The sequence below is a fragment of the Pteronotus mesoamericanus genome, unplaced genomic scaffold, assembly GCF_021234165.1.
Source record: "Pteronotus mesoamericanus isolate MK-2021 breed Mesoamerican mustached bat unplaced genomic scaffold, CSHL_Meso_final contig_657, whole genome shotgun sequence".
Taxonomy (NCBI): Eukaryota; Metazoa; Chordata; class Mammalia; order Chiroptera; family Mormoopidae; genus Pteronotus; species Pteronotus mesoamericanus.
In genome coordinates this window covers 14,061,384-14,182,662 of record NW_026555229.1, presented here as the reverse complement: position 1 = coordinate 14,182,662, position 121,279 = coordinate 14,061,384, and the positions used below count along the sequence as shown (strand labels likewise).

The 121,279-nt window shown below is 45.9% G+C and overlaps 2 protein-coding genes across 2 annotated transcripts; one reads left to right on the top strand and one right to left on the bottom strand.

The window, feature by feature from the left end:
- Positions 1 to 3,946: 3,946 nt before the first annotated feature.
- Positions 3,947 to 68,601, top strand: NRAP (nebulin related anchoring protein). Its single transcript, XM_054581548.1, has 42 exons — positions 3,947 to 4,240; positions 4,554 to 4,648; positions 5,055 to 5,142; positions 9,116 to 9,220; positions 11,801 to 11,905; positions 12,988 to 13,092; positions 13,763 to 13,867; positions 14,673 to 14,780; positions 15,065 to 15,169; positions 17,852 to 17,956; positions 18,889 to 19,005; positions 21,245 to 21,349; positions 22,826 to 22,933; positions 23,931 to 24,035; positions 27,399 to 27,497; positions 28,733 to 28,837; positions 29,965 to 30,072; positions 30,314 to 30,415; positions 32,096 to 32,293; positions 32,841 to 32,945; positions 35,297 to 35,395; positions 36,557 to 36,661; positions 37,768 to 37,875; positions 38,867 to 39,178; positions 40,346 to 40,450; positions 43,167 to 43,265; positions 44,806 to 44,910; positions 45,620 to 45,727; positions 46,260 to 46,373; positions 48,029 to 48,226; positions 49,614 to 49,718; positions 51,012 to 51,110; positions 53,029 to 53,133; positions 53,476 to 53,583; positions 54,461 to 54,772; positions 59,541 to 59,645; positions 60,450 to 60,548; positions 61,802 to 61,906; positions 65,253 to 65,360; positions 66,528 to 66,839; positions 67,644 to 67,775; positions 68,353 to 68,601. The coding sequence occupies exons 1-42, from the start codon at positions 4,169 to 4,171 to the stop codon at positions 68,455 to 68,457; spliced, it is 5,193 nt and encodes a 1,730-aa protein (XP_054437523.1). The 5' UTR covers positions 3,947 to 4,168; the 3' UTR covers positions 68,458 to 68,601.
- Positions 68,602 to 69,040: 439 nt separating this feature from the next.
- Positions 69,041 to 102,787, bottom strand: HABP2 (hyaluronan binding protein 2). Its single transcript, XM_054581225.1, has 13 exons — positions 102,599 to 102,787; positions 91,718 to 91,754; positions 82,609 to 82,719; positions 80,825 to 80,932; positions 79,230 to 79,346; positions 78,399 to 78,518; positions 77,756 to 77,927; positions 76,496 to 76,593; positions 75,175 to 75,412; positions 73,919 to 74,061; positions 73,073 to 73,207; positions 71,559 to 71,704; positions 69,041 to 69,205 (listed from the first exon to the last, which is right to left on the bottom strand). Exons 1-13 carry the CDS (start codon positions 102,665 to 102,667, stop codon positions 69,041 to 69,043), a joined length of 1,659 nt encoding a protein of 552 aa, XP_054437200.1. The 5' UTR covers positions 102,668 to 102,787.
- Between the last annotated feature and the right edge of the window lie 18,492 nt (positions 102,788 to 121,279).

Below are 121,279 nucleotides of genomic sequence, written 5' to 3'. Positions count from 1 at the left end.
AGCAGTGAATTAACTCAGTCATACTGAGATATACATATTTGAGAAGATATTAGTTGTATTCATACCAGAGATATTTGCTCGTAAAGAACTATCAACACCTTGAGTGAAAGAAGTGAAACTTAACGGTGTGACATCAGGCAAGAACCTCACCTTGTCTTACTGTTTGCTCGCTTTCCTCTGGGCCTGAGACTTCAATATTGTCTCTAAACCCTCACCAGGTAAGGATACCTCCTTGGTTTAAGAAAGACTGGCCCCAGGCAAGTGTAAAGGAATGATTATAATTGATTAAGTTATGTGAATCTCTTGAATTCCAGTAGGCAGTCACACTATTCCCAATATGGCTGCCCTATAGGCTATTTTTATCCACCCAATTCTTGCTTGGAACCTAACGTGCAATGGGATGACTTAGCAGGTGGGGCCTTTGGGAGGTGCCTATATTGTGAGTGTGGGCTCCTGGCTCTTTCCACCTTGTGAGGACGCAGAGAGAAGGTGCCCTCCTTCACCGGAACTTGGCGGTGCTGAAACCCTGCACCTGGACGTCAGGCCTCCAGGCCTGTGAGAATCTGTTGTTTATAAGCTACCCAGTCTGTGGTATTTAGTTACAGCGCCCAAACAGACCAGGACAGGCTGTAGGACTCTTTTAACACCCATGTTGCTGAAATGTTGGGGGTAAACTAAGGTAAATTGCTTTGTAAAGAATTTAATTATGAATCCTTTGAGAAATGAAGAGTCCTAAGAGTAAAGCAAATAAGTTGCTCTCTAACTTATGTATAACTTATACACTTAACACTTTGCAGATTGTTCCTGAAATAGGGTAAAACAGTGCTAGATGTGGAAGGGGCCTCAGCAGATAACCTCTCTGCTCTTTTGAGAGAGAATATCTGAGGCTCAGAGAAGTCGCCCCCATCACAAGCTTGCTGGTGGCAGAGCCAGCCTCATGTTGTCTGGAAAAATAGTTTTCCATGCACAAGGCTTTATCATGAACTATACCATGCAAGTGTGTTGAACACTTTCATTTACTGCTGATTCAGATAGAAAGATGGTTTGAAGGAGAACTTTCTCTTTTTAGTTCTTTACCATGGGCCGGTGTGGGGAACCACAAAGGTGTCATTGTAAGGCTGGATTATCAACAAATAAAATGTAGTATTAACAGATACAATTATGTGTATATGGAAGGGAGGACATAATTTTGAACTTTTTCCTGTCTAATAATTATACTGACACTTAGGGTCGGAATGATATTCTCTTCTGTGTTTTGTGTGTCCCTCCAGCCTTTGCCCATGTTGATCTTTCATGCTCCTTTCCATACACACATGATTAGAGTTTGAGTCTTCCTCCTCTTCCCTCACACCCAGAGAAAAAACCCAGATTCACTATTCAGGTGGTTGCCCACGGGCTGGCCTCATGGGTGCCCCTGGGCAGGTTGCTCTGGACCTTGCCTCCAGCCTCAGCAGCGGCAACTGCCTCTGCGTGGGCTCTGGCCATGTCCATGTGGGCACAACCAGCAGTGCCTTTGGCCTTCCGCTGCCCTTGCTTTTTCCCTGTTGCTCTTGAGGCACGAGATTCTTTGACTCCGTGAACACATATACAGATGGCATGGATGTGTAGGGGAGAGAACACCCCAGTAGGTCAAAACTTTCACCAGTGAGAGAGAGAGAGGCTAGCAGATAAATCCTTCCTTCCTCTAGCAGATGTTCCTGAGTCATAGTTGTTCAGATGGCCTCTTGGAAGATGGAGATCAAGCGACCCAAAGCACTTCATATCAGGTGGCGGCTACCTTGAGAACGAACTCTCCTATTGGCTCTCTCCCCTCCATTTCCTGCCACTTGCTCCTGTTCCCTGAGGTGTGCATTTCTGAACAAAGTCCTTGCACATGGGCCTTTGCCTCGGGTTCTGTTTCTGGGGAACCCAGGCTAAGACAGATGATGTCTGAACCAATCCTGACAGCCAGAGGAGCTCCTTGGCTAAGGCTTCCATGGCCTGATGTCATCACTGTGACGGGGGGAGGAACTTGTTCAGATGTGAGAGGGACGGGTGGACACGGGGGAGACCATGTCTCTCAAGCAGGTGAGGGCTGTGTGTACCTTACCCCAGCAATGAATATTCGCTTTAGTTCTTTAAACTGTCCCATTTGCAGCTCACTGGGGTTGCTTCTCCTTGTAAAGACTGACATCTAATAGGTGCCTTTTAAAAACGTAAGTGATGGCATAAGTCAAATGCAACATCTTTCATTTTGGCAGTTCTTGTTTTCACAAGACTGACCGAGGACGTGTAGCAACTATGGGTGCTATCAGCCACAGCCTCAGGCAGAGAAGAAGTAGCATTTTCTTTCAGAGAACTTTGATGGCGGTTCCTCATTCCCCACCCGCCCTCCCCGGATTGGGAAAGAATTCTTTCTCAGTGAGTATTGGGGCTTCCAACCCCTCTTCCCAGGTAAGGCTTGAGAAATTCAGCGCAGAGTAGAACATTCGGGGAGATTTCAGGTCTTCCATTCTTTGTCTTTGCTGTTCTCTTCACCCAGGCTGCCGTGTATGTATTACGATTCAGCGTAGGAGTTGTCCTCAGCATGGAGTCCCTAATGAGAGTCCCCTTCCCTCCAGGTGCTGAGATAGAGTGCCAAGCCCCAGTATCTATGATGGGGAGCATCAGGCTGCACCTTCTCCTTAGTGCATGTGAGTGCTGCGCCTCTTCACTTGCTTTGCAGCCTCCTCCTCCCCGCCCCGCCTCGCCCCCGCCCCCCCTCCCAATGCAAAAAAACGCTACTGACTTCTCTCCTCCTGGAGAGCCCCCAACATCATAGTCTTCTCAGAGCATTTAGGCCGAAGGTCACTCACTAATTGGTAGACTGCCAACCAAATAACTGCCCCGGGCCCTGTTTTATTGTTTTGCTCCCTGTGTTTTACAAAACAGGGAGTTTCATGGATAAATGCAGATATCTGGCTTCTCTAGAAAAATCAGAATATTGACAGTGCTGGATGCTCACGCCAAATTGGCTGGGGGGTGTTTCCCCTGATTTGGGGAGGTTCCTACCATAATCTATGACTTCACTTCTGGCCCCTGTAGGCATTTTGGTGAGAATATTATATTTATTTCATTAATTCCAAGAATACTTATTGAGTACCTTTTCCACATCAGTCCTGGGGATAAGCACTGACAACAGGGACCGAGGATCCTGTTTTGGCGGAAGGAGATAGATAATTTTAGAAAGTAGAGGCACACTGTTGAAGACGTCAGCTGGTGGTAACTGCCATGAAGAACGTAAAACAGGGTTATAGCAGGTTATGAAGCGAGGAGTAAGAACAGGTGAGACACTATCTTTTGTAAACTGTTTCTAGAAGGTACATTTTAAGGTAACGTTTAGGTAGACACTAAAGGCAGTGAAGGGCTTCTCTAAGCCAGAAAGAGGAGGTTAGTCTTCAAGGTGCCCCGCTTCAGGCCTGGGAGGTGAGGAAATAAGCAGACCTATTTCGGAACACTAACATACAGGGGCCAAAGCCCCCAGGGTTCTCAAATTTGTTCTTATTTTTGCCTTCTAGCAGATGCAAAAGAGAAATTAATGTCTTAATCAGTTTTCAGTTGTCAATATTTTTAATACATAAAGTTAACACTCAAGTATGGTATTTTACTGTTCCCATGGAGTGAATCAGTCCTGTTTTATTTCCCATATTTCTGGGAGCTGGCCTTTCTGCTTTAGTCATCTAGCTCACAGAGCAAGCCTTTCTAATTTGATCGCCGGAGGAGGGTGTGCTGTTTTCTTCGGGGTTCTTTTCTGGGGTTATGATCACAGCTAGTATGAAACTACTCTATGCTGCCTGATCACACACCAGGATCTGGTCATCCACATAAACATGATGCTATTGTGAGTTCACTTTTCTATTTAGAGAAGCATGTCAAGCTAGAAATACCTCCACCTCATTTCCCAGACGCATGCGTGTGGAGCGAGTCGCCAAAATAGCCCCTTGAGTAAGTGGCAGCTTTAAAAACCATCCAGCTGCCGACTTCAAACTAGAAGGTCAGCAAAGGAAAGTGGAAGTTGGATTCTGGACGACCAGGTGCCCCCAGAATTTAATAGTGGTTGGGATTTTGGAGACTTGCAAAACTAGACTGGGGCTCCTCCTTGGATTCCTTGCCCGTTGCCTCTCTGTGTCTTCTCCCCTCAGAAGTCAGGATGAACGTGCAGGCCTGCTCTAGGTGTGGGTATGGAGTGTATCCTGCTGAGAAGATCAGCTGTCTGGATCAGGTCAGTAGACGTTTCTTGGCCTTTGGGAATAATAACAAATGTGGAAAATTTATCTTCTCACACATAGACACATGGGTTATTTTGAACCACCAACAAAAGATGTATTTCTCACTTTTTTTCAGTTCTACCCATTTCTAGATTTGTCTTCTCTATCGTCTCAAAAAAAAAAAAAAGTGACTCATTTTTTTAACATATGGTAGCTGCGTGTTTTTAAAGCATCATTTTATGCCTAAAGCTAATTTTTCACCCTGAGATATATACGAAACCAGGTTCTGAAAAAAAAATTGGTGAATCTTTTCTATATGATTTCTAGATATGGCATAAAGCGTGTTTTCACTGTGAAGTGTGCAAGATGATGCTGTCGGTTAATAACTTCGTGAGTCACCAGAAAAAGCCGTACTGCCATGCGTGAGTATTGGCGGGCCCTCCTCACCGCCGCTTGGGCTTTCTTTGCCAAGTCAAATCTATGCACAATAACCCCATGTCAAATTTTTGAGTATTGCGCAGAGCAGTATAATTGCCATGGGTATATGCATGTAGAGAGTTAACATTTTTTATTTTAAATAATCTCAGAATCCTTTTCTATTTGTTCAAAATGTTTTTAAGTGATCATTTCCAGTTAAGTTTGGTCTTTAAGTTATATCTATTGAGTTTATTTTATTTGTTTTTTTTTTAAAGACTTATTGTCTGGAAAATCATTAACTTATTTTTTAAGTTTTATATTTATTGATTTAAAAAACTACTGTACCTTTAAGTCATTTCATTGTCTTGGATAAAGCACATTTCTAATTTTGGTTTACACTATTTTTTGTAGCCATAACCCCAAGAACAACACCTTCACGAGTGTCTATCAGACTCCGTTAAATCTAAATGCGAGAAAGTCTCTGGGAGACGTCCATGAGGTAAGCTACTTGATTTTAAATTTCAAGATAGCCTTTAAAGAAAGTGTCTTAGTTCAGGCACCGATTAAGTTTTTAAGTGTGTGTCTGTATGTGAACCTGCTCATTTTCTCCACATGTGCACACGCAAAGTGCATTTAAGTCATAAATATTGCTATTGGTCCTACCACAGTGTTGGGGCCAACACCAGGATGGATCTAGCTTGACTACCTGAGGTCCTTGTATCCAGAGTAATCGCTCTGGGTCTGCCAGCTCTGGACACACAGATGACAGTTTATACAACAGGCCCTGTATACACTAGGCACCTAATACAGAAAACAAAGTTTATATAGTAAGAAAATATTACAAGAGCCTTTCCTTTCTTTCTCGTGTAATTATTTTGGTATAGGCAAATTAAAAATCTCTATTTTGACACTTCTAAACCTCTCCAAATTCAGTAGTGCTTAAGATTATTTGCGGTAGGGTAGAACATATTTTGATTTGGAACGGACATTTGGAGAGATAAGGAGGCCACATTGATAAACCAGCCTCTTGAAAAACCAGCGGTGGAGTTTTGTCCTATAACACCTATTGATTGAATGCTGCATTTATTAAAATGATGAATCATTTAACTTCTCTCCCCTGTGCCCCACGAGAAGTTCTGTGGGATGGAGCCAGTGGCTTTCTAAAATTAGAAGATTACACTCGGGGTGGAAGGCTCTCTAGCAATCTGCCTTCCCAATGTTACTCATTCCATGCTGACTCTCCTGAGTGCGCAGGCCATACTCCTCCTCAGGCAAATGTGTGTCCGATCAAGCTTATCAAGCTTCACCTTACTGTGTGGCTCTCAACGGGTACCGTCAAGACGGCCTTTTTTGCGATGTACTTTGCACTGATTGTGGCTCATTATTATTTAACAAGTTTATACAACAGTTACTGCACATTTTTTGCTTAATTTGTTTAATGCACATCGTAGTCCAGTGAAGTAAATGCTATTATTATTCCATTCTACGGATGAGGAAACGGAGGCTCAAACTGTTGCTGATATATCATTGATTTCTAAGGATTCACCAGCCTTAAAAATTCACAAGCAGTCTTAGATTACTGACAAGGCTAATCTTTTTAGGATTTTGTTCTCATCTCTTGATGCCTAATACTGAGTTTAGCTCATGCTTAAACCGGGTGCCAAACACTGTGCTAGACTCTTTATCTACGCTGTCTCATTTATTCTTCACAAGAAACCTCTGTGATGGTATTGTATTAGAGTTGGGGGGGGCTGAGGCTCAGAGGGGTTAAGTAACTTGCCCAGCTTTACCCTGCTGGTCAAGTGGATGCAAATCCAGACGTGTCTGACCCAAGAGCCCATGTCCTAACCTTCTCCATTGGTCTATTTTCATATACCTAGAGGATGGCAGACTCTCTAGAAGGAGAAGCACTTGTTTATGTTTACAAACATCCAGATGTTTCTGTAGTTGTATAGCCAGAGCTTGACAGGTGAAACACAGGAGATGTGCTTATACCTCAGACTGCTATTTGCATGTATTACACTCTCTACAAAAAGGTCTATAATATCTGTATTACCCCACCCTGCTCTCAGCCTCGGCCTGTATGTCCCTACCTTACAATCAACCACGCCACAGGTCACACAGTAGCACCTTTCTTTGAGGCGATAGTGGACTCCCTTTTTTTAAAATTGTGTATGACAGGCCCAGCCTGGAGTGCAATTGTCACTGGTTCTGTTTCCAGCCAGTGACACAGGCAGTGATGTGGGCTTCCCAGGAGACATGTGTGTGTGTGTGTGTTTATTTGCATCCATGCGAAGATGCGTCTGTGTGCATAGATATGTGTGTGTGCACATGCAGAGTGTACGTAGGTGTGGATATATGTGCACATGGGTATGCACGGTCGGTGTGCACTTGCACGCCGGCTGTGTGGGTGACTGCTGGGATCCCTTTCTCCTCCTTTTCCACAGAGGAAAAATTCAAATGGACAACTACGTCCTCCCTCGGCCCCAGACCTCACAACCACCCTAGGGACAGCGATAGATTACTTTCTTACTGCCTTACCTCTCTGAGAGACTTTGCCAATTGAGTAAAATTCAAACTCATTGTGCAAGTGCAAAATTTGAAAAAAAGGAAAGAAAAGGGTGCTTCAGTGATGGTGACAAAGGAGAAAGCCAGGGTAAAGGTTTTGAGCTGGCTCAAAGCAGATTGACATTTTTCTATTTTTTTAATGTCGTCCTTTTAAAAAAATAAATAAATATTTACTTAGACAAAATGTCCTGTTTGGTAGATGTGAATGACATTTTTAGAAGAATAAAACATCTAGGTTTTTCTACCCAGAGAATGAACGTTAGCCCTAAGGCTTCCTTACCCCAGTGGTAACATTTAAGGCCTTTTCCACATCCTTCCTACTTCCTCAGAATAGTTATGAACTTCATGTTGGATTTGTGCTGTGCAGGGGGACCACAGATGTGGTGTCCTCTCTAGTTTGGTCTTGTGGTTCTGATGCCTTAAGTCAATGGCACTCAAGGAGGGCAATTTTACTTTCCAGGGGACATTTAATGATGTCTTCTTTGATTGTCACAACTAGGACAGGGGTGGGAGGTACAATACTATTGGCACCTGGTGGCCAGAGATGCTAAATATTCTGCATGCACCAGAGAGTGCCCCCACAACAGAGAATTACCTGGCTGGCATCTGCTATGTGATGTTTGTGCCATCTTTTCAAAATCCAAGGGAAAAGACGCGTAAAGCTCTTTCAATTTATATATTTAAAAATATACCTATTGGAGCTGCATTATCAAATTTAGAAAGTCAATGACAGAAGGTGTCTTGATAAGGAACTAGAATTCCTGGGTTCCAAAGCCAGCTCTGAGGACTCACTGAAAAATTTTAGTCAGTTTACTTCTTTTTCCTGAACTTTTTTCTTACCTATAAAATTAATGATTTAAACTTCAGCTTGTTAAAAATTGCAGGTTTTGGGGCCCCATTTTAGACCTCATAAATTATGATATCTGGATTTAGACCTAAGACCTCTCAATTTTTTTTTTATGGTTAGTCCTTTTTATGTTCTCTTTAAGAAGTCTTTACCTATCCTAGGGTCATGAAGAGGCTGTTGAGATATCACTTCTCCCCAAATTGATCCACACATTCAGTGAAATCCCAGTAATAATCCTAGGGTTTTTCAAAGAAAATGACTAATTTTAAAATTGATAGGAACATACAAAAATTCCAGAATGGCCAAGAAATCATGAAGAACAAAATTGAAGGATGTGGATTACCAGATTTCAAGACTTACTATTAAAGTCGTGGTGATCAACTCAGTGTAATATTGGCATAAAAATAGATAAATAGACCTGTGGAATATAGTATAAGGTCTGCCGATAGAGCTGCTCCTATGTGGTCACTTGAATTATGGCAAAGTCACCGCTGCAATTCAGTGTAGCAAGAACGATGTTTAAATCAATGGTGCAGAAGAGATTGGATATTTGCATGGAAAAAAAAGGGAACCTGATACCTACACATTCACATCTATACACAAAGATTAACCGAAGGTGTATCATGGATCAAATGTTAAAGGTAAATTATAAAACATAAGAGAGCATCTACTTGAATTTGGGGAGCCAGCCTTTTAACAAGCTCCCTGGGTGATTGGTGCACACACTAAAGTTAAGAATCACTCCTCTAATGTCTGGTGGTTTTTGAGGTTAACTTAAGCTAAATTCTTGATGCTGTGTGGTGAACTCATGGAGATTTTAAGTCTTTTGAACCACATTGCTGAATAGAGCTTTGCATACAGCAGGTGCCCCATACGTGCTGCCCATCTGGCAGAACCGCGGAAACCATAGGGAGACTGAGAGCACGGCGTGTGTTGTAGTGCAGTTAAAATGCTTTGCAGCTGAGACTTAGGAAAACCCTCCTGATTTAGTTATAGATTATTTATTTTCTGTCTCTTTTCTGATGGAAACATAACTGACAACATCTTCATGGTGCAGATTGATGAGCGAGATGATGGCGGACGGTTTAAATCAGTTTTTCAGTGGAACATGGAACCCAAGGAGGGGGCGACAGCACCTACTGGGCAGCCGTTGGTGAGTGAGGTGAGTTACGAATGGGTTCGGAAACAGAGAAAAGAGTCACGCCCTATGCCAATGAAATGTGTTCTCGTTATTACTCCTAGACAAAATCAGTTAGGCTTTCTTTTATCCAGTTGGTCATTCCAACTATTTGCAGAAAACCTTTGTCAATGCATTCTAGTTTTGCCTTAACCATATCTGCCCTAGTCCAAGCTCACTGGCTTCTCCCTTCCAGCCACCGTTTCTGTCCCTGGGGACAGACACCCAGCCTGGAAACCAAGACTGCCTTTTCTTCTTTTCACACCTTACTCAGTTCAGTCCTCTCCCTTTCATTTCCCTGTCTCAGCTCTGAGTCACATCCTCTCCTGCCTGGACCTTTGAGAGCCTCCTGGGGTGGCCTTCCTTCCCTCTCCTGGGTTTGCCTCTCACCAGCTCATCATGTGACGTTGGTCACACACAGCTTCTTGGTTGTCCCTGGCTTATTCTTCTCACCACCTGAGAGTTTATGCTCACTCTCTATTAATAACATCACCATTTCAAACTTCCTTAGCTACTTAGTTTTAATGATATGTGTAATACTTGCATTTTTATTGTTGTAGAAAAAAAATCCAAATACTACAAAGCCAAGCCCTGGTCCACCATCTCCAATCCCAGTTTTCTCTGTAGAGGTATTCATTGTCGTCAGTCTGCTGGGGGTCCTGCCACGCTATTTATTTACAAATCAGTATCCATCTATCTTTATATTTTAGCACTTTGGCATGCCTACTGACACTTATTGAGGGACCTTTAATGAATTATTTAAACATTCTTTTCTTCGGTTTTCTCACCTGTAAAGAGAACCTCAAATCGTTCTTGATTCACAAAACTATCGTGAAGATTAAAAAATATATATAAATGTAGAGACCTTATAACATTTGTAGGCACAAAGAATGTTAGTTCTTTTATTGAAAAGTATAGATGTATATTTCTATTGAAATGTATGGCTTTGGTTTTTATGAAATAATATGCATTGTTTTGCAACTTATGTTTTTCACTCAACAAATATCTTGAAGCTATGTCTAGGCCAGCGTCCTTTGAAGCTGTTATGGATGGGGTATCAGTGGTGTAGCCATTAGGGATGAATGTATCACGCTCTCCTATTGATGGAGAGAGATATTGCCAATTTTTTTTCTGTTATGAAGTCACCATGAACACCCACTTGCGTGACCTCTTTTGGACACAAATGAGTGTTTCTCTAGAATAGTGAAAAATGAAGTTGATAGGTCGAAGGGTGCATGTCTTTTTAATTTTAATGTCCTTGTCAAATTGCTCTTTAAAATTACTGTATATGTTATACTCCACCAGCAGAGTATGAGAAGACCTGTTTCCCCCACTCTCACCAACACGTGGTATTACCTGATAAAAGTTTTGACGATCCATATCTTGTTTTTTTAATTTAAACTTCCCTGATCGCCAGTGTGGTTGGCATATTGTCACATATGGGTTATCTGCCTTTCCAGGTCTTCCAAAGCTGCCTCTACCCAGCCTGTCCAACAAGTCCCACCTCCGGCCCGTGTGGCTCCCCTCTCTTCTCTATTCCAATCAAACCCGCCTGCTCTTGGTCTTTCACATGAAGCCCATCACTGCCTTTGTGCTTTTATTCAGAGTGGTCTCCACTCCTGGAATTTATTCAACAAATACGTATTGAGTCTGTTACATGTCAGGCATTGTGCCAGGCTGTTGGAAAATATTAATAAACAGAACAGATGAAAGCCCTGCCTTCATGACTCTGAGCTTCTAGAGTATATGCCTTTCTCTCCCCTTATGCATCTGCTGGTTGACCTCAACCCTGGAGGTCCAGCTCAGGCTCCATCGTCCTCGCCAAATCAGCGCCCATGGCATATGCATTGCTTTTTCAAAACTCTCATTGTATTTATCTTCAATGCAGTGTGTTTAAGCCTACAAACATTTTCTAATCAGTCATTATTTCATGGTTGGTTTTATTTCTCTAGGTAGGTTATAAGTCTCTTAAAAAAGGGGACTTTCCCTTCCTTTCTTTCTTTCTTTCTTTCTTTCTTTCTTTCTTTCTTTCTTTCTTTCTTTCTTTCTTTCTTTCTTTCTTTCTTTCTTTCCTTCCTTCCTTCCTTCCTTCCTTCCTTCCTTCCTTCCTTCCTTCCTTCCTTCCTTCCTTCCTTCTTTCACTTTTCCAATGTTAACTGCTTAGCACCATGCTAACTAAGTACATAACAGGAAATAGGTTTTTGAGACTTGGCAGAATAATGCTGATTAATCTCAGATTCCTGGTCCACACTAATTCCCTGCCACCCAATCTTGGTGCAACGATGAGCAAAGTGCTGTTCAGCCACCTTTAGTACTCTTCAGTGATATAAATGAATCTCAGAAAGTTCAATTGCTTAGGGTATTAGGTTATTTTGTAGTTTGAAAAAGAAGACCACTTTGCTTAGCCAAGACCTGCCATATACCAATAAGAGGTTATAGTTTTTTTAGAGAACTTCCCTCTGATATTGACAATATGTGTGAACATTGCTGGGGGGTTGGGGGGGGTTGGTAGGGAGATTTTACTTACCAAATGGGTTTGTATGCATTTGTGTGTTTCCTTTATAGAGAGGCTATTGGACTGGATATGGGGAAGGGAATGGTTGGTGCCCAGGAGCTCTGCCAGACCCTGAAATCGTAAGGATGGTTGAAGCTCGAAAGTCTCTCGGTGAGGTAAGGACCCTAAAAGTCACTTTAGTCATTAGTTTGAATGTTCCTTTATGTTAAGGTAGGCTGTGGTAGAGAGGGTTCTGGCCGCTCCCCCAAAGATCCTTATTCCTGGAACCTGCGCATATGTTCCCTCCATGCCCCAAGGGACTTTGCAGGTGTGAGTAAATTAAGGATTCTGGGATAGGAAGATTATCCTGGAGTATTCGGGTGGCTGCAGTGTAATCACTTGGGTCTTTATAAAGAGGGAGGCTGGAGGGTCAGAGTCAGAAGCAGAAGTCAAAGCCGTTTGGAGCCAGAAGCCAAGGAATGCTGGCAGCTTCTGGAAGCTGGAAGAGGCAAAGAAACAGATTCTCTCCCAGGGCCTCCAGAAGGACCCAGCCCTGATGGCCCATTTTAGATTTCTGACCTCTAAAGGTGTAAGAGGGACCTTAATTTAGTAGGTTTTCATATAAAAATAAGGCATTGTAGCCCAGATGGTGGAATTCCTTAGCAATTTGCAAAGAATACCTTCTTGTCCTCTGTACACACTCAGAGCACTTGCCCTTTGAAGAAATCACTTCAGAAAATATTGTTAGTCCTCAGTGACTTTTCCTTTAGCAAATGGAAAGAAAACAATAGAAATACAAATGTTAAGTTTCTATATCTCGCAAAGAAAACTAATCAGTAGAGGTACTCAAAAAGTAAGAGGCAAAGTAACAGACATTTCACTCCGAATGCTGTAAAATTATCTCTAGTGGACAAATTACAGACAAATCTCCTGAATATTAATTGCTACATTATCATACATGCCTTTGAGTCAAAGGAACAGCCCGTGGGGTGTGCCAGGTTCCACATAATTTGATGTAAACATTAAAGGGGAAAGTTTTTGACCTGGGGAATATTGTTTGAAGGTGTGATTCATTTGTGAAGAATAGTTTCACGAAATGTGAATAACATTTTCAGATTCATCCCACGTGACTGAATTATTTCCCAGGTATCTCATAAATTCAGTTGCACTGGCTCTGATGATGCTTGCTATAATAGTTTTATTAGTTCTCGTCCACAATCATACTGGTTCTTACGCTGACATTGGCTCTGACCAGCAGGAGTATATGGAAGATTATGAACAACAGAGGGGCAAAGGGAGCTTCCCAGCCATGATCACGCCTGCTTATCAAAGGGCCAAGAAAGCCCACCAGTTGGCCAGCCAAGTGAGTGTCTTAGTGCCTATTCACCATTAATTATGCTAACCTTTGTTATTAGTGTACCCCTGGGATTCAGATAAAATCAAATGAGAGTGCTTTGGGGCAGTAGGTACCATTAGTATGGTATTGTGGAGAAAGCTGTGTTCTTATTTTTCTCCCGCCAATTACTCTCTGTGCCTTGATTGGGCCCCATCCATCAAATGGAGAGAAGATCATATAGCTCATCCGAAGGCTGGACCAAATAAGTTTCTTATTAAGTGCATGGCAGACCCTCCTAGAGAATAACATAGCTTGTTGGTTAAGACCTGAGATTTTTGGAGCCAGAATGCTTGGATTTGAATTCTGGCTCTTTCACTGGCTTTGTGACCATGAGCAAATTACTTAACCTCTCTAATCCTCAGCTGTTTTTATGTGCAATAGGGGAAAATAACAGTCAATAGCAGTCCTGCCTCATGTGATCGTTATAGAGATGAAGTGAGTTCATCTTTGTTCTTGACTAGCAGGGCCTGGCACTCTCTTGGACTTCTCACATTAGCATCAATGTGAGAAGCCACACAGACATGCCGCAGCTGTGTGTTGAGGGTAGTCTGATGGTACAGCTTCAGGAGAGCTCCTGGGAGAGGTTTTCATGGAGGCCGGCGTGCATGACCTTGATTCCGTGCTGTCTTCTCATCAGGTGGCATACAAGAGAGGGCATGATGAGCGCGTCTCCAGGTTCACCACAGTGGCGGATACTCCTGAGCTGCTGCGGGCCAGGGCTGGGGGGCCCCTTCAAAGCGATGTAAGACATGATGAAGGCCAAGACTCAGTGATCCTCATTTAAGATTCCCCGTTCTTTCCACACTTGGAGAAGGAGGGAGGGAGACTGTGGAGGGAGGGAGAATGTAGGAGGCATGTCAGTGCTACACAGGGGACAGGAAGAAATTTCTGCGGTCAAGTATGGTTGGATCAGATAAGTTAGCTAACAAAGGCCTTGTGAAAACCCACCTTCAGAGAGACAACTTTAGAATAGTATAAGTGACAAAGCAGATGTGTCTGATTAATCTGGGAGAAATTATTTCAGATTAATTCTCTCTTTGTTACCGAAAGTGATAGTATATAACTTCTAAAGATTTTCTACCACTTGCCTTTCCATAGTCTCGTTGCTCTGTAGCATAAGATCAATTACTTATTATTGTTCTAAGTGGGAAGTTTAAGCACAGATTCAGGTTCAGCTGAACAAGTGGCTTCTATTTTCTTTGGGTCGAGACGTCTCTTTTTTTCTCCCAGACTTGACTGGCAGATCCTCAAAGGCCGAAGCCTTATTCCCATGCCCAGTTCCTATACCTGGCCCATGCCCGGGGCCACACATGTGTGTGTTTGAGCTCTGCCCTGAGTTTCTTTACGTGCCAGGCACTGTGCTGAGTACTGGGAATAAAAAGGTAAATAAGACGCACAGATTCCCTTCACCTACAAGCTAATCACACCAATATTGTGACAGGGGATTGCAGGGTGTCACAGGAGCCCTCAGCAAGGCTTCTTACTCAGACTGCCAGGTAGACAGTTGGGGGGTGACCTGGGATTCAAAGTTCGCTTTCATTTTCCAGGTGCCATATGCAGAAGACTACGAACAGAAGAGAGGAAAAGGCAGTTTTCCTGCGATGATCACACCGGCTTATCAGATAGCCAAAAGGGCCAATGAGCTGGCGAGTGACGTAAGAGTCCCCAGCAATGTTGTCCTGTTAAGGGGGGAGGCAGGAAGTTACCTGAGCCTGACAAGTCCAAATTCCTGTCTACTTTTGCATGCACTGTGGATCCAGGAAGTAGCTTTTCTTCATAGTTTTCAATCAATTTTATGATGATCTGGCACTTTTATGTCTACGCACACTTCCCGGACCCAAGCCCAAAAAGAACACTGCACAGGCCATTTAGTTTTACACTTCTGGCCTCTGTGCCTAGGAGGTGAAATTCACTGGGTTTCTCCCTTCCCTGCAAATAGGTGAGGTACCATCAACAATATCAAAGAGAAATGAAGGGAATGGCTGGTTCAGCCACTGGAGCCGAGGGCACATTGATGAAGGACTATGCAGATCAGTTTGGCCAGGTATGTGATAAAATGACTTCCTGGGAGATGGCCCTTTACGATGATCAGTTCTCTAGCCTGTGACACCGCCTATGACCATTTCTTCAGAGGTTGGGCTTGTGGTTTATCTTTGCCCTCTTTATGAAAGGTGGATTTTTCCAAGCCAGAAAGTAGTAGGCAAACAATTACACAGGCCTTAATTTGAACCACTTAGGAAAACAGATTCCAAGCACTTCTTTCCTTCTTTTTTTTTAAGGACCTATATCATGATGGTGGGTTGCCAAGAACACAGCATTCTCACCTACTCCCTAAAGAATGGTCTTGAGGACTAAGACTGGCTATTTTTAACTCATAAGCACAAAACACGTGACTCAAAAAACATTGAGCAATTTGCTGAGGAGCAGGGCTCGTTTTCTTAGAAAGCAGAGTTTCTTATCTAGGTTGCTAAATAAAGCAATAGTCCAGAGAACAGGAACCTTTTTCCAAATTTCACTCATTAAATGAACTACACTTTGACGGGGTATACAAGCTAATTTTTATACCTGTCTCTTTTCTGGCACTAGACAAGTATTGTAGGGGAGAAAGGGAACTTTATTTTTTCCCTGTTTTAAGTAAATAATATTGGAAGACTAATTGCGTGTAACTGGAAGATGCATTCAATGGGCTTCATTGATATTTTTTCCTTAATTGGACAGTTGTTTGAATTTTTGGCAGTAGGTGGAGTCTACTACATAAATGACTTGTTCAACATGCGTAATTTATAAAAGAAAGCAAATAACTTATTTCTCTTCCTCAATAAAACAAGTTTTCTATGTGCAGATACATTCCTGTGAAGACAGTTTGTGACTCCATTGCAAACGTCTGTCTGAGCAAAAATATTTGGTTTTGAATTAAAAAAAAAGACATTTTATGAAATTCCACAATAAGTTAGTTAAATGGTCTTTTAGTGCTTTAAACTCAGTGGAAATATGTTTTTATTGGTTTCATGTTTTGAATATGTTGTTTAGAAGGCTCAGGACAACTTTTAAAAATCAGTTAATTGAAAAACATTTGGTTTCTGTATCTGACCAAAACAATTTTGTTCTAAACAGTGCTTTCTGTCATTAATTATAACATGCACATACAATTGCAGATGTGTGTCTCTACACATCGATGAAATTAACTTCACAGGAGCATAGTTGGTTCTTGATTATTAGGACATTTTAGTTGCAGTTTCCAGTGGTGGTAATAACAAATCCAAGAATCAAAGTTGGTGTTGTTTGACAGCACCACTAGCAGCTGTCGAGAGGATCAGTCTTGTGTGGCATTTTACTGTGTGATTTAGCGGGACTCACCAGGGCCTGAGTCAGGGCCTGAGAGAGAGAAGCGGGCAGACAGTCAGATAAACTACAAATATCTGTAGTGCCTAAAATGCCAACCAATTCAGTCTTCTTTTTTCTTTTAGATTAATAGACTGTGACATGTAATGAATTTATTATTTGTAACCAGTCAACTTCCCAATAGAATTAGGTGTCTCACATATTTACACACATAAAATAGATACATATAAGCAGAGAAGTTAAAATATGCTAAAAAACATCCCCAAACCATAGAGCATAGTAGGCAAAGGGGATTACCAAAGAATTCGAGTGCCTTTATTATTTTTTTAAACTTTTTTTTTTTCCACTCATTACTTTTGGCCCAGAACATTCTGGCAGCCAAGTATGAAGGAGCACTCAGGCCAAACAGTTGTCATTATTGGATAAAAAGGGAGTCTGGGCATTTTAATTTGACCCAACTGTTTCATTTAAGGAAATGGGGGTGCCAGACTCTGAACTTGGTGCTGGAGCAGGGCAGGCGCCTGCCTTGGAAGAAGCCAGCAGGGAATGGAGTCATGAGCCCAAGGGAGCACTCTAACAGCTGCTCCATATTTGTAGGAACACAGATGAGGAAGCAGCTGACTCTTCCCAGGACAAGGCTGAGAGGGAGGGAGGAGTCCCCTAGAGAGAAGGGAGCATCTGATGGGGTCTTGAAGTACATCCGACTGTCAGAGAAGCTCTACACTAGTGACGTGACGACAGTTCCAGGAGAGGGAGGGTTTTTCTTAGTTGGAGTGGGTGGATGGTACAGGGAGGAAGGAAGAGATTAAGACTCAGGTGATCATACGTAGTCTGAGACACACATTTAGTCCCATTTCAGATCCTCTTATGGCAATTTGAAATTGTTCTACCAATTGCAAGAATTTAAATAATTCTGTAATGCCCTCCTCCTTGGTAAATGACATACACCACTGGGGGAGACAGTATTTGGAATGGGAACATGTCTCTCTGCATCAGTCTACCAGTGGGCCTGAGAAGGGTAGCGTTCAAGGCTCCTGGCAGACGGAGGGACTTTCTTGGTGTCAGTTCAGAAATGAATATTCCATAATACATGGGCCTGGGAGGCTGGTAGAGTGTCCTGATCTAACTGGTGGAAGAGATTATGGCGATGATGAGAACAGTTACCACTTACTTAGTGCTGACTGTGTATTGGGCACCAGTAAGTAGTCCTGACTCCACAATCTGCTGCCTTAAGCATCACATGGTACCGTTCCTGGAGAGGTCACTGGAATGCCCAATGCGGATGGACCTCTGTGGGAACAGGTGCTAGGAGGGGTCATTGCTTATTCCTCACCCATGCAGGGAAGGGAGCACCACTGATCAAAATCTTTAATGAACTCAGCAGGGTTACTTGGAGGAATATGCGGAGCGCAGAGGAAAGGGCAGCTTCCCCGCCATGATCACCCCTGCGTATCAGAACGCCAAGAAAGCCAATGAACTTGCTAGTGATGTAAGTACCATATCGGGACAACCCATGGGCCACAGAAGCAGAGAAATGAGACTTCGAAGGCTGTGCTTATGGAAACCTACACACAGATAAATTAGTGCCGAACCAAAGTAGAATGGTAGCCCTCAATTTCTATCCAGATTTCTGGCAACTGCTTCTTTTGTTCAGACTGTTTGGTCACATATATCTGCTTTAAAGGAGACTGATATGGACAAATGGTGTAACTCACTTCATGTGAGATGAAGCAAGTACAAATGCTGGTCCACCCTTTGCAAAACAACCCATCTGGACAGTGAGCACTTCAGGGGAATAGCTGATTTTAAAAAGTCATATGATTATCAAACTAGGTGTAACCCAGTTGATAAAATGACTTTTATTGGCAGAATGTTGGCCAGCTGGCAGTCCTTGAATGATAGGCTATAATTAAACTTGGAGGTGACACACACACTGTATATCTAACATGCTAACTTGAACTTGGTCTATAATCAGAAGGCAAGCATCCATTTCAAACCCCCTTTGCCCTTCTCCTTTACTCTGTTACCATTCAGTTATTAAACTCATTTGCCCAGAATGGTGCACTTTTTATTCCCAAGTGGAAATAAAAGACACATGCTCTTTGCCTCTCCTTAGTAGATAAGAAATGACGTGGAAACTAAGTGCCGACTGGGTTTGGACTACACTTTTTTGTAAGATTGTTTTAAGATCTTTCTTCATGCAAAATTAGAGTGTAAAGTGGGAAAAGGGCTAATAAAATTTTAATATGAAAGGGATTGAGTGATTTGTGGATTTTATGGAGGAAAAAACCTGTATGATTTTTTTCCTTCAGAAATTCTAGGAAGTGAATGTTGACATTAAGTGTGGAGTAACTTTGGAGTAACTTCTGTCATGGAGCATGAAGACAACAACTCAGGGCCCTTTTTGTGTGTTTCTTTCAGATAAAATACAGGCAGGACTTCAACAGAATGAAAGGTGCTGCACATTATCACTCCCTCCCAGCCCAGGACAACTTGGTCTTGAAGCGGGCTCAGAGCGTCAACAAGCTTGTGAGCGAGGTGCGTATGGGGGATCGTCGCTTCTGTTTGCTGTCACCTCCTTTATCTCCTATAGGCAGTGCATGGGGCATCCCCAGGAAAAATTCCACATAATGCCGCATAAACTACACATGGGTTGCCAATTCCCAAAGAACAAACGTGTAGTGAAAGCAATTCACGAAAGAGCCTACAACCAAACCAATTAAATTTAAACAAATTGAATTTCTCTGATGGTTCAAAAGTTTCTCCCTGACTTCTTAAAAGGCTGAAGTATTCAAAAGTTCAAGGCAATAGATTTCTAGTTGCCAGAATGCTGCATGAGCCAACCTCTATAACTGTAAGTCATTATCGAAGAGTAGAAATCAAAGAACAAAGCATGTTTCAACCTCGAGCCTCTCCCATTCTCTTGTTATTGTAGTGAGGTTTCTGAGAAATTGAGGGTGCAGCGTGAATCATCTTAGAGGCTGAAGTGGCTGCCAGAGGGTGTTTTTTGTTTGTTCTACGCAGTGATTAAAATTTTATTCTTTCTGGTTCCCCATATACTGTCTATGTCCTAGAGGCTCATTGTGTTGCCTATCTGGACTCCGAAGGCATTTGAGTTGGCAACGTCTCAGAGAGGGGGAGAATTAAAGCTGTTAAAAGTAGTTTTACTCATAACCTGTTTTGAGTAACATAAGTTGTCTGCAACAGAAGCAGATGTGAAAATATCCTAAAGGATTTTTCTTCCCTGACCTCCAAAGGTCAGTTCTTTACCCAAAATTGTTACCCAGCCCGTCGTCCTCTCAGTTTGGGCTGCTTTGAATCACCAGGAGCGACATTTCCTGATCTCGTCAGGAGCCTCACACATGTGGTACTGGATGGGTACCAAGGGCTTGGAATCTGCATTTTAAATAAATGTTCCAGATGATTCTGTTGCTCCAGGCCAGAGATCAGCAAACCTTGACCTGAGTGCCAAATTTGGCCTGCAGCCTGGTTTTGGAAATAAAGTTTTATTCGAACACAGACACGTCATGTTTGTTTACATATTGTCGGTGGCTGCTTTCAGGCTACAAGGGCAGAGAGATGAGTAGTTGACGTAGAGACTCTGTGGTCTGCAGAGCCTAAAATAGGTACTGTCCAGTCGTTTATGGAGAACACTTGCTGAACCTTGCTCTTGACTCAGAGGACATTAGGTTTCAATGAGGCCTTTGCAGCCTTTAGACCCTTCCTTTGTCATAGGCCTGGAAAAGCAAAGTGTCTTGTTCTGGTTCAGAGAGACTCTTAGGGACAGAACTGGAATCAGAACACAGACAGTATAGCGCTGTTACCATTTGGGCCTTTTCTATGTGAATATACTATAAATGAGTACATGAATATAAGGGCATATGGTTGTAGAATTAGAATTCAACTGTATATACAGTTTTGTGTACTTTTAAAAATTTTATATCGTACTGTGAGCATTGGTGTCTGGCCTACTTTTGAAGGCATGTTCCCACCCTATATTTTATAAGACAAGATAACAAATTGTATTTCTTTTCGTAAGAGTTCACAGGTGAACCTTTGGTTTCTTTTTGCCCTTGTATTTATCCAGTGAGACAAACCAGCCAAGACTCTATTAATGGTAATCAGCCTTCAGCTCCTTCTCCAATTACCTGGGATGACTTGGAGTCTATTTAATAACTATAGCCTCACATTTTATACCCAGCTACCCAGGGGAGCTCAACTAACCAACCCATTTAAAATTAGAACACACTTTATGCATCTTTGAATGGTCTTATTTATTAAACGCCTTTGTAAAGTAATGTTTTTGGTTAAATATTATTGAGGTATACCTACAGAGAAGTGCATACATTATTAAGTATATCAGGAAGGATTTTCGCTAGGGGACATATCTTTGTAGTTAGTGCCCAGATCAAAAAACAGAACATGACCGAAGCCCAGACACTCCCCCTGTTTCCATCTCCTCTCCCCAGACACTTGTTCCCAAGAGTAACCACTGTCCTAATTCCTAAAACCAGTTTTGCCATTTTTGAGCATTATGAAACCTTACAGTATTTATTCTTGAAAAAAAACTATATATTTTTAATTTTTAGATCAAAATAGATTATTCACTTATTACTTGAAAGGAAAACATGCTATTAACTTAATGGCATGCTAGGCCTGGTATTTTTAAATCTTGGGTTGAAAGTTGTCTAAAAATATCCTGGTAAAGTCCTGGTGACATTTTCAAGAGTGACTTTGGGTTTGGTTCTACTGTGCAACTGGTGTTTTGGTTTCCAAGGTGGAGTATAAGAAGGGTCTGGAAAGTAGTAAAGGTCACAGTATCAACTACTGTGAAACACCCCAATTCAGGAGCGTGAGCAAGATCTCAAAATTCACCAGTGATGTGAGTTTTTAATGCCTAAGCATTTGTTTGGGCTTTTTTATGACCTTCATTTCTAGGCCTTCTAAGAGACAGTCTATGTGAATGTACTTGTGTGTCTTGGAGAAGCATGGCCTTGTAGCACAAATACCTAACAGGTGTGATTAAGGTTGCCTGCTGGGACTGGTCCCCATAGAGTTAAATGTTATTACATCCCCCGAGACACACACTTGACCTTGAGTTCTCAGGGTAGCACCTACCTGTCCTCTCATCCTTTGTGTAAGGCAGCACCTGGTACCTAGTGGAGAATGCTGGTGAGGGAGCCTGGCAGAGCATGCAACGTCCCCTCTCAGCATGACTGTGCTTCTTAATATCTGCTCTCATTTGACCTGCACAATCACCTGGGGAGCTGGGTATTATTTCCTCATTTCACAGATAAGCAGATATATGCCAAAGTGGCATTTGCGAATTCCAAAATTCTCAGAGAAAGTCTGCAGATACGTCCTTGAGAACCTCGGCGACCTGTACTAGATTATGTGACTTTACTTCTGCTTAGCTACATGTCATAATAGAATTGAAAATCACGTGGGACTTTGTAAGGCTTGGTGAGGAATTTATTTTGCATCAATTAGTGATGAAGACCACCAACTTTGGAGCTGACAGACCTGACTTCACAATTGGCCAAGTGGCCAACTTCAGACAAATTGTTTAAGCTCTCCCAGCCACTTTGCCCATCTGTAAAATTGGGGTGATAATAATTCCTGTCCTCATAAGGTGCTTGTGAAGATCAACTGAGATAAGTAGGATCATGTCTGATACATAGTAATATCCTGTTTAAACACGCTCAGTGCCTAATATCTCAATGGCCTCCCAGGGTAGGAGAGTTTAATGTAGCTTCATTAGAAGCTACCCAGATATCCTTATACATGGCTTCTTGTCATTCTGTCTTGGTTCTAGTTATTTGGTAAGCTGCATTTGGGACATGACATTATTCTTTTACATGGTTGCAGTAGAGACCAATCTGTGATGTAAAATGTGTAGAATTTGGCAGAGCTCAGGCGTTACTCTTCACCTGTTTGGAAATGACGGCAATGCATGCAGTGATTTGTACCAGCCCAGCAGGGGGCATCGCCAGCACCAGCAGCGCTTGTCTGCTGCAGAGCTCTGCGTTCTCACTGCAGGTTTTCACACTGGGAAAACCTGGTGTGTATACAATTGAAAACATTTTTAAAAAATCAGGTCTGTGTTGTGCTGCCTGTGTTCATCAGATCTTATGTTTTCCTGCGTGCTGTGTGCTTGTCTCCAACTTCCTGTGCTTGCTTGAAATTTCAGTTGGTTTTTTTAAGGGTTGTCTTATTTTTTATTCCATGAAACACCGACTACTTCCATAGGTTCTCCTTAATTGCTTATATTTTTCATTGAGTCGATTAAGATGAGTAGTTTGTCTTCAACAGGTTGAGAAGAGAATGCTTTAGTTGAAAGTTTTGTGTTCTCATGTAGAATAAATATAAAGAAAACTACCAGAACCACATGCGAGGCCACTATGAAGGAGTTGGTATGGACAGACGGACTCTCCACGCTATGAGAGTTGGAAGCCTGGCAAGCAATGTGAGTCATTTTGTGAAGGGCCTGGAGGTCCTGGGGGTATCAGTTGGAGTGGAATTGGGTGGGGCATAAGGAATCCAGCCAATTCATTTCAACCCCTCCTTTAAAAAAAAAAAAAGCTTTCTATTATGTAAAGGCTGACACATAGGGTTTCTAAATGTGAACCCATACAACTAAAACTAGGTAAAATTTGTGACATTTTCCAACAGCTTCAATTTATTTATCTCAGTTTTCTCTGGTTTGAAGAGTAGTCAGATCCATTGGGATTGATCCAGTGTGAGAAAGACTTTCAATTTCTGAGAGATAAAGAGAAATGGATGAGCATAATTCTTATTTGAAATTCCTCAAATTTCCAAAGCATTTGAGATTTGCTTGTCGGTTCGGTAGTTGGTTGATTGGTTCATTCATTTATTCCATCAGTGTTCATTGAAGAACTTCTGCTCAGTGAAGACACTGGTCTTCAAAACACATCAGGCTTCTGTCTTTCTGACCTTGGCTTTGGCAATGCACTTTATAGGTTTGCAAATGCCAAGTTGTAAATCTTGGAAGTAAAAGACACTTAAAAAAAAAACACAATTTGATTATTAAAATATACAAATGTCAAATTTCCTGCACTTGAGAATGTCAAATTTGATCTTTAGGAAAACATTTAATACACTCTGAAGACTCTTGACTTTTCACTTATTTTTCTGGGGATTAGCTAAGAAGCTCATCCATTTTATATTCCCCCAAAAATGCTCCTTTTTAACAAAAACTACAAGATGTTCCATACTTAATAATATAAAATAAATGTGCCACAGATGGAAGTTAATGAATTTTGGATTAATTAATAAGAAGAATTCAATTAATTAAAGGCAAAGTGTGAACATAATTTAATTTTCCTTGGAGGTGATGAAACTGAATTAATTTTATTTCTGATTACTTTTAAAAATACTTCCTATGACATTCACACAAGGTTGAAAGAAAATGGGGGCTCATTTCTCTTTTCTTTGTGTTTCAGGTTGCCTACAAAGCCGATTATAAGCACGATGTTGTTGACTACAACTACCCAGCCACCCTTACTCCTTCCTATCAGACAGTTGTGAAGCTGGTCCCACTGAAAGACGTAAGTCCTCTTCCAATAGCCCTTTCTGCTTTCTTCTTGTCGCCTCTCTTCTATGGAGTGACTCTTAGGCAGCAAGATGGAAAGGAACAAGATCTGTAAGAAGTGGAAGAAGGGTCTGACAAAGGGGCACCCTCTTTCACTGGGAATCCATGTATGCATGTATGGAAACTCTTAGGCTTTCCATATGAGGTGGGGGCAACTCTGATTTCATCTTGAAAATAACCTGAGGTTCAGTTTCTCCTCTTAGAATTTGGTGGACTGTGTCCACTGCTGAACACATTTAGCAAATATTCCTTAGCAATGACAACATTTTTAAAAATTTTTTTGGAGTGTGGTATGTTTAAGGACTGAAGAAAGTAAAAGAAAATGGATATAAGATGAGAGGAAGTGGCAAAGATGCAATTGTTTCCCCTTAGGAGCACTTGGGAAATATGTGTGGAATAAAATGTAACTCAATTATTACATCAATGATTTTATTTATTTATAGTTTGGTTTGTCCCAAATGAAATATGCATAATTAAATACATTTACTGTTTTCTAATTAAGAGAAATTTACTACATGTTTATTACAGAAAATACAGAAAAGTACAAAGAAAAAGATAAAGGCATGTCCTGTTTTAAAACGTACTTAAGATGGTTTATAACTAAACTGGTATCATAGTTATTTGTCAGTGAAGGTTATAAAGATAAATGCCCAGTGCTACTTTCTGCATGTTTCTTTGGGACCAGCACAACTCCAGTAAGTTGACTTGTGTTTTGCTATGGGTAGGCAGGTCTTTTCATTGCTCTCTCTTTTGCTCAGCATAGGAGCAGTGTTGGCTGCAGTTGGGTATCTCCTGTGTCTAACACAGTTTGCAGAACAACGGAGGGCAATCATTGGCAAATGATAGCTTAATGGATGGAAGGGGCTTTCAAACATGTAGTAAAGAGATGGTAGGTAGGGGAATATAAACTGCTTAAACTTTGCTTCTCTTTTTCTGGGGAAGTTTTGTTGGGTTGACCTGGTCATTTCACCTTAATGAAACCCAGTGTTAAACTTGACTACCAAAGCTACTTCCTTTCGTTTGGGGCTGCATACATTACCTGAGAAACAAGAGGATCAGGAGCATTTCATTGAAATTCGAGTGTTTGTGTTAGAAATCAGCAGAGGTAGGCTCTGATTGGCAGCTCATGAGACAGGTGCAGACAGCAGAGCTGTTGTATTTGGCCACACAGTGTTTAAAGAAAATTGGATCAATATATAACAATTGTAAGAGTTTACATACAAATTCATATTTTTACCTTTTTTTTAATTTGAAAAATTGGGAAACTCATGTCCCTAGTGCCTGCACAGCAGCATTTGGCTGGGACTGAGTGGCAGCTCCTCTCTGTCATCATATTCTTCTTCCCTTCCTGGCTCCTCCTGATTCTGAGTTCACTACCCCAGTGTGGGGGCTTTGGTGTTCAGGAAGTTCGGGGGATCCATGACGAGAACATTTGTGGTCTGTCTGTCTGTCTGGTAGTTGTAAAGGTGGTCAAATAGCTATGAAATTAAACAAACAAACATAGTCCTCGCTTTGAGAGCGTTCCCTTCAGATGGATTTTCTAAACGCTAGGAGCATTACAATGAGACTCGATGCTCGGTAAAGAGGGCTTACAGAAAGTAGATTGAAGCACTGGCCAGGCATCTGTGATGTTGCAAAGGTGTGGTTAATCACTGGGACTCTTGGTCATGTCCTACAGAGGAAGGTAATTTTGCTGTGCCACACACTTAATGCAGAATTATTGAGAAGGAATATGCCATTTAAAAAATACAGTTTCCTGACCTTTTATTGTGCATAGCTCTGAATTCTAATAGACTTGATTACGAGATGATAATTTTTCTCCCTGAATTAATGCATTAGGAAGCCACTGCACTCCAATCCTATTAATAGGTGACACTGAAATGACTTTACGTTTCCTAGTTTTCCTACTACATATCCCATGTCCAAAACGCAGAATAAGCGAAACCTTTTCTCCTTGAATTATTACCCAAAAAGCCCAAAGTGATACTGCCTTTGATTACCAAGTCCAACAAAATACTCTGTGGCCCAGTGTCAGGGGCACTGTTTTTCCTAGATCCTGTCCTAGAAGTTAATTTGTAAGTCATTGCTTTGCACCTGGAGTACATCTCCCTGTCTAAACAATGTTAGGTCTGGCTGTGGGAGCCTCTCTTCCATCTGTAAAAGAGTAAGTAATAGTTCTAAGCACACCGGCTTTGGCAAAGCAGGTTTCTAGTGTCTAGGTTGAGAGCCTCTTTAGAGGGTGGAGTGCTGGTATTTGCCAGGCCAATGGTAAGTGCTTTTTCACTTGTCTGTTTGGACAGTCAAGAATAGAGTGAGTACAAGGAAGAGGTGAAATACACAAGCTGGTCCTGTTGGTCTGTTTCACCCGGGTCACTGAGTTTTAAAAATATTGAACTATTTGCTAGCATTTAAAAATTGCAAGATTTTATATAATAATATGGATTTCCAGTTTCTTTGAAATAATGGGAAGATCTAGCCACTCTGCTCCACGTTAATGCACCATTACTGTCTCTTAGAGCTGAGTTACAGCTGCTGTCCTTTGCCACAGTTCCCACCACTCCTTACTACTTCCCCCCAAACGAGGCCAAACACTGATCCTGGACTAGTGTTTCCCGTGTATCCAGCTAGTAGTCTGTTTGGGCTGTCACCCACAGAGGGGGCAATAGGAGGTAGCAGCATACAGAATGGCAAAGACATCAGACCCTAGTTTAGACAGACAGGAAATGGTAGGAAAGTACAAGTATGGATCCCTGTGAAGCATGGCGAGGGGTCATTGCATGGTAGTGAAGAAGTACGTGCAGTATTGCTATACAGCTTGAATTACTGTAAAGTGACTTTGTGTGTGTGTTTTCAGTGGGAGTACCCCAAGGAATAGAATTGTTTGGACTCAGGGTATGCATATGTGCAAAAATGCTACAGTGTCCCAAAGTGGTTCTGTCAACTGTATTCCGAGACTCCCCACAGCTCTATATCCCTGCTAACGCTTGGTATTGTCCTCAGTTTAAATTTTTGTTCTTGAGACAAATGGGGAGGGGTATCTCATTGCAGTTTAAATATGCATTTCTCTGATTAAGAATGTGGATGAGTACCTTCTCCTATGTTAGGTGGCCACTGAGTCGACCTCTTTTATCACCTGCCTGTTCAAGTCACTCACTTTTTAAAGTATTGTTTTTCTCTGAGCGTCTGTTGGTCTCCAGTTGCAATCTTTGATTCTTTTTTTCTAGTAATTTAAGAATCTCTGTTGGGCTCAGGCAGAGGGGGCTAAGCAAGTCTTAGAGACAAATGCAAGTGACATCTTCCTGTGCCCCTTTTTACCCAGGTCAACTACAGGCAAAGCATTGACAAGTTGAAGTACAGCTCCGTGACTGATACCCCTCAGATTATTCAAGCCAAAATCAACGCCCAGCACCTGAGTCATGTAAGTGACCTGACGTGCTCAGCCAGACGGGAGTGACTTGTGGTTGCTTTGTGACCTCTGGATATCTGGCTCCCTGAGGATTTGATTTTCATTAATGATGACATTTGTCCCATCACAACTATGAAATGACCCCATACGACTTGAACTTTTTATCCTGGAAAATTTCAAATGCATTCAAAAGTAACAAAGAATAGTATAATGAATCCCCATGTACCTATCACCCAGCTTCACTGACCATCAGTCATGGCCAGTCTGGCTTTATCTTTACGTCCATTCACTCCCTCCCTCTTCCATGTTAATATTTTGAAAAAAATCCCAGGTAGCATATAATTTAATCTATAAATATTTTAGTATGAATCAATAAAAGATAAAAATTTTAAATATCACACTAGAAAAAACTAACAATAATTCTTAATATCACTGATGTTAATTAGCAGTCAATATTTCAGTTGTCTCATGGGTTATAATTTTTTTTAGTTTGTTTGAATCAGTCAAATGAGTTCTACATTTTGTAATTGGTTGCTATGTCTTTAAGACTCTTTTCATCTTTAAGTGTTTTTTTTTTTTTTAATCTCTTCTTGCAAGTTGTTTGTTGAAGAAACTGGATTGTTTATTCTGTAACATTTCCTACAGTCTGAGCTTTGCCGACTCCCAGTGTGGACTTGTGTGTTCCTCTGGCCTCCCAATGTCCTATGAAACAGTAGTTGGGCCCATAGCCACAATGAGATTCAGGTTTAATTGTGGGGGCAAGACAGCTTCCCAGCCGATGCTGTGTTCTTCCATTGGGAATCACATAATGTCTTGTTGGCTCTCTCCTTATGATTTTAGATGTCTTTTTTCCCAATGTGGCAGACATTTGATAATTATTCATTGAATATCCGTCATGCATGCAGATAGCAAGTTGTTCTTCAACATGGAGGCAAGATAAAAAACTTAAGTTCCACCTGTTCAAGTGCTTCAGAGGAGAGGTGGTGAGGAAGTCACAGGGAAATCCTTTGCAAACTCATACTTTTGAGTTCCTCTGAGTTGTTTTACCTTTCATTTTGCATCTTCAGTCTGTTCATTTGAAATGTTCATCAAATTATAGGCTTCCTTGTACAATGCCTTTTCCAGAAACTCCTTCTCTATAATGAGTCTAAGGGGAAAGTGAAAAAGAGAACGTTCTCTTCAAAACTCTTCTTCTGCCCACATAAAAACACTGCATATACCCTGTGGATTTATTTTAAATCCAATAGGTGAATTACCGTGCTGACTATGAGAAAAATAAGTTGAACTACACATTGCCCCAGGATGTACCTCAGCTGATGAAGGCCAAAACCAACGCTGAGCTCTTCAGTGAGGTAAGCAGGCTGCGTGGGTTAGCGTGGTAGAGGTTATACACCCAGATGAACATGATGATATCAGGACCAACGAGCTGGGACTGTTCTGCTCATGAGAGGGGTTCATTCAAGGCACCCACCATGTTACAATCTTGAATTTTTCTGTCTCACAGCACGTGGTAGTTCACTGGGGGTAAATGAATGACAGCAATTTCATTCTCATTACGTGAGCACGTGTACAGTACGCCCATGAACACACACATGTCCTCATCATCACCATCCTGGTGACTTCTAGCTAGAGCTTTGCTGGGCGGAGAAAATTTAAGTTTTAAAATCGATGTTAATCACCAGATTATTCCTGGAGTCACAAATGGGCTAATGGGCTATGATTAGGCTTCTTATTTTAGATTTCTAGATGGGCTTTGTGGGGCAAAAGAAGAAAAAAAAAGGAACCAATGTTTTTGAATGCTTGTTCTTTGCTGGACACTGGAGTAAGCAATTTATGAATGCAGTTATACAACTGTCATAGTCGCCAGGCGGTATTTATTGCAGGTACATGGTGGCCTAGGCTTTGGTATCAGATGGCCCTAGGTCAGATATTGGCACCACCATTTTTAACCCACAGCCCTACATGGGGTCTTAATATCTCTGAGCCTTGCAGGTCTAATGCAAATTGATGAGTGGAAGATACTTAGGAAAGGACCAGTAAACAGTAGGTGCTGTTACCATGGCAATATCAATATCAATACCTTATATCTATGTTGCACTTTACCAGCTTAAGATCTGTTTTTATATACTTTATCCAATTTATTTTCATATCAACTCTGAGACAGACAATAGGATATTCCTTTTGCACATGGGAAGCTAAGGCATAAAGAAGTAAAGTAATTTACCCAAGGTCACATGATCAGGAAACAACAGACGCAGGATGAACTTGTGGGCCTTCTCTTTGACCTGTCCATTATCATTGCCCTGCATGGCTCAGCAGCTATAACTGCCTTAGTAATTGCTATGATCATTTTGATAACACCACCAAAATTCTGGTCTGTAGACAGATGATGACACCAACTTTGCTGGGTTTTTTTCCTTCACTTTTTGGCAGGAATATGGATAGCAACTCTTAACTCACCTGTGTCTTTGTTTGTCAGATTAAGTACAAAGAAGGTTGGGAGAAGTCCAAGGGAAAAGGATTTGAAATGAAGTTGGATGCCATGTCTCTGCTGGCCGCCAAAGCCTCTGGAGAGCTTGCTAGCAATGTAGGTTTTCTCTCATTAACTCAGAAATGCATAAGAAATGGTTCTCATAAAATGTCAGTAGTCCCGCAGAAAAAAATAATGACTGTTAACGTTGTAAACATCACAATCCTTTCATCTTCTGGGAGTGAAAGACTGGGAGGTGTTTTTGTAGAATTGTTCCCCTTGTGCTTGTTAAAACCAGAACCCCTGAGATGGTGAAGTTTCTTTCTCCCTCACAGTAGACTTTCTTCTTTCTCTCAAGATTAAATACAAAGAAGACTATGAAAAAAACAAAGGCAAAATCATGGGAACCACAGACTCTAGGCTTCTTCACTCCCTGCAGGTTGCCAAGATGAGCAGCGAGGTAAGTTCCTTTTTACCCCCCACCCTTTACTTAGAGGTGTGTTACTTGAAAGTTTTTCCTAGGCCTCCTTCACCTGGGACTCTTACGTTTTTATTGACTTCCACCTACGATTTCTTTCCTGGCTTGCATGAGAAGTTTGTTCCATTTCTTTATTTTGCTAAAGCATACTATGCCTTTTAAAATAGTTGAGTAGTGCATCCTCTAAGGGTGACCCGCATCTCCCTGGGAAGGTACAAAGGTGTTGGGCCACATTTATTCATTCTACAGACATTTACCAAACAACTATTATTGGCAAGATCCTGTGAGACATTGGGGCCGTAAGAATAATAGGTTCCTCCCTAATGGAGCTTAATTCCACCAGGAGGGTTAGACAGTAAGCATCCTGTTTATTGCGGTGATGTCCTAGATGAATCCTGTGATCACAAGAATACATGATATTCAAATTATTTAGCAAAGAACTGGGGCATCCAGGCTTCAACCAATCAAAATGACACTCCTCGTAAACAACCCTAATTAATGGCGGGAGACGAACCATGGGCAATGTTATTACCAAAATCCTATGGGGGAGGTGAGTTCTGCTAGACTGCACAGACATGATTTCTAATCAGGTCTTTCCTGCCAATACTGAACAGTTAAAAAGGACATGTGAGCATCAGGTTTCTGCTTTACAATTGCCTGTCCCAAGCTGTGAGGCCAGCTTGTACTGCTCTGTGGTGCAGTCAAATATAATTGCATGGTGAGTCATTCAGGAGCCATGGCTTGACTAGAATAAGAGGGTTGGCGTCTGAGTCGCCATTTTGGATGTGCCTGTAGAACAAGCCCTTTGAAGTGCATAGTTGTGAAGCATGCAGAGATATTGAAAATTTGGCTTTGCTTTAGATAGAGAACAAAATGGCATTTCATATTTGCAGTTAGAGCATCTAGGGCCAAAAAGATGTGTCTTGCCTGAGGTCACATAGTAATCAGTGGCAGTGGTGGAGAGGTAGAGAGTTGGAACCTAGAACTCTCACTCACTGGCACCAAACTCCTTTCACTGTAGCTCAGTACCTTTCCCCACCACATCATCATCACCAAGACCATCATCACCACCACCATTACCATTATCGTCACCATCACCAGCACCATCATCACCACCACCATCATCATCACCACCCTTGTCATTGCCATCCTCGTTGCTAACACTTACCAGGCATTTTCTATATGCCAGTCCCTACACCAAGCAGTTCTTGCCTACTATTTTGTTTACTTGTCACAAGAGTTCCCTGAGAAAAATGAGCCCTTAGAGAGGTGACGTAACTTCCCAGAGATCATCCAGCTGGCAGAGGGCAGGTGAGGTTTGAACTCGGGCTACTCTGGTCCTGGAGCCTAAGCTTTGTTATTCTGCCTTTTAAATTCTCTATAGAAACCATGGGTAGAGTGTTTGCCCCCTGGGGTAGCCAGGTAAAATGGTTTAGGATTGGCAGGAGGCATTCCTTCTAGGGACAACGTAGCATGGAACCTCAGCTCCCTGGCACTGCCACTAACTTACAGAGCCAGAAATTGGGTCCCACTTTTCTCCACTTGGGTGCCATTGCCCAGAGTGCCAATTGCTCATGAAAATGTAGATTTCTTTCCTGTGTTTTCACATCACTCCTGCAAACACAGGCTTCAAGTAATGGGCCTTGTTTTGGTCCATTCAAGGTTGAATACAAGAAAGGCTTTGAAGAGAGTAAGACCCACTTTCATCTCCCCATGGATATGGTCAACATCAGGCATGCTAAGAAGGCTCAAGCTCTGGCCAGTGACCTGGACTACAGGAAAAAACTGCATGAATACACGATGCTGCCCGAAGATATGAAAACTCAGTGGGCCAAGAAAGCCTATGGGTTACAGAGTGAGGTGAGCCCTTACTCACTGATGGTTCTCCCATGCGTCTCACGCAGTGGGATACCATGACTTTGAATCTGAGAAGAGTCTGTTACATCACTAAGAGGACTAGGAAGAACTGCTGGAGATGTACCAGGCCCAAGGAGGACGGATGGGGAGATAGGGCGATAGATTTAGCAGAGACAGTGGAGGATGGAGGATGGAGGATGGAGGACAGGGGCTCAGAGCCATGGTGAAGGTCAAGATGAGCAAAGAGGAATCAAATGTTGAAAATGGTAAGTAAATCTTGGAAATTTAGCAGGTTGGAAGATAAGGTCCTTGATCAAGAAGCCTGAAAAGCCCATTTTTTGGTTAGGGTATAACGCTTGCTTGCTGAAGTAGAACATTCTCTTCTGGTTTCAAGGTGGGCTCCATGGCTTCCTACCTGGGCAGGATTCTAAAAGGGTAGGGAGCAGTTCTTCTAGGAAGACAAACGCGGCAGCAAGGATTTTCCGAACTCTCCTGAACTTTGCCCAGTCTTTATCCATGCATCTCTTAGAGCTTGGCTTTTCTCTTGCAGCTGCAGTACAAAGCTGATCTGGCATGGATGAAAGGCGTGGGGTGGCTGACTGAGGGCAGTCTCAATTTGGAACAGGCCAAGAAGGCTGGACAGCTGGTCAGCGAGGTAACCTGAGCCGAGGACCTTGGCTTCTAGCAGCAGTCTTTTTCTCTGAGTCTCCCTCCCCAACCCCCAGGGTTATTTGGGGTGGGACTCACAGGAGTCCTTTTTCATTTTGCACCTGTAGCACATCTGAACTAACCTTCCACATCCTTAAACTTCCTGGGGAAGGTTTGTATAAGAAGCCTACCAATGTACTTTAAATAGCAGATACGTCAAAAGAATAGTCCAGAAGGGTTGTAACACACAGTCAGTTAGCACAAGGGAGCATGTGTTTGTTGTGTAGGAGTACGTGATTACTTCTACGTTAGAGTATGTTATTTGGAGGTCAGCGTTCTCATTATGCCCTTACCTTAAATTCACTGTGGACTTTGAGCAAGTCATTCAACTCTTCCCATCCTCTTTCATACAAATGAAGGTTGGACAGGCTACCCTGCAGACTACCCCTAGCTCTGAGACTGCATCTCTTTGTGCCCAGTAAAGATGGCTTTGGTGGCAGGCAGAGGAGGAATTTTCAAGGGCATTTCATTTGGAAACGTGACTATTTCAGGATCTTTGTTTGTAATCTTCAAAGAGGATTCCTGTGTCGGGGCCAGCAAGGCTGAGCCAGCATCTCTCTTGCAAATCGTAATAATAGTGATAGTCATAGCTGCCAATTGTGGACTGATATTTATGTAGTCATTGCTGTCATTTATTGACCACTTTGAGTGTATTACATACATATTGTTCATTTATTGCTCACAACAGCCCTAGGTGAGGGACACTATTATTATCCTATTAATTTCCCATTTTACGTACAAGGAAAGTGAGACCTAAAGTCACATTCTGGGAAGCAGCAGAGCTGGCATCTGTATCAAGTGTTCAATCCAATGCCTTGGCTCTTGACTGTCAAGCAATGTTGCACCCCCAAAGCACATTTTGTAATGTATTCTTATTTCCCTACTACAGTCATCCTTCTCTCCAACATTTATGGCTAGAATGTATAAATAAGGAAAGTAGAGAGAAGAGAATAACCCCCTACAGGTCCTATTACTTAGCTTCTTTGAGATCAGCTAAAATACAAGGGGAGTAGCCAAAGCAACATATATCTTGGACAGGGGTCACAGTAAGGGGCCCCAGTCAGTCTCAGGAAGGAATTTAGCCAGAGGAATGTTCATATCTATCTCGCTTCCTGTGCCTACTTATTAATTGTTAAGCTCCTTGAAGGCCATGCAGATATCATCTCCTTCACTTTTTTAATGTTCCTGCTGTGCCCTGTACAATGTGGATTCTTGGCTCCTCAATACATACTTTGACCAACGTGGAGTCTGGGATGAATAGGAATTTACAATTATGGCAATGTGATTTCCTTCAATTATGTGGGGAAGTTTTCCACTCACTACACTGGAAGTAGGAAGGAAATTGCAAGAGTCTCTGAAATATTTGCTCTGTAATTTTATTTTCCTAAGTGAGGAGATTTGGAGTTTTTAATATTCCAGTCACTCTTTGAGGTTCAGCTGGTACCTATAACCCTCTTGCCAACAGCACTGGGGTTTTGCTCATCTCTGATCTCCCCACCATATGAAGCTTTTGCTTCAACAAGCCCCCCTTTCCTGTCTACTTTGGCAACTCCAATGGAAAAGCCAGAGGAGCTAACCTCCGGGAAGGGCAGAAAGTCCCCTTAACGGGGTGCGGGGGGACAGAATGAGCACCTTTGAAATTTTGCTCATTACTCTGTGGCTGTGAGACGGGGACACTATGAGGACAAGACCTCAGTGACCCGGAACACTAAGAGAACACAAGATTGAATCCACCTGTCAGTGGCTACCCCTGTTTCCCCACCTTAGAGCATATGCTTCTTCCATAGTCATGATGGTGCCATGAGCCATGGCGAAGGCTAATGTTGCGACCACTTGCTTGGCCCATGGAAAGCATGGCATCGAAGCCTCCGCGTCCCCCCAGACTGAGGCAGCTTCTATTTGTTCTGCATTTTACTGTCAAAGCACAGGTGGTTCTGATGATTAAGTGATGTGCTCAAGGTCATGAAGTTGGAAGGCAATGGAGGACCTCGGTCTTCATGACTGTGAAGTCTAAGTTCCCTACACCTTACTTTCCTGGTCAGATATAGATTTATAAAACGGTCACATTTCAGGGCACCTGGTGAAATACAGGCTTTAAAGTCAAGTCCCCATTCAATAATAGCAACTAAAACAATCTCAGCAGTGCAAGCCGTGCTGGGTCCGCATGGTCCTGTTTAAGCTGCAGGGCCAGCTGGAACATTCCCTGCAAGGAAATGCTTGGTCCACAGAAAGTGTGTGCATGTACGTGTGTGTGTATATGATCCTAATGCTACAGTGCCCCTTTTTCTTTGGAAACAGAAAAATTACAGGCAGAGAGTGGATGAACTGAAGTTCACCAGTGTGGCTGACAGCTCTCAGATGGAGCACGCCAAGAAGAGCCAGGAGCTGCAGAGCGGGGTGAGTCCTTGGCTGCCCTTTCTCCACCAAGCTGCTATGTCATGGGTCTGGGAACCTCCAGGGATGGCAGCCGGTGCTGCCCAGGCACGATCCAGGAACCAACAAAGAACTATCCTTTAAATAGGCTGGACCCAGCTTTCCGCAGGCTTCCAGGCTGTTTGTGGGAACTGGACACCAGACCTCCCTGCCTCGCATACCACGTTGCTCCCTGGTTTTTGGGGAGAGATGCCAACTGATTTGATTCCTTTCAGCTTTCATTATTACCTAGTTCTTTCTATCTTCTTTCTCCCTCCTTCTATCTCTCATCAGAGAGTCCTTACTTCTGGAGCCAGTTGAGAATTATCTTGAGGATGATGATATTTGCTTGTGGGTTGTATGTATTTCGTGCCCACTTGAATTCAGCTATAGGGGCCAGCGCAGTGAAACTCCCCATACGCTATTTACACATCAGTGTTCAACACTTGCTGTGGACCTGCACAGAGCAGGTACCATAGATGCTACAACCTGGTCAGGACCTTCCTAGCTTTCCCTGCTAAAGGTCCAGGTACACCTGCCAGAAAGGATGCTATCAGCATAAGGAGTCAGAAGAAAGCTACCATTTGGAAACTCAAGTTGGGAGGTGAGAGGGAAAGGCACAGAGAACGAATAAGAGCGGAGATGTTTGCTCATGTTGTCTTTTTGGTCGCTGCTCACTTTCAAGGTGTTAGAACCTAGGAAAACATGAGAATTGATTATGGGGGTACGGGAGGCAGAATGTGCTTCCTAGCTTTCCGACCTGGGGAGTCTCTGCTCATTTGAGCTCTCTGGTGGGTTATGTTTTGAGGCTGTGGACAGCGTAGGTGAGAACAGCTTGAGAGGCCAATTTCTTCTCAGGGGAAAGACCTAAGAACGAAAACCTTGGAGGGGTTTTCAGGTTGGTTCCCTGGTCACATTCTTCTCTCAACTCCTCCCTCCTTCCTGCTGCTTCTCCTTTTCCTATCATTTCTCCTGCCTTAAGCCTCATTTACTGTACCCTGCTGGCCACTGTCTGGTCTGGGCAGTTTTGTAATGGACGTCCCAGGCATGTCACAGAAGAGCCAAGCAGACATGAAGACCCATGAGTGATGCTACACCATTCATCCGCCAGCCACGGGCCTCTGACTCAGTTCTCTCTCCCAACAGGTGGCCTACAAGGCGGGAAATGAGCAGTCCCTCCACCAGTACAGCATCAGTAAGGACGAGCCTCTCTTCTTACAGGCCCGAGCCAACGCGGCCAATCTCAGCGAGGTACAGTGTGTGGGCTCCGCTTCCCTGTGTAGGCACCTGGGCCACAAACCAAACCAGCCATGTTGGTGTGTCAACTCAGATTACAAACTGGTGTCTGGTCGTTGTGAACAGCTCGTCTAGCAGAGCTTGTTCCTGACCAGTGTTTTATGGGGAGAACAACCTTGAGCCACTGGTAGGAGGCAGTGGTTATCCTGGGGTCAGAGTGGAAGCAGCCTTAGTGTCATAGAGCAGTAGATAAGAGCTCGGATACATGCTCCAAACTGCCTGGGTTTGATCCTTTGCTCTGCCACTTACTAGGTGCGTGACTTTGGGCAAATTCTTTCCTCTCAGCTGTCCAGTTGGTAAAATGAGGGTAATACTTGTCCCTTCCTCACTGGGTTGTCATGAGGCTTCAATGAGCTAATAGACAGAAAGCACTCAGAGGACCGTGCACAGGGTTGCTTCACTCTTAGCCACATATATATGCATAGTCCCAGCTTCCCCATTTGAGTCTTCTAAGGAGGGGCTTTAGCTCTTTGACTCAGCTCCCCAAAATGTGCTTTGGGCTCTTGAGCTGATTAATGGGTAAAGGAAAGATTTAGAAGGAGCAACAGAGGCTGAATTGATTACACACAGAAAGGCAGAGGAGACTTCCAGAAGAAAAAACTTAAAATCCGGAGATGGAGGCAGGACAGGAAATGGGGGAAGTGAGGAAAAGATCCAGAGGCACTAGAGGCTGAGGGGCAGAAAGAGAAGAGAGTGCATCTGGGGCAGCCCCTGGGCTGGATGGGGTGTGTGGACGGAGCTGGAGAGCACTTTTCAGAAATGTCTCTGCATGTTGTACCATGTTATTCCACCTTTGGTGTGTCTGAGATTCCCATGAAGACACATAGTATTTATCAAGGCTTCTGGAGTTCAATCTCTGCTTCTTTTGATTGAAGCCATGTGTATCAAGAGGCCTGAAGGCAGAAACAAGATGGCCTGGCTGTATTCAGGTCACAGGGTTTCTGTGGTCTTGGGGTTTCTGGGAAAGACGTAATGGGTGTTTGTCTCCTAGGGAGGTCGTTGCAGAGAGTAGGGGAGCCCTCTCACATGAGGATGACCTCTTTTCTCCCAAATCTCCTTAGAAGCTGTATAAGAGCAGCTGGGAAAACCAGAAGGCAAAAGGGTTTGAGCTGCGTCTTGATTCCTTGGCTTTCCTGACAGCCAAAGCCAAGAGGGACCTGGCCAGTGAGGTGAGTCAGCGTCCAACTTGTACATGACTCCATGAATCCTGCCATTTACATTGGATATATATTACCTACATTATATATTATGTATAAATTATATAATATATGTATTACCTACTTATATTGTATATGTATTTTTTATATATATATGTATTAGACATCAGCTGAACTAAACAGTGGCTGGGTCACACAGTTGATTTCCATCCTGACACAAGCTCCTTGTCATATCAGCGGGTAATATTTTACAAACCTGAACTGGTCTGCAGGTACACTTGGAGTGGCACCGGCTCGGATAAATGGTGACATCAATAAATGGTGACAGAGGGTTGTTGTCATTGGCAGAGGTCAGAGTAGAGCCCAAGTCTCCTGATGGCCACAGCAATGACAATGTTAAAAATACTGCACTGGTATCCTGTTACACTTTTTAAAGCGTTTCTATATTTATTCTTCCTTCTGATCCTCATTGCTCTTGGCCTAGTACCTGCTCCCTTTGGCTTCCCTTACCCCTAAATGTTTAGGTGCCCCAGTTGTTTTTTAATTTGAGCTCCCCTCTCAAACAGCAGTTGTATTTGGATAGTATGTGCCCTTTTTTAGTTCACGCCCACTTTTTATTTATAATGTTCTCACTAATACCAAAAAAGGACTTTAAAGTGATTTTCAGGAAAGCAATGGGGCACTTAAAAGTAAACCCAGGAAGAGTGATGGCAAATAATATAGACAAAAGATGGAATTTCACCAGGAAATTAGGAGAAGACTGTTCTATAGCTGAGCATCTGTGTCTCTGACCTTTTGGCAGCTGGCATGAAAAAGGAATGATGAGCAGTAATATTTAGTTTCACTGTTTGATGAAATGTTCAAAGGAGGCAAAGTGTTTATGGCACCTGTACTATTAGGATCTTGTTATATGACTTTGTTTTAACCTCCGTGCCTGTGGCTTGAAATGTTACCTTTTTTTAAGGAGATTCTGGTCTACCCTGGCTCTCTTCCTCTCATCTAGGTGAAGTATAAGGAAGATTATGAGAGGACCAGAGGGAAGCTCATCGGGGCAAAGGATGTCCAGGGGGACTCGCAAATGAGCCACTCGCTGCAAATGTCCAAGCTGCAGAGTGAACTGGAGTACAAAAAGGGATTCGAGGACTTCAAGTCCCAGTGCCACGTCTCCCTGGACATGGTCCACCTTGTGCACGCCCGCAAGGCGCAGCATTTAGCCACTGACATAGGCTACAAGACAGCATCCCATCACTTTACAGCTCTGCCCACAGATATGAAGGTGGAATGGGCCAAGAAGGCTTACAGTTTACAGAGCGATGTAAGCTCCGTGTGTGTGTGTGTTGTACGTGTGTGTGTGTGTGTGCTAGTGTTGGTGCAAGGGTTTCCCAGATCCTTCAACACAATAGTTTATATTTATGGGGTACCTCTTGCTAGGTCCCTAGGTGGAAACATTTTAGCTTCCTAGGGTTTAACTCTTATTCAAATTGTGCCCATTTAAATTCTGTGCAACTGAATGGAAAATTATAAAGCTGCATTTTTTTCTTCTTGGAATTCTGACCTGCACACATTTGCCATGTTTCTTTTTATTGCTGGGGGAAAATGAATTTGTGACCTGTCTAACTGAGGTCTCCTGTAGGAGTCCATCTCTGACGCTTATTCCAACTTTAGTAGTCCCTATTTTTAGAATGATCAGTTCACAAATCAAGAGCCCTCTCCCCTTTTCCTTGTATTCTCCACCTGGTTCTATTTTCTTTCGTCTTCAGTAGAGTCTTGTACAAGAAAGTGGGTGGACTGAAAAAGCAGGACAGTGGCCACCAGCTGGATACCTAGGGGGTGGGCTGGGTGCCATGTAGGCCCCCTTGCAGGGACAGCTGTTTCAGGATAGATAGGGGATATGCGAGTTTTAGAGACATGTCCATTAAATGGCTTTTCAGTAAAACTTCTCCTTCGATGGCAAGTAAAGAAAGGAGAAACCCACCCCCACCTTCCCTCAGCACGGAGGTGAGGCGCGGCGGCAGGCACTGCCTCCACGGAGAGCCTCGGATGTCTTGTGAAATTCCCTCAGATAGCTCCCCACCGGGGCTCTGTTGTGAATTCTCATTTTCTTCTCCCCTGCATGTCATTTTAAACAAGAAACCGGGGAAAGCAGACACCGAAGCTCCTTTTTCCGAGGTAGACGTGAGTCCCTAATGAGGGACAAGGTTGATTCAGCCCCTCCCTCTCCACCCACAGTAGCATTGGGTGGGGCCTAAAGTCACCTGCCACGGGGCCAGCTCCAATTAAAGGGGAAATTAATTTACCTTTGGAAGCCTTACCTGCAATGGTGCAGGAATGGCTAAGACAAAAGCGGTATCTCATTTGACTCAGCTGCCACCGAGGCTACATTGGGAGCTGTTAATAGCCCTTTAAATGTCTGCGCACCAACAATGGCTTGCCTTTTCTTTTTCTTTTTTTCTTTCTTTTTTTTTTCTTTCTCCTTTGTCAGAACCAATACAGGGCAGATGTGAAGTGGATGAAAGGCGCAGGCTGGGTCGCCACCGGGTCATTAAATGTGGAGCAGGCGAAGAAGGCAGGAGAACTCATTAGCGAGGTGAGATTTCCTGACAGCGTGCAACAGGCCTGGCTGCATTAGGCGTGTGGCATTTCTGTATAAAATTAAAATAATTTCCACTCAAAAAGCAAAGAAAAAGGCAAAGCTACATGAAAGACCTCAAACCCCAGACTAGGGCTGGTAATTAGAGAGAAACCACATACCAAACACACCCCAGTAGGGGCCCACAGAGCTCCGGCAAAAACAAAGTGGGTGACAAATGATATTATGAATAGTAATGACAATCAAACGGGGGCTCAATTGCTACCCACTAACTTACCTTTTTAATGAAGCAACACGGGAGAAATGATGAAAAGACACATTTATTGCTCCCAGGATGCCCTTTTGTGAGTTTTTTTGCACATTTTCTCCCTTTCTTCCTGACACAATGTAAACAGTTTCTGAATATTCATATGGTGTCAAACACGTGACAGGGTTCTCTCTTGTTGGGGGGTATCTCTTCTATTTAACTCTCACTCCTGTCTCCTTGTAGCCACCCTAATTGGACCTGAGGGCATTCCAGCTTTATGAAAAGGGGCATTTCCTTATATCTTAGGACCGCCCCACTGGACAGATCAGGGTTTCTCTGTCTCGGTACTATTGACATTTCAATCATCTTTGTGGTGGGGGCCTCCCTGGGCCTTGTAGGATGTTTGGCAGCATCCCTGGCCTCTACCCACTAGATGCCAGTAGCACCTGCTGCCCAGTTGTGACAACTAAAAATACCTCCAGACATTGCTGAAAGGTGGGGACCCACTAGACTGGACATACCAGCAGCTGTCCTTGGCTCATGCTCACAGAAAGCCTGCACTCCCTCAGACAACCCCAGTTCACCCCTGTTCATGTCTGTCTGGACAGGGATTGCTCAGAAGGCAAGCGAGCATTTGTTTAATTGCTTTCAGAGTAACCTGGTCCTCCTGGACTTTTCATGGGGAGGGGGACCAAACGGCCATAGACCTGGAGGGCTTCAACCTTGGCAATGAGATGCCTGGGACCTTGTTTGGGTCTCAGGAGGAGACCGACTGCATATATAGTTAAAATAGAAAGACACCTATGTTGGCTTTTCAAATATACTTATTCAGTATTGCTCTTTGACTGACGTAGCAGAGTGTTCTGGTTACCTGACACATCACAGAGCTGATTTCAAAAGTGATTCCAATTTTTAGGAACGTTAGTCCACATTCAAGGTCCAGAAGACCCTGGGTGCTCAGTCTAATTAAAGAAAGGCAGGGTTAGGAGGATGCAAGTGGGAAACTTACAGGAACAAAGAGGAGGGATCAGGGTCCCAAGCTCTCAATATGGGGCCCACTCATAAAAAGACACAAAGATTGAAGACCATTAGACACGTAATTAGACTTCAAGATGATGCCTTCATGCATTTAAGTCTGGCAGCTAAGAGATCTTTCTGGAACTATTAATCCCGCAGTGGTCTTAATTTTCCACCTCATTTTGCAAACTTACTCAACAAATTCACTTGCCTTCTATGCTTCATGCAAGTCCTCAAACTTCAGTAAGTCACGACATCTTTTAGCAACTTTTCCCAAGCATCTCCTCTCACTCAGTTTGGCATGCTTCCAGTTACTTTAGTGCCAAATTGGGCTGACCTCTTAATTTTCAGGCAGAATGTGAGGTTCTATCAAAAGAGCCACAAATACACACACACCTGTCAATTAAAGCATCTGTCAGCAAACCTTTTTTGTAAAGGACCCGATAGTAAATATTTTTGGCTTTATGGGCCACACTGTTTCTGCCACAACTACTCAACTCTACCATTGTAGCTTGAAAACAGCCACAGACAGTACAGAAATGACTGAGCGTGGCTGCGTTCCAATAAAACTTTATTTACAAAAACAGGTGATACATATTGAGCTGTGTCTTCTTAAGACAAGCCAGGATACAAAAATCCAACTTGGTAAATGAGGAAGTGTTTATAAAATAATCGTTTTGAGAAAAGGGACCCTTCATAATTCCATGAAGGTGGCCGCCATTCTCGCCTCCTGGAAATGTGCTTTGATTGAAAAAACAAACAGGAATTAATTTAAGCATGATTTTTAGAGTCAAAATTGGGTTTATAGGTCTTTACTGGCATTTGAAGTTTTGGTAATTTTTTGTTGTTGTCTCAGTGTCTTTGAAACTGTATGATGACTCCTTACAATAACTTCATACTTTTTCTTGTTATTGTAACATTTTAAAGAATTAACTGTGTATGTTAACTTAACTGGGTTCAAGTGATTAGTGTATGATCACTAAATGTTAAATGCAAGAGTTTTGATGGCGATAATCTCTGCCAAGTCCTTTGTGGAAAGAAAATAGAAAGCTTCGGTTGATAAATGTAACTATGAATGTTCTTTCGTGCTTGGGAGACCTAAACTAAGATATGTAAACAACTGTGAGATGGTATTTGAAGTCTAGTTTTTTTTAAAAAAAACCAACCCTCTCCTAAGTGTGTATCCCATAGTATTTTACTGGCATAACCTAATTTTGAGATGTTTTCTTTGCACCAGGTAGAAATACTTTAATGTTAATTGACATGAGGTTATTCTTAAATGGAAACAAATATTAACCTGAAGTCACCGAGGATATAAAGATGGAGGAAGCTGAATAATAATTATGTTCACAAATTCACTCTAATCTCGAGCAACCTATGATTTTCTCTTTCAAATGGCATGAAAGAGCAGCACAAAATTCACAGCTTTGATCTTTTTCTGCTCAACAGAAGAAGTACCGTCAGCATCCAGATGCTTTGAAGTTTACCAGTATTAAAGACACTCCGGAGATGGTCCAGGCCAGAATTAGTTATACCCAAGCAGTGGATGTAAGCGATAATGTCTATACATTATGACTGTACGAGTGGGCGCTTCTTTCAACACTGCGATTGAAGCCGAGGGGTTCTTGGCTTGCTCCTTCTGTTGTTCTAAGGATGAAGGAGCTTCTTGTCCTTTGCTGAGGCTCACCTTAGTGGGGTGCTTCCTCATTAGGATGCAGAAGCCAACTGGGGCTCCGCCACCCCACTGCCCCATGCCCTCATTTCTTCTGATTTGCATGTCTCACAGATTTGTCTGTGGTGGGGCTTTCCCCCGCTCCTTTTATTTTAAAACATTGTTTTCAGAACTGGAATTTTTGGGTGAAATTCTCGGTAATTGGAAAACTAAAGCCGTGCCCAGGGCTCCTTGGGGCCTGAGGGCAGGAATTCTTCCTCTTGGAATTACCCAAAGGCTTTGAAAATGATTTGGGCCTGATGTATGTACATTAGACTATCAGGCCATTTCCCATATTCTCAATTTAACGTGAATCAAGATTTGGCCTTTTGTTCTCTCAGTATAAAGGGTTCATTAGAGACTAATTTGAATAATGAAGTCCTAAAAAGCATGAATCAGCCTTGTTTGGCTAATTATACTGAGAGAGGCTCAGAGACCTCTGTGCAGGGCAGATACACCTTTTAAATGTCTTCGAGTCATTCAACTTGCCACAAGGAAAATTTACAAACCTCGGAGGGAGGGGTTTCAAATTTCTCTCCCTTGTTTCCCAATTGAGCAAATTATTCAGGTTGTGCCTTATTCGACAGACACTCTGAAGTGGTCTCAGCACCTGTCGTGATGTTTTCTGGGATGATTTACAAACTTATGGGATTAGGAATTTATCGTGTCTTGAGGATCAGCCCATCAGAATCAAATTGAATTCTGAGAAACAAGGACTTCTGTACAAAGAAAACCAATATGTTCTTCTTCCTTACTCTAACCAACTCTAGGGGGCAGTGCTGTGATACATAGAAAGCTGGACACATCGAATGAGATTTGGGATGGAAAAAAGCCCCATTTAGGAACTTTTTCTGGTGGCTGATGCTAACTCCATGCTCAGTACCAGAATATTGTAAGCCCAAATCAGGATTCTGGGTGAAGAGTGTCTCAGACCCACCCAGGAGACAGTTATTGGAACAAGAAACCTGGAGATGGGAGAAGGAATGAGGACTGAACTCAGTCCAGGGGAACCTCCCCTGTGCCAGCGCCATTGTCTCTCACACCTCCTGAATTTCGATGCCGTCTCCTAGCCCATAATAACAAAATTACCGATGTTACTAGACCTCATTTCTCATTTGCCGCCCCTCTCAGCAGTGTGCTGCAAGTGAGGTGTTAACCCAGGGGAACGCTTCAGCCTGTCACACCCTGAGCAGGGATGTAGAACTTGGGAGAGAAGGAGGCGCTGGCTGTGAAATCTAGACGGAGGCAGGGCACTGGTGATCCCGCGTCTATGGGGAGGTGGCGGCTGCAGCACCCTCGTCTCTTGGCATTTAACGCGGCTGTTGGCTGCTTGGGGGAGGCTTCTGGGTTTAGTGCAAAACCTCTCTCCACCCACAGAGGCTATACAGGGAACAAGGAGAAAACATAAAGCATCACTACACGCAGACTGCTGACCTACCTGAAGTCCTGCTGGCCAAGCTGAATGCCATGAATATCAGCGAGGTGAGGCGGGTGGAGGGCACAGGTTTTAATTATGGGACCCAGGGGACCTACGCAGATGCACGGCATCCTGTGCCCAGAAGAGCCCTGCTTGGTTTGATGTTCTGCCATCTCTGTCTTGAAATGTGCGATATTTTTGCACATGGGAACGCACATTTTCATTTGCACTGGGCCTTGCAAATTATGTCGCTGGTCCTGCAGCAGCGTCAAGCTCACTTACAAGGAGGAGACTAGGAAAAATGCCTTAGTGCAAAGAGCATCTGTACTCTGAGGCTGGGGCATGGGTATCCGGATATAGGTGCATCTATCCAGCGGCTGTGGCAAGGAGAGAATGGGGGCCTTCATCTCCTCTATTCGCCCCCCTTACCCCTTCTTGGATAGAGACACCTGAGTTCTCCTTATCCTGCATCAAGGGCCATGCCCATACAGCCTCATGCCTCCTTGCAATCAGCTTGCTGCTCAGAGAAATCTCGGCCTGTCTGACTTCAAAGCTCTTGCCTTTTAACCACCTCCCCCACCCATGGCTCCCCCCTCCAAGGGTGGGCAGGCGGCAGGATCCAGCTCTTTGGTTGTGTTTGCTAAGCCCCAATGATCTCTGACCCCCAACTGGGAGGAAAAACCCACAACAAACCAGATTCCCATTTTGGTAATGGGAGTTTGGAAAACCACTAGGTCACATGACGGTCTGTATGTGTGCACATCTTCCCCACAGACACGGTATAAAGAATCCTGGAGCAAACTTCGAGACGGTGGATATAAACTGAGATTGGATGCCATTCCATTCCAGGCAGCAAAGGCGTCCGGTGAAATCATCAGCGACGTGAGCTTCAAACTCCATTACTGTGACAGTATTTAATCCTAACCAATGTTTGTGCCTTCTGCCCCTAACCCATGCCTTTTTTTGCCTGCGGATAATCTCCTGTCCTCTCCCAACTGACTGCGTTAGGGCTATCAGGTAACAACCAGTGAGAAAGAACAGACAACAAAAAATGCCCTTGCTGGGGTACAAAGCCAGATGCTTTGTAAATACGGACCCTGGGCAGATGAAATACACCCTCCGCCAAGCGTTTTCCTAAAGCAAGTCCATGTGAAGAGACTGCTAACAATGCACCCACCTTCCTCCAGCGTGGGCCGCCCAAGAGCTCACTCATCCTGCCATTTCATACCCCAGCCCTTTAGTCATTGGGAGTCTTGCATATGAAAGAATAGGCCTTTTGATGACTCCCACGCATTTCTTTTAACTCACCCAGTTACTGTCAAAAGAACAAAACATGTTCGCCCAATACCCACCTCTTCCATTCCGTGTCCCGTGTCCCCGAGCTGTTCCTCTCTCCTGTTCTCTTTCCCTTTAGTACAAATACAAAGAGGCATTTGAGAGAATGAAAGGGCAGATGCTCGGCTCCCGGAGCTTGGAAGATGATATCAGCCTTGCGCATTCAGTGTATGCCAGCTCGCTGCAGAGCGAAGTAAGTGGGAGAACACGCAACAGAGCTGCCCCCGCCCCCCACCATGCAGAGCCAGCTGATGTCGACTGTCCTGGTTGTGGGTACTGGCTCTGTCCGAACTGTCTCTGTGGCATGGTCAGGTCCCTTGGCCCCTCTGGATTCCAGCTGCTTCTTCCATCAGTGAGAGGTTGGGCTAGCTGACCCCTTACTCCCTTCCAGGCTGGGTGTTCTATGATTTTGGCCAATGGCCATGAAAAGGGACCCGGAGTCTGGATTTGGATTGTGGAGGTGTTTTATTTGGTTTGCAGAGTGAGTTAATTGCAAGCCTTTAAACATAGAGAGTTTCATAAAGAAAAAAGTCTTAGACTTCTCGCCAGAAGCTGGACCTGGAGTCCTCAAAGCAACAGTTGGCACTGATCATGGGGAGTTCCATTCGAAGGGATCTGTGCTCTCCTGGTCTTGCAGCCACCCTCTCCTCCCCCAGTTCCTCCTTCACTGCTTTTTGCTGCCTCTCTGGCTCCTGGAGGCGTCTCAGATTGCAACCCTTGATTTCACCCCTCTGGGTGCTCACACTTGTGTGTACCGTGTAATATGTGACAACATGCTACAGAGGACAAAACACGTTTACTTGCAGTACCTCATTTAACCGTCATACTATCTCTAGGGACTTCATCTGTTCACTCATCCTGGGTTTACTGATAAGGAGCCCTAGAGTCTGAGCGGCTCAGCTCCTTGCCTCAGATGGGCTGGAAAGGGGCAGATCCAGGGTGGGGAGCCAGCTCACATCTCACCCTCTTTCCCCCATTTCACATATTCTCTGCCTCCGTGTCCCCATTTCTAACATTGTTTTCCCCTTTCCGTCCTGGAGTGCTGACCTAAGATTATGAGGTGAATGGGAATTGTCCTTGGCTTTCGGTAGGGCTGGGGAGGATTAGTAGAGGTGCGGCTCGCAGGCCAGGCAGGAGCAGCTGGAGCTTTGGGAAGGCCGTGGGAAGGATAGAGGAGGAAGAGGTGGCAGTTATGTATCGGACTCCCAAGAAGCCTGGAGTGAGCCTCACAGACCTGCAGACAGCTTCTCTAGGACCGCAGTGGAGCTTGTGGTCTGCAAATGGGCCCCACTTTCTCCCTTGGGATGTACGTTGGACTCTTGGGAACACCCATCTGTCAGACCCGACTTTCCAAGCATCCACCCCCTGCGCCTGGCTCCCAGGTTTCCTAGGAAAGCCTTGACTAGGAAAGCTTTGACGAAGCTCTTCAGAAGCTAGCGTGAGAGGAAACTCCCTGGTGCCTAGAGCCTGAACTTGAGAGGGTGAAGGGAAGGGACTGTGGTGGGAGGGCCCAGGTTAGCCATGCGTCCTCTTGCCTCTGCAAAACGGGAAGAGCCAGTGCTGAGCAAGAAAATCATTGACATTTTATCTGTTCTTTGAACTTCTGTGTTTTCCTTAACTGGGGGAAACATGGGTCTTTGTCATCCAAAGGAGTGACCTCCAGGAGCTGGGGGTGGTGAGAGTTAGGGCCTGTGGGTGAGTCCTATCCCCAAAGAAAGGATCCCTGGCCCTGCCAAAAAACATCCCGCGGGGTTACTTGGGACAGCAACATGGCAGTTGCTGTCCAGGATGCTCCTGAGGCAAATGGTGGCTTTGAAATAGCTGCTGTTGATCTGTCTGCCCCTCTAGGTGAATTACAAGAAAGGCTTCGAACACTCCAAGGCGCAGTTCCATCTGCCATTGGACATGGTGACCCTGGTGCATGCCAAGAAGGCTCAGAGCCTGGCCAGCGACCAGGACTACAGACGCCCCCTCCCCCAGCACACTTCCTTGGCGGAAGACCTGAGGCTCCGCTGTGCCAAGACAGCTCACAAGTTGCAGAGCGAGGTAAGGAGACCCGGAGTCTGGCTCAGGGCTCTTTCCCCTTCCATTTGACCATGAGGCAGTAAGTAACCTGCCAGCTCCTGTTGGCTCGTTGTGTGTGTGTGTGTGTGTGTGTGTGTGTGTGTGTGTGTGTGGCGGGGGTGGGGGGAGGTGCGCTCAGGAGAAGAGGAATCTGAAACCTGGGGTTTCTTCTGAAACACCACCCCAGTGTTCCCGCCTAGCGCTTTGTAAGCACAACTGCACAGATCTGTTAACAACAATCATGTATTGAGTGCTTCTGCTGAATCTGAGCATTGTGTTTTCATGCCCTCGCTCATTTAAACCTCAGAATGACCCTCTACTAATACCCTTTGTCCCCATCTTAGAGAGGAAGTGATAGTGACTCTTGAAGAAGTCGAATGGCTTGCCCAAGATCCCATAGCTCTAAATGAGAAGGAGGTCCCAAGTCTGGGTGTGCCTTCCTAGCTCACACCTCTGTTTTCCGAAGCAGGCAGGCCCCGGAGGGTGAGGGGCATTGAGGATTTCTTCGCTCCCAGAGAGATGCAGGATGTCTCATCCCAACAGGCAGCTGCAGCCTGTTTGGTACTTACCTTACTTCCCAGCTTGCTGGGTTTTCGTACTGCAAGTTTGCAAGTAATGGGTCTGTGTCAGAAAAGAAACCGCGGCCACAACCTGGCGTCCTGGTTTGGCAGTGCCTGCGAGGCGAGCAGCCCTCAGATCTAGGTGTCTGTCGCCTGCTCAGACTTTAAGCCTGTGTACAGCGTTTACTGAGTGACATCAACTGTCAGGAACCTGAGCAGAGCCCTCGCTGGCCCCACAGCTCCCTGTGATGGTGATTTGAAGGCAGCGCGAGCTCCCAGGGGTACCTCGGTGGCTCAAGGGGAGTGAACTTGGGGACCCTTTAAACTGTCAGCCCAAATCATTCAGGTATGCACACGCATCCCCGCCCACGCAGACTCAGACAGGCCTTTGCCAGGTGATTCTGGATTCATTTATTCTTTCTTAACCCATGGTTCATTAATGCCACCCTCTGCTGCTGGTTTTTGTTTTAAAAGACCTATTAAACCATTTCCACATTTGCCCCAAGACAAGAGACTTTCTAACCACAGTCCGCTCCAGCGTTTATTTTTTGATACGCCGCATTCAAATAAAAACCTGCCCAGCGTCCCTCTAACAGCTGGAGGCAAGTGACAGCAGAATTTTCTTCTGACGTACAGTTTTGTCCCTAATGAGACTTTGCTGAGTGCATTTCTGAGTACGAGACATCTGGAGGGACGGGCCTGGCCTTGAGTTCTAGCGACGAAGCTGTCCTTCTGTGGGTCTTCTGGCTCCTCTTTTCTCCCTTTTCTGCAAGTTTGGCTTTTCTGATTCCTAGTGGTGTTCCTTGCAGAATCTGTACCGGTCGGACCTGAACTTCATGCGAGGTGTTGCCTGTGTCATTCCAGGCACGTTAGAGATTGAAGGGAGGAAAAGAGCATCTGAACTCATCAGTGAGGTAACCGGGGCTGGATGGCGGGGGAGGGGTGGCGAGGCTGTTTCCACAGTAAAGGTTGTTGCATAACCATCAGTTTGTTTTTTACTGTGAAAAGGAGTGACATGTTACACTGTTAACACCGGTGCCCGGCTGGTAGCCTCTTGCCCGGCCTCTCTTCTCACTGGATTCGCTATTTAGGCTGAATGGCATTTCAGACAGCTTTGCAGATATCAAGTCAATTCCTCTATTGGCATACAGGAATTATTCACTGACTCATAAGATGTATTTTTTGTCCTTTTGAAGACTGGCCCTGTGGTACAATATAAAGAGGGTAGGCTTTGGAGACCAGCAAATGGAGGCCGAAATTCCAGGCCGGCGCTCATTTGCTGTGTGACTTCAAGCCAGTCACCTGCCCTCTCTGAGCCTCAGCTTTTCAATCAGCCAAATGGGGATATTCATACCTCGTTTGTGTTTTGTGAGGATCAGTACTAATTTAAGGACTGTGCTTCTCTGGCTGCTGTATATGAAATAATAACTCTAAGCTGGGTAATAATTTCTTGGTAAAAATACAGAAGTGGAGAATTTAAGCTCTTTGAGTCCTGAGAAACATTGCTCGCCCTTGAGGGGGCTCTAGGACTTCCCTTCCTGGTAGGTCAAGGACAGGAGGGCATAATGGAAGGCACTGGAAGTGAGGGTGGTCCGTGGCCAGGCTGGGTGCCTCAGATGGGCTGGCGGCTTGATGCCACATAGGATCTCTGGGCAAGTACAACCCACCAAAGTTTAGATTTAACTTTGTGATTTGCTTTTCAAGTGCAATCTCTAAAGTGAATGGTTTCTAAACCTTATGGCGCATTCAAATCCTCTGGGGGAACTTCAAAAAAATCCAGAGCCTCGGGTCCACAGATGACTTCCTGAGTCCCGATCTCCAGGGGTGGGTGCAGGCATACGCATACATAGTTGAAGCTGCGCAGGTGTCTCTAGTACACTCCCAAAGCTGAGGAACCCTGGATCTGTAGTGAGCAAAAGTTGTGTTTTCACAACTTGAATTTCAAGTAGTCACATTCGCATTCATGGCAAAGGAGTAGCTCTCCCTTTCCCGCTGTTAAGCATCTGAGCCAGTCTGTCCTGTGCTCCTCTCTGCTTCTTCATCCCATTGAGTTCTGAGGTCGTAAGAGCAGGTGACGGACTAGACTCTAGGTGACAGGCTACTGGCCTTTGCAAAAGGAGGTTTTTTAACTAGTGTTTCAAGAGCTGGTTCTCCTCTGGCTTTATCTCTTACCGAGCCTTCTTATTCCTTCTTGTGTGTGAACTCAGAGTAAATACCGTCAGCCTCCCCAGTCGTTCAAGTACACGTCTGTGACAGACACTCCCAGCCTCCTTCATGCAAAACTCAGCAACCAGATCACGAATGAGGTAAACTCTCTTCCCAATGGCTTTGGAAGGAATGGGCTTTTAAAAAACCACTAGATTGTTAAAAACATGTGTGAATGTGTGTGGGTTCCGCGGGGGGGGGGGGGGGCGGGGGGGTGTGTGGAAAGCCTGGGCGATGCGTGGAGGTTTAGGGGACAAGAATGTCTTTATACAGAGCCTTGATGTTTCCCAGAAGGTAGGCAGGCCCAGGTGGAAATCCAGCTAAGTCTGTCTACCTGCCCCCAAGTGCAGTCACAGACCAGGAAGCAGCATCGGCACCCCCGGAACTTGTTAGAAATGCTGAGCCTCAGGCCCCGCCCCAGACCCACCTAACAAACGCACAGGAACGTTTGAGAAGTACGGGTCTGTCATTCATTTGTTCTGTCTCCGCAAATATTGGCTCACCGCTTTTATATTGTTATTCTGATGGTTAATATAGGGAGGGTTTGTGGGTAGCCAAGGAGGGTTCTGGAGTGTATTGTTTGTCAGGCTTCTCAAATTTCTGCCTCCTCTTCTCAGTCATCGGTTAGCCAATTTACACTTTAATATCTATCAGAGGGGGGTGCAAGGGAAGGAATCTCATTCCACAAAATCACCTTTCCAGTTCTATCTCTTCTTAGTGGCTGTCTGACAAGTTTGAAACAGAAAGTGAGCTTCACAGAGAATTAAATGTTGCATCCTCTTTAGTATTTAAGATTCTTCCTCTGACTCTAACTTTTAGAAGTCAATGAAATTTGGTTATTGAGAATATTAATTCTCATTCTCACCCCAAGTCTCAAAGTAAGAAATAGTAGCTTGGGATGGAAACATCCTAAGGGCTTGTATAATGATATCCATTTTAAATTTCTAGTGAACCTTTCTTGCTTGATTTGTGAGCTGGGTGTTATGGGGTCAAAAAAAATAAAAAACAAAAACCCTCCTATGAAGGTCTCTGGGCTCAGAGAACACAGCAGCTACAGACCCATTTCTAATCACGTGAATAAATGTTTTTGTTCTGGCTGAGGCCACTCAGGGTAGTACCAGCGATTTCACCCCTGGGGGGATCCGAGGCTTTAGTAAAGGATACAGATTAGGATTTGGAAACTCCCCTTACGCAGCCTAACTTTCCCAGGTTTTCCTGTCGTTTTATGCTGAGTCCTCAAGGAAAGTGTCTACAAGGGGAAGAACCTTGTTAGTATTCCCAAATGTGTTTTTCTTCCCTCAGACTGCTATTGAGCAAAGTATAGGGGAGGAAAAAATATCTTCTTTCCCCATTTTAGGGTCTGGGCTAGGGCTCTGGAACAAAAGACAGATTAACAAGAAAAAAACCTAAACGTTTATTTAATATAAGTTTCACCTGATAGAGGAGCCTTTGCAAGGAAATGAAGACCTGAAGAAATGGTTAAACCTGAGCGTTTTTAGGCTAGGTTTGAGGAAAAGGACAGGCGTATAAGCTTAGTGTAGGAAAGTGGGGAAAACTTAGTGAGGCCTCTCTGCTGAGGTTCCTCTCTTGTCCTGAGTCCCTTTGTCCCTTGTTGTCAGAGATAAGGACCCTCCCTTCCTCAGGTATAGGGTGGGCACCCCCCTGGAGGGTCTTATCTCTGGCTTCAGGGGAACAGTCAGAGGGAGTCCTTCTAGCACCTGCATTTCTCAAATTCCTTCAGCTCAAAATATTCAATGTGCCAAAGTGCTGTGTTTGGGGGTAACACGTCCTGAGCCTTATCAAAAGCAACTTGCAATTTCTTACATATTCCTTTTATATCACTCAGTTTGACTCATGAAAGACTCTTCATTGAGAGAAATATCTTCCTCTAGACTCAGGGTGTACCCAGGACACAGCGAATGGCCTTTTACGGACGTGTTTCCTGATTGCCAATGCGGAAGGGTCCTCCAACCCTGCAGAATGCACAGCACTTATCTTGCTTTTTTTCTTTTTGCCCAGCGCCTCTATAAAGCAGCCGGGGAGGATGCAAGGCACCAGTACACAATGACTCTAGGTCTGCCTGAGTTTGTTCGAGCGAAAACGAACGCGGCCAACCTGAGTGACGTAAGCCTTTCTTGTTTCTGAAGTTCAAGCACATTCCAAAGCCACGTATGTCTGTAGTGGGATGTAATAGTGACCCTTCTGGCATTCACAGAAACTTTTAAAAAAATGTGTCTGTTAGATGCTCATGTTAAATATCCCTTTTCACAAATGTGTTGCATACCTAACATGTCAGAGCCCGTTATGGCGGGTGTGCTAATGAGATTTTCTTTGCAAAATAGAAAGCTTTTGCTTGTCAGAGATCGATTCTGGAACACTGTACTACAAAACAAAAGGGGAAGCCTTTGTTCGTGGATTCATGTAATTTTTTTTTTTAAAGAAAATCTACATGTGTTTCTATTGTAGGCAAAATACAAGGAGTCTTGGCATAATCTCCGTGCTCAAGGCTACAAGCTGACAATAGACGCGCTTCCCTTCCAGGCTGCTCGGGTCTCTGGAGATATAGCCAGTGATGTGAGTTGAATGATATGACCTTCCATCTTGCCTAATTTCTGTTAACTTCATGTAAAACAATGTCTACGGCTGGTTTTCCTGAATTAAAGCAAATCTATCACCATGTGAGACAGGATGTCGCCTGCAGAATATATTAGTTCTAAATGAGATTCTTTACGGAGGGAGGGGAAGAAAGCTTTTGTTCATCAGAAGCGTAATTCAGGCAAAGGTATCTGGCAGGAAGCAGGTGACGATTTGTTTTTAATTGCAATGTCTAGGCAACCATCCCCCGCACCCCCCCCCCCAAACGTGTGAACTGCCTGTTTTCTAACTCCACCCAGAATTAGAAAGAAAACTCGCAATAGAAATTCTAATGCAGCCCTAACATATCTCACAGCTGCCTCTCTGTAGTTTTACATGTTGGTGTTAGGATTTGCCGGCTGTGTTCAGCCACTCTGCTGATAGCATCCGTAGCTTTGGGACATGAAGGTGACTTTCTCTTTCCTGCAAACAAATCACAGAAAATGTGGACTTCAAATAAATGGATCCTGTCTTTTGGGTTTAATGTTTTGCCAAGTGGGAATGGATATAGTATATGTTTCTTTTTACCCTTTTTGATGAATTCCTCTTGGCCACAGGACATGAATCGGGAGAGGGGCTCTTGCTTTGGTTCTGAGGATCTGGTTGTAATTAGAAAGGAAGGATGGAGGGATGTTTTAATTGTTCATCCCTCGGGGAGGAAGCATGCTCTCAGGCCAACCTCACTGTGGTTTTTCTTATAATCATCACCTCCTAGTGTAAGAACGGGTGATTTTTCTGTGGTCTGCAATGAAAATGTGCAGATGGAATTTCAGCAGGCCGAATGCTGGCCCCTGACCTGGCTGGTCGCCCCTTGCAGTTTCTCTACAGACATGACTTTGTGAAGGAGCGCGGGAAGCTGATTGGGCCCCGCAGTGTCAGCGATGACCCCCGGCTCCAGCACTGCCGGCGGATGGGCCAGCTGCAGAGTGAGCATCAGTACAGGAGGGAGGCAGCAGACAGCCAAGCCCAGTACCACCTGCCCATGGACATGCTGCACCTGGTCCACGCCAGGAAGGCCCAGGCCTTGGCCAGCGATCATGACTACAGGACATGGTGCCATGAGTTTACAGCGTTGCCCGAGGATCTGAAGATGGCCTGGGCCAAGAAAGCTCATGCCCTGCAGAGTGAGGTAGGATGGCCTTGTGGGTCACACACCAGCCTCTGACCTTCCTCCCACTGAGCCTGGGTATAACTTACAATCTCTGTGCCTCCCTCAGCCTGTCAGACATACCCTCCCCTCAACAATGACTTGCTCGTTGTATGTGATTTAGGTTGGAATTACTTAACCTATCAAGCAACAAATATTTATTGAGCACCTACTATGTACCATGCATTATTCTAGGTGCTGGGAATACAATAGTTAATAAGGAGCCAAGAAAGAGCCAACAATTCCTGTGCTCTCAGAGCTTCCATTATATGGGAGCGAGATAAAATATAAGTAAAATATGTAGTATGCCAGCTGGTGACACCTGCTGTGGAGAAAGACAAAGTGGAGAAGTGGGGGAGAAGGGTGTGAATGTGTGTGTGTACCTGCACACATGCGATTGAATATGGGAGGTCATGGAAAAGGTGACGTTTGAGCAAAGAGCAAAGGGGATACAGGAAGGGATGGAGCACTTAGTAGACAGAATAGCAAATTCAAAGGTCAAGGCCCAGAGCAGCAGCAGCTTCAGTATGTTCGACACCAGAGTGGGGCATGTGGGTGAGCGGGGAGGACTTTGCAGGGGACACATCTGAATGAGAAGAGGGGCTCTATTGCTTATGGTGGGAGTGATGGCAATGATAGGAAAGTCATTGTCACCGTAGCTGACACTGACTGACTGCTTGCCGTCACCGTCACCCTCGCTACTGTGCTGTGAGGTAGGGACAGTTGTTATTCCTGTGTTAGAGATGAGATCACGCCGGGGGTGTCGAAGCGGGACTGGCTCTAGAACCCACCTTTTTACCTTTCTGCTCTCCCGGAGGGAGCTCCCTGTGGGGGAGTGATCCTTCCTACAGCTCAGATGCAGACGCTGAGGCCCAGAAAGAGCAGGTCACCCCTGAGCAAGAACGCGCAGCAGGCTGGTGGCGGCAGGAGGCCTGCCCAGGCCGCGGTGACAGGTTCTGGAGTCAGCGCCTGTAGAGTCGGTTCCATGCCCCCTGCAAGCCTCAGCTGGGGGATGGTAATGCCATAATGTGCCCGTGGTCGGCACTTACGGGCCTTGAACGCGTGGGCTCTCGGGGGCCAGTGCATGCCCAGGAGGAAAGCACTGTCAGTTTAGAGCATAACCCATGGGGCTGCTGTCACATTAACCCTCATCATCCATATTGGGGTGGACGGATCTTTGTCGCGGGGGCCTATCCTGTCCTCTACCCACTAGATACCAGTAGTGTCCCCCACCCCCAGCGGGACAATCAAAAATGCCTTAAAATACAGCCAAACGTACAATACCTGGGGGACAAAGTTGCACCCAGTTGAGAATCTAGTTCTCAGTTGAGAGCTGGTCTGTATGAAGCACTCGGCACAGTGCCTGGTCCATAGAAACACACCAGTAAGTATTAGCAGTTCTGACCACATTCTCTACACCAAGCCGCCCAATTCTGGTTGCCCTCAGGCAAGGACTCGCCTTAGTTTAGCTGTGGTACAGGCTGAGTATTCTGAATGCATAATTGAGGATTAATTATGATACAATAATTGAATGACTATGATCTAGTTATTATTACAATCTCCTGGAACTACAATATTGCGTCGTTCGCCATCAAGTTGAGTGTGGAGCAGGGTGAATTCATCGGGCCCCACACAGGGGATGTAGTTCCTGAAGCACCGCCCGAGTCCCACTCAAAAGGGCCTTCCACGTGCTAGAAGGCCACCCTGCAGTGCCCAAGAAGAGTCCATAGCATGACTTGGGTGCTCTCGTCAATGGCTCATTCTGGGAGGAGAGAGGACGGGACAGACTCCTGAGAAAGATAAAGAGGCCATCTGGGGGAGGGGCGGGGGACCGAGCGGGAGTCTGGCGATGTGCATTGCAAGCCCAGCTTCGTCACTTACTGCCTGTGTGTCCTTGAGCGGTCCCTTTACTTTCTAGGCTTCCATCTCTCCATCAGAAATGCAAAGACTTTCAACTTGGTCGGGGATCTCAGGTTTCAGGCTTCAGTGGTAAACTTGTTTAACATGGCAGCATCAACATAGTGTCAGATTTTTATTTTACTAAAGGAAAAAAAAAACCTAAATAGTATCTCAATCTACAATTTTATATCATTTTTATTTATGAAAAGAAAGGTTATTTTCATAAAAAAAAAAGAGGTAGGAAAAACAGTCTAAAAAGAAGAGTCCTTCCCAAGAAATGGTAATTGGTTATCTTACACTGACATTTTATGAAACATGGTATGCATTAATATCTGAGAATTTATTGCCTAATTTTTAAATTGCCTATTATGCTTCACCCATTGTGTTTTAAAGTTCAAGTCTGTTCAGTCAGGGTCTAGATTCTAAGATGCTATGGACAGTAGACCCCATACTGTGTGGAACACTTACTCTGGGCCAGGCATTTGTTTAAATACTTTGTACCAACTATCTCCTTTAACACCTAGATAGGTACTAGTATTATTTCCATTTTTAAAGATACAGCAACTAAGACACCCATAATCTTCAGTAACTTGCCCAGGGTCACAAGCCGGCAGGAAAATGACTTGCTCAAGACCATACAGCGAATAAGAGGCAAAGGGGGGCGCTTGTCTCCTGACTCCGGGTTCAGCGCTCTTTGGCTCACCCAGATGGCTGGATTAGGGTTCTCTTGAGGGCTCTCTGTGTGGCATGCCCAGAGGACAGCAGCCGGTGGCTCTTCTGAGACTCTGAACAACCTCCTGAACACCAAAATTGCCCTGTAGATGGCAATAAGACCCCTTCCTTTGTAGGATGGTGTGTGAACAGAACAGGATGAGTCTAAAGCAATACACAGCGTATGCAAGGTAGTGATTGTAATGATTCTTATTAATAGGACAAATATTCCCTTCCCCTGGCCACCTCCTGGATGCTATCGTTAATGTGCCTGTTAGAAATCAGGGACCGAAATACGCAGCTTGTGTATTTGCCAGACAGTGCTCCAAAATGGGGGTACCGGGATACCCTAGGTGTGAATCTGCAGGTGGCTTCCAGGCCTCGCTGTGTGCAAGGAAGAATCGTGAGGCTGCCACTTGGGGATGCTAGATTCAGCTGGGCAGCTTGAGAAGGTCTCTTATTATCTTAGAATCCCTTCTTCGCAACCGTCTCTGGGTAGCTGCTGCTTCTCGACTCCCCTCCTCCCTCCCCCGTTTTTTTTTTATCGTGAAGTCTGGGGCAGGCGTGTTGTTTTCAGGGTCTGCGTGAATAGTCAAAGCTGGGCTGGGAGCTGAAATATTAATAGACCATCCATTTGTAAGAGAGTCTGGGGCGCAGTCAGATCTTTGGGGAACCCGCATCTTGCTTTCTGACTTACCTGCGATTGTACTGTGCAGCTCAACAAAAGGCGAGTTGAAAGAGCGCTCCCCACTTCATCTTGCTTATGAAAGGAGCAAGGCCCGGCTGTGAAGAGGCCCTGTAGGATTATTCTCCCTAACTTAGAAATTTATCCAATTTTCTCTGTTCTTTATCAGAGTGGAAGGCAAAAGCTTTGCCGGTGTAGACTGAAAGATCGCGGTCTAAAAAGCAATCTTACTGACATGGGGTTTTGAAACCTGCTCCCGAACCCGAGTGATGTCTCTGGCACCAGTTGGAGAGCAGAGTCGAATTTGCACAGGGGCCTTAACCAGCAGACAGTAGATCAGAAACGGACCCTCTTTGAGGCCAGCTGAGAGGAGCACTGTGAATCCTGAAATGAAAGAGAACTAAAAAGGCGGAAAGGCTGATTTCTGGAGTGATATTTTGCGTTACAGCAGAGCTTCTATCTAAATGAGAGAAATGCTATCAACTTCATTTAGATCCAAAATTTAGATTTCCTTGGAGAGTCTTTTTCCATCTTTAAAAATGCCTAATTTTCATAAAGAGAAGAAGGAAAGCTGGCATGCGACTGTCTCAGCATAGGGTGATGCTGGGCAGATCAAGGAACAGCACTAAGATTTAAGGTTTTAGGAGACCCCCCCAACCCCCCATTGTCTTAAAGCTCCACTTATTTCCACCCAGGAATGGTGCTGTACTTTCAATCATCTGAATCCTTACAATTAAAAAAAAATGGAAAGGGTTAGCTTATTTTTGCAATATCAAGCAAATCATGAATAACAGTGGAAGGAGGGGGTAAACTGAGGTACCGAAAGATTAAAATGGCATATACACTATTAGGCGCTGTACCTAAGTATGTTTCAGTTTTAGAGTCCTGCTTTCATTGGTCCCTCCTCTCCCCTCAAAACTATAACAAGGAAAAAAAAATCTAGCAGATACAGTGGTTTTTGCCCAGGAACACTCTCAGAGTGGTTGTTATGAACTTCAGCCATTGTAGAGGGAAACTGAGTCACCTGTTGGTAAAGTGATTTGGTCCAAATCACAGCAGGTTTGACCTTGAGCTCAAAGCACTTTTATCAGCTGAAATGTAAAATGTTTCCATGTAGGCTGTTGGTCAATTGCGTGGCTGCCAGAATGAACCAGAGTCACGGGGGCTAGTGCTTGGGCTGGAGCACGTCTTGGCTCTTCCTTTGAGTGGTCATTCATGTAGGTCATTGCCCCCTGCCTCCAATCGTGCCAGTTCACTGGCAGGCTCTGGTTGTATCTTACGTATGATCTGTTATTTAATTCCTGGCAGAGCGCATGATTTCAAACAACTTGACTTACCGACATGCAGAATGCACTCTGAGCGAAGATGTCGAAAGGTTGTGATGGAGCGTTTTGACACATGCCCCAACAGGCTGAGCCCCTCCCCTGATAAAAGCTAAGGCTCTTCTTTCCGCAGGTGCGCTACAAGTCAGACCTGATGGGCATGAAGGGCGCAGGATGGCTGGCGCTGAGCTCCCCACAGATAGAGAGCGCAAAGAAGGCTGGAGAACTCATCAGCGAGGTACTGTCAACCTGCCTCTGCCGTGATTACAGCCTACCCTTAGTTCCCTTCTAAAGAGGGAACTGCCTATGGGATGGAGGTCCCATGACGCTGACCATTGGACCCCCAGTGTTCTTCCAGGGCCATTTGCAACCAAATCCCAAAATGGAGAAAGCTTTTTCTCCATATGAATCCTTTCCTGGGGAGTTACAGACTCATTCAAAACTGGGCAGCGAAAGATGGAAGATGCATGAGAATGTTCTCAATAGATATGTGATGAACAACTGTGATAGAATGGTCCGATGGTCTGGACCATTGTTTTGGTGGGGCGAGGCACAGAGATTGCCACTCACCTGCTGAGCTTTCTCAGAGTGTCCAGTGTGCAGGGGTCCTGTGATTACAGATTGTGTTAAAAGTTGCACAGGGATAGTGCCATTAACTGAGCTCCACCATTTTGATGGTAGAGGATTCTTGCCCTTGGGTCCCCTCCAGGGTGACACTGCCTTCCCAAGCTTCTTGACGATAAGACTTGCTTGGGTAGGGTCCCAGCAAGGCCACATTGATGCCCAACCCTGCCCTTTACTGAATTCCTTGTGATAAGCTCTAGTATTTTGAAGCCTCCTTTTTTCAGGAGTGTAAATACCTATAAAATACAACCTGGGTCTCTTTTGTGTTCTTGCTAATGTGCACACCAAGAAGACAGACTTGTTTCCCCATCATGTCATTGGCATGTTTGGGACGGATTAGGTGGGTTTTCTGAACCTGCAACCAGAAAAACGCACAATGTTCGATTGTTATGTGGGGATCTTTGCCTTCCTCTTACAGACCAAATACCGCAAAAAACCAGACAGTATCAAGTTCACCTCAGTAGTGGACTCCCCGGACCTGGTTCATGCCAAGAACAGCTACGTGCACTGCAGTGAGGTGGGTGTGTCCTCATCCCTCATCCCAGGCACACAGCAGTGGGTAGTGAATCCAGTGCGGAACAACATGGGCTCCGGATAGGGTTGGTGTGGGTGAAAACGTTCTGTCTACTGCCTGGATGATCTTGGGCCAGTAACTTAATCTCTTCTAACCTCAGTCCCTTTATTAGAAAGGAGGGTAAAGACAGCAACCATTTCACAAGTGGAAGTGAATTAAATGAGGATTAAATAAATAAAAGTATGTGACGTTTTTAACAGGTACCTGGAACATAGTAGGTCTTCAATAAATGTCCCTTATTATGGTTTGATTCACAATCATAACAATACTAATACTAAGTATTATTGACAATCCCTTACCAGATACTAGATAGATACATCTTAATTGTTGATAGATGGTAATTCACATAACCCAGTTAGAAAAGAAAAGAACAGCTATATTAAAAGCTCCTTTCTGCTTTACTCTCTGTATGAGTTAGCCCCATTTCCTCTCTCCTATATTTATTTCAAAGAATAGGAAGCTAAATATTATTTCTCTGAAATTGTCAAAGGTTTCAACTCTGTACACATGGTGACAAAGTTGTGCCATCCTCACTCAGAATCCAAATGCTATACTCTTCACATTGTCAAAGCCCAAGTTAAACTTGGGAAGGTATCAGGTTATTAAATACTAAATTTTCCTCCCTAAAACTAGATGAGACTCCACTACATCTTAAAATTGTTTGCACTTCTTAAACCACTGCTCTAAAAATAGCAGCTAAGATAAATACTGAGTTTTAAAATGATGTCTTTCTGGGACCCAGATAACTATGAAAACTTTAATTTTCTGAACACATGTTAAAGTATTTTATAATGAAAAGACTAATTAGGTACTGTGTCTTCTCATTACTGTTAAATAACAAATGCATTGAGGCATCTTATTATTAGCGAGATGCTTGAACATTGCTCAGCTGCAAAGATTCTCCTGATTGTCCACACCTCTTACACTGTTTGTAAGGCACATGGGTGTGGCCCACCAGGATGCCAGCTGGTGGTCTATCTGGAGCAGATCTTGACGCATATAAAGCAGCCATCCCACCTGGCCTTGACCACGTGGGCCCCCATCAGTGGGTGGTATCTGAGGGACCCTCTCCACATGTAGGCTGGGCTCTATGCCCACCATGGGCACTTGGAGGGAGGGACAGGAGAGGAGATCAGCCTATTCCTCACCTGTGCATTCAGCAAGAGTAGTTCCACATTGACCTGTCTTACCTGCAGCGCCTGTACAGATCGGGAGACGCGGAATCCCTGCACAGATACACCCTGATCCCTGACCACCCCGACTTCACCAGAGCCCGCCTCAACGCCCTGCACCTGAGCGATGTGAGTGAGCTGGCTGTTCATGGAGGGTGGGGCTGGTGCCTCTTTCTGTCCAATTATTTGTATCCAAACTGGGTTTTGTTTGTTAAAAACAGAAGTCCTGGGAAGGAGGACTGGGGACGGAAAGAACAATGGACTGAGAGTGGGACAAACTGCCCATGTGACTTTAAGTCAATTTCCCTGATGGGCCTCGGTTTCCTCAACTGTAAAATGGGGGCGGAGCTGAGCTAATGACAGCTGTGGTTCCTCTCAGCTCTCAAGTTCTGGTTCTGGACGTGGGGGCCAAGACCTCAGTCGTATGCTGGGTTACGGCCAGGCAACCTGGCCTGGGCAGGTGTAGACACCTGCTCCATTTGTTTCTTGGACACCACTCCATAGCCGTTCAGAGGGTGACGCTGGAGAAGCAGTGGTGCTATCTCATCCCACAGTTTGGAAAGAGGCTGCCATTGTGCTGAACGGGTCCAAATAGAATTCGCTCCTTTGTGCGTGGGGCTGCGGCCTCCACCACTTCACTTCCCCTTGGATGTGTGCCCTTTGCGTGCATAACCAAGATGCTGTTTCCTAAACCCAGGCTTGTTGTTAGCAGGGGTTGGAGGCCCCTGGTTGTAATAGAATAGGCGGCTGCTCGGCCAGCAAAGCTATGATCCTGGGATAACAGGTAGCGAGGCGGCAGAATCAAAAGACGCTGTCAGATCAGAATAACACAGGCTGAGTGTGTCGGCCTGGGGCTGCGCCGGGCCTCCTAGAGCCGGCCATTCTTCCCTCCCTGGCCTGGCCATTGTGTCCTGGGGCTCCGTGCAGATGAGCAGCTGCTACCATTCACCCCAGAGGTGGCTGCCTTGCAGGGGTTGGCAAGAGGCGCCTTCTAGTTAGCGTGTATATTAGTTTGTTGCATTTGTAAAGCCCTGTGGGATCCCACGCAGTGAATGCAATGGTGCTTTGTAAATATGAGTTATTATGACCATTTGAGGCTTTTGAGGGATGTGCGAGGGATAATTTTAGAACAGCGGCTCTGGTGGGCTGACCTCCATCGGGGGAAGCGGGACCTCCCCCTCAGCAGAGTGTGAACAAAACATCCGTCTCATTAATGCTGCAAGGATGGGGGAGGCCAGGCTTCGCATGAGGGGCTATGGGAGGCCCACACAGCCCAGGAAACGGGGATAAGACTGCCAGTCCCTGTGGGGCCCAGCTTAAGGAGGACAGCCACCCCAGGCTGGAGGCAGAAGCATCTTTCCTCTCACAAGGGATGCCAGTCTGTAGAGTCCCAGAGCTGAAATTAGCTACCAGGGCATGCGGACATGGAGAACTCATGCACCTCTTTTGAAAGCGCACTTCTTCGGGGGCGTGTAGAATACGCACAATTGGATCAAGTGCTCTGTGCAGAGGATGTGGAGGGAAAGTGACCTTCCTGGGCAAAGAAAGCCATTGAGATGTGTAAGGCAGCCGAAATAACTAAAAATCAAATGACTCTAATGTGTGAGGATGAGGACAAAACTGTGCCCACTGTGATAAAGAAGAGGAACGCCCAGGGTTCCAAATCAAAGAGCCTACGGAATCTAAAGACTCCCAGTGGCAAGGCAAAAACCTCCACAGAATAAAAAACTCAGGGAGAAGCGATGACCATCAGGCTAAGAGTATACAGGGTGAAGTGACCGGGAGAAAGGGAGCTGGTGCCTTGGGGAGAACCCTGATCTGGGTCACGCTCTCTGGTTGACCCTCAGTCACAGAGAATCGGAAGCTGGGGTGCCTTGGACACCAAAGTGGAGTGGCATTGGAGTCTGATGCTGAGTAAAGCTTGGTGGCATTACCTAGCCCAGGTCTGGTGTGGTCCAGGCTCTCATTAGGAAGGCGCTGACTATCCCCTCTCCAGGAAACGATAAGGGTTTCATCTCTATTGGCTACTCAGATACATGTAGGATGACCCAAAACAGGAAGCACATTGCTAAAGAGGATGGTTGGTCTGTCATTTTCTGAAGACCCCTTCCCTTCTATATGGCTCCCAGTCCCATCTGCTAAAACTCAACAGTGACCCAGTAAATCTAATCATTGGGCCCTGTTGGAGATCCACCAATTAGGTGATTATTCCAGTGATTATCGGTTCCGTATTTCAAGACCTTTGAACATAGTAGGCAGTTGGCTCCTGGTTTGTGGCATTAGATCATGGAGTAGGAGGCCAAGATGCAAGAAAAGATGGGCAGCAGGACACGAAAATGATGACATCCATCATGCTTGGCCCAAGCCCTTCGTGGTCCCCTCTAGTTCCAGGTCCAGTTGCGGGGGAGGGTGAGGTTTTTATCTTTTTACCTGCCACTGTTCCTTTGCTCAATCCCCCACCCCCACCCAGTCCCCTGCAGAACAGAGCCATGGCCTTGACCTCAAACCTCAATTTCCAAGTGACAAAAGTGAGGCTGTAAGGGCGCCCTGACACAGAATGAGCCAGCAACTGGCACAGTTTGAGGCTGTCACTTTGTCAAACGCTGGTGATGTGCCTCTCCTGCTGTCTGCCTTCTCTGTGGCTGAATAAAGGACAAATCCTCCACTGGGAGCTCCAGATGACTCCTTTCACAGAGCCATCCCCTTGTCTTGAAAAAAAATATTAGCTACATGAGGGCACAGGAGATTTTGATGCCTCGTTGGTCTACCTGAGGACAAAGGGAATGTGATTCCAGACTCCCAGAGGGTGTGTGAGAACAACTTGAAAAGGGAAAGATAAAAGAGGAAGATGTGAAATCCATGGGTCGGGAACTCAGTCAGGCTCTTGACAATCTGTTTAATTTAGGTGAAGACCCATCCCTTACTCAGTGCAGGCACGGAGGGTGCAGGTGGGATGCAGCATGCTTCCTAGTGATGGGCAGACATGGTATCAAAGGTAGCTGAGGGGGCCCAAGGTAGTCAGTGGAGCTAATGAACACATGGGTACCAGGACCCAAGGAATAGCACTTTCAGCATGTGGGAAGACACAGAGCCCTTAAACTTCGAGTTCTGGCATCTAGAAGCTGCAAAACTGAGACCCTGAAAGTGAATGCCAACACAGTGGGGAGGGGGCAGGGGGCTCTGATACCAACAGGATGTGGCCAATGGGCCAGACCCACAGACCCCATGACCCCCAAGAGTAGGGCCTGGTGCTCAGGTTGCACCTAGACCTGAAGCCCTTGGAGACCAGCTCTACCAGTCCCAGAGCAGGGGAGGTCCCAGGAGAGATGTGGGGCCATGGGGCCCTGCCATTCTGGGCACCAAAAAGGTGAAGATTTGTGTTTAGAAACTGAGCCTGCTGAGAACCAAGGACGTCACAGACACGGAGTTACTCCCTGCTCACTCTTTTCTTCATTTCTTTGTTTCTGTTGTCTAGAAAGTCTACAGAAACTCTTGGGAACAGACTCGGGCTGGCGGCTATGACTTCCGGCTGGATGCCATCCCGTTCCAGACTGCCCGGGCATCCAGGGAGATCGCCAGTGATGTAAGGCCCCATCTCTCTCTCTCCCTCTACCACTGACAAGTTTTACTCTGGTTTCCCTCGTTCTGTTGAAAGGCAAACCATCAGGAACCAAAACTGAATGAGTATTTCAAAGGAAAGAAAAAATAGGCCTTATTTTCTAGAAGTCAGTTAACACATGATGGATTTGTTGATCTGCAGGAAAGGGACTTCTCTTAGCTGATGCGCGGTATGATGGGGTAGAAAGAGATTGGGCTTTTCCCCTTGACTGATGTGAGCTCAGATCCTGGCTCAGTCACTTAGGAATTGGCTCCATGGTCTTGGACGCGTTGCTTAAATTCTCTGAACTCAAATTTCTACATCTGTGAAATAGGGATATAGTACTTGTATCCTAGGATGGATGTAGGAATGGAAACAGGATGGTTTAGAGGGTCATGCACAGAGCAGGTGTTCAAACCATGGCAGCTGTTATCATGGGAGAGGAAGGCCTCCTGACTAGATAGGTGATCATCCATGAATGACTTGTTACTGGTCCACAAGGATATAGGTACAGAAATTGAGAGCAAGCATTTGGAAAGGTTTTTAGCAATTAGACATGTGACATCCAGGCCTGTGACCTGTGGGCTCATCTTCTTGAGCAGGGGGAGGCCAGTTAGGGTGTTTAAAAATGCACATGGTACCACTACACAGTCATCACATGTGGTAGGACCACATGTGGTAGGACCACATATTGGCTTTGGTGGACTGGATATGAACAAAGCAAACCAGAATGAATGCGGTCCTTTTGAGGAGCACTGGACTGGGTCCCTAAAAGCTAGAAAGAGTCAGAGGAAGGGTGGCTGCTGAAAGAATGGGTGTATTTCTCTTCCCGTTGGATTATAAATCACAATAGCAACAGTACCAGTAGCCACCACCCAGTGCCAGACATGACACTAATCCCTCATGTCATGGAACCTTCTCAATGTCCTATAGGGTATAGGTTCATCTATTTTATCAGATGGGGAAACTGGGGCTCCGATAGACTCCATAAGTGGCCCACGGCCACACAGCAGGGAGGTAGCAGAGGGAGGTCCAGATGGTAGGTCTACTTGAATCCAAAGCTGTGCCCTTAACCCACTGGAGGATTCCTGCTGAGGATCCTGCGGGGGTGGGGTAGGTACCCATGACCTCCTCTGCTCTTTTGACCTGCAGTTCCGGTACAAAGAGGCCTTCCTGCGGGACAGGGGCCTGCAGATCGGGTACCGCAGCATCCATGATGACCCAAGGATGAGGCATTTCCTCAGCGTCGGCAAACTCCAGAGCGACAATGAGTACAAGAAGGACTTTGCTAAGAGTCGGTCCCAGTTCCACAGCCGCCCAGACCAGCCTGGCTTCCTCCAGGCCAAGAGGAGCCAGCAGCTGGCCAGCGACGTGTGCTACAGGCAGCCCCTGCCGCAGCCCACCTGCGACCCTGAGCAGCTAGGCCTGAAGCACGCACAGAAGGCCCACCAGCTGCAGAGTGATGTGAGCTGCCCCTGCCTGCCTGGCCGATGCCCTTTCTTTGGTGCCTCTTCCAAAAAGATGGCTATGACCCCATAGTCATTTATCTCTGGGAGGAGCCAGACTGAGATAGAGCCCAAGACATCTAATATATTCGTTCCTGAAGAAATAATAACAACTGCCATTTATCCAGTCCTTACTCTGGGCCAGGCTGTGGTGCCAAATACTTTACAAGCATTGAGTCATCTGGTCCTCACAATGACCCTGTTATTGCCCCATTTCACAGATGAGGAAGCTGAGGCTCGGAGGAGTTATGTAACTTCTTACTAAAGATCCCATAGCCAATAAGTGGCAGACCTGGGACATGAACCCCATTTGGTTTTGTGTGAGAGCCCAAGCTCTTGATTGCAATGCCAGACTGTTTCCAAGGGGTCTTAGCAGTTATCAACCCATCCCTGGCACTTTTCTCTCTCGGAAGAATCTGAAGCCCAGGGAAGGGAAGTGACTTCCCTTAGGCCACAGTGCAAGTTAAGGTAGGAGCTCAGACTTGAACCAGGTCTCCCCATCCACTGCCCCCATTGCTGCTCCCATCACTTGAAGGCATAAATGCAAGGGACAGCGACAGCTGGCCAGGCTCACAGCACATTGGGTCGGGTCCTCAGTGTCAGGGAGCTCCTGCTTAAGATGAGTTTGCACCCCTTGTCCTTGCTTTACTGACTACAACACATTTTCCATCTTACGGCCACCTTTAAACTTCTCCGTGCTGTGGCCAACCACCCCCAAAACTGATGACATTGCCCTCTTACTTCCTCCTTTTTTTCCCCCAAGGTCAAGTACAAATCAGACTTGAACCGGACCAGAGGTATTGGTTGGACCCCTCCTGGCTCCTACAAAGTGGAGATGGCTCGGCGGGCTGCAGAACTGGCCAGTGCAAGGGGCCTGGGTCTTCAAGGGGCTTATGTAAGTAGCAAGGAGCAAACTACCCTGGTGTGCAAGACCATGAGGAAAGACAAGCTCACTGTCTCTTTTCAAACTTTATTTTTGGCCAAAGGCCAGCTGGCTCTAAAGAAGTATGAAATGTATCTTGAGCAAGGTGTCTAATTTCATGGGTCTGAGATGACCAGGCAGATGACACCTGGGTTAAATGTCCTGCAGGGTTTTCTCTGAAGTCACAGCCATTAGTTTGGCAGAGACGAACCTGCCAGGGCTACATCAATCCTGGGCCATGGCAGCCCAGGCTGGGCTGCCTGCTTGCTCATTACATTCACAGAAAGGGTCAGGGACTTGCTGGCTACAACAGTCTGGATTTTGAACCCGACTTTGTTCAGAAGAAAGACACCACATCTAAAGGAGAGATCGGCTTTGCTTCTTCCTCATTCTTGCCTTGAGGATCCTTTTTCTGGGAGAGGGTGGTGGAGGGGAAAAGGAAGGGGTGGTGAATGTTTTAAATGCTCCCGGGGTGTCTTAGACAGCTTATCCTATGGGAGCAGGGTGGAAGCTTCATTTTGACTGAAGGTGGTATGTTTGATTTCTGCAGAGAGGGGCAGAGGTTATGGAGACTGGAGATAATCAGAGGGGGGATGTGAACCCAGATGCCACCGAGATCCTGCACATCCAGAGGAGAAAGGCTTTGCTGTTGTGAGCAGGTGGTGTCCACCCAGGATTCTCAGAAGAGACGCTGGAGAGGAAATGTGCACGCCAGAGACATGCTTAGGTTGGGCGAGCTGTAAACACACCAGCCAGTGCCCTGATCTGCCTTTATTAAAATAACAACTCTGTGAAAGCAGGTAGAGAATGCTGTGTTTTTTGGTCCCCTATCTAATACCTAGAAGCAGATGGCTGGGTCTGTCTTGGTCCTTGAGTGTCTGGGATGAGGAACAAAGATGCCAAGGTGACTCCTACTGATGCCAAGCATTCTGAAACTGCACATTTGCAAAGGTCCGAGGTGGAGGTGGCCAGTGAGCACTGATTTTCTTCAAACAGTAGAAGGTGCCATTGTTTGAAAAGAAGCAAACAATATATATTTTGGGTTGATTCTGCCAGTTCCTGGGTGACTCAGGAGGGAACCTGATGAAATGGTGGAGGTGCTGGTCTGAAACGCCTCAGGCCAGCAGTAATTGTCTCTGCTTCGAGCATGGGCACCTCGCTGTGTGGCATCCTGGGGCTCCAAGGGGTGTTTGTTGCTGCCCACAAGGCCTCGCCTTGTCTGAGGTTCTGGAGACACCTTACAAGCTCTGCTCTCTTTGGATGGTGGCTTTGATCCAATTCAGAAATTTGGTAACTCGGGTGTAAACCCCTGGCTTCTTCCCACATTCCTGGCCCCAGCTCACTATCCCATAGACATAGTAGGTCCCATCCTTCTCACAGGTCAGAGGGCCTCCAGAGTCACCCTAAAGGAAAAAGATGTGTGAGTCCACCTTTGTGAGTCTGAATCCATTAGGAGACACGCTGCCTCCTATGAGGGCATGCCAGCGGGTGATGGGGTGGGCTGCTCTGGAAAGCCATGACAAGACACTACCTATAAGTCACGAGACACAAGGCTCTGAAGGAAAAGAAGCAAATACCAACCCACACCGCTGACTCAGCAAGGGCTTGGCTGAGGGGCCACAAAGCTGGGGCCACGGCACTGTGGTCACACCCTTATATCCAGACTCAGCCGTGACTGTTGGTAACTCAGGTATTATGACTGTGAGTCTCAGGGGCCCTTGACTTCCATTCCAGTAGAGACCTGGGGGCCAGTGTCCAGTTTGAATAAAGCCCTTCCAGGACCCACAGGGCATACATAGGGTGGGCTGGGCTGGGCTGGGCTCAGAAGCAGCATGGCTTAGACGGTCAACATGGCTTATAGGGTTAGACCTCCTGGGTTCCAAGTCAGGCCTACCACCTGCTAGCCACATTGTAAACTGTGGATAGCAACAGAACACTCCCCCATGCATGGGGTTCTTGGGAGGATTGATATTTGTAAAGCACATAGAATAGTGCCTGGTTTATAGTCAACCTCCAATCAAAGTGGTGAGGAAGATGATGGCTCTCAACGACACACTGCTGCTCACACACTACAGTTGATAGGCTTTTTAGAGGTATCTCGTTAGCCACAGCCTTATGATCTTATGGATATGTTATTTCCATCTCATATTTTGGGCACCTGAGATTGGAGAATTATTTCGATGTGATAGACTGAATGTTTTTGTGACCCCCAAATTGATATATTGAAGCCTAACCCCCAATGTGATGGGATGGCCTTTGGGGGATGAATAGGCTGTGAGGGTAGAGCATGGGATTCACGCCCTTGTGAAAGGGACCCCAGAGAGCGAGCTCCCTCCCCCCACCACGTGAGGGTACAACACGAAGTCGGCAGTCTGCAACCCAGCAGTGGGTTCTTGCTGGGACCCGACCATGTTGGCCCCTGGATCTCAGGCTCCCAGCCTCCAGAATGGTGAGAAATTTCCATGGTTTAAGTCCTCCCGTCTTTTGTTGTAGCAGCCTGAGCTGACTAAGTCATTTGGTGATGGATAAACATCACAAAGTAAAGGACACCACCAGGTTTTATGTCCGAGACTGTCTGTTTCCAAAGCCTGCAAGTGAAGCCCTTGAAAATTCCTAGGAATCAAAGAAGTTTTCTTTCTCATTTTCCAGAGGCTTAGGGCAAATTGCACACATCTATCTGCCTGTGTCCCTCTTTTGCATAGGTGGATATTGGTGACCCCTTCCAAATATAGTAGAGCCACAACCATGATTATCCATCCCAAAGTGGGCTCAAGGACAGCAGGTAATTGTTGGGTCCCTTTGCAGAGAGAAGTTAGAACTTGGATGTGGCCATGCTGGGGTTTCTAGGTGGGTGGCATATGAGGACAATAAGCAGGACTTTCTAAATTGGGGTATCTCTGGGAGTCTGGGAAGGCCATTTCCTGTGTGATGTGACCTCTCCAGGGAGAGGGACTATGGGAAGTGGGCTTTGACTTGGGGCAGAGGCTTCGGGTCACTTTGGCACCAGTAAGTAGAGCCACCACTCTCTGCCCCTCCAGCAGCCTCTGAGTCACCACAGGCCTCAGCAGCTTGGGGTTCTCAGAAGTCCTAGACTGTGGGGTATGTTGGGCAGGGCCTAGGTTCTCTGTGGCCACAGAGGAGCCGTTCAGAGAGGCTCGGCTTGCTAGGGCTAAGTCTCTCTCTTATACACACACACACACACACACACACACACACGCACACATCACGCACGCACACTTAAATCTCAGTGATTCATTAGTTAACATTGTAAATTCTCTGGGTTTCTCATTTTTCTCCTAGCTACTTGTCTTCTGGGAAGTTCCCTGTTTGTTGGGACTTCAGACACACTGCCCAGCTCTGTGGCCAGAAGCACCTCCTTCACATTTAAACCCTGTGGAGCAAAGTGGCAGAGGCTTAGGTGTCCACAGACCGGGATTGATGGAATTCTTGCTTTCCCACTTACCACCCTGGTGCTATAGGCCGAGATGACAGTGATAATGACATCCCATTGACCAGAGTGTCATGAGAATTAAATTAAGAAATGCAGGCAAAGTGACCACTCTGGTTATTGTGCTGACTCATCCTGGATTGATATGGGTTCAGATGTGACAGAGGCTAGTATGCCCATCTGTGCCTGTGCTTTATGGCAGGTGGGCTACTGAGCCAGCCTTCCAGCCCAGGGCTCTAAGGCATCTCTGTGCCCAATGTAAGGTCCTGCCAATCCCTTGTCTTCCAAGTGCCATGGGGGTCTCTGACCTGGCATGTGTCTCTCCCAGGCTTCTGAAGGTTTCCCGCACAGATCATGGTCTCATCAATCATGTAGTTGTAGAGTTGGCGTGAGTTGCATAGAGTGTTGGCAATCAGCTTGACTTTGGCATCCAGGAGCTGTTGGGACTCTTCCCCTGTGGGGTGGAGAAAAGAGGTGGTCACTGTGGGGATTAGGATGGCACCCAGCCCACCAGAAGCCACGAGCCCTGAGCTCAAAAAGGAAGCATTTTTCCAGGAGATGGGCAGAGAAGCCTCATCTGTCAAAGCCGGGGGCTCTTGGCCTGCAGCCTTCACCACAGCTTTATGGACCTTAGTGCTGTGCTTACCACAGCAGAGCAGAGTCATGTATTTCTCCCCTCCTTCCCCACCTAGACCGTGAGATCACGAAGGCAGGGAGGGTTTTAAATTTCCTGTGACTAGCAGAGGGTTGGCATGTACAAAATTTAGTTATTTATTTACTTTTTAATTTATTGATTTGAGAGGGAAAGAGGAAGTGACAGGGGAGAGTCTGAAACATCAATTTGTTGCCCACTTACTTGTGCATTCATTGGTTGATTCTTACATGTACCTTGACTGGTGATCAAACCCACAACCTTGATGTATCAGGACGATGCTCTAACCAACTGACCTGCCCCATCAGAAAATGCTTAATGATGAATGAATTTCCCTGGTTGATCATTTCCATCACCTGCTTCCCAGAGTAGACATTTTCCCCTCTAAAGAACCTCTAGCCTGCTCAGTCTGCTCCAATGAATATAGGCTTATTTAAAGTGATTCCCACTTTCCATTATTAAGGATGTAATTTGTGCGGAAGAGAAATCCATCTTGAATATTTGAGAAAGACTTAAGATACATTTACTTCTAAGTTTCACATATTAGAGAATAGAATCTTGTCAGTACTACAAGGAAAGTTACCCTTTGGTAACTTTCTTAGATAAGACCAAACCCTAGAGACAAATCAAAAGTCTGATTTAACAGAACTTTATGGAACATCTACTAAGATCAATATGCACTGTAGGAGAAGCAAAGATGACTGAGACCTGACCCCACTCTCGAGGGACTGACTTCATCAATATCTCTGTAGAATTCTATTCTCTCCCGTTGTCATGATCCTAAACCTAGGAGGTAAGTATGGTTGTTGGAAAACTAAAACTCAGATGTCCAAGTGACAAAGCCAAGAATCTAACACATCTGACTCCACAATTCATCTTCTTTCCAGTGTAACCTCTTTCCAGTCCACCTAGAGAAGGTGAAAGGTCTTAATGCTTGACAGAAGGCAAGAATCCAGGGGCAGAAGCCAGGACAGGTGTGGGGATCAGGGAACACTCCTTAGAAGTGATGAGACTCAACTAGAGCTTGAGAGATGAGGAGATCTCTTTCTTTTGATACGGCATGTTGAATATAACACTGATTTTAGGTTCAGAACAGCAGTTGAGTTTGACCCTTTCTACTCTGGTTAAAGCAACTCACCTGAACCTAAGGAGATACATGGCTAGACTCACCTGTTTCTGTAACACCCCAGCCAGAGATGTGGCACTCAGTCCCAGAAGGAAAGGGACCATCGGGCAAACATACAGTCTTCACATATTTGGATTCCAGAGCACAGTGACCATTCACTGGCTTTAGCTTGAGCAAAGCTAGGTAGAGAGAGAAAGGGGGAATGGGTGATGCTATCCTCTTTGTCAAAGAAACATCTGCTTCACTTTATTAGAAGGGGGTTGCAGAAAACCCCCATTCCCAATGTCTGAAAAACTTCTTCCTCTACCATTTCATTGTTTTAACTTCCACCTGGGAGGAAGGCTGGCAGTAATACCAGAAATAATAGTTGAGTTTGAGAAATTATCTAATTGATTTAAAAAACAGGGTTTAAGAGGAACAATAAATATATTGAGGAAGAAGAGAGAGTGAGAGAGGTACAATGAATGGAAAACTGAGCAGTAAGCAGCTGAGGTACATCATTGCCTACCAGGTGAGAGGTGAGCATGGGGACACATGCACAAAATGTCACTTAACACCTAGGAAGCTCAGAGTTGTATGACAGTCTTCCCATTTTATAGAAGAGAAAACTGAGGTTAAGAGAGGTAAAGCTGGCTAGAAAGCGGCCGAGCTGGGATTCAAGGCTGAGCTCTTTCCATAATGCAATGTTCCTAGCATCTCTTCCCCTCAGTTTGAGAGCTTGTGCACATTTACCCACAACACTAACCTTTAAGAACTAAAAAGCTCTGGAATAAATTCTCTACATTATATGGTCTATGAGGGACCAAACAGAACCAAACCTCAGCTCTCCATCAGCAGAGAAATCCACCCAGGATAAGACCCATGGGGTATCCATGCTAGAAGAGACTTGCCAAGATCATTGTAGGGAATCTCATCTCTTTCATAATAATGGCTGTACTTGAATATCTTCTCCACCCTGAAGGTCTGCTCATGGAATTCTGTCTTCTTCAAGTCCTGGTCCCCTAGCACCACTTTTAGATTTTTGGTTTTTATGCTGCAAAGGAAAGTAGGACAGTCAGGAACCAGCCATGGCACTTGAAAAACTGGAGCCAAGCCAAGGCTCTGCTCCTGGTAAACTGTGTGACCTTTGACAAATGACCTGACCTTCTACAGCCTTGATTACAGATCCTCATCTTGTAATCATCATTCTGTTCACAGAATTCTGCCGTGTGGTCCAAATGAGACAAGATGAGGAAACTCTTTTTTTAATGGAATGGTATCTAAATGTAATTGTAAACTGCAACCTGTATCCCATGTTTCCTGGGAGACCTCTCAGTACCCCCTGCATTTTTCTAAAGAGCAGCCAATGAACATTCTGAACAAACATTCTTGGTAGATGCTAATGTTTTCATGTTTGTCTTCTCTTGAGGAATATTTCCTACAATCCCTGATGAAACTGTTTAATGACAGAGAGGGCTGTAAGAACTTCAAGGCCACCACCAAAATGTGGGTTACCTGGTACCAGCCCTGGCCATGAACTTAGGGATCTCAAAGGAGGTAGTGATTCTTCAGGCTCCCCAGTGGGTTCTGGCTTGTCTGAGCCATGTGGTACTGAAGACACTTGGCATGGGAGGCTCATTGCTGATGGCATCAGATAGGAGCATGTTATTATTTTCTTCTGTCCAGGGCAGGAATAAAGAGGTTAAGGAAGTAAGTAGATCTGGGTTTGCATCCCACTCACCTACCTACTTACCACATAACCTTAGGCAAGGTGCTAAACCTTCCCAAGACTCAAGGTTATCATTTATGAAATGGTAGTAACAGTCAACTTTTTCACTTGCACAAATACTTACTGAGCGCTTGCTTTGTACGAACACCTGTTCTAGGCATTGAGGACACTATAATTAATAAAAAATAAAAATCCCTGTCCTCCCTCAGCCTGTCTTCTTGTATATTGTTTTGAGGATTAAATGTCATGAAAACATGTAATTTAAAGCTAAGCATTCTGGACATGGTAGCTCTTTTCCACCTGCCTCTAAGGAGCCACTCCTTTTGCATTTGGAGAGCCATGCGTCCTGCCAAAGCTCTGAGATGCTGCTCAAGTGGGAAAGGGAGAACACCCCCATAGTCTCTGTCACCCTGTCCCCTGCTCCCAGCAGGCACCTACTTAGTGCAATGTGCAGCAGTAAGCACCCAGCAGGGGTGGATCAGCGAACCCCCGCAGAAGTGGCTCAGTGGCAGGGAGCTCTGCAGGGACACCTGCCACGGGTGTTTGCCCGCTGTGCTCTTAAAGCCTCCGTAGATCCTCTTGATTTTTCTCTCTGTGATGTCAGTCTTCCCGCATGAGTCAAAACCTGGAAGCCTGGTCAGAGGTTCTGTGGGCCCTTCCTCGGGGTCAGTAATGTCTGTAGGACACAAGAAAGACAAATCATGCTATTCACTGCCCCTGCAGGTCCTCAGAAGGACCTTGTTTGAGGTGTGACTCTGAGTCCAGCTGCTTAGCAAGTGTCCAGAGCTAAGAGACTGGTACACACAGGGTGGGCATGGAGTAGGTACACAACATTTATTAACAACATTAATTCATATAAAGCAAGCCTATAAAATTAACAATGGAGATGTTGCTTTTTCATTCTTATTTACATGTATACACACCCAAAGAAGTATGTGTAAATATATAAATCCATCACTGAGTATGTACTGAGCTAGCCATTAAGGCACACATGTATTTGGGAGCCTTTTTCAGCATATAGGAAAAGATAGCCAGATGAAGTAGAATGGGGGAAATAAGACATTTGCAGAGGTAACTGTCATACAAAGTGTTAAGTGTCATAAGGGTGGTGCTGGTTCCATTCCTTGGGGTTTGTAAGAAGGGGGAGACAATACTGTGCTTGGGAGATCATGAAGGACTTCCTGGAGGAGGGGATCCTTGAGTTGGTTCTCAGAGAATGGTGGACTATGGACAAGAGCAGCTATGAATGCAGTCTTACAGACAAAGGTGACTATCCTGGGAGCCAGTCCTAATGATTAGGAAGAAAGGGTGTGTTATTCCAGATGTGGTGGAGAGGTGGGCTGCACAGCCTAGGAGGAAGACTGTGAGGCTGGAATTCAAGCCATTTTTCACGTGAGAGGCTCTGGGGGCCCAGCTACTGTGTGATTCCCACTGTATACCCAGAGCCTGGTATAGTTCCTGGAGCACAGCAAACAATTGAAGAATATTTGCCGACTGCACTGACTTGGAGTCAGGGAACGTGAATGTACAGTTAGACCAATGGCCCAAATTTATGAAGGTATTCAGGTCTGCTTGGCATCCCAAGAGGGGAGCAGAGAGCAGAGGATGGGGCAGTTGGGTCGCCACTGGGATGGGGACTGGTAAAGCAGACGTGCTGGGTGCTGGGACGATAGGGGTGGGAGAGAAAGAGGTCCAGGAACACCTGTCTGTGGATCCACATCCTCCCCACTGCCAGGGCTCTGGGCAGCCGCAGTCTTACCTAGGGCTGAGCAGAGGGAGACATCACAGTACTCCCATTTCACCTTTGCATTATTTACTTTAATGAAACACCAGGGCTTTTTGTCTGCATCTGGGTTTCTAAAATATAAAATAAAATAAAATAAAATAAAATAAAATAAAATAAAATAAAGTAACCCAAGGTCAAGGCTTGATGAACCCACTGGACCTCATTATAGGACCTTTGGGTAGGAGAGCAACAAATTCTGGTGTGTCTCTTGAGATCATATATTGACTCTGGCATATTAGGATGGTTATAGTTTTTTGGTAAAACTTTAATTTACAGAGGAGAATCCCAATGACCAGGAAGTAGCTCACAAGTTTTGGGTCAGATCCAAGGGACACATCAAAGAGTTTGTAGGAAAAGAAACAAGATCCCTGTTGAAGCTCTAACTTTGTTGGGACAGTGAAATAGATGTAGAAACATGGTAAGAGGAGGGCTCCTTGGTCCAAACCTCCCAATTCCATGTGTGGGAAATCTCTGAGAAAGGCTGCCAAGGGGTCACCCTGAACCCAGCTCCATGAAGCAAAGAGCTCAAGGGAGTGAAAGTGGAAGACAACTTGTGTTGTGTGCAAGGCAAACCCTCTTGCTTGATAAAACCAGTTCAAAGCCATACAAAGAACTCCTGCCCCTTATAGGCTGATCACAAATACCTTTGGCTTTGGTAGGACAATGAACAGGGAGAGGAAGACAACAGAATGGGCTGGAGGCACCAGAAGGGGCAAAAGGGAACTTGTCATTATCTTCACTTGGGAATACCTGAACATCCTCGTGGCAGAGGCTGCAATGCTCACCAGACATTCCATTTCCTCCTCTGTTATTTCTCTCTTGAAGTTATGGGGGACCTTACAACTATTTTTGGTCAATGAAATATGTGTGCAGAGTTGATGGGTCATTTTGCGGTTGAGGTAGTAAAAACAAAACAAAGCTCATGCTCCATTTTTTCAGTTTCTTTTTTTCTTGCCCTTCCTGGGTGTTTGAATCACTTTGTGGAGCAGCCCCACCTCCTACCCCACCACCAGCCTACATGATGCATAGCACTAGTGAGAAATAAACTCCAATGTATTCAAGCCACTGAGGTTTGGGGGTTGTTTATTATAGCAGCATAACCTAGCTTGTCCTGTGTTCTGCCCCAAAATTTCTAAGCTGGCCCGGGAATACTTGGAGCAGGAGAAAGAACCAAACCATCCCTTGCACTGACATGCAGTGGAGTCCCAGCATAGGGAAGAAGGTAATTTTTACCTGCAGAAGTTGTGCTCCCCAATCCCATGGGCCTCAGCATCCTCCATAAACATGTTGTAATGCTCTTGCAGGAGGAGGTGGGAGTTCCAGTAAAGGCATGAGTGCTGGTTGACTGTCTTACTCACTTTCCCTCGGTAAGAGTAGCCATCGCCAACATAGCAGTCATCAGAACCTCGGAGAGAGTAGGCAGGGCCGTGAGAACTGAAAACAACTGGCGTGCTGCTCCCATAAAGGACTTGGCAGGCATACTAGGGGGTGAGAGGATTGGGCCTGAATGTTGATCACTCCAGGAGTTTACTACAAAGTCCCAGAAAGGAGGTGCCTTGATGGTTCCACATTTAACCCAGCTTGAGATACAGTGACTGTGAGTGGATGGGTGGGTGGGAACTTAGTTACCTAATTTTGGCTCACCCGAGACCTGGTGGCAGGTGGGTTGAGGTCCAGGGGATGTCCAGGTGTGTCTGGTTTGCCTGAACTATATCCCAGACATACCCTATGCCCTTAAATTAGAAGACTGAGGCAATAGCAGAGTTTGGGAATCAACTTGAGGCCCATTCTGGGCACAACACCCAAACAGAAAAGGATTCCGGAGGTCTTGCTGGTGGCCCTGAGATTCCGAGGAAGTGGTGGCAGAGACCCATACCTATTTCACAGAATTTCCCCTTGAACTGGTCAGGACAGGCACAGGTAAACTTGGACCTCCGCCGGTGCCGGGAGCAGGTGCCGCCGTTCTGGCAGGGGTTCGGCCTGCACGCAGGAACGGCTGTAAACACAGGAAGTGGGGCCGGAGAGGTCTTCAGAGGGAGTTGCATCTACATCTGAGATGATGAGGAAACACTGGTGTCTGTCCTTTCACAAAAGATGGGTCACCCAAGGGGAAGGACAGACCCACTGACACTCTAGAACATATACACACACAGATGAAGGTCACATGCCAAAGTGTAAGTAAGCAGGTGGGTCTCTCAGTAAGAAACAGCAAGTGGCATGGACTGGGCGGGAATTTGGGGAAGTCTGAGCTAAGGTGAAATTTGGCTCTGCCTCTTTATAGCTGTGTGACTCTGAGCACAACCTTTCTGGACTCCGGTTTCTTCATCTGTAAAGTTCTTCCCAGCAGTGTTTTTGAGAGAATGCGAGGGAGCATGTAAACCTCCTGGGACAAAGCCTGACTCACAGCACTGAGTCCACATAGACTCATTCCCCACCATGGGCTATTCCAGGAATATATGGGGAGTGACTTCCTGGCAGAAGTGATTTTTAAGATGATTGTTTTTGGATGGGAAGGGGGTACAGATCAGTCAATTCTCAGTAACTATCCAGATATGATGAATCTTAAAGAGTTCTAGTTATAATGGCCATCATGGATGTTATCAAAGCATCAAATATATCTATCTGACTGCCACCCATAGGGTGAAGAGACCCCAGTCACAAGCCAGGGCAGAGAAAGCCTAGCACAGAAGGGGCGGCCAGCACTTACCTGTGGAGCAGTTGGGGCCCTTGTAGGGGTATTTGCAGGCACAGCGGTAGTAGGGAGGACTCTGAATAACAAGACATTCGCCATGGCCACATGGGTTTTCCTTGCACTTGTTGTTCACTGTAGGGGATCCATAGAAAAGAAGTTCCAAATGTACAGGACATCATATACCTAAGCAGTACAAGGTTTGGGGGCGGGATGGCACAGCGTGTGTGCCTTTGTCCATGGTCCTGAAAGACCTGCTGCCCCCAGAAAAGGCTTTTCTCTAATCTTTGGGTCACGGATGATTGCTTTGCAGTTCCTTCCAGTGTCCATGGTCTTTATTATTCTCTCTTAACAAAAATCATAATAGTTTTTACACCCTTAGCAAACAAATGGGCTGCAACTTGCGTTGTTCCATTTTACAGATGATTTCTTATTCCATTTGCAGTTTTCCACATTCTTCTGAGAAATTAAGGGATGAACCCAGAAACTATGTTTACCCATGTTTTGCCATGTATAATGTGTTCCCATGTAAAATGTGCACCCACATTTTTTGGCACAAACTTTCAGGGAAAAATTCTTTCATTTTAATTTTTTAATTCAATATTTTATCTATATTTAGAAACAAAACTGATGATCATATTCCAGGTTACTATTTTGCACATGGATATCATTATTGCTTTCTATAGTTACATTTTTAATTAATGAGCATAAATAAAAGAATTAAAAACATTTATATAGATACAAAATTAGTACTACCCGTGTATAATGAGCATCCTTATTTTTCCCTCAGAAATTTGGGCAAAAAGTATACATTATACATGGCAAAATACGGTATATCAATATCTCAAACAATCCCGAAACATGTACGGAAAGGACTTGTAGGACTGAAAATAGAAGAAATAAATAAAGGGGACATAGGAGAAAAGAGTCAACCAAAAAACCCTATATATGTAAGGCCCCCACTGCCCTCCTTCTCTGGTTAGGTGGTTGCTACATGGAAGAGAATCCAGGTTCTTGCTAGGGGTGCAATTAGCCCATAGGAGTTTTACTCCTCATGCTTATGTTAGACCCACAAGAACTCATGAAAGGCAGACACGGCTTTTATCAGAGTCTCCCTGAGCACGAATGGCAGTAAGAAAGAGCATGGAGCAGGAGTTAGGCACCAGCGTTCTACTTTGTGCTCTTCTGCTAACTAGCTGGGTGACCATGAGTAAGTTGCTAAGTTGCTTGTGCTCTCTGTGCTCCCTTTCTCAAACTGAGTTGGGTGCTATGTGGGCTGAGACTGTAGTTAGTCTAAACACTCACAACAAAAGAAATAGAAAGTCCTGAGTTCAAAATACATCTTGGTCAGAGTCCAGCTCTTATTTCCTCTTAGCCTCAATATTCTCATCTGCAGAATGGGCATAATAGCCCTATTTATCACACAGGAGTGAGGGTTCAGTGAGATGCTGCCCGCGACCGTGCTGAAGAATCCATGATGCATGATACAATGTGTGTGGTTAGCATCCTTCCCATGGGATTGCTCAGCCCTTCTTGCTCCTCTAGAGCTGGGGGAGGAAAACACCTCTTGTTCAGCTCAGAGGGAAGAGTGAATCCAGAGGAGGTGCACTCACCATTCTCACACTTGCTTCCAGAGAAAGGGGCCGGGCAGCTGCACGTGAAACTGTCCCCACTGTCAAGGCAGTCCCCACCATGTTCACAGGGGTTGGGCAGACATGGATCTAAGACACATGGGCAGAAGGTAATGTTTACAATGAACACGAGGCAAGAAGCCCCCCACTCACTCATCAAATTTCAGTCTCCTGCCCAAGTGAGAAAGTAACCACATACCTAGTGATTGGGGAAAGGGGGAAACACACATGGCCCTAAAAGAGCAAGGAAAACTGCAGTCACAGGACCAGAGACAGGGATTCAGGTTGGAAATAGGGCAGGTGAGAAGGAATTGGGCCAATCTCCCTTCAGCCTGGATTTTGATGGGGCCTTTCTCATTGAGAAACTCCCCCTTTCCATCATTGCAGTGTTTTTCCTCCCAGTCTCGCTGGGAGTGCATGGGGTCTGTCTCTGATGCTGAATGCATTTCACAAGCCTGAAGACCTCCCCTACTCCCAGTGCCCAGGGGTGGAGGTCAGGCCTGGGAAATAAAACCCACCCCTAACGAAACACAAGCTTTCTGAACATCAGGCAAGAAGACCAAAGGCGAGAGGGTGACAGAAAAATTGACGGCAAGGAGGAAATGACCCAGTGGCCTTCATCTTTCTTCAACTACTTGTTCAGTTAGATTTTGTCATATTTCATCTGTGCTTTTGGCTTTTCATGGTTGTCTGAATGGATCTTCCCTCAGGGAATTCTTTATCCTTCTGTTCACACACATTGTTCTTTGGTTCAGGAACTAGGATCCCTGGGCCCGGCTCTTGTTTTGATGGTCCCTTCTGATGTTCCCCTGATGCCCCGTATCTTAGCCCTGCCTTCCAGGCCACTTTGCACAGTTACACAGCTTTTATTCCAGCTGCTAGTGCTTTCCATTTCTTCTTCTGGTTTAGTCACATGGTTTTGCTTGGACCAGCTTCTCATTTTCCTTTCTATCTTATTGCTTAGTTAAGAAGCCACAAAAATGAAAAGAAAAGTGGTAGAAGCATACATGTAAGATGTTCACATTCTGACAACTGTGAAAAGCTTCTGAAGAGCTAAACAATGAAATAAAGCTCTGGCTGGGTAGGTCAGTGGGTTAGAGTGCCATCCTGTCTGCAAAGGTTGTGGGTCTGATCTCTGGTCAGGGCACATGCCAAAATCAACCAATGAATGTATATATAAGTGGAACAACAAATTGAAGTCTCTCTCTCCCTCTCTCTCTCTCTCTCTCTCTCTCTCTTCACCTCCCCCTTCCTCTTTCTCTCTAAATAATAAATTTTAAAAAGGAAAGTGAAATAAAAAACACAGCTCAGGTATAGGAGAACGAAAGACCCAATGCCAAATGTGTACACTCTATAATTTGATGCTGAATGTTAATCCAGAGTCTTCTTCCTAATTAGGACCTACCTGTAATCAAAGGTCTGGGAATGGTTTTGAATAAGACTTTCCTCACAGCATCAGGAGACCTAGTGATGAGGCACTGACTTGCTGTATCAACTTGGCTAAGTCAACTCCTCTCTTAGCCTCATTTCCTCCATCTGTCATTTGTGGGTGAGAGAGATGGTCTCTAAGAACATCCCAGTCCTCAAAGTATATAATTCTAACTGGAAAAACAGCCAGTTTAAATCATTTCTTTGATCCCTGTTTGACGATGCCTATCAGAGAGTGGGAGGAGGCCCTTGTATGTAGCAACACATGAATTCCCCTCCAGGTATGCTGCCCTCCTCCTGGGAGGTCCCCCAATCCCACCAATGGCCTTGGTACCAACCATTGTCTGTGTAGTACCACTCAGGGTTCTCAGGGTAGTCAACATCACTCGTGGTGCTCTCTTCCTGGGTTTGATCTTCATCGCTGTAATAATAGTTGCTGGAAGTCCAATCTATAGGAGTGAGAGAACAGGACTAAAGCAACTCGAGTCATTAGACCCAAATAGTTCAGCATTTTATTTCACCAAATGTGTTTTTCCCAAACATTTCAAAGTCCTGAAGGAGGAAGCATGTGTTTTTCTAGTTTCTCACACTGATGGGGTAGGCAAGAGGTCAAGCATCGTGAGTTTTCTGTTTTTTGCTGTGGGAGGCGTACTTTTATAAACCAGCAAAGCAGCATTGGCACTGATTAGAATCAAGAGCACCTGACTGGGAATAGAAAGAAGTCAAGTTCTGGCTTCCCACTAACTGTGGCCTGAGACAAGCAACTGTATTCTTGGTGTCCATAAACAGCATAAAGATGATTGGAGCATAAAGGGCTCCAAGGTCCTATATAAGATCTTCCCAGGGTCATATCCAGTGGCACTTGAATGTCTTTTTGGGTGGTTCTGTGAGTGAAATTTCTCAATGAGACTTTATTAGTCACCTTTGCTTAATGAAGTCAAAGAGACACCACTATTGCCTTGGTCACAGGATCAAACTTCCCCAAGTTGTATCTAGAAAGTCATCATAACAGCTAATGTTTACTGAGCTTTTACTGTGTACTAAGCATTTTACATGATCCATTCATTCCATCCTCATAAAAATCTAAATGTGTTATTATATCTAATTTAAGTTGGGAAACCTGAGGTTGAAAGAGGTCAAGTAATTTGCTCAAGGTCACATAGCTAATAAACAGTAAAATATAAATTAAGACAGGGTTATCTCCATAGAACCCCGAAATTGCACTAGCTTGGCTGCTTCAACTGGCCTCTTACAGGCCTCAGATACATCTATACTTACCCTTGGGGAAGGGGTCCAGCTATCCCCCTTGAATAGCCATCCTGCTAATTACGAAGCACCCAATGACAACCTTAAGAAGGTTCATGGATCCCGCCCACCAAAAGACAAGGCAGTGCATGGAGTCCCCCCAGGTGTAAACCTCACACTAGGGCAGTCCACCTGAGAAGAGCAGGTGTGTAGGGGGCTGGCCTCAAACTCCTCATGGTCTGCGACTTTGGGCAATGCTGGGAGCTCTGTGGCTCATGGAGAGAAGTTTGAGGTTTGCAGAAAGTTTGCAGAAGCCGTCCAGCTGGAAGGCTGTGTGAGGAAGGGCACTGAGATCATTCATGTTTGAGATGGACTGCAACATGTGTTGAAAGTGCTTTATGGGAGCATCACCTGGGAGGGTTTCTTCACCTCTGAACTCGAAGCTTATTTTGTCTTTTCTATTCTGTTGGCACTTAATCCCATTGTCTAGATAAAAAAAAAAAAGTACATTGTATGGCACTGACTTTGCTGTCTCTAGCTGGCAGGAGTATGGCAGGCAGCAGCCGTAAGGAAGACGCCCAGAGATGCATATGATAATGAGGCAGGAGCAAATGCAGATAGCGGACTTGAAAAGGCGCCCCCACTGAGCCAGCTGATGGCTCCGAGACCGGCACTTTACCTAAGCCCGATTATCAACCACATTACCTCACTCGTCTCTCAGTCATTCCCTTATAGTCTTTATCTCGTTGGCTTTTGAAAAATCGACTTTTGCACAATGGCTGTTTTATATTTCCCATTAAAATGGAACTATCTTTTTATTTCCTTTTTGAATCTGCCAACTCTGGTTCCTTGCCAGAGTTTCACCTCATTTATCACAGTGTCAAGTCAAGACTCCCTTTGCTTGCTCATTATTTCTCCCAAACTGCTTTTCCCCACTATGAAAATGCTCCCAGAGGAAGCCACCTTTCCAGGGATGAGGATCTGGATTGAAGATAAGGCCATTGTCTTCCTGGAGCAAATAAAGTTTCTTTCCATCTAGTTTGATAAAGCAGAGAAAGAGAAAGTGAGAAAAAATTTTTTTTGAGTTCGACATACAAGGTTTCAAACTGATGTTTGGGAGAGACAAAGGGGTTTGATAATGAGGCATTCCATCCTTTCTTTCTTTCTTTTTTCTTTGGAGAATGCAGTTTTGTTTTTCTAACAGGTGTTTATGGATAACTGCCTCCAGATTGCTCCTGTAATTTCTTGTGGGTGGGGGGGTCAGACTGGCTAGTTTTGGCTAGGCCATTAAGAATCAACCCCTTTAGGGGACTCAATGGTAATGGAGAAAATACAATAAAGAGCAAATTAAAAAAAAAGAATCCATCCCTTTGCAGATATTTGGAGATGAAAGTTTTAAATAGACGGAACAGAGTGACTTTTCCAGGTGATGGGGGCTGGACAAACTGTTGGTTGGAGGATTTTGACTTGAATCCAGCCCTCTGAACAAGGTCTGCTCATCTCTTAAGGAAGTTAAGGAGGGAATAAAACATGTAGGCTTTGAATCATACTCCTGCTATTGCCCAGGGCCCAGGGCCCTGGGTAAATGTGGATTGAAGCAGCAGAGCCTCAGCGGGCCCAGATCACCAGAAGCCATCAGCTGGAGGGCTGTGCAAGGAGGGGTATGAAGATCCTTTATGTTTAGGATGGACTGCAACATGTGTTGAAAGTGCTTTATGGGAGTATCACCTGGGAGGGTTTCTTAAAGCTTATTTTGTCTTTTCTATTCTGTTGGCATTTAATCCTATTGTCTAGATGAAAAATGTGCATTGTACACTTACAATGGGCCAAGTATTATTATGCCAGGTGCAGGAAAGCATTGGGAATAGTGGAGAGTAATACAAATAAGAGTGGGATGTGGCCTCCATCAAAGGAGCCTCTTGTCTGGGTTGGGCGGGGAAAGAAAGCTAGCCAAAGAAGGAGATGAAAGGACAGTGAAGAGGTAGAGAAGCTAGATGCTGCCAAGCCTAGGCCTGGTAGCACTCTGTTGTGGTCTTAGCCCATTTGATGGAAAAAAGTGGCCCTGATTCCCACCTCTCCCTGAATCCACACCTTTTGCCATGTGACTTTGCAGCTCCTCCCACCAAAAGATAAAGCTGACTTCCCCAGCTCTTGGGTCTGGGCTGCCTTTGGGACTTGCTTTGGTCAATAGCGTGTAGTGAACGTCTGTCTGGGCCTCAAGAAGCCTTGTGCACTTCCTCTTTCTCTTCCTCCCTCCCATGGACCCCAGTGACTGCCGTGAGAACAAAAGTGGCCTATTCTATCGGATGACGAGAAAACATGCAGGGCAGAAGCAGGTCCAGGGGTCCCGGCCAAGGTCTCAGACATGTGAGAAAGCCCAGCTGATGCACCAGCTCAGCCTGGTCCAGACAAGAAGAACTGCACAGCTAACCCCAGTCTAAATTGCCAACCTAAAGAATTAAGATCTAAATCCATTGTTAATAGTTAAAACCACTACTTTTGGGGTAGTATATTAGGCAGTATTAACAAATGGACACACAGGGCTTGATGGACACTGGGTTGCTAATGGGATTACAATTTTAGATACTAGATCATTCCTCAGTGGCCCAGGTGGCTGCAGTTTCATGTTCCATGGCCAGATCTCAGATAGCACTTCTCTCTTGCGGTTAATACTTACCTTGTTCTATCTAATTTGTTTCCTCCCACTTGAAAGTTGGTTTCTTAAGAGAAGGGCCATGTTTATTCCTCTTTCTACCTCAATGCCCAGCACAAAGTCCTATGTGCAGTTAATGTGTATGTTTGACAGATTAATTTTTCCCTCTGTGACCAAGCCCTTCCTTCTTTTTTTAAGTATATTTTATTGATTATGTTATTATAGTTGCCCCAATTTTATCCCCTTTTCCCCCCTCTGCCTGGTTCCTCGCTTCCCTCCAACAGTACCCCCGTCCCCTTAGTTCACGTCCATGAGTCATGCATATAAGTTCTTTGGCTTCTCCGTCTCCTATACCATTCTTAATATCCCCCTCTCTATTTTGTACCTACCAATTATGCTTTTTTAATTCTTGCACCTTTCCCCCCATCTTCCCCCTCCCCCTGCCATCTTATAACCCTCCAAATGATCTCCATATCTATGATTTTGTTCCTGTTCTTGTTGTTTACTAATTTTTTTTTTAGATTCGGTTGTTGATAGTTGTGACTTTGTTGTCTTCTTCTTGATCTTCTTCTTTTTCTTAAATAAGTCCCTGTAACATTTCATATAATGCAGGTTCGGTGAAAATGAACTCCTTTATTTTGCCTTGTCTGGGAAGCACTTTATCTGCCCTTCAATTGTAAATTGCTGGATAGAGTAATCTTGGTTGTAGGTCCTTGCTTTTCATCACTTTGAATACTTCTTGCCAGTCTCTTCTAACCTGCAAATTTCCTTTGGAGAAAGCAGCTGATAGTTTTATGGGAACTCCTTTGAGGTAACTCCCTTCTTTTCTCTTGCTGATTTTAAGATTCTTTCTTTATCTTTAACCTTTGGCACTTTAACTACGATGTGTCTTGGTGTGGTCCTCTTCAGCTCCAGCTTGTTTGGGACTCTTCGTCCTGGACTTGTATGTCTATTTCCTTCACCAAATTAGGGAAGTTTTCTCTCATTATTTCTTCAAATAAGTTTTTACTGTCTTGCTCTCCCTCTTCTCCTTCTGGTATCCCTGTGATTCAAATGTTGGCACATTTGGAGGTGTCCCAGAGACTCCTATACTCTCCTTGTTGTTGTTTTTTTAATTTTTGTTTCTTTTTTCTCTTTTGGTTGAATGTTTATTTCTTTCTCATGTTCCAAATCATTGATTTGAATCCTGTCTTCCTTCCCCTCACTCTTGGTTCCCTATAGATTTTTCTTTATTTCATTTAGTGTATCCTTCTTTTATTCCTTTATGTTGTTGCTATACTCAATGAGTTCTTTGAGCACCTTGATCACCAGTGTTTTGAACTCTGCATCTGATAGGTTGGTTATCTCTGTTTCATTTAGTTGTTTTTCTGGGGTTTTGTTCTGTTTTTTCATTTGGGCCACATTTCTTTGTCTCCTCCATTTGGCAGCCTCCCTCTGTTTGTTTCTGTCTATTAGGTAGAGCTGTTTTGACTCCCTGTAAAAGGCACCTGTAAATTGTGTGGGGTGGAACTTTAAGTAATTGCCAGCGTGGGGCAACACGCTTCACCACTTTGTGGCTCTGTGGGGGGAGGGCTTGAAGAGGGGACTGTGCTGCTCCCTGGCTTCTGGAGGTTTGCCCAGTACTTTCCCTGTTTCCAGTCACTTCACCCACTCCCTGTATGTGACTGGCACACTTCCAGCTGTTGCTCTGGTGTTGAATCCGAGAGTGGGTGAGTTTGCGAGTGGGCCCTTGAAGTGAAGTTTCCTGAAAATCTGGCAATTTCTTCTGCTGTCCCAACCCCCACTGATTTTTACAGCCAGAAGTTATGGGGATTTATCTTCCTGGCGCTGGAAGCCTGGGCTGTGTGGTCTGGCCTGGGGCTGGGATCGCTTGCTCCAAAGGTATCCCTTCCAATTTTGATCTACCACATATGAATGTGGGACCACCTGTGCCTGTTCTGCCACTGCCACCACCTCTCCATGCCACACTGCGTCTCCTCACTTCTCTACCCAGTCTCCACATCTCCGTCTCTCCTACCTCTCTGGATGATTGTGGCTCTTTAAATCGTTGGTTGGCAAACTTCCATACAGCTTGATTTTCTGACAGTCCTAGGTGTTACTTATTTTTAAGATTTAGTTGTAATTCCTTTTGTGGTTGCATGAGGAGGCAGAGCGAGTCTACCTATGCTATGCCTCCATCTTGATTGGAAGTTTCCAAGCTCTTCTTTCTGATTGGCCTGCACACAGTGGGCACTTAGCTCTGCCAGCAAAGACAGTGTCTGCTTGGAGCAGAGTAAACAGGGAATTTAGGGAAGAAAGTATGTGAGATTTAAGTCAGGTATTTGTTGAGAAAAATGTCTGTTGAGCTATGTAGGAGTCTAGAAACTTGACCAGGTTCCACTGGTAGATTGTAGGAAAACACTTCTGGTTCAAATACAGATTACCTGAGACTTTCTCTAGGCTATAGGAAAGAGGGGAGCTTTCAGGAAAGAATGGGGCAGCTGTCAGAAGGATATTATATAGATATAAAAAGAAATCCTGGTGGATTTTTCTACTTATCAGGATCTGTTTCTAGAATTTATCAGGAAGAATAGTGAGAGTATCCTGAGTTAATCTGAATAATCCTAATCAAAAGTTATTATGTACCAAGTATTTTCTGTGTGCCAGACACTACACTAAATAAACGTGTAGCACACAATCTTATTTAACCTTAAGATACCCCTATATGGCATGGACATTATTATTCCTACTTTATAGAAAAGCAAAAACTAAGGCAGAAGGAGATGGCATCTGAAACCAAGTGTACCCAACTCTAAGTCTAGCGTGCTTTCTTTAGAAGCCCTGGAGCCCCTTTGTGGGTTTACATTTCATGAAATTCCACGGGTTTTAGCTTCCAGGAAGTAACACGCACTGGAAAACCTTCTTTTGCACAGGCACCTGGTCCCTTGGCCAGGATTACTGTGGTCCAGACCCAGGGTCTCTTGAAAAACACTCCTGAGTCCCTGTGATGGAGGCTTTGCAGCTGCTCTGGGTAAAGAGCTTGCCAGATGTGTGGAACGGAATAAAAATCCCTGGAATGCCGTCCCCGTTGGCGTCATCCATCACCGTGGCACAGACGGTTCCTCCCCCAAACCCCAGCCCTGTCGGTCTGCATTTGACGCTTCCAATCCAGCTGACAGGGCAAGCGCAGCAGAGACCCTCCCTGGCAGCCGGCAGGACAGCTGATGGATGGGCTCAGGCTGTGTTGCTGGGCAGAGCTGAGCCTGCTTTGAAGAGGCATTTCCGCAGGCCTGTTGGCTGCTGCGTCACCTGCTTTGGGGAGATGGGCAGAGTCTGTGCTGTTTGATGGCCACCTCCTCTGTCACCCATTGGGGGCTGTGGCTTGGGCACCTTCTGCTCCAGCAAGACCCCCGCCGTGCACTGATTCCAGCAAGACTGATGGACGAAAGAGTTTGCCGTTGGCCATGAGCAGTGTTTCCTTGGCCACATTGTTGTCGAAAGCCTGCTGGGATCTGATAGATTTCATCAAAGCACAACCCCCCTGTGAAATTAAATCAGACACAAACAGGGGTGTTTTTAGAACCTAACCTGCTCTTTGCAGAAAGGCCCAGCCCCTACATCTCACCCCACTCTGCTGCCAGAGGCTGACAGAACCTTGAGGTGGGCTCGGAAGCCCAGGGGGTGCGCTCCACGGTCCTTTCCAAAACCACAATATCGGAAGCTATTGGCAGCGTTCTCACGGGGCCCAGAATTTCATGGTGTTACATTCGACAATTTCCACTCCCAGCTAAGTTTTTGTTTAGCCTGTGCTTAAATACTACCAGCAACGGGAAGGTCACTACCTCTCAAGAGCCCATTCAGATTTTTGGACAACTCTGGTGACTAGGAAGTCCTTCCTGCTTCCTGCTTGCAGAGCCCCCAGTCTCTTTAATTAAAGCTTTATGGACCCACGGAACGAATCCTCCCCTCTTTCCTGACCTCTTTTCAGGAGGGCCAGCGCTTACGGTGGGTTGTTCGTGTTGTTCACTGCACAATTCCAGAGCATCATAAACTCGTACTCACTGTATATGTCTTTCACAACTTGGTGGCCGATGGCAATAAAATGCCGTGTGGTAAAAATACCTCTTAATCCCCACAAAGTCCACCTCATGGACTAGGGGTGGGGCTGCTTTTCAAATACTTGAAGAGAGTGAGGTCCCTTGATTCTTTATGTTCCTGTTTCTTCCACTGGGTGACTCCACTGTGCTGCAGTTCTCTTTCTCTGATGCCTGGACCAAAGCAGCCCCTTTGATGGGCTGCAGCAGTGAGCGCTGAGGCTGGGCCAGGGGCTTGGCTCGCTCCATCCCTGGGATCCACAGGTGGGTGCTGGTGTGGCCAGCCGGGGGGCCCTCCGAAATAGGGTTCTCCAGGGAACTGAATTATGTGTTGTTGGATTGAACATTCTCCTCTGCTTTGGGGAAAGACACAGATCCCTCAACATGGTGTTCACATATATTTTTGTCCAACTCCACAAACATTTCCTGAGTCCCCGGGGCAGGACAAAAGCCAGGCATCAATTGCTTCAAGCTGACACAAGTCTGTCTGCCCACCCCAGGCTTTGCTGCAGAAGATTATTGACAGTCACACTGAATTTGGTAATCGCCACCTTTGCTACAAATAGGTCCCAAGTTTAGATGGGACTGCAGTCTCCCCCTGCTCTCTGCCTGGCTGTTGTCCTTTGTGGGTGGCCAGCCCAGATTGCTACCAGTAAGTAAGGGCTGCTGGCTTCTTCCCTGATGGAATAGTGAGTGGTCTTTTCTTCCTCAGGTCTCAGAGCAGCAGAGGAAGCTTTGGACCCAGAGTCAGAGACCAAGGGCAGAGGGCGTGGCCTGAAGGAGAAACCCTGCCCAGGCTGGGCTTGGCTGTGGGCACCGGGCATAGGAGGTGGGAGAGGGAGAAGGTGAGCAGGCGAAGAGTGAGTCTATGCAAGGGCAGGGCTCATCGGGGAGTGGACGTGTTGAATCTTGAGGAAAGAGACCAGCGGGAGGTTCTGGTGGGAGCCATCACCAGGGCTGGGTCAGGCCGGGGGCTGCCTGCTTGGCTGTGACACCATCCCCCCAGAATACAGGGGCTGGCTTCCCACCTAAGGGGGCAATGTCAGCAGCAGCACAGGGCTGGCCAGCCTGGAACCGGTCATTGCTCAATGACGCCCTCATTTTGTCTTGTACCTGTAACTTCATCCCAGCCACTTATGGGCTGGGTGACCTGGGGCCAGTTATGTCCCCTCTCTGGGCCTCAGTTTCCTCCTCTGTAAAATGAAAGGACTTAGCTGCATCAACAGTTTTTCCCTTGAGACTGGGCATCAGGGGTATCCATGGGCAACTGGAAATCATGTAAAGCATTGAGTGTGTGCACAGATACACCCACAGCCAGGAGTGCATTTTCCAGGACAATTCCCAAAGGACCCTGTGACCCTTCCGAACCACGGGAACTCTGAGGTCATGCCAACACTCCCACGTGTGGGCCCCCTTTCCCTTACCCCAGAGCCAGCCCGTGGTTGCTAGGGGTCCCGGAGCAATCAGCACACTCACCTGGGTCCGGGTCGAGGAATAGAGGCATCAGGAAAAGCTGAAAGACAAAATGACAGAGCAGAGCAAGGGTGAGTCCACCGAGCTGGCTGACATGGCCTCCAGGAGGACAAGGCTCTTGTCTGTTTCATCGCTGATACTGTTCCCCAGACCTGGCAGAGCACTTTTTCTGTGGCATTCCCCAAAAAGGTTTTGCTGAATAAATAGTGGTATCAACAGTTCCTCTTATAAGGCAGTACTTCCCAGGAAAAGAAAGTCTTACTCATTTAGTAGCTGGAATATTTTCTTGCACTTAAATCAAGGGTCAGTACATGAAAGCCCTTGGGCCAATCCCACCTGTTGTGGTTTTATAAGTAAAGTTTTATTGGGACACAGCCATGCCCATTGCTTACACACTGTGCCTGGCTGTTTTTGTGCTGCAGTAGCAGGGTCGTTCGGACAGGGACAGTATAGTACCAAATATTTCTTATCTGGCACTTCACAGACAAAGTGTGCTGACTTCTGATTTAGAAAATGAGAGGTCCATCCTCTGGCATGTTCCCTTTGGGTCCTGGTGACCAGAAAGCTGAGGTCACTGGTACCCTCGTCCATCGAGGCAGCTGGGTACATTTGCTGGTTGTGTGCTCAGCAGAAGTTCTGTCTTTTTTTCTTTTTTATAAGTTTTGTTTTACTGTGGTTTCCTTATCCATTTTGGAAACTAGGAAGATGATCAATTAGGAAAGAAAGGTGGAAAGAAAGGTAGAAAGAGACAATGCGTCCTGAAATGATGTACTAAAGGCACAACATCAACAAGTAGTGTTCTTGATGAAAGTCCCTATCCTGAATCTCCTCACGGGGAACATGACAGATCCAGGGCGTGGGCTTCCTGTGGAACAGCCAGCCTGGACCCCACAAAAAGGCCGGCGTCGTGTAAGACAAAACAGGATGTGAAGACTGAGCGTTACTAAGTGAGACTAAAGAGACCCAGCAACAAAATGCAGCCGGTGAGCCCTGATTGCATCCTAAATGTTTAAAAACAGCTACAAAGGACATTATTGGCATAACTGAAAAATTTGAATATTGACTAATGTGAGATGGTATTATTGCCTTGATGTTGAATTTCTTGTGGGTGAGAATGGTATTGTGGTTCTGTAGGAAAATGTCCTTATTCTTAGGAGAGGCATGCTGAAGTGCTACAGGTGATGTCTGCAGTTTAGGGGCAAATGACTCAGGAAACCACGGATCAAACATACATACACACACACACACATACATGAGAGAGCAAGAAAGAAAGCAATGTGGCGAAATATTTGTTGTTGCATCTATCTGGGTGAAGAATATTCATTGTATAAGTCTTTCCACTCTTCTGTAGGTTTGCAAAATTACAAAATAAAATGTTGGGGACTGGAAAGGGAAAAAGGCCGTGGGTTGCCTGGGCTGCGCCTGTTTCGTGGCCTGGCAGTCCACGGCCCTGTTGCTGCTGGAAATGAGACAAGGAGCGGGCACTTTGTTTGGTGGGGGCAGCAGGCTGGCAGGGGGGAGGCTCAGCAGAGGAAGTGCAGATCCAGGACTCGGGGGTGGTCCTGGGCCAGGGGGTGCTCGAACGGGGAGCATCTGGAGTTGACACCTCTGGGCCTGAGTATCGGGGCAGTACCAAAGAGGGGCACGCGAGCCCCTCGAGGACAGATGGATGTCGCCCCTGCTTCACTTTACCCTCTTCACAGCCAGTCGGCCCTGCCTTGGTCCTGGCCCTTTGTTCTGCCTCGTCTTCCCTTCCTCGAGCTTGTCTGGAGGGGAGGTCCTGCCCCTCTCTACCTGTCGGCCCTGAGGAGACAGAGATAGCCCCTTGAATTCTCCTGTTTGAGCTGCACAGTGTGGGCCATGTCTGGCCATCTTCTGCCCTGAGATGTGGGCAGGACAGGGGGGAGGACTTCAAGGCGCAGTATGGAAAACGCCCTCCCAGATGCGGGTTCCGCATCTTAGTTGTCAACTGGAGCCAGAGGAGCAGCCAGGTGCTGTGCTGCCTGTAGCCAGCAGGTGGCAGACGTGCCCTGCCCAGGAAGGGGACTGGATGGATCTAGTGCTGAGAGGGAAACCAAACAAAAAGCCAGCCCGGCAGGACCTTCCTGGGCTGGCCGTGGTGGGGGTTCAGATCCCACGGGCTCTCAGAGAGTCAAGCAGCTACCGCCCAGCTGTGCAGCCTGCCTGCACTGCGTGTCCGCAGGTCCCAGGAATCCAAAGCAGGCCCGCTCAGTCTGTGAATCACCGGGGCCACTGCAGAGAGAGGCTGAGGGGAAATGTGGAAACTGGCAGCCCCAACACCATGCTGGATATCTGGGGGGCCATGTGGGAAAGGCCAGGGCTACAGCCAGTTACTTAAGCCCAACATCTGGGTTGTGAAATGGACTCGGGTGATGGTGAGGGTGGGTAGGGGTATGAATAGGCGCGAAATTTGCCTTCTTTCATTCTGTTATTCTGTTCAATTTTCCCACACTGAGACAAGGAAATCAATGAGAGAAGTCCTACTCCTGGGACTGGTAAATCCAAAGAAGACGATCAAGGAAAAGGGGGAAGAAGGAGGAGGAGGAGGAGGAGAGGAAGGGGGAGGGCGAGGGGGAGGGGGAGGAGGGGGGAGGGGGAGGAGGAGATAGCTCTGATCTCAGCTCGCAATAACTAAGAGCTGACAGTGTGCCAAGGATGGTGCTAAATGTTTTACGTGTGTTTTGTCTCATTTGTTGTACAAAATCGTTGATCACTAAGGTACTAGAATTAAGTCCCTTTTAGAGGTCAGAAAAACGGTTTGCAGAGATTAAGCTGCCCAGAGTACCTCAGCTAATAAATGCTGGAGCCGAGATAAGACGGAGCCAGTTTGACACCTGAGCCCTCGCCCGTAGCCTCCGTTGCCCGTGAGGAACGGGAACTGTGGTTCGCCAGCCTATGTGGTGAAGGAAGGACGGAGGAGAGGGAAACAGAAGAACTCCCTCACCCTAAGAGAGGAAGGGCATTGAGCTAGATTAGGAGGTGGGACCTCTGTTCTTAGAAAGCTTTGTGACAAGCCTCTCCACTATGCTAACATCCCCCTTGTCACCAGAGAGCCTGTGTCAAGGTCTGGAATCTTGTAGATGAAGGGAAGGCAGGGAGGGGGCAGAGAGAAAAGAGCCTGTGCCTCTGAGACTTACCAATTTACGGTGTAATCTCCTTAGATGTGAAAGACATTGAGGTCTACTCTATGTTGTGCTATGTTTACTCTAGGGACGATTTCAACCCAGGTTCTTCCCCTGCCTTTCAAAATTCTAAACCTTTTGGAAAATAAAACAAAAGGGCAGAGGCTAAAAGTCTGAGTTGATGATTTCCAGGAATTCGCTACTAGAAAATGCTCTCAGAGGATTAGGAAGCAATGGAGGAGGGGGATGGGGCCCGTCCTGCCCTTTGGGGCCAAAAGCTTGGCTTAGAATGAAACAATGCAAAACAGCCTTTCACCTGGTAGGTAAAAGGTTGGGACTGCAATCCCAGCCATCCCTTCCTCCTCAGCTGTTCTTTCTCTCTCGGATGAACTGGTGGTAGACCAGACATCACGGGCCACCAGGGAAGGATTGTATGACTCCTAAGAGCAGCTGGGGAGGAGAGAACTCTACACCAGGACTAAGAGAGGCTGCCGCTGCTGGGCAGGAAGGCAGGCCAAGGACAGGAGAGCACAGCTCGGCAGGCCAGTCCCCGCTGCTGAGCAAAGAGCTCAAGGTCAGGAGGAAGGGTGGAGCTGCCAGTGTTCCGGTCCTTAGCCCAACTGCTGCTCATACCATCTTCCCACTGAGTCGCAGACATAAGCTGTGTCATGTGATGGACAGCTGTGCAGGGCCACTTAGCCCTTTTAAAAAAAAAAAGAACAACTGTGGCAAAAAATACATAATATATATTTTTCGTCTTAACCACTTGTAAATATTTCATTCAGTGGCATTAATTATACTCACAATGCTGTGCTATCATCATAACTATCTATAGTGCAATGTTTTTCATCATCCCTAACATAAACTTTATACTCATCAAACAGTAACTCCTCTTCCTCCTTCCTCCACACTCCTGGTAACCTCTCTTCTCCTTTCCGTCTCTATGAATCTGCCTATTATAGGTACCTCATGTAAGTGGAATCACATAATATTTGTCCTGTGACTGGCTTTATTTCTCCTTAATGTTTTCAAGGTCTCTCCACATTGTAGCATACATCATAATTTCATTCTTTTTTATTTTTATTTTTTTAATTAAAGATTTTCTTTATTTTTAGAGAGAGGGGAAGGAAGAGGGAGAGAGAGGGAGAGAAACATCAGTGTGTGGTTGTCTTTTGCACACCCCCAACTGGGGACCTAGCCTGCAACCCAGGCATGTGCCCTGACTGGAAATTGAATCAGCGACCCTTTGGTTCATAGGTCGGCACTCAATCCACTGAGCCACACCAGCCAGGGCATCATTCTTTTTTATAGCTAAATAGTATTCCATTGGGTATCACATTTTGGTTACCTATTCATATGTTAATGGACACTTGGGTTACTTATATCTTTTAGCTATTGTGAATAATGCTTCTGTGAACACTGGTATACAAAACCCTGTTCAAGTCTCGGCTCTCCATTTTTTTTGGGGGGGCTGTCTATCTAGGAATGGAATATCTGGGTCTTATGTTTAACTTTATGAGGAAGGGCAGTTCTCTTTTCCACAGTGGCTGCACCATTTTACATCCCCACCAGCAAAGCAAAACAGCACCCATATCCTCGCTAACATTTGTAACTTTTCTGTTGTAAAAATTCTAGCCGTCCTAATGGGTGTGAAGTGGTACCCCTCAGTCCCTTCTAGTCACAAGGAGTCTCGCCCTTCTTGCTGTGGCTTCTAAGCTGTGTGAGGCTGTCCTAGGATTGGCAGTTTATGGTGGCTTTCCTCTAATCTGAAGCTCAGGGCAAGGAGGGAAGGATCTAATGGAGAAACTTGGAGGCCAAAGGAGAAGGCACTGCCAGTGGTTCCTGTGTGTGGTTTCCTTCTTGGGAGCCTGGGTGGGGCCTGGAACCACAGTGATGTGCCAGGAGACATCATGGGAGAGGCTGGCCTGATCCTTCGTGTACCGAGGAGACAGCTGAGGCCGAGCCGGGTGAAGTACCACTGAAAGACATGAGTGGGTTGGGGCAGGGCAGGGACTTGAGACCAGGTCTCCTCCATCGGAGGCCAGTCACCTGTGTCTGGTTCACACAGACCTCTGCCCAGGTGACTGAGGGCTGGGTTGCAGATTCAGGTGATTAGCAGAGATGGGGTAGGGGACAGAGAGAAGAGTCCATCCAGAGACCTGGAGAGTTCCCATTTTGATCTGGAGGGCTTGATAAAAACTCAGCTCTCTAGGGTCCCACTGCAGAGGTGGCACTTCCGTGGGTCTGGATTGGGCCCAGAACACTCTAGGTGTTCAACCAGCACCCAGCTGGCTCTGGCCTTGAGCCACTCTTTGATCATAACTCTCTTAGTCCTGGAGCTACCGGTCAAGGAGACCCCTGGGCCTCTCTTTGTCCCTGTGCTAGTTGTGGAATCTCTCTGTACCTCAGTTTCCCCAATTATAAAAGAAAGAATTCCCTTATCCAGCCTTATGCCTCACCCCACCCCTAAGGATATTTGGCTGAAGGGGGAACAAAGCATTTGAAAAAGATTAGCCTTTAGGTACTTGGAGACAAGTAGCTGTACAAATGAGTCATCCCAGGGATTTGGGACAAATAGACTGTGGGGGGGGGTGTTGAAGGTTAGGGCATGAGACCATCCAGGAGAAGCAGGTTGGATAAAAACACATACTCATTTCTGGATGTGATCATGTACGTGGAAGCCCTTTGAACAGGCAAATGAACAAACAAAACAAAAGAATGACTGAGTCTGGGGCTTTCCACACGGGCACAAGCTCCAACGTTAGCTTTCCTGGCCAACCAACCTCAGCAAACAGCCCACGGGCTCAAAAAAGAATCTGCCCGCTGATAGGAACCACCCCACCCCGAAGTTCTCCTCAGGTCTGTGCTTCCCACAGGGTGGGACGTGAACCTGTGGTGGCGCCCAAGCTGACTTGGGTGGCTCCTGGCCAGGATGTGACATAACCTTAAAACACAAGTGAGGAAGTCATCTCCTTCTCAATTTTACTGTCAGTCCTTCTAATCCCATCACAAAGAAAGACTCCCAATGGTGCTGGTAAATTTCTATTGTCTACCTCTCATCTCCCCTTCTACCAAGGAGAAAGCAGGCTTCAGGCTCTGAGCTTTAGGTGAAAACTGTACCAGTTAGAATTCAATGACATCCTTTTGTCTTCTCTTCTTTGATATTTTCATTTATAGTTTTGACAGTTTCCTTTTAAAAATGCGTCTATTTAGCTAGAGAAAAAGTGAGTCAGTTTAACAAAAGTATTAAGAAACTAGTTTGGGTTTTGACAACATTTCTGAAGGTGGATTCATTCATGATTAAAGCTTTGAAAACACTTGAACTAGCTGGTTAGCTATCTGGCAAGACTCGATCTGTCTGGGGTTGACAAGTGAAGCTTCAGGGACTGTTGAAGGAGCCTCTGGGTTAGAGGAGGAGTAACTTCATCTCCTGCCTGATGCTCGAGTCTAGTCTCAGGCCACTGACACTTCTGACAACTTTCACGCCACCTTGAATGGTCCCATTTGTTTTTGGGTAGTGCCTGGCTTGGCAACCTCTACCACAGTGGTTACGAGCACAGGACTTGGCACCAGGCAGACCTGGGTTTGAATCCCAGCTCTGAAATGTCCCAGAGCTGCCATCTCTAGCAGGCCATTTAACTTCTCTAGAGCTTAGTTTCCATTCTGGAAAACAAGGACAGCAGTGGTCCCTGCCTCAGAGGGTTGCTGGGAAGCTTTAATGACATCATAAACATAAAGCACACAATAGCTCATAAATGGTTGTTGTGGTTATGATTATCACTATGACTATTAGGCACTGATTTTTTAAAAAAATTTATTTATTTACTTGTGCAAATTGAGGAACCATTGAGAAGAGCTCATTCAGCACAACAAGCTCTTCCTGGAACTTGTTTGTCAAGTCACAGTTACGTCACACTAAGAGCCCCACCCCCCACTGAAACTTTTTTGTTTAATGTGGAATCTTTGCTAAGTCCTAAGCCCGGAAAACTTGTTATATTAATTATGAAGAAAAGGCATGTTTTATTTAAAATCCCCACTGCCGAATACTCTGCCCTGCTGTCTCCCTGCGACAGCAGAGTGGCTTTTGCATTTGGGGAACCTAATGAATTTAAAATATAACTGCAACTGTGCCTGGATGCACAGGCGCCTTCCTGCGAGCTGATTTCCCTAAACACCAGCCTACGCTGCTGAAGCTAACGAGCTGGGCTCCTGCTTAGGATCTGTTAAAAAAAACACCCGTAAGAAAGGTGCCGTGTAATTCAGTCCGTCTCTTTTCCATGACTGTAAGTTACAGCAAAGGGGAGGGCTGTCTCCTGAGCCCGAAGAGACTGACACTCTAGAGCATCAAGGCTTTATCAAGGTGGCTCATATCTTCCCGTCCAAGGCCCTCTTTGTCCTAGCGGCCATGAAGACCTGGATGCTTGAATTAATCAGAGGCTCTACCCCATTACTTGACCATCCAAAATGGGCCCCGATACTTCAACACCCATGGTGCTTCTGAACAACAACTAGACAAGATTTCTTTCTCTCTGTCTCTCTGTTTCCCTCTCTGTTTATCTCTGTCTCTCTCTCTGTCTCTGTCTCTCTCTCTCTCTGTCTCCAAGGCAGAAAATGTGCATCAGGCCAACAGAAAGGGTGTTGACAGTAGAGAATGGTGGGGCTTAAGCTTCTAACAATAAGAGCAGCGGTTTCTCTGCTCACTGCCATGCAGGGATGTGAACTCTGTGTCACTCGGATGTCTGGTTCTCAAGAAAGGCTAGAGACTTGTATTTTTATGTGAAGTGTTCTGATTTTCAAATGTTGACAAGCAACCAAAAAGAAATCAATGTGCCAGGAGCCAGGTGGACCTGGGTCCCAATCCTGGCTGAGAAGTTGGTCTACCACCTCTGGGCTTGTTACTTATCCATAAAACAAGGATAACAATGCAAGGCTGTGCTGGGGACAGGTGTTCGAAACTGAGAGGTAAGGACAGCCAAATCTAGAGCAGACCAGGAAGGCCCTAGGAATGGATCTGTGTCCACCACAATGGTATTTGATCTGTACCTTTTTGCATGATAAATACCAGAAAAAAAATTTGAGTGGAAGATGAGGCAGAGGTATCTTCATAAGATTCACTACACAATCTGAGTTCACAGGAAGGTATCCAGGGTCTTTCCAATGGGCAGCAATTGCAGACCCTGTCGCTGTTTTTCTTTCAATTTTCAGAGGCACATGGGATCCTTGACACTCCACCTACTAAATAGTCCCCTTGTCTACGAGCCTCCTGTCCCTACAGGAAGGACCATGACCCTGAAGCTTTATGGACTGAAGAAAACTTATCTTTAGTCAGAGTCCAGGCAAGAGATCTAGCCTAGACAGATGGACACCAGCCGTGCCCTAGAACTCAGTCCTGTTGCTGTGCAGCTGTATGACTTGAGGCCAAGTTCCTCTGCTCCTCATCCATACAGTGCGAGCAAGAATAGGACCTGCTTCTTAGTGTACGTCCAGAGATGAATGGAGCCATGGAAAGCACAGAGCCTGGCACACAGGATTTCTCATTAAGTGGTAGCAGTCGGTTATTATTTTTAGCTACATTGGGCAGGAGAGGCCACCCAGCCCATCTGCTCTGTGGCTGCGTCCCCGCCCCCCATGATGCCCTGAACTCTCCAAAGCATCTGAGCCACTTGGCCACTTTCCCCTGGATGTCTGTGCACTGGCCTGTGAAGCACAGCCCGCCTTCCTGACCACCTGTCTAGCACACATCTGGGGTAAGAAACACTCCAAAGCCCCGCGTCCTCTCCTTGGAATTGGCTAAGCTCATTGCCTGAAGGCTATCTCTCATATTTTCTCTTTTATCCATTATTGACTTATAATTTCATTGCTAACCCTAAAAATTCACTGGGGCTTGCAAAAAAAAAAAAAAGGCAGTGATATTTTTTGGGACCATTATCTTTTTGTGAACTTCAAACAGGCTGCATCAATCTGTCTCCTTGCCTGCAAACTTTAGGATCTAATTCTTTCTGACTGGTACTTTCTCTGGACCCCCTGTGGGCCTCTGATAATTTCCACTGCTTTTCTCTAGACCTGTGATATTTCTGCTGGGTTTTGGCCCCAGACATCCAACAAGCAATGAAACGATGTAGAGAGCTTGATAACAATTTGTCATTGTGGCCACACCACACACACGCAAGTCGGCATTCGAAACTGAAAGTCTTTCAGAGGTGAGTCTCTTGGCAGCTGAAGACAGGGCTAAGGTGGGCTTCTGAATACAGTCTGCCAAAAGAGGGACCGTTTGCTTTTAAGGCATGCTAATCAGAAAACCTGGCATTTGATCTGTTTCCTGCAGGAAAAGCCCTACGAAGTAAAATGGAAAATAAAATGCAAATGTATTTAATGAGATGAAGAGGTTATGGCTCTTACTTCATTCTTCATCCCCTGCTCATTCCCTGCCCCTGCCCCTGCCCCCACAAAGGGGTGCATTTTCTGATTTTTATAGACAACTCAGGTCCATTCTAGAAATTTTAAGGGAAAAGCTAATGCTTAGTGAATGTCGCAGGGGTTGCTGCATTTAATCAATCCTGACCCTCCCCAAGTTTGTGAGAGATTATCACGTGGTTTGCAGTAGAGGAAACTGGGGCTCTGAGACATCCGGACACCTGCCCGACATTCGGCAGCTAGAATGTGGCAGAGCTGAGATTCCAGTCTGAGCTCCACAGCCCATCCTCATGCCTCCAAAAGCATGGAACTCCCAGCGGCTCTCTCTCTTTTTTTATCCTCACCCAAGGATATGTTCACTGATTTTTTTTTTAATTGTAGAGAGGGAGGAAGAGAGGGAGTGAGAGAGAAATATCAATGTGTGATAGAAACATCAACATCATTTGACTGTGTCCCCACCCCATCCCCGACCGAGGATCAAATCCACAACCTAGGCCTGAGCCCTGACCAAGAATTGAACCCGCAACCTTCTGGTGTATGGGATGACTCTCCAACCAACTAATCCATGCAGCCAGGGCAGGAGGCTCTCTCTCTGTTGAATGTCCCACTCATGTGCCCACAGAGACCCAGCTGACACTCTGGGGCCGCAAAGGCTCACAGCAAGAGCCGGTGTCTCCACAGCTCATCTGCTCCCAAATGGCTTGAGTTCCCCATGCAGCACTCGCTCATGCGCCTCTCCTCCCCTGCTCACTACGACCTCCCTTGGGCTCTGCTCACCTCTACAATCAGGACAGTCATGGTCATGGGGTTAGGGGAGAACAATATACTGCGCACAGAGCTTCTCTCCAAACCTAATGCACCTAAGTCAACCTGTTGCCAGGGTCCTTGGCAGCCAGCAGAATTCTCCTCCAGGGCCAAAGCACAAGGATTCTCAGCTTGGGGTCACCCCAAATGGCTGGAAAACTGGGTGTGTATCAGCATGTGCGGAGGGGACTTTGTAGCTATCGTTTGCTTCTCAAAGGGGTCTCCGAGACCTGTACCAGATCACGAACCACTGTTTAGCAGAGTTTCTTGTCCCTGTCCCTTTCTTTGGAAGGCATCCATGGAGACTGTTCCAAGAAGGCTCAAATCAGTCGCATGGCTTCGTGGCATTGGCTGCTCAACAGGAACCATTCCAGGCCTGCCTCAGCTCTGGTCATCAGACATATTCAACCTGACAACACTAGCCTCTCACAGCTAAATTTCTCATTGCTCCTGGCCCTGCTGGTTTGGTCTTCCTAATAACCTCAGAGACTCTCAAGCCCAGGTATCTGAAAAGAACACTTACCCCAAAGGCTGTCTTCCCTGCCAGAACCGTAAGCAGCAGAATGTGGAGATCAGACGTCCTGGCAAACATCTCTGCAGTTTAAGGACCTTTCTTTTGCTCTAAATACAATTTCTCGTCGTGCCTTTACAGGGGGAATATCAGTCTCCAAGGATTCAGGAACAAATGAAGAGGATGCAAATTATTAACAAGGCATCAGATACTGTTTAATGTTTAATGTTTTGCAAACCAACTCTCTTGTTTAAACAAATGGTAACTTTGGGGCTGGGCTGAGTCATGGGGTAGTTTCTTTTCTGGCAGAAAGTCTTCAAAGAACATGGCAGAGGGAAAGAGCCCCCGGCCCCGGCTGCAGGGGGGCTGCCCAGTGCTCAGTGCAGGAGAGCCGATGGCTACTGAGCATCCGAGCTGCGGGATGAAAGCCCCAGGTCCGGCGAGGCCTCTGCCGCAGGCCTCTGACATTGCTGAGTCACACAGAATGTTAAGAGGGTTCTGATTCGTCAAATCTCTGACAGAATTAAGGCATGGGTGAGCTCCTAGGAACATCACGCTTTCTATTCAAGAAAGCTAAATTAAAGGATGCAAAACTGCTATTGACAAACATTGATTCTGGGCCCTTTGAAGCATGGCCCACAGTTGCTTGTTGGCTTCAAAAGTTTTCTTTTAAATTTCATTACATAAGGTTTTTACTTTTTAATTATTTTTTTTTCCCTTTTCATTGGAGTCTTTCTTTGATCAAGAGGGGAAAAGAAACCCACGATGCTCATGTTTGGGGCCAATTGTTTCCTATATTCCTTATTTAGCTATACTGGTTGTAGGTAGGGCTACGTAAAGCAACAGTTACCTATTAAACACGGGTTCTCATGGACACCATCGATCTCATTAATAAGCATGGCCTTCAGCTCCTGTAAACACGTGACGGCCCTCAGTAATCTGTGCAAAGGCTCCAGAAATCCTCCCCCCTGAGTCCTAGATCTGGGTTCTGAAGCCCTGCTGCTGACTGAGTCAGGGGCTGCCCGGGCCTCCTGCTCACCCATCTACAATCTCTATTTGGCACATACTCTCGGATGCCCAGTGGCTACTTCCAACTTTGGAAGCCAGCTTGCTGGCCATGGAGGGCCCCATGAGAACCCAGCCAGGAGAAGGCCAGGAGCAATGCCCCACCCACCAGACGGCCCTTGAAAGACAAACCAAGCTTGACATCCTAAATGACCCTTGATTGGTCTTCTTTTCCCCACTTATTTTGTCCCCACCCTATTTTAGGCAGCCATCAACTCCCCCTTGGGCAACCTCCACCTGACCCCTATAGCACACGCTAGAACTTTTTCCAGAACGCTCTTCTCTAACCTCATTCTATCCATACCCTGATCTTTACTCTAACCCTAATTCTATTCTTAATGCTAACGCTCATCACTCTTCAGCAAGATCACTTAGTGAACTCAGCTAGTTTACGTATCTTTCAAATCTCAGCCCAAACATTATTTCCTTAGAAGTCTTGCAAGAACTGTTCCTTCGTAGCACTTCCCAAGGCCGTGATTGCATACCTGTATTGCTATTTCATTAGTATTTGTTCCCCGGCCGCCCCAACTAGACCAACAGCTCATGAGGGCAGACACTCTGTTTTGCTCACCATTGAATTCCTGGCACAGAAGCCTGGCACGGACCAGGCCCATGGTATGGTGTTCAATAAATATGTCTTAAATGAGTAAGCGCTTTATGAAAATGAGAGTCGGAAACCTAAGATAGCATAGGCAACTCATCGTGAAAAGAAACACTGGTAGAGCCTTTAGGGTTTTTCATGGTGGCAGGAAAATGGAGACAAGTGTCCCTGAACAACAATAAAAAGAAAGAAAAGAAAAAACTGGATGTGAATAATGAAAGTATCTGTGAAATTTTTAGACAACTTCAGTTTATTTATGAACAGGACATTAATTGACATTGAATATTCACCAATGACATGCTGGGAGCCAGGCGTTGGCAATGCAGGATGGGAGGAGTCAGACATGAACTTGCTGTTAAGCACCACTTGTTCTGGTTGAGGAGGTGATAGGTGGACAATGAAAAGGGTAAACAAGTTCATTTTAGTTCATGATAGCTGAGAAAAAGAATGAACTGAGGTGATGGGACAGAAGTCCTTGCCGGTGAGAGGTTTCTGTAGACTAAGAGATGGCAACAGCGGCGACGATGGCTAAGTAGGTTGTTGGTGCGGTGCTGGCCCTGTGGATGGTTATCCGATCACAGATCAAGGGCCCATGAGGCCACGTGCATGAGGAGTTCGCTGTTTTTACATTCAGATTTGGAGCCTTTGTAGCATGTGCACAGTCGGTAAAAAGGAGAAATGGAAAGTTCAGGCAAGTCCAATCGCTGAATCACTCGCGTGACTTACGCGCCTCTTTTTTCCTCCACGGCCCTGCGTGAACGAGTGACCTTCTGACTTTGTAGAGACATGCCCAGAAAATGTACCAGGAGCTTTCCTTCCTGTGTGAACAGGAAGTGGCCAGGGTGAGTCGGCTGTTCATCTTTTGAATATGATTAATTTTCCTGATGTGTAATCTTCCCTGTATTACAAGCTAAAAGTGAACAGTTTTGCTCTTTGTGTAATAATCTCAGGCCTCCCACATAGCATCTCTTATTTCCCTAAAGTTTCGTTATCACTACAAGGTGAATTGAATACATTTCTGCGCGTAGGCCCAAAGAATTCTCTAAAAGATACTTAATCCTTTCAATTTAGGAGGACAAAGGGGCTAGTTTATCGTGTCATACGTCTTTATCCGGGGAGCTGGACCAAACCTACCTGCCATTTCAGATATTTAAATTCAAACACAGAGCCTTTTGCCCTCATGCCAAGCAGGGGGGTTCAGATAGTATCAAGTCAGTCTGCTCGCTCAGTTCTGGGTGACATTTTCTCATGTGTTGGGTTACATGCCTCTGGAGAGAGCCCCTGTGCTGCCTCGGGTGGTGGCCTTGGGACACTGGTCCTCCAGGAGCTGATGCTTCCCCCTGCCAAGGAGCGTCTTCCCCACTGTGCCCCAGCCGAACCCCACGGTCTGGGTGAGGGGTGTTTTTATACAGCCATCCCTGCTTGGGCCTCAACCCACCTGTTTCATGTTTATGTGGGTTCCTTGAGCCGTAACCGTCTTCTTCCTGCTAGGCCTTCGGTACGGGAGGCTGCAGGGAAGAGAGCCCCAAAGCAGCAGCTCGGCCTCCAAACAGACCTGGAGTGAGCCCCAGCTCGGCCACTGCCCCGCTGTGCAACTTGGGGCCTCAGTTTCCTCTCCTGCAAAATAGGAATAATATAGTTCCTACTTTACTGCGTTACTGAGAGGTGTATGGGAGCGTATAAAGGTAAGGTGCTGGGTGCGGCGGCTCGCAGAGAACGTCCCTTGCAAACACAAGGGCCTTGACATCAGTAAAGTCTTTTTACGGGGTGGCCCTTACTGAGCCCCCAGACCCTCAGAGTTTGTGCTCCATGAGGCTAATCTCCAGCCCAGAGAAGGAATGACCACCTTCTCGGTTAGGAGTCCTCATCTCATTTGCTCATTCTAGGACAGGGGTCAGCGCACTTTTTCTGAAGGGGCCACATAATAAAAATTTTAGTTTTTTTCCTGTTTCTGTTCCAGTTTCTGTTTTCATCCAGTTTCTGTTGTCACCACTCAGTCCTGCCATTGTAACACAAAAGCAGCCACAGGGAATACATATGCCAACGGGCAATGGTACATATGTACCATGTGCACATATGTGCATTGTAACGTCTTGGCTATGTTCCAGTAAAACTGCGTTTACAAAAAGGAGGTCACAGTTTGTACCCCGCTGCTCTAGGAGAAAGCACACCGAGGCAGCCGAAGCGTTGCATGACTTGAGGGGTCCCTGGAACACAATAGAGACGTATTGGAAACTGTGGGAGCGGACCCTGGACTTATGTGACGTTGGTGCCCTTGGAGGGTTTACCCAGGAATTTTGGCTCCCATGAGCCACGGGGGCTGGGCCTGTGTCCTAGGATCATCCTGTCTTCAGATGTGGGCTATCCCCGTGGCTGTGAGTTTGGGCCAGGCGACTCTGGTAAAGAGTTAATTTGCAGAAAGAAACTCAGCTGAGAGCCCTCAGCAGCCAACGCCTGGCAGCTGAGGGGGGGGCGCTCATTTGTGCTAAGGGGATCGGGCGGCACCCACAGCATCCACTGTAACTGTCAGCTGCAAATTTACTTTATATCCCTTGGTTCAAAGATCCAATTCAGGAAGCCCAAATGGCTGAGTCGGGTTTTAAAGGAGAATCCCCAGTCTATCCTTGCTCTAATCAGAGCTGGCTGGAGTGACAGGCACGGCCAGGTGGTTCCAGGTCTATGGGGCAGACAAGGACAGATGTTTAATTGTGGTAAGCAATAAAGAGAAGCCAGAATGCCATTACGGAGACCATAAACCCTACCCAGTTAGCAGCTGAGCTACAAATGGATAGCTAAGTTCCCTGTTGGGCAAAAGGAAAAGAAAACCTTGGTCTTTGGCATGATTTTCATCACACTCAAGTCAGTTATACAGCGGGGGGGGGGGGGGAGTGATTTTTTTTTTTTTTTTTTTTACCTCTGGTCAATTTTGATTTTTTAGAAAAACCTTATGATCTAATGATCCCAGGCTGGAGCTGGATCAACAGGACAGAGAACCCCATTGACCCACGGGCAATCTTGAATTCCACATGGTCTCACAGTGTGGCCAGAAGGAGGGTGCCCGTCTGTCAGGCTGAGCCTGAAGTCCGGGTGAACCCATGATGCAGATTCTCTTCCTTTTTCTCGGAAGCTCGAGAAATGCCAGCTGGAGGATGGGAGATGACTACCTTCCTTCAATCCTCCCCATCTTAGATAACGGGACCAGTATACACACAGCTTCAAGTTGGAAATCTGGAAATTACCATTGGTCTTTCCCTTCCCCCTCCCTGGCCAAACCCAAATCATCAGCATATTTCTACTTCCACAATGCATCTCAAATCCTTCCAGCACTTTTCACCTCTGCTGCCCCCACCGAGATGGTGTAGGCCAGGCCCACACCATCTCCTGCCTGGTCTTCTGCAATAGCTCCTCACTGCTCTGCCTGTTTTTACTCCTGCCTCCTAGTAAATCTATTCTACACCACCCAGGAGCACTTATCAAATAAGAACCCAATCAGATTATGTTGCACCTTGCTTGACACTCTTTCATTATTTTCCTTTTGCACTTAGAATAAAATCCCAAATTCTTATCAAGGCCCTGCTTGGTCTGGCCTCTGCTTGCTTCTTCAACTTCCCCATCTCGGGCATGAAGCGTTTTAAATAAGACCTGGGACCTTGTCCATTGTGCTATGGCCCCAGGGCCTGGTATGGAATGTCGATAAGTATTTGTTGGATGGTTGGATGGATAAATAGATGGATGAAGGGATAGTGAGTAATCACTTTTGACCAGACGACAAAGTTTTCCTGGCAAGGGCTCAGAGCCAAGCCACGAACTCCAAATTCAGACATGCTTACATGCTTCGCCCTTAGCCACAGTGAACCCTGGTCTTTGGTCTTGGTGGTTCTGGCTCTTGGGATCTATGAGGTGTGGGAAGGTATAAGAACCACCAATGCAACACAGCTGTGTCACCTCTAAATGCAGCCCAGCGCAGTGTGAATTAAATATCTCAGGATCTTCGCATAACAACTGATTTGCCCATTTGTACTTCTTTCCTTCCTTTAATCTTTCAGGGGGGCTTCAATCTTCCCTCTTGCATTTTCAATTTCCTCTGTTCCATGGTTGTCTGTGACAGAGTTGTTTCCCCCCCTGATCTCTCCCATCCCATCAATCAGCTCCATAGAAACACAAGGCCGCTCTGTTGAATCTTCAGCCTCACAAAGAACTATCACCTGGGCTGTGTGATGTTTCCTGTTCTAAGTGCATCTTTGATTTATTAAACATTTTTGAATAAAATTCTGCATATGTTTTGCATGTTGGCAAGCCCCCCCCCCCCTTCAGTGTAATAGAAAACTTGAAAGAGAGGAAGGATCTTGAGATCTGGGTGTCCCTTTCTGTCTAGACTTGTCAGCTTTCTGAATAGAGTGTGCTATGATGTTTTCAAAAGCCTTTTCTCTCCAGGGAAGGCAGACCTCTGAGCCCCTCTCAGAAATGTACTTCTAGACACTGCCTGACATCAGCATCTCTCTAAGTGCCTTGGCTTGCTATCTCTGCAGTGTGGTGGCAAGAGCCTGGGTCGGCATCAGACAGAGCCCATAGCAAAGCAATTTACCAGCTGTGTGATCATGGGCAAGTTGCTTAACTTCTCTGAGCCTGTCTTAAATAAGTTGTGTGGATTAAATGAGCAGATACATGTGAAAGTGCCTGGCATGCTACACGTACTGGATTTGTGTTATCTTTTTCCCTTTTTCCATTCCATTTCTTGGTTTATTTTTAACTTATTAGGGAAAACACATCTTTCTCTTAAACTGGCATGATAATCAATGGAACAAGTTTTTGTAAAAGGAGTTAGACAAGAGTGGAAACAAAATACACACAGAGCTGTATAATTTCTCTCCCTAGATCATGCATTTCTTCACTCATTTTAGGAGAATTCATTGTGTGGGGGGCACTATGTCTCCCCAAGACGCACAAGAGATTTCTGTCTCTATCAAAACAAGGCCAAGTAGGCAAATCTACAATCTATGGAAACAGGTCCTTGCTGGATGAGGCCAAGCCTGAGCCACTCGGGATGCGTGGGAATTGGAGGAAGACACAGTTGAAGAATGACAGGTGCAAAATGGGTTTCACTCATGACTGACAGGCAGCACTCCTACTCACCCGCACTCCCCAACCTCAGGCCGTTCAGGAAAGCCAGCGGTCCTAGCGGTGACGGCTACCCATTACCCGCTCACACCAACTGTGTGCCCAGCACTGGGCCTGGCTCTGTGGATGGAAACGAGAGGACAGACCACATCCATGGCCTCTGCATTCAAGGCTCTCACACCCGCTCTGGGAGCGGTCCTTAACTTCTCTATGACTCCGTTTCCTCATCTGAGACGTGAGAACAATATGAGTATGTACCTTATGGTGTTGGTACAACAATTAAATGGGTTATGATGTGTAAAGTTCAAAGTGCTTGGGACCTCGCCAGCACGTAGTGAATTCCCTTAGAGCATTTGTTAAACATCTATGGACACCCCCTCTCCCACCAGCTTTATTCTCCACCACCATCCCCGCTCCCCGCCATGCCTCCCAAATACCTCCAGTGTGTCCATGACAGGGGACTACAAATATTACTGTCTAACGTATGATCAGGGGCCCAGTTAATTAGTATAATGTTAAAAAATAAACTTTTGGTGGATGAAATAAGTAATATTCAAGCTAGGTGGCCGCCCAAGTTGGCGCCTTTGCCATGGCAGAAACAAAATCAAAGAATCGGTGAAGCAGCTGTCCAACACCTTCAGAGGAAAATTCCAGGACTAGACTTGCTTTTGGTCTTACCTCGGACTCCTGGCCTAACCAGAAGGCCAGCTGACCCATGGAGCTACGATTGTACAGTGACCCTTTCCTATAAGTGGTGTCAGAATGCCTAAAAAGACAGAAAATGGGGACTTACAGGGACCAACTTGTGGGTGATTTGATGGCTCTTTGTACATGCGGCAGAACTACTTTCTTTGTAATACCACCAGGTAGCAGGTTGAGAGGGGAAGCCGTGTAATCCCACCCTCCTCTAATTAGCAGAGAACCCTATTATTTCCTAAAGAGACTAGCAGCTGCTGAAAGGACAAATTGGCCGAGGTCCATTCACAGCACGTAAAGTGTTTTGAACAGCTCCGGGGACATAGCCTAGATCTCAAATGTTAAGCCATTACTACCCTATGACATAATTAAAGACCGCTCGAGCGTTAGATCACGTGGAACAGACAACAGGAGTTGCAGAATTTGAGACAAGGAAGTCAGGACAGTGTGGACACAAGCTAAGCGTGGTCTCTGGAGATCAGGATTTAGTTCTAGCCCCTTCCTGACCAGTTCAATATCCCCCGGCAAATCAGCAACTTCCCTGATTCTCAGTTTCCTCAACTGTAAAATGTAGTTTGTTTTACCAACTTTGCCATTTGGGGGTGAAAGGCTGGAACGCCTCATGAACACGGTGCCCTCCCAAAAGAAAGGGCTGGTTGTTTTCTTGTCCTTGCTGGTCGCCCTCTTCCCTGAACCATCCAATATCGATTGGTGTGCCGTCACCTGCCCTGCACCTCGCAGCCATTTCTGCAATTGTTTGTGCAACCTGTGCTTATCAGTTGACCTTGGGACAGGCACTTTTGCCTGAATAGCCCCCTTCACCAGAGCTCATTCACTCCTCTGAGCTGCCAGGGTCTGTGGGATGCGTTCCGTCCAGCTCCCAGGTCTAGCTCACCCCCAGGCAGGGGTCTCTCTAAAGGATGCACGTGAGTGTGTCAATCTGTGTGTGCCCGCCCTTGGAGCCCGTCCTCTCGGCCCCGCCCTCACCACCGCGCTGTGGCTCAGGCCATCTACATCCCCGTCGGGATCTCTGCAGTCACCTGCAGCTTCCCAGCTCTGCCCTCGCATCCAGACTTCTCTGTTCCAGGTGAGCCAGGTTCTCAAATGCCCATGTGGTTGTGTCATTCATCTGCTTAAAACTCAGCATCAGTGCCTCATTGCCTGCAGGGCAAAGTCCAGAATGATCGGGAGACTTTTGCTTCCTCTTCTCCCCACCAGCTTTATTCCCAACCACCATCCCCACTTCCCTGACATACACCCACCCTACGCTCCCGTCACAGGCTGGTGGATGTCTTCATTATTTACACTCATGCTTTCTCTGCCAGCAAAGTCTTCTCCCGCCACTGGTTCTTGGAAAACTCCACTTGTTCTCTTTTAAATCTCAGCTCAAGAGTCCTCCTAAGTGAAGCTTCCTTCCCCTATAACTTGGAGTCCACTCTCTACCTTGAGGACTCCAGTGGCATCTTAAGCATTTATGGCCTTAAAACTTTGGCATGTCACATCTGTGACACTTTGAGGGGTCAAGAGGGTGATTCTCTCTCATCTTTGTATCTCCAGCACACAGTAGGTGCTTACTAATTGTTTGCTGAATGAAATGGATGTGTAAATGTCACCTTAGGGAGGTGTGAGATAATAGGGACCTGGAGAGACAGGAAAGGAAGAAGAGAGGGATAGAGACAGGCTTAGAAACAAGCAGTGGCGCCCTCTGGAGGTTACAGGTCCCCAAATCTAGTTTGAGGCTATTCCGATGGTGTCTTTGGCGCTAAGTAAATAGAAGCGGCAGGAACAGCAAACAGATAAAGGGAGTGTTTGTCCGTGGGCCCAGGGAATTGGTTCTTACAGACACAGGCTGCCCTTGCCTGTCAATGTCCCACTCCTGCCAGTTCTAACTCCAGCCTGACCCCTCCCGCCAGCTCCTGGGAAAAGGTTATGCGTCTGGAGGGCTGGTGGTCACACACAGGAGCAGTGGAGCTGCGGAGTTTGAGGTTTGGCTCTCAGGGTCCCCATTTGCCAGCTCAAAGATCTGCAACTGGTTAGTTATTCAACTAGTTGGGCCCAGTAAGGCCAGCTGAAGTACATACTGTGTGTGAAGATCTTTGCGTGTAGTAGGCACTCAATAAATGCAGCCGCTATTTTCCTGGGTTGCCTGAAAAGAAGAAATTCAACAACCACGAAGAAAAGCACATATTATAAGAGAAAATTATTCATGGGCTTTTTATAACATCCTGATGGTTCTTCTGTGAGGCTGGCCTCCTTCATTTGATTTCTCCACTTGGTTGTTACCCAAGGAAATCACAATAAAAACCATTGTACATCTGAGTTAGTTCCTAGAGGAAAAAGTCATATACTTTCTTAAAGCCAAGCTCATTTTGTGGTTGATGGAGGACTTTGTGACCACACTGAGGCCAACAGGCCCCCGAGGTGCCTGGGCCTCTGGGTCCCTTTCTAGGTAGAATCGCTTCCTGCCCTTTCTCATGAAACCAGTTCTCTGGCTTGTGCTTCACAGAGGCATCTTTGAGACATTTACACTGGACATGAAGAGGGACACACATACATGGAGAGTAATCACATTTGCAAAATTGATCTACCAATATTTGGGTCAACCAGTCAATTCCCCATTTTACACATAAAGAGTGCAGTGCTAGGGCTGGTTCACACATCTGTTCCCATCTCCGCCTCATATTGGTAGCTTGAAATCAACCGTGTGGGAATATCTATATCAGAGAAACTGGCAAATGCTAGAGATGAGGGTTTCTCCCCTACCAGCTGTTAAACATTCCCCAGCACACACGGTGCCCAGTGGAAATGAGAAACAGATCAAGTGACTCTCTTAATACCAAACAGTGCAGTAGGTTAGAGGAGAAATGGTTAAGCAGGGCTTTTTAGAAGATGTGAGACTTGAATTAGGCTTCTAAGAGAATGTGATGATAGAATAGGAAGATGGGTTGGTAGATGTATAGGTGATAGACAGACAGATAGGAAGGATAATGGCCACCAAGTGTGCCAATGCCCTGCTCCCCACCCCTGCTGGAAACTGCTAAGTTGCCTTATATGGCCAAAGGGACTTTGCAGACATAATTAAGGATTTGGACCTTGAGATGGAAAAAGATTGTCTTGAATTCTCTGGGCGGACCTAATTTCTTCTTTTGTTTTGTTTTGTTTTTAAAGATTTTTTAAAACTTTTTTAAAGAGAGGGGAAGGGAGGGAGAAAGAGAAGGAGAGGAACATCTATGTGCTAAAGAAACATTGATTGCTTGCATCTCACATGCCCCGAGCCAGGGACCTGGTCCACAACCCAGGCATGTGCCCTGACCAGGAAGCAGACCAGTGACCTTTCAATTTGTGGGAGAAAGCCCAACTCACTGAGCCACACCAGCCAGGGCAGGACCCAATTTCTTAAAGACATGACTCTTTAAAAGCAGATAATCTTTCCTTGCTGGGTGGGAGGGATGAGACAAAGAAAAAGGAGATTCAAAGTGTCAGAGAGACTAGACTTTGAAGATGGAAAAAGAGGGCCATAAACCAAGAATGTGGGTGGCCTCAAGAAGCTGAGAAATGGTCCTTAGCTGACAGCCAGCAAAAAAAAAAAAAAAAAAAGAGAGAGAGAGAGAGAGAGGAATCAGTTGCAATATAACCCTGTTGACACCTTGATCTTAGCCCACCAAGACCCATGTTCAATGTCTGTCCTACAAAACTATAAAAGAATAAGTCTGTGTTACTTAAGCCACTAAGTGTGTTAAATTGTTATGGCAGCAATTTAAACTAATAGTGAGGCTAAATTTTAGTTGCTAAAGAAAAAATAGGGAAAGGATGCATGCACAAAGATATGAAGAGCAAAGACTCAGCAGTAGGAGGGACGATCATTTTCAAGGAACTGAACGTACAAGGGGGGATCTGAAGAACCCTGGAATTTATTTATTAAAAATTGTGTACTTATTCTTACCTGTTTAAACTCCAGTCGCCTTCAAGGTGTTCTCCATGTGATGCAATACACCTATCGAGATGTTTTTTTCCACTGCTCAAGACAGTTTTTGAACTCATCAATTTTGATGCCTTTTAGTGCTTCTGCTATTTTTTTGTTTTACTTCTTCCACATCAGCAAAATGGGGAAACAGAAAAAAGTCACTTGATGTGAGATCAGATGAATAGGGAGGATGGGGCATGGGGGTCATGCCACTTTTGGTCAAAAACCGCTGAACCCTCAGTGTGGTGTGGGCAGGTGCATTTGTAAATAGCCCATCATGAAATGAGCAACTGTGTTGAAAGAGTCTTCGAAAAAAATTCACTGAAGCCGAATGCAGCCGCTCACAACAATGGCAGCTGCTCCGCTGATACAGACGGGGTCCTAGAACACTCACCGAGTGGAGGAAGCCTGTACTAAAAAGAGTCTGCCCTCCAGAAGATAAGTCCACTTTGGGGAGGGGTTCCCTCTTGTAAGCTATTTGTCTGCATGGAGACCTCAGAAAGTGGAAGCAAAGTGGACAGTAACTTTGAGAGGACAGATGGGGCTCGGTGTGGCCGCAGGGGAACTGGTGGCAAGTGTGAGGATGGAAGTCAGTAAGAGACTGCGGGGACTGGGGCTACGACGCAGATGCCTATAGGAGCCAGGCAGATAATTTGAAATGCATGGAACGGAAAGATGCAAGGAAAACAGCCTGAGGATGGTGAGGAATGACAACGGACACTTAGCTTCAGGGTGGGGAGCAGCAGGGGGTGTTGGAGACTCTGTCAGCATCTTTGTGCTGAAGGAATGTGGGCCTTGTGGCCAGAGAGTTGCCAGGAATCCTGAATTCTTTTGATTTCTAAACTTTATTATTTCATTGATTTTTAACCTGTGCGGCTCACTATTGTGGGTCTCACATAAAGCACATCATGGGCCACCTTTTGACCTTTGCCTTCTGCTCCCAGCTTTCTCTCCTGGTTTTTTATTCCATGCTGACATCCCTTGGACTGAGTCAGCCCCGGGGCGACTACACAATTCAGTAGTGGGGGCTCTGGAGCAGGACAGCGTCTGGCCTTCCTGCTAGTGTAAGCCCAAGTGACTAATCACCAAAAGAAGACATGAGATCATCCCTCCTCCTCTTATCCTCCTACTCTCCCCGCCCCCACCCCAAAAGGAAAACAACAAAAGAACAGATTTTGCTGGTTTGCTTGAGTGCTTACTAAACACCTGCTGACTTCAGCGTAGCCCTGGTCCTAGATGCTGAGGAGGAACAGGCTGACTAGGGTCTTGTTCTTTGGGTTGACGAGAGGGCAGGTGACGGGTGGCTATAGCCTGCACTCCTTGTTGCCCCCCGCCCCCTACCTCCACCCCTCATTTTGCCCAGGACTTATCCAGACTTTCCTAGAGCCTTGGGGCAGTGGAGGGGAAGGCCAATTACTGGCATTTCTTGTCAGAAGCTACTTTACATTGCATTTATATGAACAGAATTCAATATTTACCTTCCCCAAAGCTACTATTTTTTATTTATTTATTGGGGGGGGGTAATTGATTTTACTTTTCCTATTCCACCTGATTGAGTGTTGCTGAAGAAGCAATTTTAAGTGGCCAATGGCATACATGTGAAAAATGAAAGCCGAATAGACTGCCCAGGACATTTCCTGACGGAGCAGGTCCCTGTTCTCGACTGAAAGAGTGTGCCACCTTCAACCACTCCACGATGGTGGACCCTGCTCGTGACAGAAGGTCCAGCCCGAGCTAACTGATGGGCGGGGTGGCGGGTCGGCCTGGGGTGCAGGCTCTAGGCAGGACTGGCTGGGCTGCTGTTCTGGACCCACAGAGCGCGCCTGGTGCAATCTGGGGTGAGTCAATCCCTCGGAGCCCCAGTTTCCTTACCTTATAGGTATTTGGGGAAGATTAAATAAGGTGGATAGTGTAAAGGGCTTTGCTGTTATTTCTCGATGTGTTGTATTTATGAACATGAAACCTAGACCACTCGTACCCAGAGTGTGAAAATACACACATGTGTGTACACTGCATGGGGATGTCTGTTTGTGCTCAGATCCATTCCTGGTCTTTCCCCTGCTTGTGCGGAGGGAACTGTTTATCAGGCTCTCCTGCCCTCTCGCTTCTTAGCAGGTCTGGCCACTGGGGAGCGCTAGTGAAAGATTGGCCAAGGCAGGGAGGGAAAAGCAAGCGATTCCTCCCCTTTCTTTGCTTCCAGTGGCACCTCTGGAAACTTCTGTGCCTTCCTTATAATCCAGGCACCCACAGAATCAGGTGGAATTTCACTAGTTACAATGACAGAAACCTCTTTGACTATTTCCCTATGCGAAGTGCTTTACGTGTATTTTAACCTTATTTAATGCTCTCAAGAACCCTGTGTAGAGGACACTACAATCATTAGCCCCATAGTGCAGATGAGAAAACTGAGTCTCAGAGAAGTTGAACAGCCTACTGTCCCTGCGGTCTAGCCACCGGTGTAGTCAGAACGTGAACAAAGGCCATGGGACTCCAGGGCCCTCGCTCACCACAGCTGTGTCTTACAGAGCAGAGGCCGCCCCAAGCCTGGCTTTAATTAGCAAACCCTAACCCTAACCCCCAGGGACCACGATGCCCTGAGCTGACACCAGCCAGTGCTGGGCCTTCCTTCACAAGCGACATCCGCCTACAGCTCCAAGAAGGGAAGAGCTGCTTCCAGAGACAGTGCCGGTTTCGACAGACACCACTAGCTGGGCCCGAGAAGGCTCTGCGGCTTTGATGGGAGATAAGACCCCATCCAGGCAGTTCCAGGAGATGGTTTTGCTCTGAACAGATAACTCAATATAAAGGAGAGGAAAAAGTGCAGGAGTGGAGGGAGGGATGAGGAAGGGAAAGGGGGCGGGGGAGAAAGTCCCGATTTCACAGAGCCCAGCCCCAACCAGACACTCTCTGCCGACCAGGGGAAAGGCTTTGAAAAGTGGAGGGGCAGCGCCTCAAATCCCGTTCCCTGAAAGTGGGGGTGGATCCTTGCAGAAATCACATGGGGACCCCTGCTGTGGAGCCAGGGAGCCCGAGGAAAGAGTTCAGGGGATAAAAAATAAAATGTTAATAAAGGACTGAAATGCACCTGGCTGTAATTCCAGTTTTCCGTTTTCCAGTCCGAAATCCTGGGGAAGGAATGCTGTTAGGCTGCTGCCTTCCCTGCCCAGGCTGGGTCCACTTGGCCCGAACTATGGCCACAACGCTGGTGCCCTTGTTGGTTTGTGCCTTGAGAAACTCCATATTAAACGTGGCCGGACAGGCATCTTGGTCTGAAGGGCCTTTCTGTAAACCACCATCCTTCCTCCTGGGTCCCTGGACCACTGTCGGGCCACAGATGTTATCAACGGGAGAGCAGATGGTCCCCTTTCCCCAAGAAAGCTGAGGTGTCCGTGCCTCTAGTTAGGGAAGAGGAACCCCATGGATGCTTCTAGTCCATTTTCTAGAAAGGACATTTTAAGGCACAAAGATGGGGTCTTTGTAGCTTCCCTGCTGAGTCCTTCTGCACCTCCCTGTTGTGCTTAGAATGAAATCCAAACCCCTTACTTGGCCAGCCACGCTCTGCACGGCCTGGCCCTTGCCTTTTGGCCAGTTCACCTTGGACCTTTCTTTCCTTTATGTGCCAAACTCCAGCTGAAAGGCCTCCTCTCAGCTCATTAAACACACCTGCCCCCCCCATCACTGCCGCAGGCCCTTTGCACATTCACTATCCTCTTCTCGGACCTCCCTCCAGGCTGCTCTTTTTAAGCTTGGCTTCTTTGCATTTTCTGGTCTCAGCTTAAATGCCTGGGGGCATTTCTTTTCAGAGAAGAGCAGGTCTCTTATTTTCTATTCATCCTTTACGGCACTCCCACAACCTGTAGTGCTTTTATTTATTTATTGGCTGTCCCTGTCAGTGGCCTCTAAAGTGCCCTTCCCAGAGTTCAGGGACCTTGCCTATCACTGTTGGCCTGTGTTCTCAGCTTCTAAGCACAGGGTGGTTGCTCCATGGGTATTGCTGAATCCACAGCAGGCTGAAGGGAGGCAGGAAGCTGAGAAGCAGAGCTGGGGCTGCTGTATGAGGAAGAGGAGAGCTGGCTGTTCCTGTGGGTGGACTTCCTGGAGGGGGAGGTGATGCAGAATCAATAACGAGGAGCTGGCCGGCCAAGAGGGAAGATTACGAAAGGGGTCCATGCGGATAAGAGGAGGCCCGTGCCATGTACTTCCGGGGGTCTCTGCATCAAGGTGGAGCCTTTCTCTCGGCATCGGACCATCTACTAGCAAAAGTGGGTGGGCCTTGACCCGTGTTCTTTGTCCAGGCCAGTTTCCAGGTCTGGGGAGCTCCCTGGGCATCTCGCTCTCTCCTTGCTTTGCTTGTCTATGGGTGACAAGAGTGTGAGTGGTAATTCCACCCAACCTACTATGTTTTTCAACTGTTGTGAGAGCATGTAGATGAAGGCGTGGTCAGAGGAATGACAAAGGACAGGAAAGCAAGACGTCACTGCATCTACGTATATACATGTATGTGTATAAATGGAACATATTTTAAAATGATATAAACGCATGCACCACTTAGACAAACATGACCAGTAGAGGAACTAAGAATTGTGCATTAGTTCTATTGGGAAAAAGAGGGAGGAGAGGTGGGTGAGTGTCCTTGGGTGAGACAAACCCTCATCTATCTGAAGGTCATAGGTAAGGCCATCTGTTTGAAGGTCAAAGGTCATAAAATGCATAATCAATAAAGGAAGAAGTGGTGGTGAAAGCATAGTATATGGAGATAGGGAAGCAATCACCAGAAGAACTAAAAACAGAAACAATTTTAAAAATTAAAAAGAAATTTCCTCTGGGCTTGAGAGGGGAGGAGGTTTGGTTTTTAAAATTATAAGCCATTTAGTGTAATTACTTTTTAATCCTATGTACATATCATTTTGATATAATTTTTTAAAAATTGTTTTATTTTTAAGGGGTATATTCTAGTGGTTTTGCTAAACGTTTAAAAATTTTATGTTTTCTAAAATATTTATACATTTAACTTTTTTTTTTTTCCCAAAAGATGAAGACAGGTAAAATTGCAGCAGGAAAAAGGGAATAGGTTAGAAGGAATGTGCTGGATGCCACCTAGAAAACAGGTTGAGACTTTGTGACTCCTCATCAATGCGCCTCTCCCCAGGTTCCCCAGGCTGGCTAGTCTCATGGGCTGTTGCCTTTTCTGGAGTGTTCTCCTTGTCCCGCCGCCCAACCCATGCTCCTGGGAACAGCTCAGATCCTGGACAGCATCGAGCCCTACATCCTTTCTCACTGCACCATTCTGGGAGGAGAAAATTAATCACTGAGATGCCCGAGTGCCCCGAGCCGTGTCAGTAAGCAGCACTCGAACGTTGAAACGTCCCTGAGGCTCTCAAGTCCTCATCAGATGGGGTGCCTTTCCTTGAGCTCACAGAGCCTGGAGAAGGATGGGGAGCTCAGCATCTTTTTGGGCACTTTCCCCGCGTGACTTTTGAAGTAGTACTTCATGTCTCACCTTCCTATGGACCCACCAAGACCGGAAGACAACGCTCCCACTGCCCGGCATCCATGCTGAGCTCCTCGACTAGTCTGGATTCCACGGGCATTCCTTAGAGCCTGAGGCAGAGAAGGGGAAGTTTCAGGAGCCATCTCCCTCCCTTCTGTTACTTTCTCCCCTGTCTTTCTCAACTTTTAAGGCAAGGGCCTGGGCCACTCATGCTGTCCTCAGAGCCCCCTCCCTGCCAGCCACGCTCTGAAGAGCTCTCGCAATACACTGGGTAGGACAACTGGTCCTACCTGCAGACATGGCAGTTCAGTCCCGTGGGTGTGCCTGTTATTTTAACACCTGTCCTCTTGGACGCTCTCAGCTCTCTTGGAAGACCCAGGCATTCAGGTCAGACTGGGTGAATCCTGTGGGGATCCACCTCTAGATCCCCTGCCCCAGTCGCCCCTCCGATGGCAACCTTCAGCCCTCAAGCATAGGCTTGGAGTTCTTTGGAAGCAAAGCCTGGCCACGTTTTGGGGTTGCAAGCCAGGCATGCCACAGAGAGGGGACTGTCTTCTGCTGGTGGTGATAAGCGTCCTACCTGGGCTGGAAGCAAAGCCATCCCGCCCTTTCCCTTGGTCTCTGCAGAACCCAGCACTTGTGCTTTTATTGGTGTGAATACAGGCCAGTCAGTGGTCCCCAGGCTGAGAGGGAGACACGGTGGTGGTTTGACAGGCCAGAAGTATGGGTGGGGCATCACCGGCGTGGCCCATGCTGCTTTTCCTCCTCCCTCCCCCACCCCCCCGACTGTCCTAGGAAACTCTCACCCTCTATTCGCCCTCTGCAAGCTCCCCTTCTGTCCTTTGGCTGCAGGGAAAGGACGCGGTCTGCATTTCCGCAAACAGCTCAATGCAGGGGCTTTGCGGAGGGCTTTCTCTTATCTTGTCTCTCCTTTCTCAGAATGACGTTTGGGGCCGGTTTCAATTTGGGGATTAATCTAACCAAAGTACAGAATCTACTTCTCTGCATGGAGAATGCTCTCCCATCTCTTGTTTATCTGTCCTTCCCCCGCCCCCTCCCTGTTTCACCCTAATCTTTGGAGCTTAAAAAGGCTTAAAATGCTTCTTAGGCATGGAATAGTTCTTATAAGGCAACTATTGATGAGCTCAACAGAAATGACTTAGAAACTTAGTGAGTGAACTTTCCATCCATGACTGCGTGGCCGGCTGTCAAGTGAAAAGGGAGGAAGGGGGTCCTCCTGTGGTCTTATATCATCAGATACTTTGCCCTGGGCAAAGGCTGACCATCGAGATGTTCTCATATGAAACTCGAACCTGCCTTAGACATATGGATGCAGAGTAGACCTGTCTTTGTTCCCTTCCCCGATCAGCTGATAAATTGGTGACACTCTATATGGTAGCTTCACCCCATCACAGACTAAGACCTGGGCACCCTGTTTATACCTCGGGGAGGAGCTACAGGAGTCCCCTCTTGTCCTCGGGGAACTGTCCCAAGACCCCCAGTAGATGCCTGAAACTAAGCATAGCACTGAACCCTATACTATATACCATGTTTTTCTTATACACACATACCTATGGTAAAGTTTAATTTATAAGTTAGTCTCAGTGAGAGATTAACAGCAACTAATAATTCAATAGAGCAATGATAACAATATACTGGAATAAAAGTTATGTGAATATGGCATTATTATGTAAAATAAGGATGACTTGAACCCAAGCATTGTGGTGTCATGAGAGCTGATCTGATAACTGAGACAGC

Coding starts and splice junctions, on each gene's coding strand:
- NRAP (XM_054581548.1), top strand. CDS start 4,169: ATGAACGTGCAGGCCTGCTCTAGGTGTGGGTATGGAGTGTATCCTGCT. Junction 43,266..44,805: donor GTTATACCCAAGCAGTGGAT/GTAAGCGATAAT, acceptor CTCCACCCACAG/AGGCTATACAGGGAACAAGG. Junction 66,840..67,643: donor CCCACCAGCTGCAGAGTGAT/GTGAGCTGCCCC, acceptor TTTTCCCCCAAG/GTCAAGTACAAATCAGACTT.
- HABP2 (XM_054581225.1), bottom strand. CDS start 102,667: ATGTTTGCCAGGACGTCTGATCTCCACATTCTGCTGCTTACGGTTCTG. Junction 74,062..75,174: donor ACTGCTGCACATTGCACTAA/GTAGGTGCCTGC, acceptor TTTCCTTTGCAG/CATAAAAACCAAAAATCTAA. Junction 71,705..73,072: donor CTGGGGTGTTACAGAAACAG/GTGAGTCTAGCC, acceptor TCCACCCCACAG/GGGAAGAGTCCCAACAGCTC.